The sequence below is a fragment of the Lissotriton vulgaris genome, chromosome 5 (assembly GCF_964263255.1).
Source record: "Lissotriton vulgaris chromosome 5, aLisVul1.2, whole genome shotgun sequence".
NCBI classification, from domain to species: Eukaryota; Metazoa; Chordata; class Amphibia; order Caudata; family Salamandridae; genus Lissotriton; species Lissotriton vulgaris.
This window is the reverse complement of record NC_141693.1, coordinates 604,984,596-605,128,774: the sequence shown is the minus strand read 5'-3', so window position 1 is coordinate 605,128,774 and position 144,179 is coordinate 604,984,596.

Genomic DNA, 144,179 nt, shown 5'->3' with positions numbered 1-144,179 from the left:
AGAGAGAGAGAGAGAGAGAGAGAGAGAGAGAGAGAGAGAGAGAGAGAAGAGAGAGAGTTTTCATTTGATGTTCATATTGAGATCAGGTACAGAAGAGCCAGCTCTTAACTAGTGTTTTGAAAAAGGTGGTTCAAAATTCTGTATGAATATATATTTATAATCAAGGTCTTCAGCTGAAACACCCCATCTCTGTTTTAATTAGTAAACCATCCCCCAGGGCGATTTTGACCCTGGGGACCCATCCCCCGGGGCAAGGCATAATTAAAAAAGGAGAAGGGGGCTACATGGCCCCCCTTCAGACCCCCGTTAATGGCCCTGGGACCCTATCTCCTCGGGCTGGCTCCTGCTATGTCCCAGAGTGCCCCAAGGAAACCTGTGTTTGAGCTCGCATGGCGAGAGCAATTTCAAAGCTATTCCTGTTATGTATTCTATGTACATTTGTGCCTATCTTTATAGACCCAACACTGTACTATATGTATGTTTATTTTCCTTCAGTGTATGATTGACTTCGCCATAGTCTTTCTTTTCCCATATGTGTTCTACTATGCATGATCAGTTTCCATGGCCTTGTAGTTGTTTGAACACCGATCACCGCACACTAACTGCCCAGCTCTCCTACATATGATGAACTACATTTCTCATCATACTGTGGGCGTTGTGTGCATTCTTTGTTGCAGTGGCACACTCACTGCAGTACTTTTGTCATCCTTGCCATAAATGATAACCCCTTTTTGCCGCTGTCATATCCCTTACTCCTTGACCGCACTGCAGAGTCTTATTTGATGCATATTTACAGACACTGCAAGGAGCAACACATGTCCCGCTGGACCGGCCTACATTCCATCACCTGCTTTCTTTAATATGCTGCATTACATGTTCACATATCGACTTTCCATCACTGAATATCCTATATATGCCGCACTACATTTCCCACAAACCTGCAGGCGCCAGTGAGTTCCTTATTTTATTGACATACTCCCCACAGAATACTTTGTCCTATTCTGCCCCACATGAGGTTAAGTCTCAACATCACTATCGTAGCATCTGTCTCACAGCGCAGCTTGACTCATTTACTTGTGATCTTGCTCTCTCACGCTGATTTGTCACTCAACACTTCCTAACCCATTATGCAACTGGGCAGTCTGTGTGTATTGCAATTATTGTATGTCATTTACCTTTGAACTGCCTTTACAGTGCCGGCATTTTCAATATTGTACTTAAGCTGTGGTGGTATGGGGAGTCTTTAATTTATAACTATCCCTTAATTTCTGTTATTATTTGGTGGCACGAGTCAGGTATTGACATTTATTCCATTTGTCCTATAGTGTGTGACTATATCATTGTTAGCTTTTTGCATTTCATTTGAGTTGTTAACGTATGTGCCAATATGGCATATGCCTGCAGCACTTGAAAATTACTTTCACCTTGGTTTTTGTCTGTTGTTAACGTCAATCATATTTGTAAGTGATTTTGTCAGTTCCTTAAGTTAATGTGATCAAGGCTACGACCGAAACGTGTTGGTGAAGACATATGTGTTTGAAATAAATTGCATTTAAAATTCAAGAGTGTTTGAGATATCCTTGGCATGGAGGTTGTATGCTATGATATTTGTGTAAATAGAGCCTGATTTGGACCACCACACATTGCAGCCCCTGAGCCCCTGAGCTCCGGTGTTTGGTAACACTGACTGTAAATATACGTAGTTCTAATTAGGACCAAGGTTTCCATAGGAAAAGCGTTTTTTGTTTTGCCAATAACTTTGACGCCACTTGACGAATTTACACAAAAGTTTCACAACACATCTCTTTTTCACTTCAACTGCTGTGTTGGAAGCTCTGGGGTGATCCGCCAGGCGGGTTCAGAAAAAAAGGGGGGCCCCAAAATGTGTTTTCCTCATGTTAAGTCTATGGGGCTTTTTCATTTTTGAACACGACTACAGCCCAAACTGCTGAACGGAATGACACCAAAATTGGCAGAAAGCAAGATGTTGGTCCAGAAAGCGTCCTTTTTGTTTTTTGGTGTAATTCATTCAGCAGTTTTTCAGATATCTATCTTTAAAAAATGTGTATATCTGGGGACATGAGTCCTTGCAGCGGACTTGCAAATCCTACTAAAATTTGATTGGCTGTCAACACTTCAACCAGGTAGTGTTACCAGCCATCTTGGGACTCGGCTTAAAGCTGAGTCCCAAGAAAAATGGGACAGGGTAGGAATATCATGACCCCCCCGATATGGTGAGGGTATCCCTGAGGGACCTTATGGGGGTAAAAAGCTTTTTTTGTTTTCATTTTGATGTGGACTGGTGGGTGGATCCATGAATCTGCGGCAAAATGTATACAAAAGCAAGCACAGGCCCCAGTGCTTCCCTTGGAATAACTCCCAGGACTTATCAAAGCCCCGGGGACTGCCACCTCCCAGGGGCAGTAACATTGATATATGCAGGGAAGCCTTGCAGCTTCCCCACTGTCCCAGAACTGCCACCTCCATGAGGCACATATGTAATGTGAAAATAATGCAGGGGAGGCCCTTTGGTCTCCCTTGCAACCCCAGGGACCACCACCTCCCTTGGGCAGTAACTTAATTATATATGGGTGAGCCTTGCGGCTCCCCATGCAGCCCCAAGGACCACCACCTCCCCGGGGCACAAAAACAATCATGAAGGGGGTCTGCTGTGTACTCCCGGGGACCACCACCTCCCTGGAGCTTACTCAAGAAAGGAGGGCTGTATTGGTGCCTGAGTTTGAGTATGGCTGTGTTTGTGAGTGAATGGATGTGTCTGTGGTAAGTGGGTGAGTAAATGCATATGCGAAAGGCAGTATAGGTGAGTTTTGGAGTATATGAGTGACAATGTGTGAGTGAGTGAGTGAGTGAGTGATTGTAAGAGCGGTTGTGTGGGTGAGTGTGTCCTTGTGTGAGTGACTGTACATGTAAGTTGATGTACTGGGTAAGGCTATGGACAACCCCCGAGTTGTGTAGCTATAAAAATGGATTAATAGAAATAACCCAGATTGACGAGTATAAGAAAATTGCATGGCTAAAACACATCAAACTTTGGTGCACCAGGTTAGGGCTGTCCCATTTTTGGAATGAACCCCATAATATGACTTCTGTGTGTAAAAAGATTTTAAAAAATACCTATTGGTCCTATGTTAAGGAAGAGCCATCTCACTGTCCATCTATTGGTTCATTGTCTCAGAAATTTCTGTCTATAAAAGTCACTGCTGCATTCGAAACGTTTATGGATGAGATAAACCCACCTCTAGCAAAAGCTTTATATTTGCAATATAGATACGGGGTATTACAGACCAACGCCCACACATGCAAATGGAGAGATAGCAATGAGGATGGTATTTGTACCCTTTGCCCATCAAAGGCTAAGGAGGATGATGTCCATCTATTGTTTTTCTGCTCTGCTTATGTACTACCTAGAAGGCGCTGGATAAAACCTCTGTGCAAAAATTTGGGCGTCGGGACGCTTTAAGAAGCTGAGTGTATTATAAGGTCAAATACCTCACAATTGGTGGTTTTTTGTATAAGCAGATTTTTATTCAATGTGTTTCTTATCAGAAAACGCCTTGGTTATAAACTTTAATGTAATAATGAAATCTGTAGTTTCTCCCACAATGTTAAACAATGTAGAATGCACTGAGTTCAATTTTGTACAAATCTTGTGGTTTTAAAGTTTTTAAATCTATGTTTTTAGTCTGGCTTTTATAATGTAATAACCTTTTTATGGTTTTTAATTGAATTTTAAGAATAGGCATAACTAACTACATAGAATTAACTGTTACTCTGCCCCAGTACATATCAACGGTAATGTGTTACCCGATAAATTGTCTTAAATTCTACTTTTCCTTTTTCAATTAGCCTATGCTTGTTCATATTTTATTTTTGTGTACTTCCTGCTTTTATGGCTACCAGCCGAAATAAAGTTGAACTGAACTGAACTGAACTGAACTGAGTGACTGTACATGTAAGTGAGTTTGTGTTAGTATCAGTATGAATAAGTGAGTGGGTGTGTGTATAACTTTATAGGTGAGTAAGTGACTGTGTGATTGACTCTATGGGTGAGTGAGTAGTGGTGTGAGTAGCTCTATGAGTGATTGACAGTGTGTGAGTGGCTAAATGGTTGTATGAGTGGATATATCATTGGCTGTATTAGTGAGTGAGTTGGTGTATGAGTGGCTGTATGGGTGACTGAGTGGATGTGTGTGTAGACCTATGTATCGGTGAGTGGGTGTATAAGTACTGGTATGGGTGTGTCAATGGTTTTGAGAATATGGTTTTGAAGGTGGAGTGGGTATGTGAAAGATTATAGTAGGGTGTGAGTGGGTGCATTAGAGGTTCGATGATGATGTCAACATTGATGTCACCGATTATGTCATTTGAGATGTCATTAGTGATGTCTCTGACCATGTCACGAGTGATGTATATGTGGGGTCAAAAGGAGTGCATTGCATGGGGCGTGAGGTATAGTTAGCTCAGCTAACTATAACTGCTGAATTTCTCAGTTTTTGTGCGAGTGAAACCTGAGTTTAACTATAACTTCTCTGTAACCTTTGGATTTTTCAGTGAAATTCTTTTTAAGTTAATTTCCTAGCTATACATATATATTACATTTATTGTTTTCATGTGTTATTCATATTGTGATCATGAAGGGAAGAGCCAGCTCTCGACTAGTGTTCTGAAACTGAGATGTTCTCAATGAATCTTACTTTTTGGAACTTATTTTTGGTGGTAAAGAATTCCATAACTCATGGAACTATGAAGGATGTTTCACACTTTTTTTTGTATGCTGGTATTTTGAGTCTGGGTGCTAGTCTAGAGCATAGGTTCTTTTGATAGATGTATTTTGTGATTTTTCTTCTGGATGATGAGTGGTCCTTTGCCAAGTATTGCCGTGTGGATGATGCAAAGCAGCTTGTAAGCAGCTTGAAGGAGCATTTTATGGTAAATGGTAGACACTGGAGAGCTTTGAAGGCAGGGGAGCTATGAGCTTGTGTTTTTACATGTAGGTGAATTCTGGCAGCAGACCTCAATATTCTCAGTTATTTGCTCCTGGTTGATACAGGTGAGCCATGATATAATAAACTAGTTTTGATAGGACAAGAGAGAATGTTGATTAGACCTTGTGGGGAAATCTTAGGTGCTGGGAACATACATCACAGTATGTTCATGGTAGGAAAACTTGACCTGGATAGCTTATCCACTTGGGCATTCATGGCAACATGATAATTCCAAGGTTTATTACCTCTTTGGATATTATTGGTGGTGGTCCTGGATTGTCAGGCAAGGGACAGAGAGGGTCAAATGTTTTCCAGTCTCCACAGGTGAGTATTTTAGTTTTTAGGAGTGCAATTTGAGATGCTTCATTGTCATCTACAGATCAAGGGCCCAGAGGCAACTGAGGATTTAGGAGTTTGAACATGAAGCTTTCCAATTGAAGAAGTATTTGAGTGGCGTCTGGTAAGTTATGGCAAAAATATTGTTCATTTCTGGTAAGGATTGCGTGTAGCTATTGAAAAGGAGGGCCGAGATGATAAAGGCTTGAGGGTTTCCTGCTCTTATGCTGTTAGTTTCAATGAGAAAGAAGGAGTATGGGTCACATTTGTTCTATTGTGTCAGTAATATGAGATCCAATGAGCGCAGAACCATCCATGCTGGCTTCCTTGAGTCTTAAGAGTTGAGTGCCATGTTGGTCAATGTGACAGGCAGCTGAACGGCCCAAGAAAGAAATTCATTCTCGTCTACCATGCTCTTATTATCATTCGGGCTTATTCAGTCACTTTTCCTGTATGGAATCTTGTTTAGAAGTTGAAAAGTAGGTCGTTTCTTTCACTGAATCATGACATCTTGTCAAAGGGTGCTATTTCTATACATGTGCCAGGGAATGGCCTGTTTGCTATATGTCTGTAATTGTTGGGATCTTGGGGATCCAGATTTGTTTTCTTTAATAAAGGGCAAATGTTTGCCTATTTTATCCCTGGAAAAAGACCTATTGTCGCTGAGTTATTGATAAGTCTTCTGAGTTGGATGGCCACTGAAGTTGTTAGCAGAACCTGTTTGAAGATCTGTGGGGACAGGTGTCAGTGGGGCAACTGGATAGCCTGTTAGCTTTGAAAAGATCCTGAAATTCAGTTGGTAACAGTTCTTTGAAAGAATGGAAAGGCTGTGTTATCCTACCCTGGAGGGTTTTGTTGGAAATAGGTTAGTTGATTTTTTGCCTGCCATCTGGGCGATCTTCAAGGGTACAAAATGATTGTATCCACGTTTTGGTATACAACGAGACAGAACAATAACACAGAAAACGTTTTTATTATATAATTAATGCTGAGTTATTTTCAGAAACGAAATTTTGGCCAATCATCAATATTTTTCTAGATAATGATTTACAGTTATGACAATAATCTGGTATACAGCAACAGGGAGTGAGGTTAGGTTGTTTAATCGCAGGAATAATTCATATGAAGACTGGAGACATCCAGCCTCTTCATTGTTGGAGATTTAGGGCCTTATTTATTGCATGGCTGATGGAGGACTTCTGTTGAAAAAAGTATGGCTCAAATCACCCTATTTAGATTGTATATGACCTTTGTGCACTCCAGGGATGATGGGAATCCGCAATTTTGTGGCAGATGAATCTGTCCACAAAACTCTAAATAGGACCCTCAAGTCTTTGAGGTAAATTCACAGAACGCCCATCACAAGTACATTTCTGAATCCATTGGTGATTGTGAACTGTTCAATAGATATTGAAAGGATTTGTCTATACATTATATTTATCCTAATTCTAGACATTATGTGAGTCAAGCTGTTGGGTCGGGTGTGGGGAACATTTTAATGTGAACCCTGAGGTCTGTCACATGCAATAAAGGAGAGATGTTAGGAGACATAGAAGGGGTGTAAGCAAAAGTGACTAGTAAGTTTGGAGATTGGAGCGCTTTAAATGCGTGTCTGTTGTCTCCTTTGCACTCTTTGGAACAGCCCATCAATCTTTCTAGCTATAGCTGTGGAAGCACACTTGTTTCAGAATTGCTGAATAGAGGAATAGTGTATGGTGAGTGGTTTTTAACAGTGGCATAGCATGGATGCTAGGGTCCCAGTACAATCAAGGAAAATGGACTCTTACCTGCTACTTGGGTAGTAAAAAAATATAGGGGCATATTATCAAGGACAGGCAATACATTATCGCCGCTTTTATCGGCAGGAAACTGCAGATAAAGCGGCGATAATGGCCTTGATAATATGCTCTATGAATTCCAATCGAAGCCCATGTTAGATGTGTTCACATTTAACATGGGCTTCGATTGGAATTAATGGAGCTTATTATCAAGGCCATTATCGCCGCTTTATCGGCAGTTTCCTGCCGATAAAAGCGGCGATAATGTATAGCCTGTCCTTGATAATATGCCCCATAGTTATTATCAGGGTTCTGTGGGCGTGGTGCAACTACACCTGCTGCACCATTGATAGCTGTGCCCCTGTGCTCTCCCCATTGGCACACCTTCCTACTTTTACTCTCTACAGTAAAGCACCCTTACAACATGCTGCAGTCACTCATTCCTTCACTAACTCAATTGTTCAGAAATACATTTCAACATGCTTTGAAATGCTCCATTACTCCCTCCTTCAGGCACCTTTTTCCATACTTTCCCCTCTTACTCCCTAGAGCAGTGCTGATCATGGAATATTACAGTGAAATGGAAAGGGGATAGCACCCTGCATGTCTCTACATATTTTGCATGCTCAACCAGCAGAGTGCAATCCCTCAATTGGCCAAGGGCATGGAGTCAAGGACTAGACACGATAACATCCCTGGGGAAGATTGTGCACTCTGCTAGCCTAATCCAGGCCAGGGGCAGCAGAATCTGAATTTGAGGGGGCACTCCTCCTCAGACTCTAATATTCTGGCACCATCTACCTCTTCAACTTGTGGATCAAAAGGTAAATACATGTGATCAGGGACGTTTCAAGGCATGGGCAAAGAGGGCTCTGGCCACCGGCGGCCGGCACAGGTAAGCACAGTGAGGTGGGGCAGGGCGGGGTGGGAGTTGGGGGAAGTCGACAGATGGTGGAATAGGTATGATTAAATAAATAATACGTATTCTGTTGTCTTTTGGATTCCTTCCCTGCCGCACCCCGCTACACCTTGCTTACCTGTACCGGCCACTGCTGGCTCTAGCCCAGGGCCCCAGCCTTTCAGGGGGTCTCCTGATAAAGCAGGTTCTGTTCTGCAGGGTCTTGCTTTCATGACTTTGTATACCTCTTCAACAGATCTTTTAATGTTTCCCTTTCATTTAATTTTTTTGTGGGTGATGTGTGAAAGTTATTCCTGACATTTGCAGACTGATTCTCAAAGGTAAAGTGAGACGAAAGTCTAACACTATGACTTTTGGTATTCACAAAGGGCATTTACTACTCATAAAGGCCTTTTGTGAATACTGAAAGTAGTAAAGTTAGACTTTCGGTATTCACAAAAGGCTTTTACGAGTAGTAAATGCCCTTTGTGAATACTGAAAGTCATAAAGTTAGATTTTCTTCTCACTTTACCTTCGTGAATAGGGCTTGTTGTGTTTATGTTTCATGAAACATCCATAACCCCTTTGCCTCAGCGCGAATTCCGCTGCGGCATGGGGGGAGGGGCTGAGCGCGGCACTCCGTTACTAATGACGGCACCACGCCGTCATGAGTCATGGGTGGCGTGTGCTCATGACGGCTTGGAGCCGTCATGACCCCGCCCACTCACTAATTCGCCTGCACAGGCGGGAAATTAGTGCCGCGTGGGCTGAGCAGCAGTTGCATGACGGCTCCACGCCGTCATGAGCACATGCCGCCCGTGGCTCATGACGGCGTGGATCCGTCTTGAGCAAGCATGATGTTAATAAAGTTTCTATTCGATCAAAACAGGCCACCATGCATGAGAAATGGGAGCGTGATACAGAGATTATTTGCAGCAATAGTAGTGAGGTGCTGTTGTGTTACAATATTAAAAATACACGTCACTATTCCTTAATTTTAGATGTAACAGCTTTAGAATTTGGAGTGTGAGCCTGAGCACTGTCAGTGACCTCGAGAAAGAGGGCAAGAAAGAACTGAAATGGGATCATAACTTCAAAGCTATTCCAAACAGGTGCCTCCAAAATCCTTAAGATGACCCTGATTTGAATGATAATTAATTGTCAAGCTAGGTACTTGAGAGGTGTTGTACCTTTGTGCACTGTACTTGGGTGTAGGACTTTGTAGAGGTCCATAATCCATTCCAGAGGTATAGTCTGCATTTGAATGCTAGAGCTGTTATGTTGTATTTCTCAGGGAGGCTGGCAGTGGAGCCTGGGCACCCTAGGGATACAGCATGTTCTTGTCAGTAAGGATATTTGTGAATTAACCTGTGCTAGTTTTGGGTGTGAATACCAGTGTTTTTATTGTGAGATTTAATTAGAAAGCTGAAACAATCAGGCTTCATTAGGTAAACTGGTTTCTGAGAGGAATGCCAAGCTTATGCTTGTAGCTGGCTCCTGCAGCAAAGCTTCCCTCACTGAAATGAGAGCAAAGTATGTGTGACTAAAATAGCAATACAGTTAAGGCAAAAAGGAGCATAAATGGGAAAAAATGCTAAATAAATTAATATTTAATAAATAAAATGTCACAAAAGTTAAGAGAATCTGATGTTGGCTTCAAATATAGCAAAAAAAAAATTAATGCTGGATGGAAAAAAATGTTTGGGGAAGAATAAGACAAAAACTGTCAAGGGACGTGTTGGATCTTACTCTAAAACTTCTACTATGGCCCTAATTATGAGTTAGGGGTAGCAGTGCAGAGGATCCTGGTGGTCAACATTGCTGTTTCTGACCAGTATCAACACTTATGTTTAATCCTTCTATTAGTTAAACGCCTAGGTGTGAGGAATAACTGTGTGGACATGGAACGACTGTGTGCTATTCCACCAGGCATTCCTTTTTCTGAGGAGTTTAACGCATACATTTTCCCCCTGCTCTTCAGAGAAAAAAGTAGACGTAGAGCAGCGGACGAGGCTTGGCTGCTGAAAGCAGCCAAAGCTCCATGTGATTTTAACAGCTGGAGTTACCGGTCAGTAAAATCAGGTCTGGTGTTCCTACAACTCGAAAACTGGGTGCAAGAACCCTTGGCCAGTCAATATGAGGCTGGCCAGAATTCTATACAGGAATTCCCCTCCATCTGACTCGTAATCAGGACTTGTGTTTCAGTAATGCATTCGGTGGAGTCACTGAGTGAAAGCAATGCCTCCCAAAAACTGTTCTGCTCATACTCACTTATAGCAGTAAATATTATTTTTAGACAGTTGGTGAGAAATTGTCCAACTATCTCTTAGACACTAGTTCTAACTTTCCATTTCTCAGGATCTCCTAACAACATCACTCACACAACTATTCTAACATATCCAGTTACAAGTGGTTCTTGCTTTTCGTCTGCAGCGTTTCCAGCTCCCTAAGTCAGCATGGACTTCAATTCCCCTCCACAGAGGTGAAGTTTCACAGAGGTAGGCTAAAGAAATGTAAGGGAGGGAGGGAGGAGGGTGAGGCAGGAGGATGGAGAAGCAGGAAGAGCTACGAGGTGGGAGGTTTTGTAGTCTGCGAGTCTGTAGCTTAGAATGGCTTGTTGTTGGTGATTTGAAGCTGTACACTCACAGCTCTAACAAGGTTACATTTATATCAAGAAGCAGACTGAGCAGAGGTTGCTGTAGAGAGAGAGGAACCAGTTCTGGACTGCTTGCAGCAAATGTGTGTTACAAGACCATCTCTCTTGCATGGGACGCAACAGGAGGCAAAATGTGTGCTGCTCTGCTGCACGCGGTGAAATACCAGCAGCTACACTGACAAGTACCCGGAACCTGTGGCACAGATGGACGAATACAAGTAGCTCCGCTGCACTTATGACAAAATAACCTCAAACTGTGCTACATAGAGAAATGCATAGAAGCTATGTTAGGCATACAAACATATTCAAGCCCTGCTGCACATAACAAACAAATAACCAGATGATCTCGTAAATGTGGCTCCTTTGCACACAAGGATAAATTCGCACAAGCTTTGCCACATGAATGGGTAAATATCTGCGGCTCCACTACGTACAAATAAAAGCAAGCTCGAATGCACCTATGGACAAATAACCACAAGCTATACTACATACATCAAAACTGCAGCTCAAACAGACAAATACATGCATCTCATCTACACCTACGGACAAGCTTAACATACCGTCGATACCTGCAAGGTATGCTGTGCACAAATATAATTAAAGGTCAAACACATGCACTCGCAAGGTCCACGAGCTGGAACAAAGAATGGTGAGAGTAAAAACAGGAGCGCTCGTGAAAAGGTCTCTTAAATAAATAAAAAAGAATGCCTTAAAATGGCCGCTGTGAATGTTTAGCAGTAGTTGGTCACTTCTCTCGGAGAGGGCAAACCCTGGAAGGGGCATGGCGTATGCATGCCATAGACAAATGGGGAGAAGGAATAATGGAGCGACGATGGAGCAAGCAAATGGGAAGCCTTTGGACAGGCTGAAGCCCACAAAGTAGATACAGCATGTCTCTTCAAAACAGCGCATGGGCTGTCTACAGCTGAGATCTAAAAATAGGGGTTCTGCATTCACACTTAAAAAACACAAGGCTCTGTACTATGTTGCACAACAATTTGCTTCTAAGAATGATATCATTTTTAACCACTTGTATGATTGTCACTAGAGGGCGCGAGAGAGCTGAGCAAGCCGTTCCTGTTCCTGTTCCTGCGTAGTGCTGTGCGAGGTTTCGCTTGTGCCACTTGTGCCGCTTGTGGGCAGCTGTTCTGAGGAGCCCTTCTGAGCCGTTGGTAAGGAGCTGTGAGCGGGAAGGCAAGAAGGCGAGAAGGCGAGCGAGCGGGCGGGCAGTGTGAGCGCTGTGACAGCGCTGTGAAAACAACGCCGCCGCCGCTGCCACCGTCACCGCCATTAAGAAGGAGGAGCAGTTTTGCGGGGGAGCCGTGAGCGGACGAGCGAGCGAGCGAGGGGGTGGTGGGGCGGTGTGAGCACTGTGCGAGCGCTGCGATAACAACACTGCCACCACCACCGCCTCTGTTGCCACAACCACTGGAAAGGAGGGGGAGAGCCCTCCAAGCACCTGGGCCGGGCAAGGTCAGGATAGCATCAGGATAGCGTCGGATAGCATCTCCACTTTTATACAGCTCAGACGCAGCACCTAAGAGCTCACTAGCTGACATCGCAATCGCCATTAAGGAGGAGGAGAGCCCCCTTAAGCACCAGAGCTTGTGCTGAGAACACGACGTGCGACGCATGTGAGGATCCGAGTGCAGGGACTAGCTTGTGGGGAGTTGCGAGCGGGCATGCAGGCGGTGTGAGCGCTGTGAGAGCGCTGTGATAACACCACCGCCGCCGTCGCCATCACCGCTGACAAGGAGGGGGAGAGCCCCCACTCCCTTCAAACAATTGGGCAGGTCGGGATTGCGATGGCTACATTCAACACTCAACACCCGCAGACGCGGTCAGAAGCCAGCGGGCAGCTCCCCAGAGCTCACGAGCTGTGAGTACCATTTTTTCCCATATACTTCTTTTTTGCGGTCGCAACCAAACGCTTTTTTTATAGCACCTAAAGTCAGCAAGTCCGCCACCTGGGCGGCCGGAGGCACACATAAATTAAGAGTTTCCAAATCAATTAGTCAAATAAATAAAAATAAAAAAAACAAATCCCAGAATGAGGTCCGGCACAAAACGGCAAATCACTCTCAGCAAAAAGCAAAAAAAAAACAACCCGAAATCAATCCCCAAAGAGCCCTCAACTTCTTTATCAGACAGCGAGTCCGAGGGAATAAGGGAGAGGCAAGGCACGGGAAAGTTGGTGGCAATACCTGAGAACCCCGGTTCAGCAAAGCGTAAACAAGGGCAACAAAAAATGAACACATTTTTTTTCTAAAAGACCCGGTCTCGGCGATTTTTGCCGCAACAGTAGAGTCGCAAAATCTCCCGAGCCCAATACTTCCAGATACAATCAAAACGTCATTTGCACCAAGGATTTCAATCAAGAAAACAAAGCAAATTGATCGATGATTACAGGAGAGTACTGTAAACCTACAAGGCAATTCTGGTCATACAGTGAAAACCAACACTACGAAAAAACAGACAGAAACAGTGCAGGCCCAAGTACACAATACATTTAGTCCCTCCGAGAAAATGGAGCCCAGAAAAGAAGTGGACAGCAAATCTGCAACTCACTCAAGCACTCAAGAAACAAAGGACACGAATAATCCAGCAACTTATCTGTCGTCAACACATGGTCTAGACTCGCTTGAAAATCTCTTTGCTAACTCAAGTTTACAAAATACAAGCCATAAAGAGAACACTAAGAGCAATAAACCAGCAGAAGGGGTGGACTTAGGAGGTTCATTAAGCCAGAAACTTGAAGGGGAGGCAGAAACTGAAGAGCCCCCTTCAATCACAAACACCCCAATGCGGTTTATAACATCTAAGAAAAAAACAAAAAGAGCACTAGACTTTGGGCAATCCACAACCGAACCTCCTTCCACAAAGGGGTGCACCCACGAGCTAAAGGCTCCAACACCGCGAAACTCAAAGGATCACGAAAGCAGCCAAAGAATTTTGATTGACAACACCAGTAGTGTCAGTAACGAGGCAATAAAGCAAGTCCAGTCGGACCCCATTCTAATTTCATCGACAAGCAGGATTGAACAGTCCTGCGCAATCTTAGAAAACGGAGCCGGTCCTCAACACAACACAAATTGGGGGAAGTCCCTAATTAGTACACTGGACCAAGCAATAAAGGCACTAAACTTCCAATTGGACAAAATGGAAGTACAAATAGACCTAATAAACATCATCGCTGAGCACATTTCTAACTTGAGCTTTAAAGTTGACACAATACTAACCTTACTACCCAAGAAGGAACACGAGGTTAAAAACACAAATATAAATACAGACCATACAAATTCAGGAAACAGATCCCAAACCAAAACTTATGCAAAATTCAGTCGCTGCAACTGTGGCAGTATAATTGAAAAAACTCGCCAACCTTCCAGAGATTCTAAATGACATCCTGGGTGTAGTGAAATCCACCGTTGAGCAAGCCGTTCCTGTTCCTGTTCCTGCGTAGTGCTGTGCGAGGTGCCGCTTGTGCCACTTGTGCCGCTTGTGAGCAGCTGTTCTGAGGAGCCCTTCCGAGCCGTTGGTAAGGAGCTGTGAGCGGGAAGGCAAGAAGGCGAGAAGGCGAGCGAGCGGGCGGGCAGTGTGAGCGCTGTGACAGCGCTGTGAAAACAACGCCGCCGCCGCTGCCACCGTCACTGCCATTAAGAAGGAGGAGCAGTTTTGCGGGGGAGCCGTGAGCAGACGAGCGAGGGGGTGGTGGGGCGGTGTGAGCGCTGTGCGAGCGCTGCGATAACAACACTGCCACCACTGCTGCCTCTGTTGCCACAACCACCGGCAAGGAGGGGGAGAGCCCTCCAAGCACCTGGGCCGGGCAGGGTCAGGATAGCGTCAGGATAGCGTCGGATAGCATCTCCACCTTTATACAGCTCAGACGCAGCACCTAAGAGCTCACTAGCTGACACCGCAATCGCCATTAAGGAGGAGGAGAGCCCCCTTAAGCACCAGAGCTTGTGCTGAGAACACGACGTGCGACGCATGTGAGGATCCGAGTGCAGGGACTAGCTTGTGGGGAGTCGCGAGCGGGCATGCGGGCGGTGTGAGCGCTGTGAAAGCACTGTGATAACACCACCGCCGCCGTCGCTATCACCGCTGACAAGGAGGGGGAGAGCCCCCAATCCCTTCAAACAATTGGGCAGGTCGGGATTGCGACAGCTACATTCAACACTCAACACCCGCAGACGCGGTCAGAAGCCAGCGGGCAGCTCCCCAGAGCTCACGAGCTGTGAGTACCATTTTTTCCCATATACTTCTTTTTTGCGGTCGCAACCAAATGCTTTTTTTATAGCACCTAAAGTCAGCAAGTCCGCCACCTGGGCGGCCGGAGGCACACATAAATTAAGAGTTTCCAAATCAATTAGTCAAATAAATAAAAATAAAAAAAACAAATCCCAGAATGAGATCCGGCACAAAACAGCAAATCACTCTCAGCAAAAAGCAAAAAAAAAACAACCCGAAATCAACCCCCAAAGAGCCCTCAACTTCTTTATCAGACGGCGAGTCCGAGGGAATAAGGGAGAGGCAAGGCACGGGAAAGTTGGTGGCAATACCTGAGAACCCCGGTTCAGCGAAGCGTAAACAAGGGCTACAAAAAATGAACACATTTTTTTTATCTAAAAGACCCGGTCTCGGCGATTTTTGCCGCAACAGTAAAGTCGCAAAATCTCCTGAGCCCAATACTTCCAGATACAATCAAAACGTCACTTGCACCAAGGATTTCAATCAAGGAAACAAAGCAAATTGATCGATGTTTACAGGAGAGTACTGTAAACCTACAAGGCAATTCTGGTCATACAGTGAAAACCAACACTACGAATAAACAGACAGAAACAGTGCAGGCCCAAGTACACAATACATTTAGTCCCTCCGAGAAAATGGAGCCCAGAAAAGAAGTGGACAGCAAATCTGCAACTCACTCAAGCACTCAAGAAACAAAGGACACGAATAATCCAGCAACTTATCTGTCGTCAACACATGGTCTAGACTCGCTTGAAAATCTCTTTGCTAACTCAAGTTTAGAAAATACAAGCCATAAAGAGAACACTAAGAGCAATAAACCAGCAGAAGGGGTGGACTTAGGAGGTTCATTAAGCCAGAAACTTGAAGGGGAGGCAGAAACTGAAGAGCCCCCTACAATCACAAACACCCCAATGCAGTTTATAACATCTAAGAAAAAAACAAAAAGAGCACTAGTCTTTGGGCAATCCACAACCGAACCTCCTTCCACAAAGGGGTGCACCCACGAGCTAAAGGCTCCAACACCGCGAAACTCAAAGGATCACGACAGCAGCCAAAGAATTTTGATTGACGACACCAGTAGTGTCAGTAACGAGGCAATAAAGCAAGTCCAGTCGGACCCCATTCTAATTTCATCGACAAGCAGGATTGAACAGTCCTGCGCAATCTTAGAAAACGGAGCCGGTCCTCAACACAACACAAATTGGGGGAAGTCCCTAATTAGTACACTGGACCAAGCAATAAAGGCACTAAACTTCCAATTGGACAAAATGGAATTACAAATAGACCTAATAAACATCATCGCTGAGCACATTTCTAACTTGAGCTTTAAAGTTGACACAATACTAACCTTACTACCCAAGAAGGAACACGAGGTTAAAAACACAAATATAAATACAGACCATACAAATTCAGGAAACAGATCCCAAACCAAAACTTATGCAAAATTCAGTCGCTGCAACTGTGGCAGTATAATTGAAAAACTGTCCACCCTTCCAGAGATTCTAATTGAAATCCTGGGTGTAGTGAAATCCACCGGTGAACAAAAGAAAAACCGGGAGCATATGGAAGCCAACCAGAACAAAGAAATTCCAAACGCCCAATCCGGAACCAAACTCCAGGACCGACCCCCTAAACGGGCAGAGAAGAAAACAACTAAAGTCAAGACGCAGGGGTGTTGGAAAGCCAAGAAGAACAAAACTACGAAGGCTCGCCTACCCTTCCGACTGAGCAACAGGACAAACTAACAAAATGTCAACAAAAAAGAGCTAGGAAGGCATGGCCCAAACAAAATAAGAAACTCATCGGTGCCCCAGAACACATTTTTCCAATTTTTACAAAGAAAGTAAGCCAAGGTCACGATACAAACAAGGACAGGCTTAAAACTCCAGACAGTAGTCAGGACCAACAATACCTGGAAAGGGTAAGCTTTTCTTTTGAGAACTCTGTAAAGGTGGAATCAATACAAAAACTAGAAGTAAAAACCCTTAACGGGCCAATAGGACTCAAACAATCAACTGAAGGCACAATTAATCCTAGACGTAATATAAAGGAAACTCCACGAACAAGAGTTTATGTGGACAACGGCCCAAACGACAGCGACAAAGTCATGGATATCTATATAGAGCTGGCAGCACACGGCCCAATTTGTCCTCATCGCAAAGAAAAGAAGTAGAGGAAACACGCAAACCCAACAAAAAGTACCAGAGCAAAAATTTAGGTACGGACGTGAGGGAACAAAAAACCTCTCAACGCGAATACGATCAGAGAGCTTTAAACATTACGACTAACACAACAGGTAGGAGCGTTATAACAAAGAGACACCTCCCCGAACTTGAGCACTCGGTTCAACAGACAGAAATTAGATTCATGAAGCAAACGGAAATCAGTAGGGAGATACCATCAGCCCATGAAAAAGAAATCAATTCTATAACAGGGCCTTCAAGAACAAAAAACAATGCAATAACACAGGTGGACAACCTAACACTAACATCAGACGAAGTTGAACCAGTCGTTACTTTTATTCCAGAATTTGAAACAAAAGGAAGGCATGATATCCTCAATAGAGGAAACATCTTAAAACTGCTTAAGGAAATTCCGGACCTCAAAGGAATAGTTTCCCAAGACATGGAAGCAGTAGAGTTCCAGCAAAATAGAGCAAGGCCAAGAATAGAAAATTCAGTTATTACTTGGAAATCAAAAGAGCTCGCAGCACAAATCTACGCACACAAAGAAACATTCGAGAATTGGGGAATTATAATACTACAACATAAGCAACTGAAATACCCTCACCCTCTCCACAATAGCCCAGATTACCATAAGGACAAGGAGTCCCAAAGGCCCAAAATAAAATCATGCTTACACACAGCCCGAGCAACACCTCCAGAGAAAGGAATAGAAACCAAAACCATCTTAAAAAATCAGACAATCACATACCGGCTCCACTGCAGTAATCAAGACTGGTCATGGATCCCGACAGTACTTAGCGAAAAGGGTTCCTAGAACTGATAAAACAACTACAACCAGAAAACGACCAATCCACAGGCAGAAGGAAAAACCAACTGTGGACTTAATCAACTTATGCTCTTGGAACGTGCACGGTTTTAGCTCCATAGAGCAGGATCACGAAACACAATTTTTTTTGACGATCTGGATATAATACTCTTACAAGAGACCTGGAACCTGACTCAACTAGGATTGACAGGCTTCACGGACCATCACATACTCGCAGAAAAGCACGCAAAATATGGTCATCCCCGGGGTGGTCTAACAATCCTTGTTTCTCAGAAATACAACTGGAACCAGGAAATACTGGACGTTGGACTAAACTGGGTTCAAGCAATAAAAATCACAATACAGCCCCTGCACCAATTGCTACTTTTAAACATTTACATACACCCAGACCGCAAAGCAAAAAAGGAAAAATTGGAAACACTTTTAAATCTGATAAAAACCTTACAAAAAAACAATAAACAATGCTCCATGATAATTTTAGGAGACTTGAATTTTAATTTACTTAGCACCAATAGGGGCGGAACTAACAGAGAAAAAAGGGCTGCATTCGGGTCCACTCTAATGGAACGGGGCAAGATAACTACAATGGGCCTAACAATACTAAACAGTAAAAAAAAGAAGGCCTGTCTCAGCCGTGCCCTACCTATGTGAGCGGCAATGTCAAATCGACTCTAGATTTCACACTAGTAACAACGACCCTGATAAATTAAATCGTGGAATATTTAATAGTTCAGCGCTTGGAAAGCGATCATTACCCACAGATCCTCAGGTTGGATATCGCTGCACCGAGAGCAGAGAGAATGAGTTCATTAACAGAAAAATTTAACCTGCGAAAAATAAAATGGAGGGGCGGAGAAACACAAAAAATCATGACCACGGCTACCAACTTTATGTTAAAACTTGGGAGCCTTGATAACGGAGACCCTATAAACAACTGGGAAAACTTGTTGGAGGAAATAAAGGAAAACCATTCAGCTCAGCCGAGAGCAATCAGAGATCCAATAGGAAAACCAGCGCCCTGGTTCAACGCGGAACTAAAACAAGAAAAACGAAAATTAGCCAGGGCTCAACGATCGGCTGCAAAGGTTCAATGTACAAATACTGCAGAGCTCAGAAACATGAGAACGGCATACCGGAAAAAACTATGGGTAGCAAAAGCCCAACACAAAGAACGGGTATGGACAAATCTACTGATTTCCAGCAAAAGAGCATCTTCTAGAGAGTTCTGGGTAATCATTAACGAACTAAATTTGGGTCAGACATTGCAACAGGATCCTGGGATCAGCAACATGGAATGGGAGACACACGTGAAGAACCTTTACTTAACAAAGGATCCCCAAAGTATTGAAAAAAACAACAAGGGAGACCAACGGAGATCAAAGCCGACAGATTAAAATTGCACGACAGTGTTACCCCAGAACCAAACCCCAAATTTGAAGAACTATCGATCACACGGGCCCAAATAAAAAGGCTAATCCAAAAATTTAAATCAGAAGGGGCTCCGGGGCCCAACTGCATTCCAACTGCAGTCTATAAATCAAACACAGACTCCTGGGCCGATCTATTATCTACACTGTTCAATCAAATCCTAAAAAAAGGAACTCTTCCGGAAACATGGAGAGGAAACATCATCCACCCAATCCACAAGAAAGGGGACCGGAAAGAGCCAGGAAATTATCGATTAATTTCCTAATGGACGTTGAAGCGAAGCTGTACGCCTCGTGCCTGTTGAAAGAGCTGCAGGACTAGGAAACCTCAACAAAAATAATCCCCAGGTTTCAAATCGGTTTCAGACTGGGGATGGGGACTACTACTAACCTGGTCACCCTGGGCCTGCTAACTGATAACGCCAAAAAAAGAAAACATCAACTATATGTTTGTTTCGTCGACATAAAATCAGCCTTCGAGCATGTAAGCAGGCCAAGGCTCTGGAGCAAATTAAGAAAGTGGGGGATGCTGGATTACTTAAAAAACGCAATCACCAGCCTATACAGTGAAACATGTGCGAAGGTCAAACAAGGGAATGGCAGCATCCTTACTCACAAAATTGAGACACAGGACGGTTTAAAACAAGGTTGCGTCCTTGCCCCCAGTCTTTTTAACTTATATCTTGCCGACATTGGACGGAAATTAGATGCAACTGAAAGTCACGCACCGAAACTTGGTAATGTTCCCGTGCCCATAATGCAGTACGCTGACGACATAGTTTTACTAAGCAAAACACCAGTCGGACTGCAACGCTTAGTAAACATGTTAGCTTCATATTTAGCAGAGGAAAACCTGGAGTTGAACAAAAACAAAACCAAAGTGCTCCGAATCTCGGAGTGGAAGAAATTAAAATATAGATGGTCAATCAACAACTCTCTTCTTGAAGAGCAGGACTCGTACAAATATTTGGGGATGACCATTGAGCGGGGCAATACAAAAAAAGGCACATACAGGTACTAAGAGGGAAGGCGCAATAATTAATATATGCATATAGGCAATTGCAAAAGACAGTGGTTATGGCCGCACAAATCATTCCAACCTTGTCTTATGGACTAATCGGATGGCTCGGATGCGAATCAACGATCCTAAACAACCTACAAAACAAAATATATAAAGTGGTGTTTGGGTTGCCACACGCAGCATCGCCAGCCCAAGTTCGATTAGAATTTGGCTTACAAAACCAAGATATTAGGTCGAAGTCCACATTTGTAAAATTCTGCCATAAGATCCGAACCGCACCTAGAGAGTCACTGGACAATCTATGCTGGGAGGAAATAAACTTTTTGGTAGGCAGGCCCAATACCAATCAATGGGGCAAATTTCTTAACCAGAGTTTGACAACATTGGGCCTCCACAAAGCGTGGAAAAAAAACATCGGCCACAAGCAGTTCTGCAAAATAGCAAATGGTTTTGCAAAAAGGAGTTCCTTGCTCAAAGACAAACGAACTCTAATTAAACAGAGACATGCCTGGACAGTAGTTAATTCTTACACCACCCAAAAACCGCAAGTTTTCCTAGCCCTACACTACTGCCAACACCTAAAAAAAACGCTGATAGCGTATCGTCTGGGCACGCATTATTCAAAAGATCTAATGCCTTCTTGGAAACAACAACCAGAAAGTGCTAACTGCAGACTATGCGGATATAAGAACGAAACAGTGTCACACATATTATGTGTATGCCCTGCGCTGCAGGTCTTAAGAAGAAGATACCTTCGGGCAATTTTCAACACATTGAAAATCCGCACCTGCAGGCAGGCGGTGATACGGTGGCTAAGTGGCGTTTCACCTACCCTTTCATGTCAGGGAATCAAATTTATGGCGAAGGCAACAAAGCAGTTACAAGAAAAGGACCAGACATAAGGAATTTTCCCGCCCCGAACAAAAAAAGGTACAGGGATAGAATCCAAATGACAAAAGTGACACAGACGGATTTAGGACGCTTTTTACCAAGAAATATGACCACTGAGAGAACATTTTTTGAAACATAATAATCCTATTCCATTTCAATTTTTACTTGCCTTTTATATTTGTTGTTGCACTGCTTTTATTGCTTCTAAATATTGTAATGATTTTAATTAATCACACAATAAAATGATGATGATGAGATGTTGAGATATCATTTTTAAATCCAAACGTGAAAAATATATCTTTCAATCTTTGATCCCTCAAATTGAACTTTGATCAGCTGCATAAATCCTTTGTGCACTTTTGCAGCTGACTTTTAACAAAACAGTTTTCACTTTTAAGGAAGAATACTTGTAACTAGTGTCAAAATAACAGTCCTCCACTGGGCCAGAGGACTAAATGCATGATGTACATGGGACAAAATGAGGGCAACTCGGCAAAATAATGGGAATATTTTATTGGCGATCAGCGAGAGGCAGCTGGTTGAGGTCTGAGTGCAGAGTGTAAACGGGGAAGAAGTGCTAATCTTTTTTTTTTTGTTAACAATCCCCCCAATCCGTTATTCCCCTTGTCTATCATTTGGCAAATTTCTGCCTCAACCACAGCTCAGCCCTGAAGTGTCTTCCCCTCACCAGCCACTTTATATGCACATTTTTATGCTTTTGTAGTGACCATGTTTATCAGGCCTTAACGGAACGTCTGTTTTTATTGTATTGTATATACTGTGTTTTTTATCAACTCTTGGAATCTTGTTTAGGCACCTGTGAAGCGCTTTGATACCTCCGAGTCTAGCCAGCGCTATATAAAACCTGTCAAATAAAATAGATAAAATACCCTCTAACAGGCCACCTTGACATTTAACCCTTTGAAAAGTCCAAGTTCCATCACCAGAGCCAGACATGCAACAACAGGCCGTGATTCCGTTCACAGGTACCCTGCCCCCCTGCCATATCTATGACCTACTCTCCCCACTCATAAATTCATGGATCAGTTATATGCTAGTTGGGTGATCTTATTTTCAGGGATTTCGATTTCTCTGCTAGATGTCTGAGTGCTTTGGGCAGACTCTTCCATTCGGAATTCTCTTCCCTTATTCCTTCTGCCTTCACCCCAAATTCTTCCCCCTTTCCAGTACTTTTAGATGGCCTCAGGGCATTAATGCTTAATGAGAGGTAACATCACCTAACACTTAAACACCTTCACAATACGGAATAACGGGAAACAGACTTAACCACGCACGCTGAGCTACGCAGAGCTGAACCACGCAGGCGGAAGCACGCACGTCTAAACCACGAATATGCCTAAACTACGCATATTCGTGGTTAAGGCATATGCGCGGTCTGGTTGCTGCTGCTGCCGGTTGGAAGAGCAGGAACCAGGAAGAGCAAGGATCAGGACTGGGAGGAGAGGAGAGGTAAGACGGGTTTTGAGGGTGTGTGTGTGTGTGGGGGGGGGGGGGGTGGTAGTTTGTAGAGGTTGTGGGGTCGTTTTCAGGGCTGGGAGTGGGTCAGGGTAGTTTTCTGGGCTGGGGGGGGTGGAAGTTTTAGGGCTCGGGGCAGGGACAGGAAAGGGGCACTTTTCAGGTGGAGGGGTCAGTTGGGAGTTTTAGGGCTCAGGGGACGGAGGTGGGGTAGATTATTTTGGTTGAGGGTAGTTTTTGGGGGGTGAGGGTCATGGTAGTTTTCAGGGCTGGGATCGGGAGTTTTAGGGCTCTGGGCAGGGGACACAAAAGGACAGTTTTAAGGCTGAGGGGACAGTTGGGCTGGGGCGGGGTAGGTGGGTTATGTTTCCGGGGGTGGAGGCTTGTTTTAGGGCTCATGGAGGGGGCTGGTGTCGGAGTAGTTTTAAGGGGGCTGAGTTGTAGGGCTCAGGGTAGAGGACAGGATAGGGCCAGATTGTATGTCAAGGGGGCAGTTTGGCTGGAGTAGGCGGGAAGTAGGGATTTTAAGTTTAGGGTGTCTTTAGGGTTTAGGGCAGAGGGGCAGGAGTGTGATCTTTACCACACATGCCCATTTACCAAACATGTCTTTACCATGAAATTGTGTGGAAAAGGCACTTGTGGGAAAGGCAAGCGTGGTAAAGATGGGGTTGGGGTTTAGACGGCGTGGTTATGGCATGCTTGTTAAGGTATGTGTTTTTCCATCACACAGCCCGAGTAACATTTACAACCTGCAATGTATACATTGTAGCTTTTCAACATCAATATTTTTCAAAGATATTGAACGCTTCCCATATTTATAAACTTGAGAGAAGCCTCACCCTTTCTCACACTTCGAAATTAAATCTAAACACCTTCATTTTCATTTGGGATGAAATCACCACATTACCTTGGACTCCTCTCACTTTTCGACAGCAATGTTCTTGTGCTCAGTCACTTGGCAATGTACTGAAAGAGCGGATGGAACTGTTCAATTTACTTTCAAACTGGGGAAGAATTGAGCTCCGGACTTGCCATGTTCTAGAGTCGGGATGGCTTTCCAAAGCCCTAAAAGCAACCAACTGCAGTCACGTCTACCTTGTGCCACTCTGCAGACAGAAACAAACTATGTGAAACTTTAAAAGACATTTTCAATTAATGTTCTGATGACTTGCTCCATAGAGTTCAATTTTAACGGATTTGCAAACACTCCAGGGCCTGTCCTGATGCAGTCGTTCTGCATTGCACCATCATTCCTGTAGTTGTGACGGCTTAAACGGAAAAAGTAAAGTAGTTCATAGAAATGCATTTCTTATTGCCTTCAACCGTATCTTCTAAGGAAATGATTTCATCTTTTTGTATATCTGGTAAATAAAGGCATTTCAGAACAAGGATTACGGATTGTTCACTTGCTTTAGATACTTACACATTAGCATATTTATTTGTGATGAATTATGCAATTTAATAAAAATTAACCTTCGTGTGCATGTATAACTTGGGAACATATACACCTTTTACCCCAATTGAAGATCTGTTGTACCCATTAAGCCATGGCTTCACCCCAATGAAAGATCTGTTGTATCCATTGAAGCCATGGCTTCACCCCAATCGAAGATCTGTTGTACCCATTGGAGCCATGGCTTCACCCCAATCGAAGATCATGGCTTCACCCCAATCGAAGCCGTTGTACCCATTGAAGCCATGGCTTCACCCCAATCGAAGATCATGGCTTCACCCCAATCGAAGATCTGTTGTACTCATTGAAGCCATGGCTTCACCCCAATCGAAGATCATGGCTTCACCCCAATCGAAGATCCGTTGTACCCATTGAAGCCATGGCTTCACCCCAATCGAAGATCTGTTATATCCATTGAAGCCATGGCTTCACCCGAATCGAAGATCTGTTGTACCCATTGAAGCCATGGCTTCACCCGAATCGAAGATCTGTTGTATCCATTGAAGCCATGGCTTCACCCCAATCGAAGATCCGTTGTACCCATTGGAGCCATGGCTTCACCCCAATCGAAGATCATGGCTTCACCCCAATCGAAGATCCGTTGTACCCATTGGAGCCATGGCTTCACCCCAATCAAAGATCATGGCTTCACCCCAATCAAAGATCATGGTTTCACCCCAATCGAAGATCCGTTGTACCCATTGAAGCCATGGCTTCACCCCAATCGAAGATCATGGCTTCAACCCAATCGAATATCCGTTGTACCCATTGAAGCCATGGCTTCACCCCAATCGAAGATCATGGCTTCAACCCAATCAAAGATCCCTTGTACCCATTTAAGCCATGGCTTCACAATGTCCTTCCTGCTCAAAGGTGGGCCGCAGAGCTGAACTACGGCACTAGTAGGAACCTTTGACACAGTTGGCCACTCTATTCTGATTGCTATGTTGATAGACAGAGGGAAAATTGGAAAGCCTTGGGATACTTTATGTCTTTTCTCCACTATCGATGTTACAAAGTGCTGTACCTTAATTTTGCGCCAAAATATTTAAAGTCAACTGTGGTGCCCGACATGATTCAGTATTGTCAGTCCTGTTATTTTAACTGTACATTCTATAACTTTCTACACTGCTAAAAGGTTTTGGGATAAGGTGTCACAATTAGATGACCCAGTTGATCCTGAAGGTAAATCCTGAAGAACTGTAGTGACTTAGGGATTTATTTACAAACCCATTGCACCGCCGGTGCGTAATTTTTATTTATGTACCAGCAGAGCGATGGGATTCCCCATATTTATATTTACAAGGCCATGTAAAGTCACCCTGCATGACTTTTCATGACCTTGTAAATATGTTTACCTTTTACGTGTAACTCTGTGTAAAAGTGGCATTCCTTGGGTGTTGCTGTGGGTGTTCTATGCAACATCCATGGAACTTGACTCATTCTCAGATTTACAACATTTTAAAAACCTGAGAATGCGTGAGAATCCTACGTCTCCCCAGGGGGAGGCATAATGAAGTGTAACGTGGAGAAATACTTTTATTTCTTCTCGTTTTTCCTCTTTCTAAGTGTGCTGCATTCTGCAGCGCACATAGAAAGAAGAAAACATCATCAATGATTGTTTTTGTGCAGGAAGGTGTCCCTTCCTGCACAAAAACAATCATCCCTACAGAGCAGGCACTCTTTTAAAATGGCGCTAGGGTGTCTGCACTGGTGAACGGCTGCTGTTTGTGCGACAGTGCATGGGAGAAGGACAGGAGTGTGCCATATCTGTAGAAAGGCTCATTCCTGCCCTTTTATTTTGACACACAGCTCTGCAGTAGAAAGGCTTACTACGCTACCCGGCATCCAAATATTGTAAATTAGGCCCTTCGTTTTGAGGCAGTGGACAACTGAGTTGGCAATAAGTCAGGACGCCACTGCACAAGCACCAACATTGTTGTGGTAGGTGCTGCGACAGTGCACTGTGACAAACACTTGTTGCCACAGGTACTATCAAGTAGCGTAGAATCAGTCTCTTTTATGAAAAATCTAGGTGTTTAGATTGATCAAGATTCGAAGGTCGTGTGAGGCCAGATTTTTCCACTTGAAGACCTTATGCACATTTTTCAATTTCTTACTGTTCATCATTGGTTACAGGTGGATTTGGCATTGGTTCTGCCTGGATTATTTTATTCCAAAAGTGTTTTCTGGGACATCCCCAGTAGATTCTAATAAGGCTTCAAAAAGTACAGCACACAGCACCCAACTCTTTGATGAACCTAAAAAAGGCAAAAAAAACAATTGATGTATAGAATGCAGAACAATGTCATACATTCACCCCAGTACAGAGATCTGGGCCTAAATCCATCGTTTTTTTGCTCACCATGCCTTTCTAGTTTGGACCCACCATATGCAAATCAGTCTTGGCCCTGTGCCCCATGGGAACAGTCCAGCCCGAACTGCAAGGCCAGTCCTCCCTGGACTGGATGTACGATGTTTCAACGTGTACTTTTACAACGCGTGCCGTTACTACGCAACTTTTACAACGTAAGTCGTTACAACGACTTGCGTTGAGGGGTGCTGGATAGCAAATATTTTAATTTTCTATTCCAACTCCAGTCCCTGTGGATAGTAGGGAAGGAGTTGGACAGTAAATTAAACTATTTACTATCCTGGAGCGCCCCCAGCGCAAGTCGTTGTAACGACTTGCGTTGTAAAAGTTGCGTGGTAACAGTACCGCATTGTAAAACCTTCGTTGTAAAGGTTGTTCCCCCTGGACTGGAAACAAGCATCCTAGGACCGGTTTAGGGCTTTCAGCCCTCTTCATTCAGGATAGCTTGACTCCAGTGGAATGGAGAGCACAGGACCCACGCCTGGGCATATACGTCCCACTCGGGGTGACAATTGCAAAAACCACAGTTGATGGACAGAAGGCAGAACAATGTCATACATTGACCCCAGTGCAGAGATCTGGGCCTAAATCCATCGTTTTATTTTGTTGGTCTTTTTTTGGTTTTTTTGCACCTAAAAAAGGGATATGGAGTGTATCAATGCTTGCTTACTGTTTAGACACAGATGATAACATGTATAGTATTTTGGTGTATGGCTGAACGTCAAGCCTTCTAGCTGTACTGCCCTAGGCCAAAAGAAAAGGGCCATGCAGCGCTGTATCTACAAGATTGGCAGATTCCTGTCCTTTCTGACAGCACTATTGCACAAAATGCAGCCGAGCACCAACGCAGGCACCCTTGCACCATGGTGAAAGGGTGTCTGTGTTGCTTTCATGATTGTTTTTGTGCAGGAAGGGACACCTTCCCACACAAAAAAACCAATAAAAGGACGTGTTTCCTTGTTCTATGTGTGCTGCAGAATGCAGCACATATGTAAAGAGGAAAAAAGTATCCTGATTACGTCTGCATTGGGAAGGCGTTAATATTGGCGCTGCCCCATATTTATGCTATGTTGTAAATCTTGGGCAAGGTCAAAAACCATTGATGTTTGCAAAGGAACACCCATGGAATGACCCTTCTTCCCAGAGTAAGGCATTACCTTACTCCATATTTACAAGACCATGAAAAGCCATGCAGGGTGGCTTTGCGTGGCCTTGTAAGTATGGGCCAGCACACCGCGCCTCCGAAGTGTCACAAAAGTGAAGCTCCGGTGGCGTAAAAGTGCTGCAGGGGCATTGTACTATGCCTCATCTTATCTTCACGTCTCTGTTCCTTATACATTACGCCCTCTACAGGAGGTTCTGAGTTTAATTTCAGAAAACTGTGGTTGTTCAAGGCCCATAAGAGAGCTGAGACAAGGTACTTTAGCAGTAGTATTCCGTTAGCACCATAACTTCTGTTTACTAAAGAGCGAAGAGAGTGCATTGATATTCTCCATTATTTGTGCTGGTTGTGTGCACCAGGCTGATATCAGGGCAATTAGAATTATGAGATACTAGTGTTGCCGCATTTTCCACATAATTATGGATTTGCTGCACTTTCCATATTTTCTCCCTAATTTGCATTAGAATAATCTAATAATGCGACCTCACTGGTTGTTGCACAAAGGAAGGCCTTTGGTCACACAGAGGCAAATCACCTTTTCAGTATCTGATTGCTGAATTTAGGTGTTAAACTGAAATTAGTGAGGCAAAATCTGTTTCCATAGTGTGCTAATGTGTAACAATCACAAATAGGGAAGTAATACTGCTCCAAAAAATGTGCAGCATCAGGCTGCCTAATTTTCCTTTTTTGCCGCATAATTTAGTCAACCCTGTCACATAATTTGATCCTTTATTGCCTCTTGATTCAGGTCATCCTAGCCATTACTGACAAATCCACTGACTCCGTCAGGAGGATTTTGTTCCTTCTCCTATGTTTTAGATAATTGTATAAGGGACCATCAGTAGGCCATCCCATACATGAAAAACGGCACACTGCTTAAAATACTACTTCTTTCATACTCTGTTATAGGACAATAAACTGAAATCAATTTATTACTGCCTGCTCCCCGCAACCAGTAACCATGCTTCTGCTCTTTTTAGGTCGAAGCCTACCAGACTTGCTGTCTGGTTTGCTGAAGACATCTTGAGGATATTCAGAAAGTTTCCCTGGGAATGCCTTCTGCCCATAGCTTACCATTGGCTTTGCGGTTTGTAACTCACATTTCCTTGCTTTACATTTATTGGCTCTATTTGTTTTAGGCTGTCCAGCTTGAGTTTGTCCCTTCCCTCGCCCAAATCTTGTTTAGATCTCACTTTCTGAAAACAGGCCGTTAAATCTTGTTTTTATCTTGTCACATTTGCTGTGCATTTAAACACAAAGGTCAAATATCAGGCTCCTTCTTCTGAGGGAGCTTGGTTTTTCCTTTCCTTTCTGTGTCTTCAAAGTGAGAGAGTTTATAGCAAAGCAAGAGGAATGAAGATTACTCTCTATGGAGCTCTCAAGTGTACCTCCTGAGCTCCAGTGTACTAGGCTGTAACATAACCCTTAAACTCTTCCATGCTCGTGACGGAACCGTTCTGTCACGAGCCACGGGTGGGCTGTGCTGGTGACGGAACGGTTCCGTCACGGCCCTGCCGCCGCGCCTGCGTGGCGCGAATTCTGCGCCTGCGCTAACGTTCTAAAGAACGGGCGGGGCCGTGACGGAACCGTTTCGTCACCAGCACAGCTCACCCGCGAGCCGTGACGGAGCGGTTCAGTCACTAGTATGAAGCTGCCGCGTGGGTGCCCCACCCCCTTAGCGCTGCGGCGGAATAGCCGCCGCAGCGAAGGGATTAAAACAGGCCTGAAGGGAGGAGGCAGATGCACTTTCTATGGCAATAAATATTCATGTGGAGTTCTTTTATCAAAGCAATGTTGGCTTTTGCTTAATGTGACCCCCAAGTGAATGACTAATGATCTTTTAGTTTACAGTCAGCGAGTCCAAGTACCAACCCCTTTTTATTAAAAACAAGCATTGGCAAACCACTCCACTTAATGCCTCTCTACTCTAGTCTGCATCACTCTACGCAACTGCACTTTACATCACTACTGTATGCTACTGAACTCTACCCTGTACCATGCCACTCTATCCTGAACCACTCTAAGCTACTTCACTCTAGTCTGAAACAATCTACTCTATACCACTGCAATCTATGCCAATGCACTTTGTGCCACACTACTCCATCTGCGCCACTATTTGCCAGTGCACTCTACACTGCACCACTCTACTCTGCACCTCTTTGCTACTGCCATCTACGCTACTCTACTCTAAACCACTGCACTCTATGCCAATGCATTCAGCGCCACTTTACTCAAAACCAATGCACTTTAAGCCACTGCATGCTTTGCCACTCTATTCTACTCTGCGCCACTCTTCTCTGCACCCCTCCACTATGCACCACTCTACTCTATGCCAGTGCACTCTATTCTGCTCCATTCTACTCTGCACCATTCTACTGGATGCCACTCTACTCCACGTCATTGCGCTCTAGGCTACTCTAAACCGCAAGACTGTGCTCTCACCCATTGAACTTAGCGCCACTCCACTATGCACCACTGCACTCTATGCCACTGCACACTACGTCTCAGTAAGCTACAGAACTCTACACTATTGCACTCTATGCCACTCTATTCTACTCTTCAGCACTCTACTCTATGCCCCAGGACTCTACATGGCACCACTCAATTCTTCACAACTATACTGCACTCTAAGCTACTACAATCTGCATCGCTCTGCAATGCTCAATCTATTCTGCACACTGCACTTCACACCACTGCACTCTACTCTGCACCACTGCACTCTACTCCACTCTACACCTTTGCACTCTACCCTACACCCTTCCACTCTGCCCTGAACCACTCCACTCTACAGCACTTCAATCTACTCTGAAGCAATCTACTATACACCATTGCCCTCTATGCCACTGCACTCTACTCTGCACCACTCTACACCACTGCACGCTATACCACTCTACTCTGCAATACTGCACTCTCGGCCACTGATCTCAATGCCACTTTGCTCTGTAACACTGCACTCTATTCCACTGCACACTACGATACTGCACACCATCACACTCTATGTCACTCCGCTCTATGCCATTCTGTTCAACTCTGTACCACTGTGCTCTGCGCTACTCTACTCGTTGCCACTGCACTATATAACACTCTACTCTGCAAGACTGCACTCTCTTTCACTGAACTCAATACCAACCTACTCTGCACCACTGCACTCTACACAATTGAGCTCTATGTCACAGCAAACACCACTCTATTTTACTCTGCATCACTGTACTCTATGCCTCTACTCTCTGCACCACTCTACTTTGCACCATTCCACTCTATGCCACAGCACTCTACTCTGCGCTACTCAACTCTACTGCACTCTACACCACTATGCTCTGCTTAATTATACACTACACCACTGCACTCTGTACCACTCTACTCTACCCCTTTGCACTCTAACCTGCACCACTCCACTCTACACTGACCCATTCTACTCTACACCACTTCACTCTACTCTGAAACTATGTGCTCTATGCCATTGCACTCTATGCTATTGAACTCTACTCTGCACCACTCTACTCCTTGCCACTATACTCTTTGTCACTGCACACTATGTCAATGCCCTCTACACCACTTTACTAAGAACTGATACACTCTATGCCACTGCACTCTATGTCAATCTATCCTGCACCACTGTACTTTACGCCACTTCACTCTAGACCCCTTACAACACATCACTCTACGATACTGCACTCTATGACACTCTACTCCATTAAACTCTACTTGAGTCTACTCCACTGTACTCCAATCTACAACACACTACTCCACTCTACAGCACTACTCCACTCTAGGCAACTCCCTTTATGCCACCATGCCACTTTACCCACTCTATACTGTGGCACACTACTCCACTCCCCTCTATGCCACTCCACTCCACTATATGCCACCCTACTCTACTCTATGCCACTCAACTCTACAATACTTGACTTCACGCTATGCCATCCTACTCCACTACACTATTCCACTCTAGCCCCAAAGTCTACTCTGCCTGACACCACTTTACTCCACTCTCTGCGATACCCTGTAAACCACTTCACTTTGTTCTGCACCTCTCCACAACACTATATGCCACTCTGCAACACTCTACTCCACTCTGACACTCTATGCAACTCAACTGTACTCCCCTCTACACCCTTCCACTCTATAACACTCTACTCCCTTCATGACACCCCATGCCACTCCACTTCACTCTACTCCAAGCCACTCAACTCTACACCACTTTACGCCACTCCACGCCACTCCACAACATTCCACTCCACTCCACTTTATGACACTCCATGCCTCTCTCCTTTATCCTACTAACTTTTAGCCATACTGTACAACAACTACGCTGGTGTGCAAGATGGCCAAAACATACTGGGAAAGCCAATAGCTCTTGCATAGGTGAGAACTATTGGCTTTACCAATGCTTCTTTTGTTCAATCCTCTCCTCAGCGGTTTGTAAACATATTTTCCCTTTTCCTTTGGTCCTTGATTACAGGAGGCGCATCATTCTGGGGTGATTCTAATATGTGTGTTACTCTATGCTCCAAACTGAAAATGTAGGAGATGCTATTAAATCTATTTATCAAATTTAACACATGAAAAGTATCATGGTAATCTTTACTTGAAATTGTGGGAACTGTTAACAGTCACTGCAAAGGTGTTTAATTGAATTTGCTTCACAACAAATTGATGCATGTCCTCACATTGCAGTCTTTCTCCTGCTCTAGGGCTTCCTGTCTGATTATCTGCTAAAAAATGCATCTTTCTTTCTCTTCTTTGCGTAGTTTTATATAACGCGAACGTCTGACTGCTTTTTATTTATTATTTATTTATTTACGGGTTTATACCGCGCTAGGATCACCTCCCGAAGGAGTATCTCCGCGCCTTGAAAACCTTTACAGCTTGTGGCAGTAGGTACACAGATATCACTAGTTGGAGAATAGGAAGGTTTTTAACTGTTTTCTGAACGGGAGATAGTCCTGGCAGAGTCTCAAAGAGAGAGGGAGGCTGTTCCACAACCTTGGTCCGGCTATGGATAGCGCCCTTCCACCTTGCCTGGTCTTTCTAGCTCTTGGGACCTGTACACATATCAAATATAATTTTACGAAACTCTAAACTATCTGAGTATCTTATTTGTCTCTTTTTTCCATTGATTGCTCCTAAACAATACAAAACTGTAGAGTCTCGATTTAGAGATTGAGACGATCATGGATGATAACATGAAGAAATAAAAAAGATTTAGGCCTAGATGTAGGTAATTTTATTTTACCACTTCTTAAATACCGAATTTTACCGATTCGGTATTTAAGAAGTGGTAAAACAGAGGGGGGGATGTAGGTATTACAGAATTGGTAAATACCGAATTGTTGAGATTCGGTATTTACCGATTCTGTAAATACCGATTCGGTAATGCCCATTGATTCCTATGGGCATTGAAGCCCATAGGAATCAATAGGCATTACCGAATCGGTATTTACCAATTCGGTAAATACCGATTCCAGCAAGGGTGCAGGTGGTGTCACTTTGACACCCTCTAGCACCCCAAATACAGGCATGTGTGCCATGTGGCACACAGACATGCCCTAAGGGCATGTCTGTCTGTTACATGGCTTGATCGTAGATATTCTATAAGCAAATGAGTAAATGAACCAGTTTAAAATTACAAACAAATTGGAATGATGGTCCGGGACCTACTCTTATTGCACTTTTGTATATTATGAATGTTTGCTAATTGTAACAAATGTTTAATCATGTTTATGTTTGTATGTATTATACTGTGTGTTGGCTTTATGACAAAGTGTCGAATAAAAGCTTTTACAACAACATGGCATAGGTGTGCATGCACACATGTGCATGCACACCTGGATTCGGTATTTTACCTCCCAATTGGATTGGGTGGTAAAATACCGAATCTGAAAGGCCTTTGGGACTCAAAAGAGTCCCACCTACATCTAGAAGTTACCGAATCGGTAAAAATACCGATTCGGTATTTTACCGAATCGGTAAATTTACCGATTCGGTAAATTTACAGATTCAGTAAAATTGGCCCTTACATCCCAAAAACCCATTTACCGGTCGGTAACAGCCGAAATCGGCCGTTATCGGCCGGTAAATGGCCACCTACATCTGGCCCTATATTTCCCAATGGGGTGGCTTCTGTGGAAAAGGTGTAAATGAGGTAAAGCAATATAAGCTTTACTCCCGCCTCTCTCTCTTACTATTTCTTTCTCTGTCTCTCTCTCACATACACACACACACACGCACAGTCTCACATTCATGCACACATACGCACACACATCATACATTACTTATATGCAAAGGACAGATAGAGCATGCAATTACAGTGGAAGGTTCTGACAGCCGGCAACATAATAGGCACAATCAGAGGTGGCTTGTAACTCATGTACTGAAGCCTTACACTATTTACTCCCCTTGCAATCCCTGGCACAACTGCCTTATATCTCTTTGAAAAAAAAAGTAAATGACAAGAAAAGAAAAGAAAAAAATATAAATCATTTTTAATTTTACTAGTTTAGCAATGTTCAATCAATCAATTAGGCTTTCTTGAAATTCTCTCAGATTTTCTGAGCAACAGTTCATAATTTTGATTATCCAATTGCATATTCTCTTGAACATTTTTTGCTTTAGGTTTTTTGAAAAAGGTTTTTATTTCTTGTCATTATCCTGTTGTTATCGTTTGCTGTCAGTACTGTTCCTTGAACTTTTGTTACTTTCCTAAGTGGAGGATAAAATCTACTTTGCGAATTCCTTATTTGCTGTTGTCTTACTAGTAACTAATCATCTATTTCATACTCTTGATCTTGAATACTTCTTCTACAATCTGCATAGTATTTTATTTTCTTTTTCTCTTCTTTAACTCTGTGTACTATTTCATCATGATCCTTTGGTGGAATTGCTGGTAGATGTGGTAAAGGAGTTTGCCTAGCTTGACCAAGCATTAATTCTGAAGCCCATTTTCCAGTTAATCTATGAAGAGTATTTCCATAATCTCTTAATATTTGGCACAGTGCTTGATTTATTCATATTTGCAAACATTGTGCCCTCTGCACAGCCTTTTTAATAGTGGCCATTAACCTCTCCTCTCCAACATTCCATTCTCTCGAGGCCACATTAGAGTTACTCTTCTGTGTACTATTCCTAAATAGCTCATACATTTCTGAAATTAATGTACACTAAAAGGTGGCCCATTATCTGTTTTCAACATATTTGGCATTCCCCAAATATAAAATATTTCCTAAAGAACAGGAAGCACAACTGATGTAGATTTTGAAACCCAATTTTACAATAGGGAGCAGGGAATATTAATCTATTATTGTAGTAGATAATGTCATGTGTCCAATGGTCCATAAAACTCCGCTGCCACATTGAACCATACAGCATTCGGCAACTCAGACATATGTACTTCTCCCATTACTCTTCTTATATAGTACATTGACACAAATGACAAGTCTGGACCACTTCTTCTACTTGACTGTCTAATCTGGAAAACCACATTTTTTCTCTTAAAAAGTTTTTCGTAGTAAAGATACCTCTGCGACTTTCTTGTGCCAAATCAATTACATACCTTTGTAGACTTAAAGGAATAATTAATGTATTACCTCTTAAAACTATTCCAGATATAGGCACAGATAGATCAGATTGTATATTCTTAAATGCCAAAATATAATGTTTCCTTAGGTTTGATCGGAATCGAGTTGCACTGTTCATTAATCACCAATAATTTTCAAGTATAACCCCTTCACTGCTGGGGTAATTCCCCCGCTGTGCTGGGGGGGAGGGGGGCGCGTACAGCACACGCAATGTCATGACGAGCTGAGCTCGTCATGAGCTACAGTGCTCCTGTTCTCATGCCGAGCTCAGCTCGTCACAGGTGCATTGGCTCCCGTGGAACGCTCAGCACAGCAGGGGAATTCTCCCCGCACCTGAGCGTTCCACGGCCCATGACGAGCTGAGCTCGTCATGAGCACCGGAGCACCATGCCATGAGCATGGAAAAGGATAATTTTCTTCACTTCTTCGATTGTTTCATCATTTTGTGACACTTCAATTACGTCTTTCTCCACAATAAGTCCTGGCACTGCTGACCTGATTATACAATATGTATATTCCTCTGTCTCAAACTGTTGGTTTATTTCAGTTTTGAATGGGTGCCTGGACAAATAATCCACTGGATTATACTCTTTTCATGGTTCATGAATGATTTTAAAGTTGTAATCCATGAATCTCATTCCCCACCTCTCAATTTTCAGGGACAGTCTTGTTTTTGGATTTCTAAATATGTAAGTAAGCTCTTGTTGATCTGATATGATCACAAATGGCAGTCGATATATGAAGTCATAGTAGTGTTTGACGGCTCAGAGACATGAGAAACGTTCTATTTCTGGCTGAGAATATCTTTGTTCCACATCAGATACACTTTTGCTGGCATGAGAAACTACATCACTAGGAGTTTCTCTACCAGGCTTAAGATGTACCAGTATTGCACCCAGTCCTACATGACTGGCATCTAGTACCAATTATGTACATAATTCTGGTACTTCAAATTAGATGCAATTGATATCTCTTGTTTTATTTCTTTAAAAGGATGCTCACATTCATCATTCCAACAAAACATTCACCTTCTCTTTGTTAGTTTCTGAGTGGAATATTTATGGTTGCAAAGTTTTTAATATAACTAACCATTCCCAAGAATGTGTGTAACTCTGATACATCTTTAGGGTTGAGTATTTTATTCAACAACACTAGTTTGACTGGGTCTGGCCTCATTCCTTTATGAGAAAATATCAGGGGCGGCTCCTCGGCTAAGGCGGAGGAGCATTGCCCCACTACTTTAAGGCAGTGCAAATGAAAAATAAAATGATAATAACTAAAAGTTATTATCATTTTATTTTTATTATTGCAGTTGCACTGCAGCCAGCCAGGTTGATGGGGTAGGGCTGGCCTCCCCTGGCGTTGAGACCGGAGGAGGAGTGGTAGCAGCATCTGAAGTGCACAGGATGGTTTGGCCGGCCGTCTCGGGCAGCCAAACCCTCAAACGCAATGTGCATGTTCTACACAGGCTGTATTATACAGCCTGGGTGGAGAACATGCACAGCCTCCAAGCCCCTGTCTAAGTGCCGAAATACAGCAGCAGCAGCGTTTTGATTGGTCAGGGGATTCTGGGAGGCTGTGTTCTTCCTGGTTCCTGCTTGAAGGAAAGAGAGTGGCTGGCAACAGCGGCCCCAAGTAAGTATTTTTTTTTCTTTTCTAACCTCCCACCACCTTACCACCTCCCCTGCACCATTCCCTGCCACCTGCCACTGGAAAATAGGTGCCCAAAAAAAGTTTGCTCAGATGAATTTATGTCACACTTTTTTTAAATTAAGCATCTATCCTGTCTTTCGAAGTTGTTGACATACCCCATCCCCGTTCATTTTGTTCAGGTGTTTTTCCAGAGAGTAAGATATCATCACTGCAATTCATAGTACTTTTCACTGGTCTTATTATGTTCTTTATTGCTTTCTGGAAGATCCCAGCAGTTGAACATATTCCAAAATGTAATCTTTTATACCTACATAATCCAAGGTGTATGGAGAATGCTGTAATATATCTTGAATGGTCATCAATTTTCAACTGATGATAACCTTTACATCAATCCAACTTTGAGAAAATAGTAACACCACTGATATTACCAATCATGTCATATAAATGTGGGCCAGGATAGCTTTCTTGCTCAATTGCTGTATTAGGAACTCTCATATCAACACAAATTCTGATATCTTCAGTATCTTTCTTTAGACTCACTACAATGGGTGATACCTATGGTGTTGGGCCTGTGAATGGTTCAAATGCATCCTATTGAAGTAAGGATTATACCTGTTTCTCCACTTTTGCTTGCAAGTGTATCAGTACTCGTCTCTGTTTTTGGGCCATTGGCTTCACCACTTCATTTATATGCAGCATAATTATTCTATCTTTTAATTTGCCTTACCCTTTGAATAATTCTGGATATTTTCTCAACACAGGATGATCCTTCATAATATTACAGGTCATTGCTAACAAACCCATGGCTTGAGCAGTGACATTACTTAATAAACATGGTCCAGGAACGTCACCCTTTTAAAACATGTATTTCTTCCTTACTAATTGTATCTCCTTATTGTAATGTTTCTTCAAACTTCCCTAAACAAGAAACAGGATATTTAGCGCCATAATAAAAGAAGCTGACATTTGACGGACATAAAGAGGGCTTTTCCTTCATTTTCTTGTATTCTTTGACACACATTGTATTGCATTTTGCTCCACTTTCAAGCACAAATGGAAATTTCTATAGGACAACCATTAAAAATATAGACTTTTTTTTACTTTATATTTTCCCTTCTTATCATATTAACTTGTTTGACCTCATCTTCCTCACACATCGTATAGCGCCTTCAGATTGTTCACTCTTCCTCAGAACCATCTTCAACCCCTTCTATTTGTCTGACATACTTAGTGTTTTCTATCTTCTTCTTAGTATCTCATATACTCAGTTTTTTCCAATTTTCCTTTTTATTCCATGGACTTTTTTCTTTCTTCAACCTTCATACGCTTGCAAAGTAATTTGGCTTTCCATATTCTTTACATTGTTGTTCGGGCGCTGGGCACGTTCTTTGATGCAGAAATGTTAATCCACACCTGTAACATGGTCTCCTTAGTTAGTTTTGTAGTTCCGTTTTTTCTACACTGCTACTCTGTTTAGACATTCCCCTAACTTGTTCTATAGTTTTCATTCTACCTTCTTTCATCTTTGTAGCATCTTTCTGTACTTGCGTTTATGTTCAAGTCATGCATAGAATTTCATTCAAATCATATCTTTTTTTAGAAGCTGTTATCTGAACTTCACAGAATTACATCCTTGTATTATTCTCAATCTTATCCCGTCTTCATTGTTAAATTTCTCAAATTCACAGAACGTTAATCATTTTCTTAATCGTGTTACATATACATCCATTGTTTAATTTTCCCTTTGGAAGTATAGATTAAAATTATACCTTTCAAAATCGAGATTTCTTTGAAGGTCAAATTTTTCATTTAAGCATTTAATAAGCCCTCTGTACGTATGTAGCTCTTGTTCTGGAAATGTAATTATCAAATCTTCTACATCATCTCCCACAGTTTGAGCAATTAGTCTTTTGCCTGTTCATCAGAGTATTTTTTACATGTTGCTTTTAAGAAATATTCATACCTTCTTCTCCATTTTACCCGTCTTTACGCAATATTTTGTTGATCTGATATATCAAATGGTAGTGGTCTACAAAATATTATACTTGAGACATTTCCTATATTGTCTTCCTCATTATATTTTTGTAGCCATATTTATTGTTACTTCTCTACTTATCTCCTCATTCGCCATTACTTCTCACTTTTTGTCTTGATATTATTACGATTTGTGACTGAACTTGGCCTTTTTGAAGCTTTATACATAAAAATATATTTTTGCTTAACTTAAAAATGGTTGCCTAGAATTTTCCACGAAGATGTCCCAAAATATGCTTGGTCTCAAAATGGTCACCAAGGTTTGACTGAGATCTTACGTTATTCTAGCCTTCTTTTATTTTAGGTATTGTTCCTGTTATTTCATGTATTTTCTGTGGCTGCTGCTCCAGAAAGTCCTTTACTTTGTGCCACAATGGAAAGCAGCCTCTAGCTGGCTCTTAGTCAACCACAACAAACTGCTCCCACCACTCTGCGTCAGTACCTGACCTCAAAATGGCATTCGGAATGTCTGCATTTAGCAACACGCATGCGCCCACTTAGCAACTGTCTTTTTTGCTATTCCCACTCACCTCTTGACTGCATCCACTGATCCCGCCTACTGCATCAACTGCACAACTTGTGGTTAACTTTTACATTGAATGCAACCCAGTAAAGCAGCTCCTTTAAAACCTCATTACATGAGTGCTGGCAGTGAGTGATGGCTGGTTCACTGTATGCTGCATGCATGGGGCTTTCCACTCGTCACCATAGCCTGTAACATAATAGGCACAACCAGAGGTGGCTTGTAACTCATTCATTGGAGCCTTAAACTAATCATGAATGCTCCTTGCAATCCCTGGCATAACTGCCTTATATCTTTTTAAAAAGCATTTCCCTTCCACATTAGAACCAACTGGTATCGTAACATAGGCCCCTGCAGCCCATGCAGTATGGGGCCCCCTGAGCTCCATGGGCCCCCATAGCACAGTACCCTGTTCTGAGAGCTCCTGACTGAGTCTAGAGAAGGGGTCCCTTCATCTAGTTTGCTGGAGGACCCCTTCAAGTTTTGTTACACTAGTGCAAATATTCCACATGACCTTACAGTGCCACAGAATCACATTACTACAGTTCTCTTGCTCCCCTCCTTAGGCTCTGACTAAAACTGTGGAGATAACCCCATAGGTTGTATCATGTCCTAAATACGTTTTCCATAAATATCGTCCCATTGGGAGTAGGTTTTTAATTATTAACTTGATGGTGGTACTTTTGTAAACTACATAACGTTCCAAAACTTGTGTGAACAACAGTTAGTTTAATGATCAGAATTGAAGAATTTTATGGTAGACATGTACAGCCAAACATTTGAAGCAGGTCAGCTTGTCGAAAGTTGCAGGAAAAGCGCATACAGGAAAACTTCAATACATGTGGAATCTGCTGCAGTAAACACCAATTGTCCATGTAACTCCCCATTTTGTAGTGTATTTTGTAAAGCGCACAGCTGCCCCAACGGGGCGTCCCGGCGCTGTATAACGCTGTGGAACCCTTCCTGGCTTTCCCTGTGAGAGGCCCCTCCTGGGCACCCCCAAGGTGAAGCCAGACATCCCAGTGTTGTAGGGGCCGTTGTGGAGATTAAGCAAGCTATTGCCCAGAGTTGCAGCGTGGGACCCATGATTAGAGTAGGCGCTGAGGCGAGAATTATCGAGTCCGCGGACATTGAGCCCAAGACCCTGCTGCGACGGGACTTGAACCCTGGTCCCGGGCCTGATCTCTGCTTCAGAGTCTGCCGCTCTAACCAGTGAGCCACACTTCTTCACTTTCTAAGTGAAAACTCAGAATATGAGGTATTTGCAACACCACATAATGACCTGAGGCTTTGCTTGGACTACTTACCAGTAATCTCAACGGTGGTTACTCGGTCACTAATAGGAGAAGTGCCCTCAGATTGTTATAGGACAGTCTTTTCTGGTGAATTACAATTGCCCTTTACCCTGAACAGGTGGGAAGGAGCTGTGGTGCCTAGAAGGGGGTACTGCCATGTACTCTGGTTACTATCAGTCATAGAAAACTCCTTTGGTTAGCCCCCACTCATGTGCACTTATCTTTCTCCTGAGGGAACAATAGCACAGTTCCCATTCCTTGTCCTGATAGTGAAGTTTGTGAAATCCTTTAAAAGGCACTGACTCTGTGTGCCGCAGTCAATGACGTTTCTTTCTCATCTTTATGACCAATTTGCAAGCGCTCCTCCAGCAGATCATCTCTATGTCTGGATCTGGGCAGTTCTGCATTTTTGTGAAATCAGTACAGACTGGTCGAGCCCTGTACATTGTGACAATATGAGCATGAATACAGGGGGGAGGGGTCCTCATCTCAGGAGAATAAAAACAAGAGTACTAAGGCAAGGAAGGCCACCCCACTTAACTACCTGGTAATGTCTAGTGATGACTTCTCACAGGACACAATGGGCCTCTAAAGAGAAGAAGAAACTTCTAGCTTCAAAAGAACCCTCTTTCCCCTTTCATTAATTCAGCAACAGTCAACTGTCTGATCTGCCGAAAGAGATCCCTGGAATTTACCCATGTTATGTTCCCTTTTTAGGTCGAGCCTAGAGCAGCAGATGCACTGCTTGCTCAGCTCGACTTTTAGTAAGGGGGTTTTCAAAGTGCTACCTTTGCCGGCCACCAGCTTTCTGTTACGAGCACAAGTGCCCGCAACGTGCACAGGTACCATCTGGCTTTCACCAGTGCATGAATCCCCTCCCCTACCCCCTCCCACTCCCTCCTCGTTAGCTTCAGCGAGCGCTTGTTCTCCTTTGATCCCTATCTTTCCCTTTCTCAGACTCACCCTCTCCTTGCCTTTTACAACTGCAGCCGCACCACTGTGCCCACCCCCACTCCACCCTCCCACTCCTTCCTCCCACTCCCTACTCGTCAGCTTCAGTGCGCGCTTGTTTCTTGTAGGCAACGTGAACCTGCAGAAAATTACCCTCAGCCGCCACTGATTGCAAGTGTGAAAACAGCACACACAGATCGGCGCAATAACGTTCCTTATTTTCCTCTGAGAAACTAATTACAAATATAATAAGTACTGGGGTTTATCTGCCCTCTCCCTCACGCCGATCTCTGCACAGGAAATTGAGACAGCGTTCCGGTCTTTCCTTTTGCAGGTCTCCACTGCCACTTGATGCCACTCAGGGTTAAAAGTTTGGAATAGAGACAAAAGAGACATCAAGTTGTGGCACATTGTTTCAGATTTCTATTATTTAGTATACTCTTTCAAGATTATTCCTCCTCCTACTCACTCCTCGCCAGCTCCAGCGCATGCTTGTTTCTAGTAGGCACTGCGAACCTGCAGAAAATTACCCTCAGCCGCCACTGATTTCAAGTGTGAAAACAGCAGGCACAGATCGGCGTGATAACGTTCCCTATTTTCGTCTGAGAAACTAATTACAAATATAATAAGTACTGGGGTTTATCTGACCCTCCCTCGCGCCGATCTCCACCCAGGAAATTAAGGCGGTGTTCCGGTCTTTCCTTTTGCAGGTCTCCTCTGCCGCTTGATGCCACTCAGGGTTAAAAGTTTAGAATGGAGACAAAAGAGACATCACGTTGTGGCACATTGTTGCAAATATCTGTGATTTAGTATATTTTTTCAAGATTATTGACATGGGTTTGATTAGAAGAAGGCACTAGAAATATGTTGTTCGTAAGTGGAATGTGACAACAAGCATAGGTGACTTAAAACCGCCGTAGGCATGGCCACAACTCTGTACTTACCGCTGAGCATGCGTTCCTATCATCTCACATACGGCCGGAACAACCCCCGAGGCCCTCCCTCAACAGATACGACCCACATTGGTGGCATGTGGCTAGAGGTGTCTCACCCTGGAATGTGATTTAATTTTGCCTTCACCATGTCGCGTATTTGTTCGTTCCCTTTCATAGCTCAGCGCGATTCCCGAACTCTAAAATTGGACTCTTATGATTCTGCTTCTTGCCTTGAGTCTCATGGTAGCCTTGCAATATTATGCATTACGGTACACTGTTGTATTCTTTACCCGTGTTACATTACAAAGTCAAAAATAATAGAAGACATGTTTTATGATAATTGTTTATTAATAGGGTTGTTCAATGGTACATAATGTCTTCTTAGGTGTACATAAAGTAACAAAGATGCTAATGATACTTTTTTATTATAGCTTTTCAACATGCTGCAATGCAGCAACAATTCTCTACAACATAGCTTAAAAACATTGGCAAAGCCAATAGCTCTAGCTAAACACTTATAAAGTCCCGAAGGCGAGACCTATTGGCTATGCCAATGCTTGTTAATTCAGTGTCTCAAAGATCATGTAAAAAATTCTGCACACAATGTTACACGGCCACAACAATAAATATGCACATTTAAAGCTGCCATGCCTTCGCCAGTAAAATATATGTGCTTATTCATTGTGAAGTAGCTGTCCCCAGGGTGCAGAAATGAACAATGTAATCTCTTAAGTATACTTCATCGATGCATGCTTATTCTGCTGATTATCCGTGAAAATATGATATGTATTCATAGTACAGAAGGAGGATTAATGCATTGCTTGTGTGCTGGGAAATGAGAAACAAGAGGGTCACTGCAATACAGGTGAATCACCCAATTAAGACAGCAGCCAAACAGCTAGAAAATAAGCTATTTTAAAATGAGGAAAGGAAAGGGGTGCCACCCTTGGAGAAAATGCCTGCTTCAAATAATCATATTTTATAATCAGGCGCGGGGGCCATGGATTACTGTCTGCGAGTTCTTTTTATGGAAATCGGTGAATCATAATAGGACTAAACAGGGCACATATCCACATTTCTTCGATATGAAAACTGAGATATTGAGGCCCTTATTACTAGTTGCCTATTGCAGTATCCCTGGAGTTGATACCGCCTAGGGAAACTAAGATAAGTCAGGTGTTTTCAGACCCAAAATCACTGGGGCTGGAAACATCAGGCCTGGTTTTAGCAGTTGTAGGCCTTCCCTGGTAAAACCACTGGTGGAGAGTGGTAGAGCCACAGCCTCCCCCTTCCGGCACCACAAGGAGATCATGCAATGGCACTGTCGGAATAGGAAAGAAAATCTGCCCAGTCATCAAAATAAGAGTGGCCAAGTCAACAAATCATATAGCTAAAAAGTAGCCCACAGTTGCAAATGTTTGCAGTTTTGAAGGAGTAAAGACACACTGTGCCAGTTGTGCTAGAACAATTTTCAGAGTGGGGTTCTGCCATTAATGTTAAATCACTGTAGCTAAATGAATTGTCGAAAATCCAAGCATCACATAAACAAAAAGTGTAGCAAATGAGCCACGCCCATTCAGCAGGAAAATAGAAAGTGTGTGATATGTGCATTTTGGAGCACTGGTGTGGTACACATTTACAACACATTTACTGCTGAAATGGACACTAAATTGGATACGATATGCAGTTTTAATGAGGAAATAATAAGGCTCACAAACGATAATGGGTGGAAATCGGGTTTCATTGAACATTTATCATTTGTGCATCCCAAACTAAAGTATCTTGATTTGGTTTGATTTTATTAAAATCTTTGTTTTCATCACTACTTAATTACAAAAAGTGTTTATCTTGTGCTTTCCTGAATGCTGATATATTTTGAAATATGTCCATAGTTAATTTCAGTTATAAAGATTTTGTTGTGTGTTAGAGAACAAATTACATCCCAAAGCCTCTCCTTTCATAATCCCTGTACACCAGCAAGATTGTCACCTAGATCTCTTCTACTAAATTCTCCCACTTTGCAGGAAATGAAAAGTAAACAGCATTTTTTTGTGAAAAGAATAAGCAGCTATTTGTCAGAAGACATAGCCTGGCATCAGATTTTTTTCTTTGAACGCTCAGCAAACGTGTCATGATAAATATACAATGTATAGGCATCTTTACTAGTCTCTCACCTTCTGAACTTCAGCCTGGTTATTATGGGCAGCTGCAGCACCCCTGCAACCTTACTGTCAGTGCCTATGCACTGTCTAGGTGTTTTGCAAGGTATGTGAGACTGCATGCATTTGTGATTACTGCAGGGGGCGGAGCTTGCCACGGCCGATCGCGTACGCGTGATCAAGACGCTCTGCTCTAACACCCTAAATATTCTTCATATGTCCTACTAGTGAGGGCTTCAGCGGGTCTCGGAGGTTGCCACATGAGACCGGAGACCTCCGCGGCCGGGATCCAGAGGAACGGAGCTGCTGCGAGCCGCGGCGTCCCACGCGACGAGTGAGAGAGAGCTGGGGTCCTAGGCCGCTCGTCCCCGTCCTCAGGTTACCGCAGCGGCCACTGTGCGTGAGAGGACGTGCGGCCGGCCGTGACGACTTCGGACCAGTGGGGGACTGAGAGCCGCTAAAGACGTGGAAGACGCCGCGGCCCCCCCTGCAGTGTGGCGGGAAGCTACAACTCGTCCTGCACGACAGCTGAACTACTGGCAGAGCCCCCAGCCGACCCATCCTGAGAACATTACTCTGGGGCCCCGGAGTCCGACTTTTCGGAGCCCCCTGCAGCAACCATTTGCACAGAGAGACAAGCCTGTAGTGGGCCTGTAGAGCCCCTGCATACAATTCCAAGCATGAGGAGAGAGGCGCTGAGTTTCCCCGGGGCCCGAATACTAGAGGCGACTTGGGACGCCCCCCTCCCGGTGTGGCCACTACGAGGACGCTGTGGTGAGGACTTCAGGAGGTGTAAGCTCAGGATCGGTGAGTGAGGCCTACCTTCACGATAGGTAGTGGAGAACTCGGTCGCTGATCGAGTGGTGTGACGGAGTTGGGGACTAAAAGAGCAGTGACTGCAGAGTGTGTTACCCAGTAAGAGAGATTGCCCTGTACCCTACCCTCGGGAGCCAGTGCTGGCGTGTAGGTCCCGGAATTGTGACGTATTTGTGCTGGAAGAACGAATAGCATAATCTCATAGCAATAAACCATCAGGACACAGCGAAAGTACGGGGAGGAAACCACCCGGAGACCTGGTAGCAGAATGGGCAAAGGAGACAAGACCCAAACCAAGTTGCCGTTCGAGCAGCGTCGCGCCAGAGCCTCGGAGGCGCAAACAATGGAATCGGACCCACAGTCAAGAGGGGCTGAAGGTTCGTTCTGCGCAGACATAAAAACTATGCTGGTCTCGATGGAAAAGGGCCTCCAAGAGAGCATAGCGTTGTTATGTTCCAAAATAGATGCCCTCTCTTACCGCATGGACCGCATGACCGAGAGGGTAGACAAGCACGCAGAGAGAATAGACATGGCGGAGAGGAGCATAACTGAGATCGAAGAGGCGCAAACGGAACAAGACAAATTTCAAAAGAAATATGACAAAATACTACAAGTCATACAAGACAAATCGGAGGACTTGGAAGCCCGCTCTCGAAGATCGAACTTACGAATCACGGGAGTGCCGGAGACCACACAAACAGGTAAAATGGAGCTCTTCGTCGAGAATCTGCTTACAACGCTGCTGAGAGCGGAGGTGTTCTCGCCGATGTTCATAGTGGAAAGAGCACACCGCACGCTGGGCCCGCGACCGAAGCCAGGGGCACCCCCGAGGCTAATCATAGCCAAACTACTAAATTACAGAGATAGAGACACGGCCTTCCGGACAGCTAGAGAGAAAAGGACTTTGCTCTATGAGGGTTCCGATATTTCACTGTACCCGGAATTCACAGCGAAGATGCAGGAAGAACGCAGACACTTTGCCCCATACAAGAGACAACTTCGTGATCTAGGCTTGGACTACGCAATGCTTTACCCAATGAAATTAAGAATTAATCGACAAGGCCACTCTCACATTTTCACGGACCCTAAAGACCTACACAAGGCTTTGAAAGTCTGGACAAAGGAATGCAAGGGCAGCCCTAGGAGTCAGAATGGCGAGGAGGACACGGGCGGACGGATGGATAAACAGGACTAGAAAGACTGCGCCGAACGGGGAATTGGCTACTTTTGGGACACCTGGCTGCTGGCGGTGTGATTGGCTGCAACCTGGAGACCTGGCACAGCCACATGGTCCACTCCGACACTTGGATGTTTCCTGCCTGCACCTCTGAGAGTAGACCTAAGGAATCCTGAATCTTCGAGATATGGGTGAGACTGTTTTGATTAGCATAACCCCGCTGGCCTTAGAGACTGCACGTCTAGTCGGTCATGGTGTGTGTGCGGGCGCCTAGGGCGTCTCTGGACTTAATTCAAACTTGATACCCTTTGGTTGGGGGGAGCGCATGTCTGTGCGCATGACATGGCGACCCATCTGGGGCCTAATGGCTCTCACTAGCCCCACCTCTTATGGGTGTTAGAGAAAGGGGTGGCACCTGTATAGTCACAGCCGGTAGTAACAGCCGTCCCATCTGGCAACCTTGGCCCCCGAGCTGTGTGCACTGTTGATCCCACTCCGGGATTGTTTGAGAGTAATTGGGTAGAATCGGGAGGGGGACGTTAACATGCTGGGTCAAGTTGGGGTTGGTCTGCTGTGGGAGGGGGAGGGTGGGGTTATGGGGAACTATTTAACATAGACATTTCATTTTGCAGAAGTTAGTACTGTTATGTTGGGGAAATTGCACGATCTGACTTTGCACAATATAACCATGCTCTACACAGTTACCCATATGCGCGCTAGCTATTCACCACCACGGCGTAATGGCTGATACCAGCATAGGAGTTACACCAATTCCTGCACCCAAACTGACTGTTCTTACCTGGAACGTCCGCGGCCTTAACGACCACCGCAAAGTTAGAAAGGTTGTTAGCTATCTGCAACACCAGCACGTCGACGTAGCTTTGCTGCAGGAGACACATCTCCCGACACACAATCACATGCTTCGTTGCCGAGGGTTAGAGGGCAATGTCTCAGTGGCGGGATTCACTACTAGCGCCAGAGGGGTCTTGACGTGGGTTAACCCAAAATCCAAACTACAGATCCAAACACTGGAAGCGGATCCGGATGGGAGATTTGTTATATCCAGATGCTTCAGCCCAGCCACAGACATTATAGTAGTCAATACATATGGCCCTAACTTTGACTCACCAGACTTCTACAGATCTCTCAAGGTCAAGATCAGAAAATTGGACCGTGGGAACCTGCTGTTATGGGGGGGGGGCGATTTCTATCTCACTATTGACCCTGCCTTAGACAGATCCTCTGGCCCTCCCTGCCGACCTGCGGCTGCTACCCTAGAGCCCTGCCTCGATCTGGGAGATGTATGGCGCTCCAGGAATCCGCAGCAGGGAGGATACACGCACTTCTCAGCATTTTACAATATCCATACTAGGATAGATTACCTACTGGCTTCCTCCTCCCTCCTTAACCGAGTAGGGGATTGCAGGGTTTTGCCTAGAACTCTGTCTGATCACTCACCGGTCCTCATGGACATTCGCGTACCGGGCAAACACATACCTACCACCATTTCCCTGGAGGTTCCCTCCAAACTCATTGCTAGATCCAGAGTTTAAGGGAGAACTAGCCGAGGCCATAGACTTGTTCTTTGAAAAGAACATAGGCTCAGTCGAGAGCTTCCAGGTAGTGTGGGAAGCCTTTAAGGTTTATATTCGAGGAGTTGCAATGTCAAAGCACTCGGACATTCTTAAAGCAATTAGAAAGAGACTGACAGACCTAGAGGGGAAGCTAGAAGAACTGGACCGCCTGTTATATCACTGGCTGTCTTCCTTGACATGGAGCAAGCCTTTGACTCAGTGGAATGGCCCTACATGCGTAGGGTACTGCAGCGTTTGGGTCTGGGACAGCTTTTTCTGCAGATGCTGGGGGCACTGTATCATGGGCCGAAAGCGAGGCTCCGCATAGGGGACTTGGTTACGGACCCATTCCCCATTAGCAGAGGCACTAGGCAGGGATGCCCCCTCTCGCCCCTCCTATATGCCTTGGTGGATGAACCGCTAGCCTGCGCGTTGCGGGAATATCACGGAAACAAAGGTATAGGCTTTCCAGACTACAGGATAATAGTTTCAATGTATGCTGATGATACCTTGCTATACATCCGCGACCCAGACACCAACTTATCGTCAGTGCTTAGGGAAGTGGTGCGATTAGGGGCGCTCTCAGGTCTTCGGGTAAACTGGACCAAGTCGCTTGCCTTCCCGCTCACGCCGTACACGCAACAAACACAAATGGAGTATCCCCTCCATTAGACTACAGATACGATTCGATATTTAGGGATACAGCTGCACACAGATTCGGAAATTCTCTTTAGGGCCAACTATGGCACTGTGGTGAGTAGACTGGAGGATGACGTGGCACGGTGGAGTAAACTTCCACTATCCCTAATGGGACGTATATCCTTAATAAAAATGGTGGTCCTCCCGAGATTCTTGTTCCTGTTCCTTACCTTGCCAATAGTCCTCCCCAAATCATTTTTTGCACAACTACAACAACAGATAACAAAGCTAGCTTGGGCGGGTGGTCAGCCACGCGTCAAATGGACAACACTTATTATACCTTATGCGATGGGCGGGCTGGGAGCTCCGGACATGGAAGCATACTACAGAGCAGCACAGGCGTCACATTTGCACACATGGATACACAGAGATAGAAACATACCTCATGTGCGCATGGAGACCATTTTCGCACAACCAGATAAACTCCCCCACACTGTTTTCAGAGCTATTGATCGCAGAACAGGCATACTTGACTCCCTAACAGCCACGAATCACGCATGGCACAGCCTCTTACGAATGCAGGGAGGGGTACTTCTATACTCGCCGATTATGCCAGTTGACTGGGCTAGGTGGCTCCCGCCGCTCACGGAGAAGGGAGTTATTGCAGCTCTGCACACCCTGAACATACACACGGCAGGAGACTTGTTTGCAGAAGGAGTAGTTAAGACATGGGAGCAGGTCTTGGGTTCCAGCGCACCGCCTCCGCTACTAACGCTCTTTCAGTTCCACAGGGTGCGCAGCGCTCTGGGTGACTTATTGGGTGGGGACATGGCGGAACCCCCAGAGGTCCCTGAGCTTACGCATGTGCTCAAAACCACAACACCCAAAGGGCTGCTGTCTAGCCTATACAAACTCATACAAACTCCTACCCGGTACCCCTATACCAAAGCGCGGCTGACATGGCAGATTGATCTGGGACTAGCATTAGATGACGACATATGGCGCTACTGCTGCACAGTCACTAAGAAGGTCTCCCTAAATGGCAGACACAGATTAATTCACTTCAAGCTCTTAAATAGAGTTTACTACACCCCTGCGCGTCTTTTCAAATATGGCCTGCGGGAATCGGCAAGCTGTGAAGGGTGTGGTGCACCTGATTCAAATTTCCTACACATCGCTTGGCAATGTCCAGGAGTCCGGGGGTTCTGGGAAAAAATCTTTGCTGAAATAAGTGAACTAACGGGGGTTGAGATTACACCGGATCCTCTGATCGCTATATTGGGCTACACTAAAAAACTATCTAGAGCGGTCAGACGACTGGTTGATATGGGTCTTCTGATGGCCCGCAGAGTGCTACCTTGCTGCTGGATGAGAGGACCATTACCAACATTAAAGTGCTGGGAGCACGACATGCTCTACTGCTGCACTCAATCCGAAAATTATAGCGAACCGCAGCCCCCTACCAGCAGGCCCAAAAATTTCTGGAGTCTCTACCACACGTGCTTGATGAGCAAAAGGGATGATGACGCACCCGCACCGCCACAGAGAGTGGGGTGAGGTGTGGTTTAGAAGGACTGGGACATATCTAGCAGTCACTTGCATGCTATGATTGCATGTATATTACGGTGTCTCCTACCAACCATGAGACAGATAAATGAGGAGAAGTGCCGCCTGCCCCCGTAAGGGTTGGTGGCTGATTGGCTGTGTATGTTGATGGTTAATCTAAAGTTATGGTACTAAATGTATGATGATTATCAGCTATAGTCGGATGGGGGGGAGGGGGGCCTTTGTTGGGGATTGAGATTGCAAATTGATGTACTTTTACTTGAAATGCAATAAAAAATATTTAATAAAAAAAATTGTGATTACTGCAGGCAACTTTTCCAGTAATATTAGGAAAAACAACATTAAAAAGCAGTCCACCAGACCATAAAGCAGGCTCAAAAAGTGGCAAAAACAGCCTTCACACTGACCCGTCATACTAACACTCTAGCCACTGCCACAGTGCCCTGTAGGCCAGTCCAAACCTTGCAATGATCAAAGCTTCCAATAGAGAGATAACAGGTTCTCCATCCCTAGATTTCCTCTGACCCCCACCTAAAATCCCCTGGTATGTAATGCAAGAACACGTGTTGCACATTAGCATGAATCTCCGTGGAATTTGTGAGAACCTGTGCTAAAGGTCTTAGTAATTCCAGGTGGAGGACATTATTCCCCATTGCAGAGAGTTTAATTTGTGATTGTCATTACTTCACAAGCAGATTCCTGCCGATATAGCTAATAACAGCTTACTGCACTCACATCCACTGATGAAATACAGCCACCTACGTAACAGAGCACCATACACAGTGACTAGTCAGTGTCCTCATCCTGAAATATAAGACCAATTGCCTATCACTTCATAGTCAACAGGCTTAGTGAGATGAATCAATTTCAATTCATTCTTTTTTTCGCATTTCTTTTCAATGCATAAGAGTTCAGCATACGAACAAACAAATACATTCAAATACATAGCATACATTAGTTCCTTTTTTTTTTGTAACATCGTTTTTATTGCATCACCCAAATAAATGTACAGACAGTAATTTCACAGTACAATCAGAGAGCATAGCAAGAAGAAACAGTGGTGATTGTTGTCCCCCATCCTGAGTGGCACGTCCCCTTAAAGAAGACAGTTCTGCCTTTACCATTAGGACATTCCTTGCTGCATACTTCATTGTCCGACATCATTGTTGCAAGAAAAAGTGGGTTGCTTTTTGTGATTTTCGCCCCTCCCCCACCCCTAAACAAACACCCTCCCCCCCATCACCCCAACAGTTCCGAACTTCCCCCCCCCCCCCGTGGCCGCGCTGTGCAAAAATACTAGTCAGAGTAAAGTCTGGTGTGTTGAAGGAAGGTCTTATACATTCGCTAAGGTGTGTCCCCGGGTAAGTTAGCGGGGTTAGCTGCCCCTAATGCTTCCATCTCCTCATTCCCCTCGTCAGCATCATCTCGGAGCGCCTGTACCATCATTTCCCATGCAGTCGCCCTCTCCATAGCTTTCTCATCATCCGTTCTCCAAGCCACCTGGTACCTCAAGGTGCTTTCACATGCCGCCCATCGCAAACATTCACCATACCATCGCTTGTATGTGGGTCCCGCTTTCGACTTCCAATTTCTCGTGATCTCCCGCTTTGCAAGGATCAGCCCCAAATCTATAAATTTACTGGTATGTTTGGTCTTAGACGTGTGCAGAAACCAATGTAGGACCCCCACTGCCTTGGTGTATTGTATGTCCCTATCGGTTGCATTGTTCAGAGCCCTCCCAATCTCCTGCCAGTAATCCCCCAGGGCAGGGCAGTCCCACAGCATGTGACCCAAGTCCGCTCCAACTGTGTTGCATCTGGGACAGGCTGCTTGTTCCACCCCAAAGTATTGCCGTATTTTCCCCGGTGTGAGGTATGCCCGATGGATAATGTAGAAATGTATTAGCTGAAACCTGGCGTTTCTCGAACTTTTCCGTGCCCGTCGCAGCAGCTGACCCCAGGTCGCATCAGGGATCTCCATTTGGAGGTCCAACTCCCACTTGGCCTTCAAAGCTGCGAGCGGCTGCAAAGCCTCCCGCAACATTCTGGAGTATAGACAGGTGACAGCCTTAAAGGTCCCGGCTGCCATCATCGTATATTGGCACGCCAAGGAGGTCCCCGGTTCCTGCAGCCCTTCTCCCCAATGGTCCTGCATAGCGCTCGTTACCGCCGCATGCAACAAGTAGTCGCCTCGTGGGAGGTCGAACCGCTCCTGCAGTTCCTGAAACGGGAGCAGCACACCATCCTCGTACAAGTCGCCCAGCATTTGGACCCCAGCCTCTTCCAAGCCCAGTAAACGCGACCAGTCCCATCCATGAGGGAGGGCCGTTACCATCCCCAACGGGATTTCAGGAGCATACATAAGGCGGACCCCCGCTCGTTTGCGCGCCCGATTCCAGCAGAGTCGAAATGTCTGTTCCTCCACCGTCAGGTCTCTCACCAAGAGCTTCTGATGCAATGTGATGTACGCCAGCACATGCCGCGGGGTGCCCTCATCTCTAGCATGCTCCGGGCCTCTATATACCCTCGCGACCTCCTGAGTGAAAGCCTGCAACTGAGCTGCTAGATAATAACCCTCAAAATCAGGCACCGCCATGCCTCCCTCATCCTTGGGCCGCAAAAGGGTATCTAGCGCGATGCGCCGCCTCCCAGTGCCCCAGAGAAACGCTATGACCAGTGATCTCAGGCGCCGAAGCATACATTAGTTCATCTCTAAAACTGTTAAAATTGAATCCATTTAGTTGCATGGCCATAAAACATTTATAAAACCACGATCCTAAAAACATATAAAGAGCAGTTGTCAAACTCATTTATACCAAATAAATACATCCCAAATCAACTGCCAGTCAGCCTTCATTTTAATCCTTTTTCCAAATATACCATCCATGTGCAAAAACTTTGTCTTCCTTGGGGCCGTCCTCACTAGTCTAAATACGCGCATCTCAGCCTCAATGCAGCCCAAAGGAAATATGTCATTGCATAACGTACATAAAATTCTTACAGTTGTTGTAGAAACAGAAGCACTGGACGACAATGTCTAAATTGTATTTGCGCAGCAACGGGACAATAAACGTTTTTCTTTGGGAGTCACATAAAGAGCAAAAAAATATATATGCATGTTGAATTGGGTCAATCGGCCATCGCTACAGACAGGGCGATAATTCACTTAAAGACAGAGTGGTTGCAGAAAAACCTACCGTGGGACATAATTTATTCTAAATCTTATCAAAGTAAACCGATGCTGACGATTTCTTATTATAGACAGATATGATTTGCAAAGGGCATGTTATGATGGAATTCGAGAGTGCTCCTATTTATATTTTGCTCCCATTTTTCTTTCAAGTAATATGAATTAAAACTATGCCTTAAATTAATCCTACATGCTTCATCTACCACAAACAACCTTTCCATTTGTGTAATGTGAAATGAAAGCACAAAACTTTGCTAACAGGGAGTGCTATTTTTCAATTCTGTATCCTATTTTCTCCACTTTCAGGCTGGTAGTTATCTAGAAAACTGCAGCGTTAACAGACACACCTTATATATATTTATTATAGCCCAGGTTGGAGCTCTGTGTTCCAGGAAACTCCAGGGCACCCTGTTGGTTGAGTCTAGAGCATGGTAAAGACTTCTGCATTTTCAGTGTAATAATGTGACACATTTTCCTAAGTACATAGGGCCTTATTTATGAAAACTGGCCCATTGCTGTGACAAAACAGTGATGCAACAGTTTTCACTGCGCCCTCCTTGCGACTCGATGGAAGCGTCGTATTTGATGTATGGGGCTCCAAGTCGCATGGAAAGACAGATACTTCAGGAATCCTGACGTATCTGTTGACACAAATGTCACGCATTGCTGGAGTTGTGTTGCAAGCATGGTGCAACTCCAGCAATGCATGGGGGAGGCCTAACCTTAATGCACTGCATCACCCTTATGCCTGCCATTAGGCAGGCGTAAGGATTTGATGCAATGGTATCCTACAATTGGTGCACTGAATCTTATAGATTTCATTGCAACACTTCTACAAGGCTTTTAGCGGGTAATGTCCACCCTACATACATTATACCTGACATAGTTATACTGTGGCACAAGCTTCAAAAGTTGACGCATCAGCATAAATGTGTCACTTAGTAAATATGGTGCAATGTAGTGCACCATGCATTACAAAAAGTTATGCAACGGCAGCGTAAAAGTGTTTGAAGGCCTCATAAATAAGGCCCTTAACTTGTAAAAGAATGAGTGCAGGTGCCCAAAGCTCTTCTTAGGAGTGTGCAGTTGGTGCAATTAGCTGTCAGTGTGCCCAATGCAAAGCTGCGTAGTCTTAAATCCCTTTGATGGCAGAGTAATTTTCTAATACTTTGGGGCCCTGGGCAAGAGAGGGTACCTGGCCAGAATAGGTTTGCATTTCAATGCCCATTTTCTGCTAATTCAAGCCCCATGATGGCAAACAATATTGACCACAATAAAGGTTGAGATGGAGAAATAGATGTGAGATAGCGCAAAAGATCACTTTTCCCGGGGCCCTGGGCAATTGTCCACTTTTTCCATGCCTTAAAAAAATGTCAGCTTCATGCCTTTAATCCAGTACCAGGCGCTCCCTATCCCTTTATCTCACTCTTGCTGGTTCCTGCTTTCTCCCATTGCACCAGTTTTTCCTTCTTTCTCTTCCTCTGTCTTTCCGCTTTCTGTGTTTTTCTCTCTTGCACTCTGTAAATGTCTGCTGCTGAACAATAAGGGCTGGGTCAAAAAATAAGAGTCGGTGACCAACACCGGCAATCACCATCTCAAATTAAGCCAGTGACAGACTGTGCAGGTAAGCACGGTGGGACGGGAGGGGGAAAGTTGACAGACAATGGAATAGGAAAAATTAATAAAGCCTATTCCGCATCTGTCGAAACCCTATGCCCACCCCACCGCGCTTACCTGCATGGAACGGTGCTGAATTAAACACTGATTATCCTGTTTGCAGAATTTTCATATGTGATTCGTCTGCACCAGGCTGATATATTACCTTTTAGCTGTGTGCAGTGTTAAATTTCCATCTTTGCTGTATTCTCACATGTGGAATTACCATTTTTGAAACATTTTGCTGTGTGCCAGGCCTACATGTAGTAGGGGTGTGTGATAAATTGATTTTTTTGTGCAAAATATTTATAACTTGCCAAACATATATGCATTATGAGAAATATTTTATCTAGCATCGCTAGTAAAAATGCCACAAGATGTCGGCAAAGACTTTTTTTGTGTTCTAAACATTATTTACATTTTCAAAATAACAAGGACAATTCATAAAAGTTTACTAAAAAGGTACGCAACACAAGAAAGAGTAAAAAACAACCCACTCAATTATTTACATTCCTGTAAAAAAGTGAAATGGTCATATAGCAAAAACAGTAGATAAATACCTTACAATAAGGCAACAGAAAGGAGCTTTTTCCTGTAGAGGGGCAATCGAAGATAATAATGAAAATGCTTACAAATAGAATCAATAAACTTTACATGTACAACACAAGATAATCATCAGCTGATGTCCAAAACAATTGAAAAGAGGAGTTATTTTGACAAAGACCAGCAAAAGATAAATGATGTCCCTGTCTAGTAAAAGTAATCCATAAATACGAAGTTGCCAATTACGAAACGGCCTGTAAAGGCTCTGACGTGCGACTGCCACTTTATGTTGGAGGCGGTCGAAAAGGAAAGCTTCTGGTCATTCAGGCTGGCTTCCGACGGGCTTGGAGAGCCTGTCCGCCAGTCAGAAGTTGGCAAGTAATCTCAAGGGCGGGTCTTTCCACCCTTGAGATTACGATCACGGTTTTCGACAAGGTTTCCATGCCGGTCTGTCCGACATGGAAACCATGTCAGAAAGAGTGTTTAGGGACCAGTAGGGCCCTCTTTGGTGCATGGCCTCCGGTTGAAGGCGAGGGGGCACCTATGGTACCCCCCTGTTGATCCGTGCACCATATGGCAGGCACCTTGGGCTGCCTGCCACAGGGTGCAGGGATAAACCACACCTCCCATTTCACTATAGGAGCAAGCATTACGGCCGGTTTATGGCCATAATGCATGCTTCCATAGTGAAATATTGAAATGCGACGGAAGTGTTCGTTGCATCCTAATGGGGTGGTCGGGACCGCTGACTGGGTGTCAGTCGGTTCCATGATCGAGTCGGTGTTGGGCGGAAGTGATTCCACCCGACATCTTAATAAGGCCTCAAATGTGAATTGATATTGAAGATGCATTTTTTCAATGTGATGTTGTTGATTGGATAGCTGAGGAGAACAGGCTGTTAAAAAGCGTGTTCTGAATGTCAGAGAATTTGGTAATTTGGAAGGTAAAGCCATGGATATACAGATAAACATTTGATAACAGAGAAATGTGAAGTATTTTTGTAATAATATTCCAAACATCTCCCCAGGAATTAGAAAGAATTGTGCAATCAAATAAAACAAGCTTTAAAGAACCATCAATCATTTTGCAATGTTAATATAGCAGAGAATGTAAACGTTTGGCTTTAAATAATTTACTAGGGGTCCATAAACAGTTAAACAAGATAAAAGTATTTGTTTGATATAAGGAAACAGGAATCCATGCAGAAATGTTTATTAACTATATTTTTGCCAAATATTTTTCTACAGAGAAAGTTCTTGACACTTTCCATATTCCACAAATTACTAATAAACATATAGGGAAATTCTCTTCTACTTAGAATCCCAGGGGGCTCCGAGTCCCGCCCTGAAAAAAGTCCAGCAGACCATAAAATCCCTGTTGACCTGCTTTTCTTGTTTTATTGTCCCTAACAGATCCAAGAATAAAGGGAAACCAGGATCTGTTTGAGGATTTTTAATCTTTATCCCCCTGGCCAAAGACATCTCAGTAAGTGCTCCCTGAAAGATGGTCGAGGCCACACTGACTTCTAGGCATCAGGGTGTCCCTTTGATAAAGCATGACACTACTAGGGTGTGTGAGGAAATCTAAAACAAAAGGGTGTGCCTCCATTCCCACTCTATATTGGTGTTCTACTAGCAGCTTCATATAGGTGTTCCACCTTTTAGTAGTTCAGGTTTTGTCCTGGGTTACTTGACCACTTATTAGCGGTTAGGCAATTAGGGGGAATACTTATTTGTGAGTTGGTGTTATGACAAGGGAGGGTGCACTCCCCTCTAGATTTCCTCTTGGCCCCTAAATACAAGCAGTGAATTCCCCCGCTTTGTTTGTGTTTGATATTTTTAATAAAAACCTCTCTGCTGAAGACGGATAATAATCCAGAAACACGTGTCCAGAGATGGCCAGCACTAAACTGCACCCACCTGGTGAAACACTCGAGACTTTCCAAGTGTACTCGCTTGTCGATCTGAACTGCATCTACCATGATGCCCAGGGGCGACTCTGCTGGGAGGTGAGCAGTGTGCTCCCACACCCTCCTTCTACTTAATAAAAACCTGTTTGAGCTATATGATTTGTGGATGACATAACTATGGACAGTCTTGTGGCAAGGGTTTTTTGTAAACATGTTACAATATTGGTTAAATAAAGAGGTCTGGCAATACTTTGAAACTTTAGTGTGATCATTATCTGGTGTGGGTAGTACAAGGATCAATGCTTCAAAAAAGATTCTGAAATCATACCTGTATTCTAAAGATAGTAAATAACTGAAATAAATAAAGAGTGAGGTGATACGAAAATTTACTGTAAAATTCCTCAGGAATCCTATCCAGTCCTGGAGAATTTCAAGGCTTCAATTAATTAATAGTTGTCATAATTTCTTCACTTTATACAGGCACATCTGATTTAGATCTATCCAACTGGAAGATTGTGGTTGATTACATGTTTTGAAAAAGGAGTCTAAAATTTAGTTATCAATGAAATCAGGTTGTTGTGTAACAATGAATCAAATTTCAGAAATTCACTATCAATATCTGTAGTGCAGAATGCAAGCTTCCCCTACATCCCATTAATAGCTTGAATTAAATATTTGTTCTTTTTAATACATAAATAATTCACAAACAATTTCCCAGATTTATTGGCATTAAAATAAAATCTAGTTTTTTTATTTGAAACCTGCACCTTAATCTCATACTTAGTAAAGAATTAAATTTGTAACAAAGCTTCTGCAAATTAAGTTAAAAAAAGTTATTAGATAATATGAATAGCCTTTCAAATTTAGCAATTTGTGTTTCCAATTCGGATATTCTTGTATAAAATGATTTTTTTCATGTGCCTTCCTGCAAACTGTTATAACTATAATGCATGATTTAAAGGTACCCCAAAGTAGAACAGGTGATGTTGCACCATCAATATTAGGACACAAATAGTCTTCAGTATCAGACAACATTTTAGTTTTATTAAAGTCATAGAATGAACTAAATCCCTTGAACATAATAAATAATCAGTTTGTGAGTATGAATTATGGGTATTTGGAAAAAATCAAAATATTGAGTGGAAATGGTAAACACCAAATAGCAACAAGATTTGCATTTTGAAACAATCTTTAAGTGAATGAAAAGGCTTAGGAGGTCTAAATTTAGTGGATGATAATCTCTCAAGAAGAGGGTCATGTATTAAATTTAATTCACCACTTACAAAGGTGGGAACATCACCAAGGTAACAATTTTGCAAGTAATACTATTCCAAAAAGTCAGATCGTCATCTGTCGGGCAAAAGATAGTAATCAAATGTAACATGGTGGTGGAAATCTTTACTTTAACAAGTAGAAGTCTACCATTTGTATCAGGATATTTATCTATAATTAGAGTTTTTTAGAAAATAATATTGCTATTGCATTTATCTTATTCATTGCTGGAGAACAAAGAATGTGGTCAACCCATTTTTGTGCATATCAGATAAAAATTTGTCATCAACATTCGTTTCTTGGATGAAGCAAATGTCTGTCTTATGCATAGACAAATAATCTAATATTTTCATATGTTTAGCTGGGTGCCTTAAACCTTTTTACTTATAACCAAAAGAAGACGGCCAGGAGCTTTTGCTGTCTGATGTGTAAGAAGTGTTGGCACCTTACAGGTTTGTTAGTAAAACCCTCACACACCAACCTGGTTGGTGTCATGCTTCATCATCAGGTCCCAGCCAGGTAGCCGAATGCTAACTGGCTGTGCTGCAACACCTGGTTACCGTGGAGCTGGTTTTTGAGATGATGTGATGTGTGATTAAGTGAGTGTGATTAATATTACAATTAAAATACCTCCAAAATGCTTCCTTGGTACTTTATTCGTGGAGCACTGGGGTGTAGGAAGGTGGACACCTGACTATGGTTACCCCAGATTTTTTGCCTTGTGTTTAGCTGGTTTTCGACTTAGTTGGCCTGGTTCCCTGCTAATCAGGGCCCCAGGCTATCTGCTCTCTCCCTAAAATGGACTCCATGCACCCTCTGTGCATAACCAAATTGGTACTGGACACCTTGTCAGCCCCTATACAGTGCACTATAGGTTCCAAGGGCATAGGTGCATTCAAGGCCTACCAGGGGCTGCAGCATAGCTTTTTCCAAGTAAGATCGTCGGGGGTACTCGGGGGTCCTTTACCTCTAAGACCCAATATAGAAATAACGTAATACCATTGTTATTTGCATAATGCTCAATTAGGTCGCTCACAGCAATTTACTTACTTCAATTTACTTCTCTTTGGTTTGGTCATCTCCCGTTTATTTTAACAGAAAGCGAACACACGAGGCCATATATGCACCCATATATAACTCACAAACCCAGGACAAGATCAGAAACTCTGTAACTGGATAAACATAACTACCAATGTTTAAGTATTCCAATTGTGCATGTTAGACCACACCTCAAGTTAATTACTTTCCTAACACATGCTACTATATTGGTGACGGGTTAAACTATTGACCCAGCTCAAATATAGTGTTCATTACTAACAACACAAATACACTTAGTCATAAGTTAAATACACATGGCTCGAAATGTGATCACAAACACGTAAAAGATTCAAGCTTTATGTTGTATTGTGTCCATGTGCATGAAGTCTCTGAATGAGTGTCACGACTTTCTGACTAAAGTGACAAGTACTTAGCACCGGTTATTACCACCAGTACATGTCGATATCCACGTTCCGATTGTGAGTGAACACTGGATATCACTTAGCCATTACTGGTGATAAATGACACATGAATAACGTTGCCTGATAACTTGCCTACCCAAAAGGCCCCCGAACTGAAAATGGTTTATTGATATTTTCCTTTACAGGCAATCTACATTTTTGAGTTGACTCTAAACTTGGATAGTCCTTGATGCATAACAAGCACCCCTTAGCGAGGGTGTAAAATATGCAACACACGTGGTAAATTTTCACCACTCACTTTTTCACTTATACGCACGGTTTTGGAGAGGTCCTGAAGAAAGCCCACCCTATTTTTTCTCCGGGCGGAAACATGTCGACCAACTGATAATAAACACAGATACACATAGTGTCTGGAATATATTATCCACTCTCTAAATATTAATTTTTAACCTTACCCCAGTGCTCCACGAATAAAGTACCAATGAAGCATTTTGGAGGTATTTTTAATTGCAATATTAATCTCACTCACTTAATCACACTCCACTGTAACCAGGTGTCGCAGCACAGTCAGGTAGCATTCGGCTACCTGGCTGGGACCCGATGATGAAGCATGACACCAACCAGGTTGGTGTGTGAGGGTTTTACTAACAAACCTGTAAGGTGCCGACACTTCTTACACGTCAGACAGCAAAAGCTCCTGGCCGTCTTCTTTTGGTTATAAGTATATATACCAGGGACACGGACGGCCATCCAAAAGTCCTTACTCTCTACCTTTGGTTTCAAATGCCTTAAACCTTTAACATTAATAGAGACAATTTGAATCCTTTTAGAGTTATCCATACCTCCAAAAATTAAGTGGGAAATTGAAAATATTCATACGCAATAGAGCAGCATAGTGTAGATACATCTAAGATTGTAAAGTAGCTCAGAAAATGAGACCATAGAGGGAACACTAAAGAGACAAAAGACCACTTAAAAGAGGAAAAAAAAACCATTAATATTAATTGCAAATCAAACACACACATACACAACAGTAGCCAGATAAGATAAAGCCTGTAACTAATTTACCCCATTCAAAAAGGGCTAGTGTATGAATTAAATAGGTCTATTTGTTACAGTGGGTTGAAGTGTCCTGTGTGTACATGAAGAGAGGACACTCATGATCCAAAAAAAGCTTGAAGTTTTTCAGGAAGGTGAAATTACTTGAAGATGTTATGTTTCCATATACCCATGGTCAAAGGATCAAACATACCCTATCTTGAAGCTGGAACTTCTCAATCTTGGACATAGAGCAGTAAACTCTTTAAGTATGGACATCGTTTCCTTAGCAAAATCTTGATGAATACCTATTTGAAAGCCATTGACCTATAGAAAGGGATTTTCTCTTCCTTCCTTTCTTATCAATACTAAGAGGCCAATTACGATCTCGTCAATAAAGCATTCCAACCGCTTCGGTTCCGGAATGCTTTCCGAATGAATGAGATCGGGGGAGTCTGAACTAGCAATTTTGATGCCTCCGGATACAATTAATTCGTACTCCCATTGACTTGAATGGGAGCCTGTGTTCGGAACGAGAACACAGGCTTCCATTGACAAAAGGAGATGTTGGGGAAAACCTTGCACCCTGTGGTGGGCACCCATTGTCCAAACCACACTGTACATGCATGGGTAGGAGGGACCTCTGGGTACCCCCCACATGCCTGATTCGGAGGGCCCCGGATGAAGGGGGGCCTACTACGTGCCCCCAAAGTCAGATTACAACAGCCGATTCCTTTTAGAACAACAGATTTGGGAAGGCTGTCCGAATCTAGCATCCTAATCGCTCGACTGGAAACGCACTCCATAGACTGCTACTATTTGGCTCCGAACGACTCTGTTACTCCCAATGCCTGTCGGAACTGAGTTGGACGGTTCAAACGGTTCCCTGCCATCATAATATTTTGTTGGGAAACGTGTCTGAGTCAGTTCGAAAGGCGTGTTCTAAATAGGATTCGGGTGAATCAAATGCTGTTCTGAGCCTTTCCGGATGACATTGTATCGGCCCCTATGTAATGATGATGTAGCACCTTAAATATTACTTGTCTTGTTTTGGTTTGACTAGGTTTACATTGACATGGTATGCGGTGTAGTTTACCAATCTCACATTTCTCCATAAAATTTAGATTTTTAAAAGGTTAGGAAGTAAGTTCTTCAGATAATGCCTACAAATATTGCTCTCTATAACTTCAGGTAAATTAAGAATTCTCAAGTTGTATTGTATGTTTCGAATTTCTAGTTCTATCAAAGCTTACTTATAGGAAAAAAGTTTGGTGTAGTAGGAATTAATTAGTCTATCTGAGTTTTATTGTCTTTAATTTAATTTCATTATCGTAAACTTTCATTGATAGACCAGCCATGTCTTTACAAATATTTTTTATCTCTGGAACAGTATTATAAGTGTTAGATCTGGCAGCTTGTAATTCCTCAAGAATTGTACCAAGTAACGGGTTAGAGCCGTTGAGTAATTTAGACTGAATAGCTAGTGAAGAAACTGCTTGCTTTCTCATATGCGTGTGTAAAGAGGACATTTTGCCTTCCATAATAATCACAATTGAGAAGGAAAATATTAAGGTGTAAACTAAGCGAAGTAAAATTGATCCAATATATTAAACCAAAAGAGTTCCATAGGTGCAGTAGCTCAAACCAACAGGAGGAGTGTCTGAGACCAAAGCTGGGCACCTTCCTGCAAAAACTCCGCCTCTTCTGACAGAAATGCTGGGTGCAGAAGCACAGAGGGAGCTTTGGATCAGTCACTAAACTTCTATCTTCATCTCGGCTGTAAAGTGTCAGGGGGGCAGGTCACAATGAATAGCACTAGGGTCTATGACGAAGGAATATAACCTTAAGTAAGGTAAATTAGCCCAAAAATTGGCTTAAAGACTTGTTGGAAAGGACGGGCTCAGTGAATACTAGCAGGAGGCAGTCATCTTGAATTTTTGAGGACCTCATATTTCGTTCAAGGTGAACATTTCTATCTGACATTTTCTACTCATAACAGCTTCCTGCAACAAAACTTACATGAAATGTTGCATCATCTGAAAGGGTGAACATTGCTTTTAAGTAATTCAGGAACAAGATTACAGCAGTGCAACAAACATTTTGCATAGACCTAAATTGCATACTAATGCGAAAAAAACACATTGATAATAAGCTGATGTATAGAATTCCCATGTTTTTAGTATATCAATGTATGGCATTCCTAAATTTTCAGTATTCTGAAGTGTGGCGCTTCACATTATTTCCCGGTGTGCAGTATTCTGATGTCTGACATTCCCACGTTTGCAACACAATGATTTGTGGTATTTCTCGGTTTTCTATTTCTTATGTATATCATTCTTGCATTTGCAGAACGCTGATGTGCGAGTTTTCTAGGATTGCTGCATGCTGGAGATTTTCGAGGCTTCAGTGAATTAATAGCTGTCATAATTTGGGGGAATCGGTATGTGTGGCCATGCACATAATCAGTATTCTGATGTGTGGCTTTGCCATATTATTCCCAGGTGTCTGGGAACATTCCTAAATGTGCAGCTCCCTCAATTTACAGTAGGGTGATGTGTGATTTTTCTAGGATTGCTGCATGCTGATGTCTGGCTGTTCCACATTTGTGAGATTGTTATGTGTGGCTTGGTTTTCTGATGTGTAGTATCCCCACATTATTCCTAAGTGGCTAGGCTAGGAGCATTCCTACATTTTCAGTGCACTACTATGTAGTGCTCCACGTTTGAGGTACTCTCACAAGTGGCATTCCCACCTCACTCCCAAGTGTGTAGTATGCTGATATGTGGCATTCTCATATTTGCAAGATGATGATGCGTGACATTACCGCATGTTCAATTGTTTAATGTTTGGCATTCCCCTGTTTGCACAAAGCTAATTTGTGCCATTTCTATATTTGCAGTGTGCTGCTGAGAAGTTTTTCCAGGATTACAATGTGATGATGTAGTGAAGTAGTGTGGCTCACTGGTTAGAGGCGGCAGACCCGAGAGCAGAGGACGGCCCGGGACCAGGGTTCGATTCCCGGCGCGGCAGGTTTCTGGACCAGGGTCAGCGGACTCGATAATTCTCTCGCCTCGGTGCCCACTCTGATCAGCGTTCACACTCGGCAACTCTGGGCATTAGCTTGTCTCATCTTCACTAACGGCCCCACCAGACCGCTGGGGATGCCTGGTCTCACCCTGGAGATACCCATTAAGGGACCATCTCTCAGGGAAGCCAGGAAGGGTTTCGCAGCGGTCGAAGCGCCTTGGGACCCTACGGGTAAGTAGTGCGCTATATAAATGCCTATACAATTACATGATGAGCACATTGTCAGTATACATTATGCACTGCTAGGGCAGAATGTGCAGCATATAGGTGCAAATGGATAATAACAACAATTCCCTTATTGCAGCATTTCAACATTTGCAAAATGTGGTTGCTCAACATGCCCCTCCTTTGTAGCATGCTTAAGTGCAACATTCCCAAGTTTTGAATATTTTTATGTGTGGCACTCCATTGGTTACAAAATAAACTGATGATTTGTCGTGCTAATTGGCAAGCATATTCTGGTGTACAAGCCTGGAAGTGCCTTGAAATATTTTGCTTTAATCTTTTAATATTTAATTAGATTCACCGGGAGAGGCACAGAGGCAAATATAATGCCTAAGTTGGCAGCACTGCCAAACATGTCGATATCTCGCTGTTCCCTTTGAAGGCAAGACCAGGTGGTGAAAGATTTCAATTTTAATACAGTTCAATTGCACATACACATTGCGACAGCTGAATAATAAAATCACAGTTTCTAATTCTAATGCCACCATAATAATGTCAATAGGGCAAATCCTATTAATTCTAATTTATTCAAAAAAATTCAAAAAAGAACACAAAATAGATTTATACAATGCCACGTGTACCCTGGGAAATTGCAAGCAAGCATTCCAAGTGTTCTGTCAGTAAGCAAGAACTGCTCATAACAATGGGCTTTTCTTAGCAGTAATGGAAACGATGACCTGGTACATTCCTTACATGATAAACAAGTGAACTTTTTTGTGACATTGAATTGTGTTAGTCTTCACAATAAAACGAATCTTACTACCCTCGATTCTGGCGTGCATGTATGTAGATCATTACATTATAGCAATTGCATTAGATTGTATTATAATTACATTAATATAGTTCTTCCTGCTGCAAAGAAGCATTTTCGGAGGAGAGCTAGTGCCCTATGCCATACATTATCAGATTGTGTGTAATAAAACATTGCAACAATTGCAAATATTTTGTTTCAAGAGGTCGTAGGGAAAATCGATACTTTCAAGACAATTTTGTGAAACATTAGCCACTAAAATGATCAGCAGTCGATATAATTTGCTTAAGGCTGTTATTTGCTCCTCAACAACACGGTGTGATGAAAAGTGACGAAAGAGGGGTGGTCATGCAAAAGAGAAGACGTGCCAAGACTCTTCTCTACTCAGCTTCTTGAAGTTCTACCTTCTGTATTTGCAAAGACCCAGAACATGTCTTTGCAAAGTAGTTGACGTTGATGAAACCTACCTAGTCTTTGGATGTTTGCAGCAGCCTTTGTCCTATTGTCCATGAGCCACCCTTACTCTAGGAGTTGTGGTGCAGTGTGCTAGATGGCGCCCAGACCTGTGTCTCAGACACTCATGTCTATCTCTTTAAGTCCATAACAATCTATCAGATGGCCCGAAATGTAGTGCAAAGTGTCTCTGTGGCAGCATGCCATGGGTGATGGTGCAGAGGAGAGCAGAGAGCAGAACAGTAAAGCCATCAAATGGTTCAGATCCCTTCCAGCTCAGAAAGTGGTACCTGCTGATCTGTATTGGTTGTTTACCACTGTTGAAGAGTGTTCTTCTATTGTGCCCAAAGTCACTCTTAGGTACCTGACCTTACATCCACAGGGGTTCACTTATGTACCATGTGCTGGTAAATCAAGTGAGGTCTTGTCTTCTATTTGCTTTCGCAGTCTATCGGGGGAGACAGACAGAAAGACCTACAGTTAAGAGAGTAAAATGCTGCTTTAGTAGGACTGTACACAAGCTAGAATTTCAAACAATACAATTATCAAATAACCCAGGCTAATTTATATATTATCTTTGAGCTAACCCCAACCACCCTTAAAACCTCCACGTTATTTGTCAAACCTTTGAATAATCACCACAGACACCAATCCATGGTGCAACCTCTTTTGGCCACAAGAGCTTGGCACTATCCCCAAACCAGCCCAAGTGGTAAAGAGTCTCCGCATAAAAATTGATGCTAAGCTCTCCATGGCTCACCAGGTATCTTCCATAGTGGGAACATGTGAGGGCCTGTTAAGATAGCTGCAACGACTCGCTCCCTCCTTTTTTTTACGGCACTCGGAATGGTAGTGTCAGCAATGATCGTGTCACGCCTGGACTATGGTAACTCCCTGTACATTGGCCTCCCGAAGAAGCTGTTAACGAAACTCCAGGTAGTAATGAATGATGCTGCCAGATTGATTTTCAGACTCCCAAGGCGGGCGCACGCTACCCCCCTTCTGCAGCAGTTAAATTGGCTCCCAGTTAGGCAAAGAACCATGTTCAAAGGGCTATGCATAGTCAATAAAGCAATCCACGGCTAGGCTCCAGCCTACATCAGGGACCGACTGGTAAGTTATGCGCCAGGATGGTCCCTCTGCTCCTCAGATGCTGGCCTGCTGGCTTGCCCCCGTTTTATTATTTTATCTAAAGGCGGCAGAGCTTGCTCCACAATGATCCCCAACTCTGGAACAAGCTACCTGCTACCCCCGTAAAGAACCTTTCATCCTACCATTCAGGAGGAAACTAAAAACACTCCTCTTTGTTGAAACCTGGGCAACTACCTAAGCCAAATTTTTCATGGCACTCCCCTGTAGATGTTCCCAGATTGGGCTCTCTTTTGCAGCGTTTACAGATCTGTCGGCAATAATGCGCTCTAGAAATCCCAATTAACAATAACAATTAACAATAACGCAACAGTATCATCTATGCCAATCATACCTCCATACCACCTCCCATTCCAAGCACACCCAACTTTTGCATTCAATGCACAATTGTCTTTCTTCCAACACCTTTCTTTCAGGGGCCCTTGTCTTAATGTCACTGCCTGCATTTCCCCAAGACCCACCAGCAGTAAACATCTGCATGGCAATGCCCGAGCCATTGCAGACTAGTATATCACCTCTTTTTTTCTACCAGCCAGGAAAAGCCTAGGCAGGTGCTTTTCTTACTCCTCCAGAATACTTTTAGGGGCTGCAACAGTCATCACTGCAGATCACCCTCTAATAATTCAACACTACAACTTAACTGCCAAAGTCCTTGGTCAAAGTCTCTAACAACATATGGGGGCCGATTCCGATTCGGGAAAAAAAGTGTTCGTCTGAATCATATCCGGAGCCCTCTCCATACGAATCGTACACGTCCGTCCGAATCGCGAAGTACGATTCGTATGGACAGTTTCCGTCCGAATTGTTGCAACCCATACAAATTGCACCGGAGAATCCGTACGACTCTTACCCTCACAATGGACTGTACGATTCGTACATATGCTGTACGACCCGACGAGTACGATCTGGACCGTGGAATGGAGACGCGATTCGTACAGTGCACGTCAGGTAAGTGTGATTCGTATGGAGGGTCACACATTTACATACACACTGTACGGTGCGTACACCCCATGATCTCAGGGGTACGGTGCGTATCCCTGCGATCATGGGGTGTACGCACCGTACCCCATGATCACAGGGTGTACGCAACGTACACCCTGCGATCATGGGGTACGGTGCGTACACCCCATGATCAAAGGGGTACGCACCGTACCCCTGCAATCATGGGGTGTATGCACCGTACCTGGGGGGGTCCGTTCCGTACCTGTTTTGAGGCGTACTCTGCTTTTCCGACAGGTTTCAGCTCCGGTAGGAAAAGAGTCATACGGAGGGTCGGCGGGGCGAATCGTACTTGCTGGTGTCGGGAAAACCTGCTTCGAACCGTACGAACGTCGCTTGCAGCGTGTTCCGGCGGCGATTCATACAGGAATTTGAGTCGTACGGTTCCTGGTACGATTCGTACGGGGAGCTGCATTGGGTGAGAATTGTACTACGTCGTACGTACGGGGACGTTGCAGGGTACGATTTGTACGGGAAAAAGACTCCGTACGGCTATTCCGAGTGCTTTTTCCTGAATCAGAATCGACCCCATGGTGTTCATCATCTAAGACCAAAAATTGCACACCATTAGGTCTGAACAAATAAAAATCTTCCTGTACAATGTTCGGATGCTGGATCATACCCACACCTTGCAATGTACAAAAATGTCACAGTTCATAGATGACTTTCAGTCTTACCTTATCAATAGCACTATGCCTCACCACAGATTCATTTGAACCAAAATAGTCAACAACAAACATGTCCCTGATTACAAATGGCAGATCCACACCAAATCATATTTCATTGCCTACAACAAAGCTAATCCAGAAACCAGAACCAATTCATTCTCACCCTACTGCATTAAAAGCAGGTCTGGAAATGCTCTGCATAATGTCAATTAAGATAAGCTGTCCCATCGCATCGCACTTTATCAGCCCAAATTCAACTGCAAAACAATACATTCTCAAATCCAAGGATTTCCCAAATAGACATCTTTCTACTTGATTAGGCACTCATCAGACAACAACAGAACTACATACAAAAGAAAGAATTCAAGAAATGCCATGTTTCACCTTTCTTACGCCATCTCTGCGGCTACCATTTACAACTCCATTTACCTTCTCAAAAGTGACCAAAGCTATCCGCATGTGCTGCATCTGAGACTATGTAAACTTGCCAAAGCAGCTCATCCTCTGAAGATCTAAAACCACGCCTCTTAATCATCTTGTGAAACACAACCAAACTTTCAAGTCAGTTCTCACTGAAGCAGCAATTCTCACTCTGTAATGTGGCGCTTTTGCACCAGTCACTGAGAAACCAATCATCTGCAAAAGGCCCTCCAAATTTAGATGACCCAGTAGCCACTGAACCTTCCATAATTCCACCTTTTTCACAACCACTGCCTTCTCCAACGTCCTACTCAATTTCTGGTCTGTGTTGCACTGGCTGATCAGGCAGTCTAGCACTGCGGCACTGCCAGATGGGTCAGCTTGAAACGACTAGTGTGTGGGCCTTCGTTTTGGTCCTGTGGGCCATGATGGAAGCAAAAAAATGCCTACACTCTGGCCCTTTGAGGCTGGCTCATCTGCAGAACTAGAGTGTCAGCCTGACTGATAGGCCAGTCCAAAAACACAAAATGCACACAATCTGAAGGGGGGAGAGGATAATTCCCAACTCCAGCCTTCCCATACAATCACTGAAATACACACAAAGGAGTAGGGAAAGAAAAAAATATATATATATTGTGAGCGATAGCGATATTGTGCACTGTATCTTTAAACCGTTTGTATCCAACATTTTGGCACAACCACGTGACTCACGTTTTGGTAGGTGTGACCCAAAAGGGCGGGTCAGCACTGCAATTATAAAAGAAGTTTCCGGTTTTAAAATGTGGTGTGTGAACAAGACTACGTTTGTAGTCGAAACGTTGCATTTTGGAAGGCACTTGGAATAATAAATAACATCTTGCCTGGATTACGTGGGGTCTGTTTCTTCTTTCGCCGCTGCCTGTGGAGGTTTGAAGATTGTGCTCATATATATATTCACTGAAAAAACCATAGGTTTTACACACGTTATAGTTAGGAAATAGCATTTGAAAAACCTATGAAATTCACTGAAAAAACCATAGGTTTGACAACAGTTATAGTTAGCTGGAAATTTTACTGACATAAAACCAATGAAATTCCACGTTATAGTTAGTTGGACTCACTATAACTTGCGCGTGTAATGCACTGCTGATGACATTACATATTACATCACTCATGACATGGTCAGTGACATCACTCATGACATCAGTGATGACACCATCCAGTGAATATGTGCCTTTCTGAAAAATAAATATGTTTTATATATGTATATGTAAAGGTCGATGGAAGAATAAATGTTTAAATAAGTGTGTAAATGGATGTTTTTAAAAAAAAAAAATGATTGGTTAACTGGCTTATTAAGTGTATCTTAGTGAATACATATATTAACGTGTAATGTTTAAATATTTAAATATATGTATCAGTGTTTCACTTTGTGTATAAATGGCTGCATGGGTTGATGAGTACCTACATGTGTGTGTATATGGGTTATTAGATGTTTTTTTAGTATCAGTATGAGTGTCTCTATGGTTTGGTGGGGGTGTTACTTATCATATAGATCCATCAATGACTGACTCACTGTTTCTATATTTTTTGAAGACAGCATATGTACAGGACTGTATGGGTGGATGAGTGTGTATATGTGTGTGTTAGTGAGTGAATGCCTGCCTCACTAGTGTCTTTATTAGTAACAAGATATGTTTTAATTTAGTATATGTGAGTATTGATATATATAAGTCAGTATATGTGAGACTAAGAGATAGAAAGAGTTCCTGTTTAAATAAGTATGTGTTTCTATAAGTGATTGTTTAAGAGAGTAAGTATGTATAAGTTTCCTTAGAAGTAACGTGGTAGTGTGTGTATAGTTGTATATGCAAATGAATGGATGTTCAATAGTTTATTTGCATGTGTGAGTATGTGTGTGAGTAACTTTTGGATGACTGTCGGTGTGTAACAGGATGTATAGGTGTATCACTACATATGATGAGTGAGTATATGTATGAGTGACTATATAGAACTGTTGGTGAATGAGAGAATGTGTATATAAATGGTGGAATTACTGAATTGGTTGTTGTAACTGGTATGGGTACCTCCATTTTTTTGAAAATGTTAATTTCTATTTTCCAATATGTGTTTTAAGGGTTACATTACACTTAAAGGAGGTCTGTCATCAGTGATGTCATGAGTGATGTCACTGACCATGTCATGAGTGATGTAATATGTAATGTCATCAGCAGTGCATTACACGCGCAAGTTATAGTGAGTCCAACTAACTATAACGTGGAATTTCATTGGTTTTATGTCAGTAAAATTTCCAGCTAACTATAACTGTTGTCAAACCTATGGTTTTTTCAGTGAATTTCATAGGTTTTTCAAATGCTATTTCCTAACTATAACGTGTGTAAAACCTATGGTTTTTTCAGTGAATTTCATAGGTTTTTTGAATGCTAGTTCCTAAGTATGAAATCACGTTCGTAACTAGATAGTGTCACCGCCTACACGTCCTAAGAAGCGCATGTAAAGCCATGTGATTTGAAAACAACACTTGCAATTGGTTCTTAGTAGTTTCTGTTCTGGAATTTACACGAAGCACTCCACCCACTTTCCTCACAATCTTTTCTACTCTCAAGAGACAACAACGTCGAGCACCTTCCGGAAAACTTTGCTGAAATGGCTGCCCTTCCGCATTCATCTTCCGAATCTGAAGGAAATGAGCGACCACCGTTAAGAAGAAAAAAGGAATCTTTCATTTGGCAATTTTTTACTTATCCTGAAGATCAAAAGAAAGTGAATGCGCCAAAAGTAACCTGCACGATATGCAATTCGGAGCTCTCAAGGGGAAATCCAGATAAAAAATATTCCTTTTCTATACACACCATGCAGCGGCATGATGAAAAAGCATCGACAAGAGCCCTGGCCACGCTATTACCATCAGAGGTGGCCAGCACATCTTCTGGTGGACGACCTGTATCTCCATCGAGTGCTGAGATGGACTTGAGACCATATCTTGCGAAGGTGCATATGAAATGCAACGAGTGTAGAAAAATTCTTTTGTATGGAGAGCAGAGCCTCGTTCTTATTAAACTGAAAATTGAAAGACACAAATGCCCCAAGAAAAGATAAATTTCTTCACTTCATTTTCATAGTATTACATACTGAAAAATGATGTAGCAACTTAAAAAAATCGAAAACATCATAACACTTGTTTCCAAAAAAAAAAAAAAAAAAAGTTCTTTTCAGAACTAACTCTTTCAACCAAAACGTGCTCCAAGAGCATATTATGAGATGGTGTTTCGCCGCTTTATTTTAGTGCGAGACCAGGTGCGCGCACCCTCCCATCGCGTACAGGACCTGAGACTCGCATGTGAAGTCATGTGACTTCAAAACAACACTTCCAATTGGTTTTTGGTAGTTTCTATTCTGGAATTTACACGCAGCACTCCACCCACTTCCATCACTTTCTTTTCTACTCTCAAGAGAGAACAACGTCGAACATCTTCCTGAAGACTTCGCTGCAATGGCTACCGTTCCGCATTCATCTTCCGAATCTGAAGGAAATGAGCGACCACCTTTGACAAGAAAAACGGAGGCCACGCTATTACCATCAGAAGTAATCAGCACATCTTCCGGTGGACGACCTGTACCTCCATTGAGTGCTGAAATGGACTTGAAACCATATCTGGCGAACGTGCACATGAAATGCACGAACTGTGGAAAACTTCTTGTATACGGAGAGCAAAGCTTTATTCTAATTAAACACAAAATTGAGAGTCATAAATGCTCCAAGAAAAGTTAAATTTCTTCACTTTATTTGGATAGTATGACATACTGAAAAATGTCGTAGCAACTTTAAGAAATCAAAAGCATCATAACACTTGTTTCCAAAAAAAAAAAAGTTCTTTTCAGAACTAACTCTTTCTACCAAAACGTGCTCCAATAGCATATTATGAGATGTTTTTTCGCCGCTTTCATTTAGTGCGCGTCCGGGTGCGCGCACCCACCTATCGCGTACAGACGTCAAGACACGCATGTGCAGTCAAGTGACTTTAAAACAACACTTCCAATTGGTTCTTACTAGTTTCTATTCTGCAATTTACATGGAACACTCCACCCACTTCCCTGGAAAACCAGTTTATCGAAAAACTTTTAAAGCCTCCTCTTATGAAATATTCGACATCGTTCACATAGCAGAGTAGTAAATAGCACTATATACACTCCGTCCCTTAATTATAAGAGACTTATTTCCTAAGTCTCTGATCTCCAACTGTGCAACGTGGCTCCCCTGTGTCGTAATGAGGTCCATAGACAAAAACTACAGGGCCAGCATTATACACTTGCACAGAACCACAAAACCACAAGAGCCACCATGTTAATATATATCCTTAATATAATAAACCTCTGAGAATAAATACGTATTTCCGTGGCACCCCATAACAGAAATTTGGCGTCCTCTGACTCTGCTCCATTACCAAACACCCTAACCCCCCGCCCCCCTCACTCTTCACTAAACTCCGCACTCCACCCCACCCGGACCCCCTATTACAAACCCCCAACCTACCCTCCCTGCCCAAGCCCACCATGAACCTCAAACCGTCCCTGGAAAACTTATAAGACACAGGATTACTAAAACTCAAAGAGTAGGCAACAGGCAGATAATCTAAATAGTACATAAAGGCACATATTTTTTCCATAATACTATTGAAAAGCATGTTCTATTTTTTATAAATCTATCATGCATCTGACCCTCTAGAACCGCTTTCAAAACGTGAACTATAAACCTCTACATTTCATTTTCAAACCATACACTTTCAATTACATTATTTTTTTTTTTACAATTCATGTAATGTTACACACCTTTTCTAAAATACACCAGTCCCTGTTATTTATAAGGATTTATTTTCAGTCTTCATCAGTGACACTTTCTTAACATATAATGAAAATCACTGTAACTTTTTAAACGACAATGCTAACGCGGTAAAAATAACCCTCCATTTGCTTTCCTTTAAGAATGCAGACTATCTACCCCACGCATGCGTTTCTTGATATTTGCATTTGGCAGCGAATACCGACCTTGAATCGGAAGACATGAACAAGAGCTCCATTGTCACATTTAAAACTTAACGTAGCATCTGCTCACACATATATCTTTCACTTAGCTAACATTCACAGAAAACAGCATTGATGTAAAAAAAAAGTGACCTTCAAGAAAAGCTACTTTTTTGATAACTACTAAGCAATATTTAAGTGACTAGACTCCTAGAAAATTTATCAAGTCATTCTGCTCCTCTCCACTGCATAGCCGGCGACCTAATTCTGTGGAGTTGCTATACAACCGGCAGTGCTGCGCCGTTTCCTTTACCATCTTGGGAAATTCAAAATGGATGTCCCTCCTGCCTTCGCAAACGAGCCGGACCACTTAGAACTATTTTGACAGAGAATACTTCTGTACTACGGCACCTTAGCACTCTCAACTTTGAATACTTCATATCGATTATCATTTCGATATTCGTATTTCACCTGTGTGCAGCCTGTATTTCATTGCCTGAGCTGTGATTTCACGTGGGCCCTGGATTTATGTCTCTGCAATTTGGTACATCCTGAATCGAATTACAATCACCTCATGAATCCGTTACTTGATCATGAACAGCTTTGTTACAACAGAGGGTTTATGGCCTTTGCAGCGATACAAGGAGTTCTGGGTCATTGGAATATATTCGCAGCGGCGCAAGATTTCCTAACAGAGAGCTACATCGAAAACCCACCGAGCTGCCCAATGATGGTAAAAGACGCTCCAATAATGACAGATCATGAATGCTCCTTTGATCTTCTCAATTGGATGGCTGACATGTTTTCAGATGATAACAGTGATTTCCTGTTAGAAGCACTTGCCGCCTACTTTGCCTACACAATGGACGGTTAACTCTTTCCTAACAGAGAACTACATCGAAAACCCACGGAGCTGCCCTGTGATAATAAAAGAGGCTCCGATTTTAACAGATCATGAGTACTGCTTTACTCTTTTCCATTGGATAGCTGACATACTTTCAAATGATAAAAGTGATTTCCTGTTACAAGCAGAAGCTACCTATTTTGCCTAAACAATGCTTCAATAACTCTTATACAAACCATTGACGTCCTCATTTCCTTTTGCTTCCCTATATTCTTCACGTTCTTTTCCATATTTTCTTTTGAAGAACAGACCTATTGGCTTTACTAACAGTGGACATTATGATTTCGTGTTGTTTAAATTTTGATCTTTTATGTGGACTACATTTGTTTCTTCAGCTACTCGATTTTCAACTTTATTTTTTTACAGTCTAATCTCAACAATTCTATTGCATATCTTATGTAAGGTTACTTCAAACGTACTCGATGCAAAACTCGCTAATATATGCTACATGTACCCTAATTAATGTGTACATTTTAAACGAGTTTTTTATAACTGTAAACGCCATTTCGCATCTCAACTGCTTATTTCCATGTATTCCATGTACTACTGACAATACCAATTACTGTGTTTTTTGCAATTTCTGTACTCATATTACATAATGATTTGCCTTTAAAACAGTACATTTCTAAATAAACATTTCAAATATTCATGGTTTCTCTTTTAATCCATAATGTCAACTGAAATGATTTCATATTGAAAAACTATTCATGGGTTCCACATAACCTTAACTGTAGACACTGAGGACCTTATTTATGAAGACCTTGCGCCGCCGGTGCGTCATTTTTTAAAATGAGAAAAAGTGACGCACCGGTGGCGCAAGGCCTTCATAAATAAAGTCCTGAATGTTTTCTTTTCTCGACCTCACTTACTGATACTAGAACCTGCAAGCCAATTACGGCCCGTGAACTCTTTCTTAGTAGGTCGCGCACCGTACAGACAGTTATACCACTGTTAAAAAATTTTTTTTACTGTTACCAAGCACCGCCACAGTTCCGCTTCACTCAGACTTAATCACTGCTCCCACGCTTCTACAGGCCAGATGCTATGTCGTATTTCTCTCCTTATCACCCTTTCCTCTCCACAATAACAAACAGTTCTCCGCCTGCCACCACAGAACAGAGTACAGATGCAGAGGCACCAAAGAGTGAACCCATCACCAGCTGCCATCTCCGGCTGTTTCCATGGTTACACCTCATTCTGCACCTTGCTGAAGGCACAGGTCAAAAGTTCATGTCTCAACGTTCTACAACAAACTAAGAAGACTATTTTCCCTCCAGAAATACCTGCCAATCCACAGCTCTGTTACATGTCTTGTTTTTTCACACCCAATAGTACTTTTCGTTTAACATAAACATTAACATGCAACGTACTGTTCAATCTCCACTTATTACAATCAACCAATCATTTTTATTTTTTTAACCACACCCAGCCTCTTCCTTTTTCTTTATTTAGAATTTCAACTTCTAACTACCATTCCACTTCCAGAACCGATCGGAGGACGACTACAAATCCCTTGAAAATGAAGGTCTGGCTAATAGGACACAGTTATATTCACTGGAGTGAAAAATATGCAGTAAGCAGACGAATTTGCAACCTCGGCTTACCAAATGTACGCATAACATGGATTGCCAAAAGAGGATTGAAATGTCACCAATTGATTCCATTGGTGAAAACTTTTATGCATCTCCCAGAACCAGACCTTATAATTGTGCACTGTGGTGGGACGATCTAGGCACAATCACTGGGGTAGGTCTGGAAATGCTTCTAAAAGACACCTTTCGACAATTGATGACACTTTTTCCTCGATCTGCCTTGGTATATTCCAATATATGCCAAAGACAGAAATGGAATTGGTCCAATCAACATTGTGCACAATTTGAGAAAGCAAGGAGACATGTAAATAAATCTGTTTCTGCTTTCCTCAGAGATTATAGCATGGGTTCTATTTACCACAACAACTTGCGATACCACATGCAAGACGTCTATAGGAGAGACGGTGTTCATTTCACGAATGAGGGAAACAGAATCTTCCTCTGCAACATCAGGCTCTGCATCGGTACTTACTTATAAATGCAGAAAACACTCAATTAACACAAGGGCTCTTTTCAGAGCCACCTTATATCTAACCACTCAAACTTCTGATTTATCTCCATTTTCACACTCTTGTAAATAGGTGTGCGCGACCGGGTGCTCGCACCCCGTATTTTTTTTCGGGAAAAAATTATATCTTTTTGCGTTTAACGCCCTTACTGCACACCCCGAGAAAAGCTAAGTGTTGGACAGGCCACGTGAAGGGCCGCTCCCCCTCTGCCCGACCAGGCCCGAGCCCGGTCCCTCAAGTGTCACACACCACCACTTCACGTTTTCCGTCCCCTCCGGGACCCTTGCCTCTGAACATATCGACCTCGTGGGCCCGATCCACTACTGGCCCGCGCGCCCAGCCTGGGCGCCATCTTGGACCCTCCGCCACGAGGCCGCGTGGCCCCCGATCAACCCCAACCCTGGGCCTGGCCAGGCCTCAGACATCCCGGCACCACCATCCACCCAGGAGGTGAGCGGACTACTTGGCAGGTCAATGGGAGAAAGAGGTGTCGATGGCTCTCCCCCGCCAGGTGCCGCTCGCCCACAACCTCCCCGGGCGCTGGCTCCACCCCCCTGCTGGGTGTCTGGACCCCTTCATCCCGGACCCCCCAACCTCCAAGTGCGAGGGTCCGGACATCAAAGGGCACCAGCCCTATAACTGGGGCAGCTCCAGAGCAGGAGGGCAGTTGTATCCTGGAGTCGAGAGACGCAGTGAAGAACTCATCCTTGACGGACTACTGGCGCTGCCGTAGCCCTGCCTTGCGAACCATCGTCCTGCCTGCTGGTGCTGCCGCAACCTTTGTAACCTTCATCGTCGTCGGGACCTGCTGGCGTGGCCGCGGACCGTTTGTAACCACCATCTTCATCGGGACCCGCTGGCTCCGCCGCGGACCGTCGCTTCCTTCATCCATCTCGGGACCTGCTGGCTCCGCCGCGGCCCGATCATCTAGAACGCCGAGCTCGAGGATTGAGAGCTATTTTCATCTATTGGTAACAAGACTGTCCCGCTACCCTTTCCCCAATCCAGAGACCAGAATCGAGGGGACCCCTGAGTCCAGACCTCCTTGTATCATTTTACCGTACCTAAAGAATTGCTGATAAAGTATCGTTGAACCTTATCCTGGTGTGGTGTCCGTCTGTGGGGGGGGAAGTTACTTGTCTGTACGATCGCTGGAGACGGCTCTCCCCGGAGACCTCTCCCCTTATCCTCGGCCGACCCTCCCGGTCCGTCTAACATTGGTGGCCAGCGGCGCGATCCGAATCACCGCATAATCGTACAGAGAGTAGCTCACCCCACGACGAAATCACGATGACAACCAAAGAAAGCGGATCCACCGAGAAATTTCAGATGGAGAAATTGGACGAGTACAGCCATCGTGAACTAAAACAATTCTGCATCGAACTAGGTATCGCTACCACCGGTCTAAGTACCAAAGACGATTTCAAGCATGCCCTAGAGTCCTGGGCAGAAACCGGGGCCGTTGGAACCACCGACCAAAACATCGCGGCAGTAGAAAAAAACACCACGACCCCCGAGGAGCGAAGAACGGGTCTCTCGCAAGACGAGATCCAGGAACGAGAAAGAACACGACTACATGAACTAGAAATGGCCCGGCTCAAAATGGATGTTGAACTTAAATTGGCCGAACAAAAACTAAGCTTAGAGCACCTGCGTCTCCGAGAAGAAAGAGAGGAAAAACAGAGACAAAGGGAGCTCGAGGAAAAGAGGCTGGCGTATGAACACGAGCGCAAACTAGCTGAGATAGACTTACGCAAGCAGAACAAAGAATTAGGGGTGCCCGAGCAACCCCGCGACCCAGGGGCAACAGAGAAAAAGGTACACATCCCCAAGGATGTCGTTCGAGAATACTTCCGAGAGGACGACATCCAGCAATGGTTCAAGGCCTACGAAATCGCTATGACCGCCCACCGGATCGATCGAAGCGACTGGGGAGCCGGTCTATGGGGGAGATTCCTCAATGAGGGCTGCGATGCCCTGCTACAGCTCCCGGACCATCAGATGACCTCCTATGACCACATGAAAGCTGCCCTCCTCACCCGCTATGGGCTCACACCCGAGATGTACCGTCAGAGGTTCCGAGACTGCACCCGCATCCCGGGTACAACTTGGGTGGACTACGTGAACTATTTTAGCCGAGCCTTCGAGGGCTGGATCAAAGGAAGCAATGTCACAACTTACGAACAACTCTTCAATCTCATGGTGTGGGAGCATCTATCAAACAATTGCTTCATTGAGCTCTGGCAGCACCTCCTCGACAGCAAATTGACTGATCCACGGCAGCTCGCAGCCGAGGCTGACCGGTGGGAAATCACCAGAGTGGGCCGAAATGGACCCTATGAACAGAACCGGAACAACAACAGTCAGCACCGTCCCCGAGGAGGAGGAGGGGGCCAAGGGCGAGGAAGAGACAACGCTCCGGTCGCCCCCGCTACCAGCACCACCCCCCCGGCCAACCGGGGCAGCACCCCGGCGCGACCGGGATACAGAGCCAATGTCACGTGTCACCGATGCCAACGAGTCGGCCACTATGCAAACGACCCAAATTGCCCACAGTACCAGAGCCCAAGACCCCGCCAAGTGGCCGCTGCTGCCCTAGGGGAAGAACAGATCTCCGAGGAGCAGGAAGAATATGAACAAGAGCATCAAGAATGGGAGCCAGCCGCCATGACTTTAGCATGCTTAGGGGGGAAAGACATGGTCCCGCGGGTCCCCCTACCCGCTAACACCCGGAAGTACAGCCTCCTGATGGCCACAGACAATGGAGCCGAAGAAGACTCCGAACCCCTCCCTGACCTCCTACGGACTCGGGAGAAAGATGGCTCCGTGGATGGGGTCCGACTCTCGGAGGCCCTCACCCTGGAACAACGCCAAGAATGTCGAGACCTTCTGTTGCAGTTCGCCGGCCTGTTTTCCCTCACCCCAGGTGTCACTTCCTGGTGTGTGCACGACGTGGACACGGGGGACAGCCCCCCTATCCGCCACCGGGCCTACCGCGTACCAGATCGGGTACGGGCCTGCATCCAGGAAGAAGTAGCCAAAATGCTCACACTCGGGGTCATTGAGCCCTCAGACAGCCCCTGGGCCAGCCCAGTAGTACTGGTCCCCAAAGCAGCCACCCCCGGCACCACACCGGAACTCCGGTTCTGCGTCGACTACCGGGGCTTGAATGCGGTCACCAGAACGGACGCACACCCCATCCCCCGCGCCGACGAGCTAATTGACCGCATGGGAGCTGCCCGCTACCTCAGTATTTTCGACCTGACGGCGGGCTACTGGCAGATCGGCCTCACACCCCGGGCCCAAGAGCGATCTGCATTTTCCACTCCTGATGGCCATTATCATTTCAAGGTCATGCCCTTCGGCATGAAGAATGCCCCAGCAACATTTCAGCGGCTCGTCAACCAGGTCTTGGCCGGGTTCGAAGGATTCAGCGCCGCCTACCTAGACGACATCGCTGTGTACAGCCACCATTGGTCCGACCACCTCCACCACCTCCGAGCGGTGCTACAGGCCCTTCAGCAAGCTGGCCTCACGATCAAGGCCAGCAAATGCCAAATTGGTCAGGGGTCCGTAACCTACCTCGGACACCAGGTGGGAAGCGGCCTGGTGGCCCCTCTGCAGCTCAAGATTGCCGCCATCCAGTCCTGGCAGCCCCCCATCACCCAGACCGAGGTACGCGCCTTCCTGGGACTCACGGGCTATTACAGACGGTTCGTGAAAGACTATGGTACCATAGTGGGGCCCCTCACAGAACTCACGTCCAAAAATCAACCCAAGACGGTCAACTGGACCCCAGATTGTCAAACAGCCTTCGAACAACTGAAGGCCGCCATGTGCTCCGCCCCTGTGCTCCAGGCCCCCGACTACGGCCGGGAATTCGTCGTCCAGACGGATGCCTCCGATCACGGCATTGGGGCGGTCCTGTCTCAATTGAACAACGAAGGCCTTGATCAGCCAGTGGCCTTCATCAGCAGGCGACTCCTACCTCGAGAACAACGCTGGAGCACCATCGAGAGGGAGGCCTTCGCCGTGGTATGGGCCCTCAAAAAGCTCCGGCCCTACCTCTTTGGCACACACTTCCGGGTGCAGACCGACCATCGACCCCTGCAGTGGCTGATGCAGATGCGGGGGGAGAACCCAAAACTACTACGTTGGTCCATCTCCCTACAAGGGATGGACTTCACTGTTGAACACCGGCCTGGGCCAGATCACGCCAACGCAGATGGCCTGTCCCGGTTTTTCCGCCTCGACGAGGAGAGTCCCCAAGAGGATGGGTGACTCTCCCCGCCTTCAGCTGGGGGGGACGCATGTTGGACAGGCCACGTGAAGGGCCGCTCCCCCTCTGCCCGACCAGGCCCGAGCCCGGTCCCTCAAGTGTCACACACCACCACTTCACGTTTTCCGTCCCCTCCGGGACCCTTGCCTCTGAACATATCGACCTCGTGGGCCCGATCCACTACTGGCCCGCGCGCCCAGCCTGGGCGCCATCTTGGACCCTCCGCCACGAGGCCGCGTGGCCCCCGATCAACCCCAACCCTGGGCCTGGCCAGGCCTCAGACATCCCGGCACCACCATCCACCCAGGAGGTGAGCGGACTACTTGGCAGGTCAATGGGAGAAAGAGGTGTCGATGGCTCTCCCCCGCCAGGTGCCGCTCGCCCACAACCTCCCCCGGCGCTGGCTCCACCCCCCTGCTGGGTGTCTGGACCCCTTCATCCCGGACCCCCCAACCTCCAAGTGCGAGGGTCCGGACATCAAAGGGCACCAGCCCTATAACTGGGGCAGCTCCAGAGCAGGAGGGCAGTTGTATCCTGGAGTCGAGAGACGCAGTGAAGAACTCATCCTTGACGGACTACTGGCGCTGCCGTAGCCCTGCCTTGCGAACCATCGTCCTGCCTGCTGGCGCTGCCGCAACCTTTGTAACCTTCATCGTCGTCGGGACCTGCTGGCGTGGCCGCGGACCGTTTGTAACCACCATCTTCATCGGGACCCGCTGGCTCCGCCGCGGACCGTCGCTTCCTTCATCCATCTCGGGACCTGCTGGCTCCGCCGCGGCCCGATCATCTAGAACGCCGAGCTCGAGGATTGAGAGCTATTTTCATCTATTGGTAACAAGACTGTCCCGCTACCCTTTCCCCAATCCAGAGACCAGAATCGAGGGGACCCCTGAGTCCAGACCTCCTTGTATCATTTTACCGTACCTAAAGAATTGCTGATAAAGTATCGTTGAACCTTATCCTGGTGTGGTGTCCGTCTGTGGGGGGGGAAGTTACTTGTCTGTACGATCGCTGGAGACGGCTCTCCCCGGAGACCTCTCCCCTTATCCTCGGCCGACCCTCCCGGTCCGTCTAACACTAAGCAGCAAAACAATCTCTACCTTCTCCCCTTTCCATGTTTCAACGCTTCGAAATGAACAATATATTTACTCGCAGTGACAAAATGGTGGACAAAACTTCCTGATTTCCTTCGAATCGAATGTTAACAGACGTCACGCAGCAAAAAAAATTCCGCTCACGCGCAGCCGCTCGAGTGCGCGCACGCGTGCGCGCCTATAGATATATAATTGACTTTAACTTTAATTTTCTCAACAACTACTGAACGGATTTACACCATTCCGAAAAAAGCGTAATCTGCAAACCGGACTCTACAGTTTTGCCAAATTTCTTATAAATCCATTCAGCCGTTCGACCTGTAGCCGAGTCTAAAGGTCCTATGGAAAATAACATGTAGAAAACACGTTTTGGGACCCCCCTTATATCTCAGCCCCCACTTGACCAATCCCCCCCAAACCTTCAGGGAAGGAGCGCAGCGCACCGAGCCATCTTCTATGAGAAATTCGCTAAGATTCTTCAACCAGGGCCAAAGGTATTCCAAATAGAATGTTGAGGATTTCCTATGGAAAACAATCCTAACTATAACTACCTACAGGCGACCGCCAGTAGGTAATATATATATATATATATATACAATGTGTATACAATCTATATAAAAAGAGATAGAGGCACATGCTCCCTGTGAAAAAACTGCCCTCACTCACAAAATTGTAACATGCTTCATCATAGGGCGTGCTACAAACAAACCCGAGCAGACCAACGCCTGGGGTAAAGCAAAAGGGAGGGAAGACAATGCAAACAATGACATTTCTTGGGAACACCAAAGAAAATGTGCAACTAGTGAGAGTTAAAACTAGCTCGGATTTGTACCCACTCTAAATTTTATTCCGGGGCCGGGGATGGAAGTGAATGGAGAAAGTTAAGATTCCTTCACCCCACCTTACTGACAAGGTTTCAACATGTTACTGCCGTTAAAGGTGTGCCCATAAAAAAGGTCACTTCGGCATTTATCAGGACCCTTCAGGCCCAAAAAGGAAGGTGCCCTCTGATCCTACCTCCGGTATCTCTGGAATATGCTCCTAGTCATGCAGATATACCTTGATCAACAAACAATTCGAGCCCAAGTTTCATATAATAAGTCTCTGGAAATAGCAAGGTATTGGGGGTGACCCCTTGTAGTCAAACTTACGCCAAGGTGAGTGCACCACTCTGATAGTTTTTAAATCCTCACCATGAAGGGAGAGGCCTTGAATCGAAGAGCGTGCTGCTCCCTATCAGTATATAAATCTCATTAATGACACTTCTCAGAAAGGTTTTTATTTAGGTCACACCCTCGGTGTCAAACAGGGTGTGCCAACTATTAATTGGAGAAAGACCTCTTTCAGGACAAGAACCCTCACTCACCCAAAGGTGACATGTTTCGTCATTGGGTTCCCTCCTCATAACGAGGCCGCAAGGTTATTGGTGTGGGCTACAACTCTCCAGAACTGAAGAGAAGCTGAGGTGTTTTTAAGAGAGCACATGTGACGTAGTGGGTGTTGAGGGGCAGAGTGCATGCAGGGTGGCTTGTGAAATAAAACTGTCTATAGATTGACCTTTATTCCGTTCTCTTCTGGGACAGGTTTAAAAGAAGAGAGGACTAGGGGTTATTAGCAAATATAACCCTACCGTAGGTCAACATGTTTCTGCCCTTAGTGACCCCACCAGGGGTTTAGGGGATTTTTTCAGGACCAAATAAATAGTCACTCTGCATAAAAAGAAACAAAATGCGAAATTAAGTATATACTGGTCACCAAAATTCAGCAGCCTGTCAGATATTGCGATGGCCCGTATTTGTTGTGGGTTCACCTTCTATCTATTTACTGGAGAGAAGAGCCCACTCTCCAGCCATATAGGTGACACCACTTGTTGCTCGGCTGAGGGTGAAAAAACAAAAAGAAAGGTGGAGCGAAAGAAAGAAAGGCACCACTTATCACAATTGTGTACCTCTATTCATTCCACACTGATATGGGCACACAGAGGGGTGATCTAAGAGCAACAAATGTTAGATATAAAGGGCAGGCAAAGCAGTCTTATATTTAATTGGGACAGGAACTGAGTAGATAGGTTTAGATGTGTTGTAGAGGTATCAACATTTTTAAAAGTGATACATGGACAGCTTCATCATTATGTCAAATTGATGGCAATTAACCATGTCAACAACTAAGTAAAGGGTGACCAGGCAGCTGGCTCCCATGTCTCTGTGAATCAAATATCAGAGATAAAAGAAATAAACAGAATTGGGTAGGCTTGTGGAGCAGGGCATCAAAAAGGGGGCTCTAAGAAAAACAGTGTGTTAATCTGGTACCACGAGCCTCCCAGGATATGCCGTTACCAACTAATATGTTGGGCCAGACTTGTTATGAAGGGTCAGAGTATTAGCAAACCCGACTCGTGCATGCTGAAAGGTCGGGTAAACCATAAGGCTTCCGGGCTTACCTCTATTTAGTCTGTGCAAGGAGATAGGATGTTCTGGTGAGAGTACTGAGATTCTCCCAGGACTGGATGTATAAAGGAAAGGTGGAGTCACTCCGGTCAGATTGTCTGGTGCGCATTGACTCATGGGCAATGTAGTCTCATGGTCCGAGGGCTATATGAATACAGCCCGCGTACGTGCAAAGATTAAGAAACAGATGATATATCTATTGACGGTAGTCATGAAAGTATGACAACTTTTTAAGCAGAGTGCTCTCATTGGGAAAAAGGAGAGGGGGGTTGTTATGGTTAGATAGTTCACTCCTAGCACAACTACGGAGCATAAAAATGCACTCAGATACAAGGGTAAGGAAGTCCTTTGGTCTGAGGACTATGTAAATGACGGCTGGTAAAGAGCCCATAGTCGTGCAATGTATGGAAGCAACAAATCCAGTGTCTTGGACAATGCGAAGAAAAATCTCTCAAAAAAAGCGGCAGATAGTCAAGGAATATCATTAGAACACATTGGTGTCTCTGGTCAATCGGAGGAGCGGCCTGGACCAGCAGTCCCTGGTTAACCACCTCGATGCGGCGCACATTTCTCCAATGTGCTGGTGAATTCTACATGTGCACAAATCGGATGGCCCCCAGCCATCGAACGCACATGCATGGAAGAGGTTAAGGAAGTGTAGGGTACACGGAAGGCCATGCTCAAGAAGTGTCACTCTCAAAATGTAGTCTGCCTGGTGAGGTCATCGCACAGAAAGGTGTATTCATCTGCCATGGTGGGGCATGTTCATGTCAATAGAGGGTATGGGTGTCAAGTATGTCTCTACTGTTCCAAAGTAGTCCAGCGGATCTCATCGTTCAACCGCTATTTGTCACAACGGAGCCCAAAAATCCATTGTTGCTCCCTGTGGAACAGGATCGATTCGTGGGTGCCCATCGTCACAAGGTAGTTAGGTTTATCAATGACTACCCATTTGATATAATTTTCTGTGTGGCCTGTATCTAAGTAGTGTCATGTCAGTTTAGTTAGCTTTTTACATCTGATTGAGCTGCGATGTTCAACTATCCATAGTCTAATGTTGTGGGTGGTCATCCCCAGGGAGGACTGGCTACTGGGCATTTCGGTGTGCTGACAAGCTCGGGGCTGATTTCACTGTGGTGGGGATGATTTAATTGCCCCCAGCTTGGCAGCACACTAAAATGCCCAGTAGCCAGTATGGCCCTGGTACCCCACATAGGCTAAGTAGCAGGGACACCAGTTATAAGACCCCTTCTGTGTTGCAATTGGTAAGGGTCTGGAACACCCATGGGGTCCAGAGACCTTGATCTATCTGGATAGTAGGATTGGTGTAGGGGCAGACTGAGTAGGACCCACAAGGATAGTGGCCTTTGGCAGGTGAGAGGGACCACAGAGTATTCTGGTGTGTTTTACAAGAGGTTGAGGGGACTTTTGGTCTAGTGTGTACTAACATATCTCCAATGTTCCTGCTACGCTTAAGATCAAAAAGTGGTTTCGGTAAATGGTTGTCCCCCGTATTAAGGATAGGCCAATTTTTGTTTATTGATCTTTTGGTTAAATGACTAAGAATACGGACACAGACCAGTTTGTCCATAGGGCATTTTGGATGCATCTTCAAAAGAGCTTCTCTGTTGTTTGCTTGCATGTATCTTGAATTACGTAATCTATATGCAGTTTCTACTCAACCTAAGGAACTGACCCACCTGGCAAGTTGTTCCAGAGGGTACGAGTATGAAAACTAGTGTAACAGAGCAGCGAGTTGGGTGCCATGGGTTTCTGGTACAATTCTAAGCAAATCCCAACATCCTCAGGGTACATTCGAAGGTCAAGAAAAGGGAGTGTTGTCTTGCTGACTTCGCAAGTGAATCTCAGATGGGGGTTCCTGGTGTAGAGACAGACGGAAAAGATCTTGAGAGATCTTCAGTTCCTTCCCAAACCACCAGTATGCCGTCTATATATCTTCTCCATATTTTGAGACTGGTGGAATGTGGGTTATCAGTTGAGTCGATGTGTTTAGGGTCTCCAACAAGTGGCTCGTGAGCTACTGTATAACTCCAGTTATCTCGCAGTAGCTCACCTGTCTGCAGCCCAACTTATTAAATTAGAAAGCTTTTGCTTGGTTCAATTTTTATACATAGAAAAAAATAAAAATTATACAACACTAATAATATTAGTAGCTCTCAAAGCGTTTCACTGAACATAAGTAGCTCTCAGTACAGAAAAGGTTTCAAACCTGTCCATATATAGGTTCTCCATGCTGAGAGTAAAGGTACTGCCCATCGAAGTACCAGTGATTTGTCAGGACAGATGTTCTTTAAATGGAAAAAGTTATTTTTCATAGCAATAGAAGACAGGCCAGTCCAACACTGGCCTTAGCCTGCAGCAGTCTTGCTTTTATGGACACCAGGTCCAACTCAATGCCTACAAAGGTTAGAACTGTGATAGGATCTTCCATCATTTCAGGAGTCAGAGGTACTCACAACTACTCACAACTGCAGTATCCGAAAGTGCACCAAGGGTTTCACACAGTTCCCCTTTTTTCCAACACCCACAAAAAAGGAGTCATCCAAATAGTGTGTGACAAATTTGTAACCAGAACTTACCTCACATGTATTCATCGTTTTGAACAGCCTACATGACATTTCACAGCATACAGATTGCACATTGTCAACAACCATTAAAGTGAATACCCAACAATCAAAAATCAACTGGATGCACAGACAGTAAACTGAAAGCTGACTTAATGTTGCACAAGTAAATGCTGTACGGAGAGGCAACACAAGTAGAATATTAATATTGAACAATTACAATTTAACAGAATGAGAACAGGGGTCTTCGATGTCTCTGTTGCTTCTTTTTATTTTCAAAGTGTTGAGATTTAAAACTCATGCAGCCAATGCGTTTCACCCTGAATAGGGCTTCATCAGGGCAGTTTTATTCTGCAATGATCAAATATAAGAACATCAGCTTCTGAGCAATGGTATAGCTCGCTCTATTTATAGGCACACAATATGTCCAGTAAATTGAAGAAATGGAAGCAGAAACAACCATGCACATCCAAGTAGAGTTTCACTCTGATAAGTGAAACAATGGTCGTATTTGCCGAGATCACGCTGTCATGAATCAAAAGACGCCAACCGAGGTACTCGCGGCTGGTCTCATATCGCTGCACGTGGGATTATGGAGTTGGCCAGGTTAATGCTTCGGAGTAAAACTCCACTGCAGTGTCAGATGTCTGTGTGTCTCTTTGTGACCAACCTAGTATACTTTGTGTGCAGAAAACCTGCGTCACACATGTTTTGACAAGTGCGCTACATGATTTTGTCCTTGCTTACTAAAAGACTGTGAGTCTCTGTGAGTATACCCAACATAGGACTGCTTTCTAGCATTCATTATTACTGTTCCTATGACATGGCCATGACGCTACTAGTGGTCCCTCAGCACTCTCTCATAGAAGATAATAGATGTAGAAACTTAACGTAAAAATAATTTGAAATAGTAAAAAAATTAAAAAGTTAATAATTTAACAATGTATAGAAATTAGTTATTCTTTATTTAGAAAATATTTAATACGCTATTTTAAATAAAAAAATCATAAATATGTACACTTTTAAATATGTATTTTAAAGATTAATTTATACTTATTTATATTTTTACCTACTTTAAATAGTTTAATGTAATATTAGTTCCTATGGGATTTTATTACAAGTCCCTAGGCCCATTATTTGCAATGGGAAGGTGATGCAGAACCAGTGGTTAGCCATGTGTAGTGCTGGACATACTGTAGTGTAGTTCCTAGTTTCCCACTAGGCCCTGCGCATTGGAATAACATAAACAGTAGTATCGACGTGGAACTGCGGATATTCCAGGCCTCCACTGACTATGCTAAACTTAATTGGGTTGTGTTACCAACTAGCTCAGAGGTCACTGGAAACTTTCTTCTCTGCATAGGAAGTGATCAGCTTCCTTGGCACAGACAAGAAGGGATTCAGTTTTCCAACAACCGTGCAACGGATGTACGTTGTTACAACGCATGCTTTTACCACGCATGCTGTAACAACGCAAGTTTTAAAACGAATTCCATTACAACGCATTACAATGGGGGGTGCTGGATAGTGAATATTTTAATTTACTATTCCAACACCAGTCCCCGTGGACACTAGGGAAGGTGTTGGATAGTAAATTAAAACTATTCCCTATCCTAGAGCGCCCCCCAGTGTAATGCGTTGTAATGGTTTTCGTTTTAAAGTCTGCGTTGTAATAGCACTGCGTGCTAAAAGTTGCGTTATAAAGGTTGTTCCCCCCGTGCAACATGACAACTTTGCTCCTCAGATCAAGAGTCGATCTCTAGGGTCGTGTGAAACAATAGACATAGATTTCACTCAGTCAGTCTAGTGCAGTTTACTTTCACGAGATGTAGAGAATAGAGAGACGGGCGTGTATCAATAAAGGTTAACATTTATTGAACAGTCTTTCTTCTCGTACAAGAGAAATGTATTGCCACAATTGCAATAATTGTTATTATAAAAAGTACGTACAGTAAGATAAGAATAGCGAAATAGAACTGTAAAAGCATTGATATGGTTTCTTAGCCATACAATGGTTTAAAAGTAATAAAACATATATACAGTCATATATACATTAGGCTAACATACTCAACTGGTGCTTCTAACTAAGCCTACCCCAGTGTGCCTGACCTAAGCCTAACACGTGAGAAGGGGAGTAAGTAAGTAGCTTAAGTTAAGTTGGTTTTGCCAAGGTTTGTTTCAAGAATTCTCGTCTAAGGGTTTAGTCAACACCATACCTCTGAATAGAATGATGGAGGATTGGTATCTCCTTCAGGGGTCTCTCTCGATATCCCAGTCACCTGCGAGGGTAAACCGGAATCGCCGGGACTGGATTTCTCTGCACGAGAAAGGCAGCGGCTTCTCTCAGCGCATCGAGGAAGGAGGGGTGACAGCGTCCGCGGGCAGCTGGGCTGGATGTCTTCGCAGAGGACGGCTGCACGGCTCCTCAAGCGTACTGCACCATAGGTCGCGCTTTAGCGGCGATAATGGTAATCAGCAGCTTCACCACCACAGGATAGCAGGCTGCAGCGACAGAGTGCTAGATTTACCAACACAGGGTCATGCAGGCAGCTGGCATCAGCAACAGGCAACGAACTCGCAGCTCGTATTTCTCTCATTGCTTAAGGCAACGTTGGTAATATTTATACCTGACAGGTGCCGGGTTTGACGCAAGTTTGCTGGACATAAGACGTCAATTAAAGATGTCACTAGGAAGTGACAGTTATCAGTTGCTCATTAGAGTTCCATTACTAATCAAAACATAGCAAGCGGGGATTTCCAGGTTTGCTAAGTTTTTATCTTGTTGAAGAACTCGGAGTGTTATCTAGGAATATCAGATAGTGACTGCTGCTCTGTCATTGCACTAATTGGTCGCAAAGGAAGTAGCAGAGAGTCATGCTGGAATGTGGCTCTGTTCGTGTGAGGCCAGAGATGACTTTACAGAAAATCGCACTTGAACGGTTATGCCAATATAGGGAATAAATGGATTTATAGCCGAATAGGGGCATAAGGTCACAGTATCGATCAGGAACCTAGATAAGCACATAACACCCACTCCACGTATTCATGTCCATCAAAATTACTAAAACTAAGCAATTAGATGCATGTGTAACATTGTGTAACATAGCCCACCCCAAAATACATAAATGCATTCAAAATAGGCGTACTTGAAATACATGGAATTTAGGTACTGTACGTTTTTTTTAAAGCATAGCAATCATTCAAAAAGTATTGCATATGAAATCAATGAACGATTCTGCATAAAGAATTACACATGAAGTATCTCTGACAGAAGAAAGGCGAGATAAATCATCACATAAAAATGCATTGTAATAACATGTGTGCTAGAGGCTGGTGTTTTGTTGTTATGTCTCTAGATGTGCTTAGAAATGGAAGTAGAAGTGTGAAGCTTCTGTTCTCTAAGAATAGTTTTTACGTTAAGCAAAGAATTGTTCGTGCCAAAAGAGAGGGTCAATATTTTAAAAAAATTGTCCAATTCAAAAAGTTATTGCTTCAACGGGGAAAAATAGATTTCCAAAGCTCATGGCAGTTCTTGTTGATTAAAACTGAAGGCCGAATTCAGAGTTCATGGGAACGCTGTGTGTCGGAAAGCTTTTCAAAAGTTATTGTTTCTCTATGGGTGAGAACATCGTATCAGACAGGCTCGCAAAGAATTGGTCTACAAAATCAGGTGATAGTTCAACCAAATTAGATAGCGCTGTAACTTGGCAGGTGTGAGAATGATTGCTGTCATCGAAGGCAGGACCAGCAATGCTCACAGAACGTTGTACCTGGGTGATGTTGCTTTTGTCACTCGCTCCACTGTTACCACTTGGATGTAGTACAGGAGTCTCCACGAATGCCGTCATCAGGATTGGTAGCCGCTGGGGACAACACAATGCGTGAGCCGTTATTGGACTTAGCAAAGTATCGACGTCCATTGGTACTGCTGATGGAAGTGAAAGACAGATGTCCAACACGCATTCCTCGCCGCAAAGCATACACCGTAGCACAGGTAAAATGCAATTTTGCCATATCGGTCTGAATGAAAGGAACCAGGTCATGTTTAGATCTCTCAGCCTGGCCAATCCGAGGACGTTAGTTATCCTGTCCCTGTAGCGCATTGCTAGGATTGTCTCTTCCATTCCCATGGGAGCTATGTCTGAGCCGAGGCTTGCCATAACGTAGCAGGATGGTCAAAAATAGAATCCCTGCGATGAGTCCCAAAAATAGTGGAATACCACCAAAAATGGAGTGCACAAAATTAGGAAAGATTCCCAAAATTGCCTGGAAGGGTGTTAGCAGTCCCGTAAAGACTGTCTTAAATATGCCTGGGATGCTTGTTGCACTAGACATGTTAAGGAGTTGGCTGAACATTTCTACGAAATGCACGGGGCAATTTGTTGATAAAAGGTCATGAACTTCAGTAGCCGTCCTTGCGACTAGAAGATCATACGTCTCTTTAGATGACGTTATAGGCACTGTTGTCTGTAAAAGTACAGATTTCATTTTGCTTAAAGTATCAATTCGTATAGAATAGAGATTCAGACGAGGCCAGAGGGGAGTCACTATGTCTGGAGGCCCGCTCGGGAACAATGCTTGCATACAACATTTGACCATGGATGTTACTTGTACTAGATAACTTGTCCCTGGCGCGAGGCCACAGCACCTGTGATCCGTTCTTAGAATGTAACTCCCGTTTGCGAGTTGCATAAAGAAGGGCTCTATCTGAGTTGCAGGTGTGACTAGCTGGTGGCATGAAAGGTTGTTTGAATTTCCATCACATGCTCCGTGTAAATTAATACCCTGACACAAAAGTATACCGCTTAGTGAATGTTTACAGTTCTCACCACTAAGAAATACATTTTTGTCGCTGTCACTATAGCAAGAATGAGTGTATGGTAATTGCCATATAGATTTTACATATCCTTTACCCAATTGTTCATATTGGCCAGCAGGTATGTACTCAAGGCACTTTTTAAATCGGAAAGTTGTTATCGGAATTGTTATAATTCCGTGTATTATCCATTCAATGACAGGACTCTCTGATATTGTCAATGGTAATCTCTCGAGTCTTTCGATGCTCAGGATTGTATAGTCTGCTCCTTTCTGTGCCAAACTGATCTGTTTATCAGTAAGGTTAAAACTGGAAAATAATGACGTTGTGTTGATTAAACGCCAAGGCACATAGCCTGAACGAAGATTTTGCAGCGTCCAGCCTAGTTCTATAATAGAGCGTAATTGAGACTGGCCATGTTGTAACATTAGCAAATCTCTGTCTATCACATCAAAGGCAGAGGATACAATATTGTCCAACGAATATATTCTGGAAGACAGAGTCGTTAACCCATTGTCTACCACAGAAAGTGATTTCTCCAAATTAATACGATCAATTTCTCGTATTTTTTCAGCAGTTTCAATTTGCTTTACTTTCCAAGCCTCGTTGTAAGCAGCATAGATGCTGGTCGCTATGAAACGCTTTTGACACTGTTTGCGTGGTCCAAGAATGAAATCGCGCAAATCAGCACCATCTTTTAATAAAGACAAGTGTTGCTTAATTTCAGCCAGTGTGGATGTAGCTAGCCATTCTAGGCAGAGTTTCCCTACACTGTATGTGGTTATAATCCCTGGATGTTGTCTCTGGGAATATCTAGAGTCTAATCTGGTCATTTTTAACCCCTGTGTTTTATTCAGGAACCTATCTTGACAGCTATTTGTGTCTGTAGGCCAGATTAACCATTTTTTCCAATCAGGATGTGTTCTGTTGAAATGTAAAATGTGTGACACGTCTAACTCATTATCTGCAGTTGCATTCTCAGCTATTGGCTTTGGTATAGACGGTGTTTTAAGGTCTTTGTTCTTAGCTAGGCCAAGACAAGATGTTTGGTGTACAGTGTCATTTAAAAATAACATTTGTTCTGGTATCATGCAGGTTCTAAATAGTGCTTCAATGCCTTGCACCTGCCAATCTTTTGTACCCCAAATTGTTTTCGTTTCAATATTATTTTTCCAATAATCAAAACCAAATGTCATCATTTTGTCATAAAATGCTTCTGAATATATCAATTTAGAATGTGTCAGCATTGTTTTCATTCCTGTTTTATCTAACAGTTTATAATAAAACGTTTCTGCATCACTTGTGTTAAACCCTGAGAAGTATTTGAATTTCTCAAAGAATGCTTTAGAACTGCTTTTAGGTGGTGTAGAACAATGTTCCCATTGATTATACAGAAAAACATTTCTAGGCTGTGCAGATTTATGCAAGTAATGATCACCATAGTGTGTGTAACAGAATAACTGCTCATAACTAGATGAACCTTGTAAATAATCATGATCTGTGAATCTAGCTGACATTACTAAATCAGACATCATGTCATTAATACTGTTAAAGTCCCAATCATCAGAGAATGTACTTGGTGTCACAAAGTCACTTAAGGAAACCTTCAGTTGATGAGGATACTTCAGGATTTCGACCGGACCATAGATCTCATAGTCTGTTTTCTCCCATACTACCCCACCAGGTATTGGAATTGCTGTGCCATTTACTGTTGACAGTTCTCTTTTCTTCACGTGGGATGATCTGTGTGGTTTCAGGACTAGGTTGATGTTCTGACTTGCTGTGTCCATTCAATTGTAATGAACTTTCCTAAAATTAAAACTAAAATTAGGCATAGTAGGAGTATGAATACCCCTGAGATAATCCAATGCTCAATCAACGGTGAATCCAGATATAATTCTTTGATTTGTTGAAGGAGTCCTGTTGTATTTTCTTTAGAATACTTTTTTGTTTCTGGCATCACTTCGGGGTCGTTTAGATCTTCAGAGAAGTTGTCGAAGTTGATGAAATAACCAGAGGCAGTTCTGTCAATTGATGGGATTGTTCTTTCAATCTGTCTCTCGGTAGCACTTTCTGATGCCACATCATTGTAGACTGGTGTTGTTTCTTGACGAACTGTTTCAATCTGTGTTTCAAGAGGCACGAGTTCCATGGCATTATTGCATAGTCCTTCATTGTGCACTGCAGGCTGATCGAATGTGATGAGTCTTTCAGTTTGAACCTCTTGGATTGTTGCAAGTTTGGGTATTCTGTTGTTTCTTGGGAGTCCACTGGGCCTACTGTTGATTATAGGCCACATGCTTGTGGTTTTACCAGATCGATGGACACGACTCTGTTCTCCTTTTTACCAGCAAGGGGCGGTAGCACAACTGATCTTGTTCCGGTGACTGCCAAGACAGGTACTGCTTTTCTGTAAGAAGGCCCAAATTCCTTCTTAACCGCGATCTTTTCTCTGACTAGATCCCCAATCTTTGGAATCCAGACAGGCCTTGCTGGGGCTGTTGCGGGTGGTGCCTCGTCAGTGGTACTTGGCTGTTGCTTTAACTTTATGTTGCTTAATGATTTTCTTGTTTCATTCAGTTCCTGTAAAACAGCCAAACGATCTTTTACATCAAAGTGCTTTGTTTCTTCTTGTACCACTGACATCTGACTATCGAGGTCCTGAACGTTCATTCTAATTCCGAACAATAGTTCGTATGGGCTGAAACCTTTTAGAGAATTTCTTGGCATGTTATTAAGACTAGTCTGGACACTTATTAAATGTTTGACCCACCCAGCGCCTGAACCTAATACCTTCGCTGTTATAGATTGCTTTATGTCCCGGTTTTTTCTTTCTATCACACTATTCCCTTCCGGGGTATGACTGACAAGAATACCACAACCCAATTCCCATGCTATCCATGGCCTCCTTATAGGCTCGAGAGCTGAAAGCAGGACCCTGGTCAGAATGGAACGTGGTAATTGCGTATGTGCCGATAAAGACTCGCAAATCTTTTATAACCGTTCTAGCGTCAGCCGAGCGCTGGAGGACTCATTTTTAAAGTGCTTTTCATCTTAACTAATTAATAGGACGCAGGTTGGGGTGCAGGCAGCGTTACGCTCTTTCTGACTGGTAGCCGGTAGCAAGGTTCGCTACTGCGATCCCTATTGCAGTTTTCACAGTTGTTTGCATATATTTGGTGTTCTACACTCATTCCCGGCCACCAGAATACTGATTGCAATTCAGTCAGTGATTCCTTGATCTCTCTGTGTCTAGGACCCAAACCCATATGTGCGTCTGCTATTAAAAATATTCTCCTGTTCATGTTTGGAATTACTCTATCCCCCACTCCAGGGATTCGAGCAAAAGGAACGGAGTTTGCATCGATTATGTATGCATAATTGAGTGGATAGTTTACGGGTAGTGCTGCACAGTCGCCTTTTATGGTCGTTTTTACTGCCAGCATAGTTTCCCCGTCTATGTATTTATCTGTACGCTTTTTTGTGGCTACGGAAGCCGGTTTAGTTGCTTCCGCTTTGGCTGTATTAGCCAATGAATTCCCTGCAACGTGAACGCCATCACGTTGAAGACTCTGTGCGTGAATCACGTGAGTCTTTTGTAGTTCTTTGTGTAAAAGAGCTACCTCGTTCCAGAGCTTTTTATGCTTTATTGTGGCACCTGTGTCATCTTTGTAGTCGTTTTCGATCCAACTCTGCAGTTTGTTATTGTAAGAATTGACGCAAAAGTGAGAATCGCACACTATAAGTGTGGGGAATTCGCGTTCTGCATTTTCGAGCGCCATCTTTAAACATCTGATTTCAGTTCTTTGAACCGAACAGTACTTCACTGATTCAGTTTTTGTTATTTTTGGTTTGATTTTACCGCACAGCCAACGACATTTAATGATCGCACAGGCTGCATCGTAGGATTTTCTCTCTACGTTAAAATGCTGTACAAAGCTATCTGTATAGATTATACAGGCGTATAGTGGAAGAGGCAGAATTTCGATTGGCAGAGGATATTCTTCTTCATATTCTAAGTCATTCAGTTCTTCGTATTGCGGGGCGAAATAGTATTTCACATCTTCCGCTCCTAGAGAATCTATACACTGTATCCATTTCGGATCCAGTGACACTGTAGGCAGATTTACTGGGCTGAATAGCGCTTCGAAGGCGGATTCCGCTGTAAGGATATTAATCCGTTTGCCGTGTGCTAGTTCTCGTTCATTTGCTAATGCGATTTGCACTGCGTTCACAGTTCTTTCTGTGTGACTGAATGTTTTTTCTGCTTGCGTGTACAAGTGAGATTTAATTGAAATGGGTACCTTTTCTCCCTCATTAGAGGTTAGGTACGTGAATCCGCATCTTCCTGGGATGATTCGGATTACAAGATCGATCGTGTTGTCACGTGTATCTAATTTTGTTTTTGCTAACATGTCTGTTTGCAGTGATCTCAAAATTTCTGTGTGTTTTTGAGTCCAATTGATTTGTTTTAAATCAGGTTTAATTAGTTCGTAGAGAGGTTTAACCCTCTCTGCGTAATTTAGTATGTAAGTTCTTCCCAAATTCAGAAAACCTAGTATTGATTGTAAATTCTTCAGTGTTTTTGGAGCTTGGAGTACAGCGCACTTCTCTAAGAAGTTGTCCGCTAGGCTTTTTCCTTCACTTGATAATTCGTACCCTAAAAATAGTACTGTCAGATGGGCAATTCGGGACTTTTTAAAGTTGAATTTGTAACCCTCTGCTGCGAACCCAAGTATAATGGTGTTCACTCTTTTCAAGTGAGTATCCAAGTCGTCATCTGTGAGATAAATATCATCCACGTAAGATAATGCTTCATCATCATAGATTTGTAGTAACTCTGTTACCCTAGCTGAGAATAGTCCTGGGCTGTTCTTGAACCCCTGTGGGAGTCGACAGAATTTTTTCTGTGACCCAAATGCGGAGAAAGCGGTCAAGTATCTGCTTTCTGGTGCAATGTTTTGACAAAAGAAACCATTGGAAATGTCTAATGTCGTTTTGTATTTTTTCCTAACTATGTTATTCATTAGGGCTGCACTATGCGAGTTTTGTACTGCAAAAGTTTTGCAACATGTATTAAGATGTCTGTAGTCCAAAACTAGACGATATGAATTGTCTGGCTTGGAGACAGGAAACAAAGGATTGTTCATTTGAGAGGTGCAAGTTTCAATCACCCCCTGGTACTCAAGTTGATCTAAGATCTCCCTGACCTGTTTTTTAGCTTCTTGCTTTATGGGATACTGCCGTTGGGCAGTTGGTTCACTTTTTAGTTGGATTTTGTGAGAAGGAGACTCCTCATCCCATCCTACATGATTTTTATACAATGCTGGTGCCTGGGCTACTGCCCATTTCCGTGCATATGTATATTTTTTATGAATCGGAATGTGATTCGAGAAGGCAGGCATAATTACTTCTTCGCCACGAGGGCACTCCCTGACAAACTCTGGGGGCCAATCTTTTTCAGCTAACAGAATATCATAGCCTTTTGAGAGCTTATCCCAAAATAGACCCTTAATTTTCCTAGTCTTATCACCCTCCATACGCAATGTTATTTCGTATATTTTATGGGGCTCGCTAAGTCTGGTGTCGGCAGTTTCAACCTGAATGTATTCATTCGTGTCCACTGTCTCCAGATGACTCATCAAGTTCTTGCGCGCTATACTTATTTCTGCTGCACTGTCCAACATTGTCAATGCCCACTCCCCGTTTTTCAACTGTGTCCTCAGTATTCTCGGCATGGTTGATTACTCTAATACTGGCTACCTTCTTTTTAGGAAATTGAGATTTTTTATTTTGAGCAGGTTCCTTGTCTTTGGACTTGGTGTGCTCTCCTGGGTCTGACCGTCCTCTTCTTTCCGAATTCTGTGGAAAAGATCGAGAGGGACGTGTATCAATACTTTGATATCTATCAGGTTTTTTTATATTATCCCTATTTCTAAGGTTATATCTTTTCTCAGAGGGCTCCCGTTGGGGAGACTGGCGTTCTCGAGTCGGAGTTCTTTCCCTCCGTCGAGGAGACCTTCCTCTGGACTGGAAAACTTTTTCCTTGGGAGTGGATTGTTTATTTCCATCCCAGCTCTTTTTAGGAGTATTTAAATTATTTTTAATAAATAATTTTTCTGGATTTTCGAGCAGTTGGGGCTTAACTGGTTTTCCACCCAAGCTGTCTCTACCTAATTCTTCATAGCATTTTTCTATGATTTTTGCTAGCTCAACAGGATCTTTTATATCTGTTTCCTTCAACTTCTGGCGAATCGCCACAGATGCTGCTTCTCCCTTTACGTTGGCTAATAATATAGCCGTGACCTGCTTGAAATCTTTCAGTAATTTCATACCCAGATTTAAAGCTGGCTCTGGACCGAATTCATTTTGAATCTGTTTTAGCACTTCTGGTATTACCGCCATAGACGGAACACCGTGTGTTTTTGTGTAAATGGAAGCAAAGACTGCACCCCAAGTGTCGCAGTCCTCTATGTGTGGTGCGATTCCCATAGGAAGGCAGATGGTCAAGATTCTGTGTTTCTCAATAGGGGTAGTATCAGGAAATACTGCCTCTATTTGAGTGATTTTCTGGGCTAACCAGAAAGGAATTTTTTCCCGTTTTACGGGTGTTTTACCAAGACATGACTGTATGTTCTGTGGTGTAATTTTATTTGTGTTCCCCTGATGAGGGGTTAGCTGTGGTGTATTAACAGCTGGCTGGATTGTAGCAATCCGCATTACATATTGGACTAATTGCCTATGTATTTTTATTAATGTGTTTAGCTGTGCTAACAGCTCTTCTCTTGACATTCTTGCAATGTCAGGATGTGGTGTGTAGCTGGCTAGAACCGGCCACGTGGCTCCTGGTCTACCTAGTGGACCGAGCCTGGTTATGTGATTATTGTGTTTTAGGGCGCCATTAAACCAGAGCAGGTGCTCTTGAAATTTAAGTGGGATTTCAATCTCCTCGAAAGGTTCGTACTCTCCCGGAGGTTCCTCTATTTTGTAATAGTGAAACTCTTGTGTTGCAGCGTTTGCCGCTGGAAAGTTTATCCATGAATAGAATACCTCTGTCTGCCGGTACTCGTGAGCCTCTATCACGAAAATTACTGTACCACCTTGAGGTGTCAGTCCGTGTTCTATAAGTTTTTAAAGTTATAGATTTTCTTAACTGGACCGGGATGATAATAGCATCCGGGTCTGCTTGTTCGGGACCTTGCTGAGTCGCATCTACTGCGGCCCCAGAGGTTCCGTTTTCTACTGACATTTCAAAAAATGCAGGTTTGCAGAGTAGGTCTCCAAGGAGACAAAGATTAGATGCACAATATTTTGGAACACTGTATCCTTCAACGTTGAATAAACCGGAGCTTTACATAGGAATCTCTTCCTACTAAGGTCGGGCGGATTTTAACCTTTCACCCACTCCAGACGTCTATTGGAGTTTTTACGGGAGAAAGGGGTGTGAAATATGCACGACTGAGTTACTCTACAAGTCTTGCGTTAGTTTATCGCCTTACCAAAACGTTGGGCGCCATGTAGTGTAGTTCCTAGTTTCCCACTAGGCCCTGCGCATTGGAATAACATAAACAGTAGTATCGACGTGGAACTGCGGATATTCCAGGCCTCCACTGACTATGCTAAACTTAATTGGGTTGTGTTACCAACTAGCTCAGAGGTCACTGGAAACTTTCTTCTCTGCATAGGAAGTGATCAGCTTCCTTGGCACAGACAAGAAGGGATTCAGTTTTCCAACAACCGTGCAACATGACAACTTTGCTCCTCAGATCAAGAGTCGATCTCTAGGGTCGTGTGAAACAATAGACATAGATTTCACTCAGTCAGTCTAGTGCAGTTTACTTTCACGAGATGTAGAGAATAGAGAGACGGGCGTGTATCAATAAAGGTTAACATTTATTGAACAGTCTTTCTTCTCGTACAAGAGAAATGTATTGCCACAATTGCAATAATTGTTATTATAAAAAGTACGTACAGTAAGATAAGAATAGCGAAATAGAACTGTAAAAGCATTGATATGGTTTCTTAGCCATACAATGGTTTAAAAGTAATAAAACATATATACAGTCATATATACATTAGGCTAACATACTCAACTGGTGCTTCTAACTAAGCCTACCCCAGTGTGCCTGACCTAAGCCTAACACGTGAGAAGGGGAGTAAGTAAGTAGCTTAAGTTAAGTTGGTTTTGCCAAGGTTTGTTTCAAGAATTCTCGTCTAAGGGTTTAGTCAACACCATACCTCTGAATAGAATGATGGAGGATTGGTATCTCCTTCAGGGGTCTCTCTCGATATCCCAGTCACCTGCGAGGGTAAACCGGAAGCGCCGGGACTGGATTTCTCTGCATGAGAAAGGCAGCGGCTTCTCTCAGCGCGTCGAGGAAGGAGGGGTGACAGCGTCCGCGGGCAGCTGGGCTGGATGTCTTCGCAGAGGACGGCTGCACGGCTCCTCAAGCGTACTGCACCATAGGTCGCGCTTTAGCGGCGATAATGGTAATCAGCAGCTTCACCACCACAGGATAGCAGGCTGCAGCGACAGAGTGCTAGATTTACCAACACAGGGTCATGCAGGCAGCTGGCATCAGCAACAGGCAACGAACTCGCAGCTCGTATTTCTCTCATTGCTTAAGGCAACGTTGGTAATATTTATACCTGACAGGTGCCGGGTTTGACGCAAGTTTGCTGGACATAAGACGTCAATTAAAGATGTCACTAGGAAGTGACAGTTATCAGTTGCTCATTAGAGTTCCATTACTAATCAAAACATAGCAAGCGGGGATTTCCAGGTTTGCTAAGTTTTTATCTTGTTGAAGAACTCGGAGTGTTATCTAGGAATATCAGATAGTGACTGCTGCTCTGTCATTGCACTAATTGGTCGCAAAGGAAGTAGCAGAGAGTCATGCTGGAATGTGGCTCTGTTCGTGTGAGGCCAGAGATGACTTTACAGAAAATCGCACTTGAACGGTTATGCCAATATAGGGAATAAATGGATTTATAGCCGAATAGGGGCATAAGGTCACAGTATCGATCAGGAACCTAGATAAGCACATAACACCCACTCCACGTATTCATGTCCATCAAAATTACTAAAACTAAGCAATTAGATGCATGTGTAACATTGTGTAACATAGCCCACCCCAAAATACATAAATGCATTCAAAATAGGCGTACTTGAAATACATGGAATTTAGGTACTGTACGTTTTTTTTAAAGCATAGCAATCATTCAAAAAGTATTGCATATGAAATCAATGAACGATTCTGCATAAAGAATTACACATGAAGTATCTCTGACAGAAGAAAGGCGAGATAAATCATCACATAAAAATGCATTGTAATAACATGTGTGCTAGAGGCTGGTGTTTTGTTGTTATGTCTCTAGATGTGCTTAGAAATGGAAGTAGAAGTGTGAAGCTTCTGTTCTCTAAGAATAGTTTTTACGTTAAGCAAAGAATTGTTCGTGCCAAAAGAGAGGGTCAATATTTTAAAAAAATTGTCCAATTCAAAAAGTTATTGCTTCAACGGGGAAAAATAGATTTCCAAAGCTCATGGCAGTTCTTGTTGATTAAAACTGAAGGCCGAATTCAGAGTTCATGGGAACGCTGTGTGTCGGAAAGCTTTTCAAAAGTTATTGTTTCTCTATGGGTGAGAACATCGTATCAGACAGGCTCGCAAAGAATTGGTCTACAAAATCAGGTGATAGTTCAACCAAATTAGATAGCGCTGTAACTTGGCAGGTGTGAGAATGATTGCTGTCATCGAAGGCAGGACCAGCAATGCTCACAGAACGTTGTACCTGGGTGATGTTGCTTTTGTCACTCGCTCCACTGTTACCACTTGGATGTAGTACAGGAGTCTCCACGAAGACGTCATCAGGATTGGTAGCCGCTGGGGACAACACAATGCGTGAGCCGTTATTGGACTTAGCAAAGTATCGACGTCCATTGGTACTGCTGATGGAAGTGAAAGACAGATGTCCAACACGCATTCCTCGCCGCAAAGCATACACCGTAGCACAGGTAAAATGCAATTTTGCCATATCGGTCTGAATGAAAGGAACCAGGTCATGTTTAGATCTCTCAGCCTGGCCAATCCGAGGACGTTAGTTATCCTGTCCCTGTAGCGCATTGCTAGGATTGTCTCTTCCATTCCCATGGGAGCTATGTCTGAGCCGAGGCTTGCCATAACGTAGCAGGATGGTCAAAAATAGAATCCCTGCGATGAGTCCCAAAAATAGTGGAATACCACCAAAAATGGAGTGCACAAAATTAGGAAAGATTCCCAAAATTGCCTGGAAGGGTGTTAGCAGTCCCGTAAAGACTGTCTTAAATATGCCTGGGATGCTTGTTGCACTAGACATGTTAAGGAGTTGGCTGAACATTTCTACGAAATGCACGGGGCAATTTGTTGATAAAAGGTCATGAACTTCAGTAGCCGTCCTTGCGACTAGAAGATCATACGTCTCTTTAGATGACGTTATAGGCACTGTTGTCTGTAAAAGTACAGATTTCATTTTGCTTAAAGTATCAATTCGTATAGAATAGAGATTCAGACGAGGCCAGAGGGGAGTCACTATGTCTGGAGGCCCGCTCGGGAACAATGCTTGCATACAACATTTGACCATGGATGTTACTTGTACTAGATAACTTGTCCCTGGCGCGAGGCCACAGCACCTGTGATCCGTTCTTAGAATGTAACTCCCGTTTGCGAGTTGCATAAAGAAGGGCTCTATCTGAGTTGCAGGTGTGACTAGCTGGTGGCATGAAAGGTTGTTTGAATTTCCATCACATGCTCCGTGTAAATTAATACCCTGACACAAAAGTATACCGCTTAGTGAATGTTTACAGTTCTCACCACTAAGAAATACATTTTTGTCGCTGTCACTATAGCAAGAATGAGTGTATGGTAATTGCCATATAGATTTTACATATCCTTTACCCAATTGTTCATATTGGCCAGCAGGTATGTACTCAAGGCACTTTTTAAATCGGAAAGTTGTTATCGGAATTGTTATAATTCCGTGTATTATCCATTCAATGACAGGACTCTCTGATATTGTCAATGGTAATCTCTCGAGTCTTTCGATGCTCAGGATTGTATAGTCTGCTCCTTTCTGTGCCAAACTGATCTGTTTATCAGTAAGGTTAAAACTGGAAAATAATGACGTTGTGTTGATTAAACGCCAAGGCACATAGCCTGAACGAAGATTTTGCAGCGTCCAGCCTAGTTCTATAATAGAGCGTAATTGAGACTGGCCATGTTGTAACATTAGCAAATCTCTGTCTATCACATCAAAGGCAGAGGATACAATATTGTCCAACGAATATATTCTGGAAGACAGAGTCGTTAACCCATTGTCTACCACAGAAAGTGATTTCTCCAAATTAATACGATCAATTTCTCGTATTTTTTCAGCAGTTTCAATTTGCTTTACTTTCCAAGCCTCGTTGTAAGCAGCATAGATGCTGGTCGCTATGAAACGCTTTTGACACTGTTTGCGTGGTCCAAGAATGAAATCGCGCAAATCAGCACCATCTTTTAATAAAGACAAGTGTTGCTTAATTTCAGCCAGTGTGGATGTAGCTAGCCATTCTAGGCAGAGTTTCCCTACACTGTATGTGGTTATAATCCCTGGATGTTGTCTCTGGGAATATCTAGAGTCTAATCTGGTCATTTTTAACCCCTGTGTTTTATTCAGGAACCTATCTTGACAGCTATTTGTGTCTGTAGGCCAGATTAACCATTTTTTCCAATCAGGATGTGTTCTGTTGAAATGTAAAATGCGTGACACGTCTAACTCATTATCTGCAGTTGCATTCTCAGCTATTGGCTTTGGTATAGACGGTGTTTTAAGGTCTTTGTTCTTAGCTAGGCCAAGACAAGATGTTTGGTGTACAGTGTCATTTAAAAATAACATTTGTTCTGGTATCATGCAGGTTCTAAATAGTGCTTCAATGCCTTGCACCTGCCAATCTTTTGTACCCCAAATTGTTTTCGTTTCAATATTATTTTTCCAATAATCAAAACCAAATGTCATCATTTTGTCATAAAATGCTTCTGAATATATCAATTTAGAATGTGTCAGCATTGTTTTCATTCCTGTTTTATCTAACAGTTTATAATAAAACGTGTCTGCATCACTTGTGTTAAACCCTGAGAAGTATTTGAATTTCTCAAAGAATGCTTTAGAACTGCTTTTAGGTGGTGTAGAACAATGTTCCCATTGATTATACAGAAAAACATTTCTAGGCTGTGCAGATTTATGCAAGTAATGATCACCATAGTGTGTGTAACAGAATAACTGCTCATAACTAGATGAACCTTGTAAATAATCATGATCTGTGAATCTAGCTGACATTACTAAATCAGACATCATGTCATTAATACTGTTAAAGTCCCAATCATCAGAGAATGTACTTGGTGTCACAAAGTCACTTAAGGAAACCTTCAGTTGATGAGGATACTTCAGGATTTCGACCGGACCATAGATCTCATAGTCTGTTTTCTCCCATACTACCCCACCAGGTATTGGAATTGCTGTGCCATTTACTGTTGACAGTTCTCTTTTCTTCACGTGGGATGATCTGTGTGGTTTCAGGACTAGGTTGATGTTCTGACTTGCTGTGTCCATTCAATTGTAATGAACTTTCCTAAAATTAAAACTAAAATTAGGCATAGTAGGAGTATGAATACCCCTGAGATAATCCAATGCTCAATCAACGGTGAATCCAGATATAATTCTTTGATTTGTTGAAGGAGTCCTGTTGTATTTTCTTTAGAATACTTTTTTGTTTCTGGCATCACTTCGGGGTCGTTTAGATCTTCAGAGAAGTTGTCGAAGTTGATGAAATAACCAGAGGCAGTTCTGTCAATTGATGGGATTGTTCTTTCAATCTGTCTCTCGGTAGCACTTTCTGATGCCACATCATTGTAGACTGGTGTTGTTTCTTGACGAACTGTTTCAATCTGTGTTTCAAGAGGCACGAGTTCCATGGCATTATTGCATAGTCCTTCATTGTGCACTGCAGGCTGATCGAATGTGATGAGTCTTTCAGTTTGAACCTCTTGGATTGTTGCAAGTTTGGGTATTCTGTTGTTTCTTGGGAGTCCACTGGGCCTACTGTTGATTATAGGCCACATGCTTGTGGTTTTACCAGATCGATGGACACGACTCTGTTCTCCTTTTTACCAGCAAGGGGCGGTAGCACAACTGATCTTGTTCCGGTGACTGCCAAGACAGGTACTGCTTTTCTGTAAGAAGGCCCAAATTCCTTCTTAACCGCGATCTTTTCTCTGACTAGATCCCCAATCTTTGGAATCCAGACAGGCCTTGCTGGGGCTGTTGCGGGTGGTGCCTCGTCAGTGGTACTTGGCTGTTGCTTTAACTTTATGTTGCTTAATGATTTTCTTGTTTCATTCAGTTCCTGTAAAACAGCCAAACGATCTTTTACATCAAAGTGCTTTGTTTCTTCTTGTACCACTGACATCTGACTATCGAGGTCCTGAACGTTCATTCTAATTCCGAACAATAGTTCGTATGGGCTGAAACCTTTTAGAGAATTTCTTGGCATGTTATTAAGACTAGTCTGGACACTTATTAAATGTTTGACCCACCCAGCGCCTGAACCTAATACCTTCGCTGTTATAGATTGCTTTATGTCCCGGTTTTTTCTTTCTATCACACTATTCCCTTCCGGGGTATGACTGACAAGAATACCACAACCCAATTCCCATGCTATCCATGGCCTCCTTATAGGCTCGAGAGCTGAAAGCAGGACCCTGGTCAGAATGGAACGTGGTAATTGCGTATGTGCCGATAAAGACTCGCAAATCTTTTATAACCGTTCTAGCGTCAGCCGAGCGCTGGAGGACTCATTTTTAAAGTGCTTTTCATCTTAACTAATTAATAGGACGCAGGTTGGGGTGCAGGCAGCGTTACGCTCTTTCTGACTGGTAGCCGGTAGCAAGGTTCGCTACTGCGATCCCTATTGCAGTTTTCACAGTTGTTTGCATATATTTGGTGTTCTACACTCATTCCCGGCCACCAGAATACTGATTGCAATTCAGTCAGTGATTCCTTGATCTCTCTGTGTCTAGGACCCAAACCCATATGTGCGTCTGCTATTAAAAATATTCTCCTGTTCATGTTTGGAATTACTCTATCCCCCACTCCAGGGATTCGAGCAAAAGGAACGGAGTTTGCATCGATTATGTATGCATAATTGAGTGGATAGTTTACGGGTAGTGCTGCACAGTCGCCTTTTATGGTCGTTTTTACTGCCAGCATAGTTTCCCCGTCTATGTATTTATCTGTACGCTTTTTTGTGGCTACGGAAGCCGGTTTAGTTGCTTCCGCTTTGGCTGTATTAGCCAATGAATTCCCTGCAACGTGAACGCCATCACGTTGAAGACTCTGTGCGTGAATCACGTGAGTCTTTTGTAGTTCTTTGTGTAAAAGAGCTACCTCGTTCCAGAGCTTTTTATGCTTTATTGTGGCACCTGTGTCATCTTTGTAGTCGTTTTCGATCCAACTCTGCAGTTTGTTATTGTAAGAATTGACGCAAAAGTGAGAATCGCACACTATAAGTGTGGGGAATTCGCGTTCTGCATTTTCGAGCGCCATCTTTAAACATCTGATTTCAGTTCTTTGAACCGAACAGTACTTCACTGATTCAGTTTTTGTTATTTTTGGTTTGATTTTACCGCACAGCCAACGACATTTAATGATCGCACAGGCTGCATCGTAGGATTTTCTCTCTACGTTAAAATGCTGTACAAAGCTATCTGTATAGATTATACAGGCGTATAGTGGAAGAGGCAGAATTTCGATTGGCAGAGGATATTCTTCTTCATATTCTAAGTCATTCAGTTCTTCGTATTGCGGGGCGAAATAGTATTTCACATCTTCCGCTCCTAGAGAATCTATACACTGTATCCATTTCGGATCCAGTGACACTGTAGGCAGATTTACTGGGCTGAATAGCGCTTCGAAGGCGGATTCCGCTGTAAGGATATTAATCCGTTTGCCGTGTGCTAGTTCTCGTTCATTTGCTAATGCGATTTGCACTGCGTTCACAGTTCTTTCTGTGTGACTGAATGTTTTTTCTGCTTGCGTGTACAAGTGAGATTTAATTGAAATGGGTACCTTTTCTCCCTCATTAGAGGTTAGGTACGTGAATCCGCATCTTCCTGGGATGATTCGGATTACAAGATCGATCGTGTTGTCACGTGTATCTAATTTTGTTTTTGCTAACATGTCTGTTTGCAGTGATCTCAAAATTTCTGTGTGTTTTTGAGTCCAATTGATTTGTTTTAAATCAGGTTTAATTAGTTCGTAGAGAGGTTTAACCCTCTCTGCGTAATTTAGTATGTAAGTTCTTCCCAAATTCAGAAAACCTAGTATTGATTGTAAATTCTTCAGTGTTTTTGGAGCTTGGAGTACAGCGCACTTCTCTAAGAAGTTGTCCGCTAGGCTTTTTCCTTCACTTGATAATTCGTACCCTAAAAATAGTACTGTCAGATGGGCAATTCGGGACTTTTTAAAGTTGAATTTGTAACCCTCTGCTGCGAACCCAAGTATAATGGTGTTCACTCTTTTCAAGTGAGTATCCAAGTCGTCATCTGTGAGATAAATATCATCCACGTAAGATAATGCTTCATCATCATAGATTTGTAGTAACTCTGTTACCCTAGCTGAGAATAGTCCTGGGCTGTTCTTGAACCCCTGTGGGAGTCGACAGAATTTTTTCTGTGACCCAAATGCGGAGAAAGCGGTCAAGTATCTGCTTTCTGGTGCAATGTTTTGACAAAAGAAACCATTGGAAATGTCTAATGTCGTTTTGTATTTTTTCCTAACTATGTTATTCATTAGGGCTGCACTATGCGAGTTTTGTACTGCAAAAGTTTTGCAACATGTATTAAGATGTCTGTAGTCCAAAACTAGACGATATGAATTGTCTGGCTTGGAGACAGGAAACAAAGGATTGTTCATTTGAGAGGTGCAAGTTTCAATCACCCCCTGGTACTCAAGTTGATCTAAGATCTCCCTGACCTGTTTTTTAGCTTCTTGCTTTATGGGATACTGCCGTTGGGCAGTTGGTTCACTTTTTAGTTGGATTTTGTGAGAAGGAGACTCCTCATCCCATCCTACATGATTTTTATACAATGCTGGTGCCTGGGCTACTGCCCATTTCCGTGCATATGTATATTTTTTATGAATCGGAATGTGATTCGAGAAGGCAGGCATAATTACTTCTTCGCCACGAGGGCACTCCCTGACAAACTCTGGGGGCCAATCTTTTTCAGCTAACAGAATATCATAGCCTTTTGAGAGCTTATCCCAAAATAGACCCTTAATTTTCCTAGTCTTATCACCCTCCATACGCAATGTTATTTCGTATATTTTATGGGGCTCGCTAAGTCTGGTGTCGGCAGTTTCAACCTGAATGTATTCATTCGTGTCCACTGTCTCCAGATGACTCATCAAGTTCTTGCGCGCTATACTTATTTCTGCTGCACTGTCCAACATTGTCAATGCCCACTCCCCGTTTTTCAACTGTGTCCTCAGTATTCTCGGCATGGTTGATTACTCTAATACTGGCTACCTTCTTTTTAGGAAATTGAGATTTTTTATTTTGAGCAGGTTCCTTGTCTTTGGACTTGGTGTGCTCTCCTGGGTCTGACCGTCCTCTTCTTTCCGAATTCTGTGGAAAAGATCGAGAGGGACGTGTATCAATACTTTGATATCTATCAGGTTTTTTTATATTATCCCTATTTCTAAGGTTATATCTTTTCTCAGAGGGCTCCCGTTGGGGAGACTGGCGTTCTCGAGTCGGAGTTCTTTCCCTCCGTCGAGGAGACCTTCCTCTGGACTGGAAAACTTTTTCCTTGGGAGTGGATTGTTTATTTCCATCCCAGCTCTTTTTAGGAGTATTTAAATTATTTTTAATAAATAATTTTTCTGGATTTTCGAGCAGTTGGGGCTTAACTGGTTTTCCACCCAAGCTGTCTCTACCTAATTCTTCATAGCATTTTTCTATGATTTTTGCTAGCTCAACAGGATCTTTTATATCTGTTTCCTTCAACTTCTGGCGAATCGCCACAGATGCTGCTTCTCCCTTTACGTTGGCTAATAATATAGCCGTGACCTGCTTGAAATCTTTCAGTAATTTCATACCCAGATTTAAAGCTGGCTCTGGACCGAATTCATTTTGAATCTGTTTTAGCACTTCTGGTATTACCGCCATAGACGGAACACCGTGTGTTTTTGTGTAAATGGAAGCAAAGACTGCACCCCAAGTGTCGCAGTCCTCTATGTGTGGTGCGATTCCCATAGGAAGGCAGATGGTCAAGATTCTGTGTTTCTCAATAGGGGTAGTATCAGGAAATACTGCCTCTATTTGAGTGATTTTCTGGGCTAACCAGAAAGGAATTTTTTCCCGTTTTACGGGTGTTTTACCAAGACATGACTGTATGTTCTGTGGTGTAATTTTATTTGTGTTCCCCTGATGAGGGGTTAGCTGTGGTGTATTAACAGCTGGCTGGATTGTAGCAATCCGCATTACATATTGGACTAATTGCCTATGTATTTTTATTAATGTGTTTAGCTGTGCTAACAGCTCTTCTCTTGACATTCTTGCAATGTCAGGATGTGGTGTGTAGCTGGCTAGAACCGGCCACGTGGCTCCTGGTCTACCTAGTGGACCGAGCCTGGTTATGTGATTATTGTGTTTTAGGGCGCCATTAAACCAGAGCAGGTGCTCTTGAAATTTACGTGGGAAGGTTCGTACTCTCCCGGAGGTTCCTCTATTTTGTAATAGTGAAACTCTTGTGTTGCAGCGTTTGCCGCTGGAAAGTTTATCCATGAATAGAATACCTCTGTCTGCCGGTACTCGTGAGCCTCTATCACGAAAATTACTGTACCACCTTGAGGTGTCAGTCCGTGTTCTATAAGTTTTTAAAGTTATAGATTTTCTTAACTGGACCGGGATGATAATAGCATCCGGGTCTGCTTGTTCGGGACCTTGCTGAGTCGCATCTACTGCGGCCCCAGAGGTTCCGTTTTCTACTGACATTTCAAAAAATGCAGGTTTGCAGAGTAGGTCTCCAAGGAGACAAAGATTAGATGCACAATATTTTGGAACACTGTATCCTTCAACGTTGAATAAACCGGAGCTTTACATAGGAATCTCTTCCTACTAAGGTCGGGCGGATTTTAACCTTTCACCCACTCCAGACGTCTATTGGAGTTTTTACGGGAGAAAGGGGTGTGAAATATGCACGACTGAGTTACTCTACAAGTCTTGCGTTAGTTTATCGCCTTACCAAAACGTTGGGCGCCATGTAGTGTAGTTCCTAGTTTCCCACTAGGCCCTGCGCATTGGAATAACATAAACAGTAGTATCGACGTGGAACTGCGGATATTCCAGGCCTCCACTGACTATGCTAAACTTAATTGGGTTGTGTTACCAACTAGCTCAGAGGTCACTGGAAACTTTCTTCTCTGCATAGGAAGTGATCAGCTTCCTTGGCACAGACAAGAAGGGATTCAGTTTTCCAACAACCGTGCAACATGACAACTTTGCTCCTCAGATCAAGAGTCGATCTCTAGGGTCGTGTGAAACAATAGACATAGATTTCACTCAGTCAGTCTAGTGCAATTTACTTTCACGAGATGTAGAGAATAGAGAGACGGGCGTGTATCAATAAAGGTTAACATTTATTGAACAGTCTTTCTTCTCGTACAAGAGAAATGTATTGCCACAATTGCAATAATTGTTATTATAAAAAGTACGTACAGTAAGATAAGAATAGCGAAATAGAACTGTAAAAGCATTGATATGGTTTCTTAGCCATACAATGGTTTAAAAGTAATAAAACATATATACAGTCATATATACATTAGGCTAACATACTCAACTGGTGCTTCTAACTAAGCCTACCCCAGTGTGCCTGACCTAAGCCTAACACGTGAGAAGGGGAGTAAGTAAGTAGCTTAAGTTAAGTTGGTTTTGCCAAGGTTTGTTTCAAGAATTCTCGTCTAAGGGTTTAGTCAACACCATACCTCTGAATAGAATGATGGAGGATTGGTATCTCCTTCAGGGGTCTCTCTCGATATCCCAGTCACCTGCGAGGGTAAACCGGAAGCGCCGGGACTGGATTTCTCTGCACGAGAAAGGCAGCGGCTTCTCTCAGCGCGTCGAGGAAGGAGGGGTGACAGCGTCCGCGGGCAGCTGGGCTGGATGTCTTCGCAGAGGACGGCTGCACGGCTCCTCAAGCGTACTGCACCATAGGTCGCGCTTTAGCGGCGATAATGGTAATCAGCAGCTTCACCACCACAGGATAGCAGGCTGCAGCGACAGAGTGCTAGATTTACCAACACAGGGTCATGCAGGCAGCTGGCATCAGCAACAGGCAACGAACTCGCAGCTCGTATTTCTCTCATTGCTTAAGGCAACGTTGGTAATATTTATAACTGACAGGTGCCGGGTTTGACGCAAGTTTGCTGGACATAAGACGTCAATTAAAGATGTCACTAGGAAGTGACAGTTATCAGTTGCTCATTAGAGTTCCATTACTAATCAAAACATAGCAAGCGGGGATTTCCAGGTTTGCTAAGTTTTTATCTTGTTGAAGAACTCGGAGTGTTATCTAGGAATATCAGATAGTGACTGCTGCTCTGTCATTGCACTAATTGGTCGCAAAGGAAGTAGCAGAGAGTCATGCTGGAATGTGGCTCTGTTCGTGTGAGGCCAGAGATGACTTTACAGAAAATCGCACTTGAACGGTTATGCCAATATAGGGAATAAATGGATTTATAGCCGAATAGGGGCATAAGGTCACAGTATCGATCAGGAACCTAGATAAGCACATAACAATACTACAAAGTTTAAGTTACCACTGAAAAGTAATAAACTTACTCAAATTTGTAAACGTATTCAAAAGTGTAAGTTACTCTTGCGAATTAGGCCCTCAGTACTTAAATTGTTAAAACAGTTACAATTCTCATTTTTTTTCTTGAGCGACTGAACACAGTGAGGCAGGTCATACCTTTCTCCCTCTCACTAAATTGTCCCAGCAGCAGCTGTAACACTATTACAGCTGAAATCACCTACCACCTCAGGTGCGTCCCATCTGTTGGCTCTACAATCACCTTAGTTGGGGGCAGCATTCACGCCACCCAGGAGTGTGAGCAAAATACTTTCTTTTAATTTCTATTGTTTGTGGAAATGAAAGTAAGGCTTCCTACAAGCAAAATATTTGGGGATAAATGTACTGGCTTCTGTTTGCATGATTTTAATTGAAATAAAAAAGCACTGTTCTACTGCTGCTATAAAATTGAGGCTGGGACGGTGACTGAGACTGGAACAGTAGGGAAAAAGGCAAATGTTCTTAATCCAATTACAAAGGTCCCAGTTGTGCCCACTGGCTAACTCCGGAACCAATGAAGTAAAGGGGTTGTATGTTTTCCCTGAGGTTGTAGTGTGCTTCACAGCGTTTAGTGACAGACAGTCACTGCTGCTGTCTGCCTTCCTCCCTGTCTATCCTCTTCCACTCTCTCCTCCTAGAGTCTCTCTGTAGAAAATATAGCTATGTCTTGGTTTGAATTGGCATCCACTGAATGCCCAATGGACCTGGAACACGCCAGTTGCAGTAGATGAGCCTGTGGCACAAGAGAAGCAATAAGTGAACAGTGACTGTGGCCCAGGACAAAGTGCCACAGGTTTTACAAAGAGCAGGGCCACCTACTCATCCTCCCATTCTGTATCACAATTGTCATGGAAAGGTGGCAGAGCGGAAGGAAATGAACTGCTATGATTTGTTTTCGTCCAAAGTTGAGGGCCATCGTTCAGTTTCAGATGGCAGTTTGTTGGAGGCAATCTGAAATTGTAAAAAAGCCGCCTCCTAATGATTATCCAGTGTTCGTTTTTTACTTGATAAAGCTCTGCATACTGGGGTAGAGGCAGGACCACTGGAATTAAGCGATCCCTTGCCACATAATTCCAGTGGACCTGGGAATGGGAGGGACGGCACAGAGACTAAAACTTTGGCTGCCATGGGGAGTTACGAAAAGTATCCAACAACTGAGGACACTTCCTCCTACTTCTGCACCCTTAAAAAAGGTTCAGATCAGAGCCAAAAATCAGCATCCCTGTATGCTGCCTGTAGGAAGTTCTGTGATATTATAAGCACCCAAAAGAGACACCTAAGACACTGCCCATATAGATCCAAGGTTACAATGACAAACAGGGCTTACAAAATGCCTGCAGATATGTGCATCTCTATGACCACCATCCACCTTTATTTCCTTGAGCAAGAATGATGAAAATCACAAGGGCCATGTTGTCTCTGCAACCATCATGGACCTGTTGTTATCTAGGTGGCACTGATATACTCCATGAAAGTCAAAGCCTAAATAGGAGGTACTTGGCAATTTCATGAGCTTGTGTAAGTACCTGCTTCCTGGATTTCCAATGACATTGCCAGCGCTTTTCATAAGCATTGTTGGGGTGCCCATAAGTCATGAAGACCTTGGAGAACTGGTCTAACACTGGTATGTAATGTTGATGGATAAATGATTTAGATCCTAGAAACACTTTACATCAAACAATAAGCCAACATCACAGACTTCTATTTGCTTTGTAAAAGATGGCAGAAAACCAGCTCTTTCAGCAAGCTGAGTGAGAAGCTACATCCACAGAGGAGCTAAGAGGAACATATAAAGTGAAGATGCAGATTAAGTATACTGATAATAGGACACAAGGTTAATAAATGAACTTATGAGATGGCAACTGGCCCACCCACAAGGCAATGCAAAGTGTGATGTGTGAGCATAAACCCATCAGAAACAGACCATTTGAATGTAACTCTAAGCTTGGCTTTCCTTCATGCACTGTTTTCCCTGTTTCCACATCCCAAATCTTGCTTTTAGCCCTATGCCATCAAATAATTCAGCACTAGCACTTAGAAGGCTTACATAAGAAACCCAGCTGCAGAAGGTTTGGAAGGAGAGAAGGTTTTAGCAACAAACTCAGGTCCTGATTTAGAATTTGGTGGGCAGGACACCCCATCTCAAACATGACAGCTATCCCATACACCCTATTACAAGTGCATTATATCCTGTGGCAGCTTGAACAACCCAGAATGGAACAGCAGAGGCCATGAACAGTAAGCAGAAACACAAAGTGGAGGCCCAGAAGACAATGTCTCAGAATAAAAATAAATTGTGTTTTCGATGTGGATTCTCATTTCCACACAAAGGTAAATGTTCCGACATTTGACAGATCTGGAAAGGTAGTGGGAGAGAAAACCATTTCATAACGACCTGCAAAAGAGAAACTTAGTGCATCACAACAATACGAGAAATGGGTGCCAGAAAGTTCCAGAAGCATTCTAACCAGGTCCACAATGCCAAACAGCAACATCAATTGAGGCAAGTAGACACTAAATTAATTCGATCATCATCAAAGTCGTTGTCCAAAAGTTCTTCAGCGCCATCGTCGAGCGACAGTGAAGAGGATGGGTGTGCAATCACAATGTCGACCACAGAAAAACATACACATGCAGGATTGGCTGTTTGCAAAGAAGAACCTAAGTCAAAAAGAAAAAGCCACAGGAAGCAACCCAACTCATTTTGCTGATGCCTCAAGAGTACGCTAAAGGTAAATGGCTAACTACAGCTTTTATTATAGACAGTGATGCATCAATAGATTTCATGCCAGCAGAAAAATGTAACAAACTGTCTTCGATATCACGTCTAACGCCATCAAAAACAAAGGTCTACAAATGGCCAGCTTCTATGCCCTTGCAAAGTTTAGGGTCATTTGTAGTGATTATGAGGTGCAAAAAAACAACAGTACAAGCACAAATTCATGTTCTCCAAGGTACTTTGTCCACTGCATGTCTACTCAGTTTCAGCACTGCTACTGACATGGGAGTGATATCCAACCTCAATGCACATTCTGAAATAGTAACTCAGTTCTTTCCGTTATTTCATGGACTAGGGAAACTCAAAACAATGAAGGTGCAACTTCACATTAATGAGGACATCAGTCCTGTTGCTCAGCGACACAGTCGGATTGCTTTTCATTTACAGGAGGCCATTGAGAAAGAACTGGAAGCATTATTAAAGCAGAACATCATGAACATGCACTTCTGGTTCGACGCCATGGCTTTCGCCCATAGTGGTAGTACCAAAAAAGGGCAGTGGAAGTGCAGTGCTCATTTGTCTTGATTTGTGCCAGGCCAAAAAGGTAATTGAGAGAGAAATACATTCTGGTCCACACATGGAGGAAATGATTGCACAGCTGAATGGCGCCAAAGGCTTTTCTCGTCTTGATTTGAACAAGGGATACCATCAACTCAAACTGGAAGAGAACTGTAGGTACATTACTACTTTTTGAACTCATGTTGATTTGTTCAGATACAAAAGACTCAGTTTTGATGTGTCATCAGCTGCAGAAGTCTTTCAGGATGTCATTCGCCGAATAATACAACCTCTCACACATCCTTTTAACTACAGTGATGATATATTAGTGTTTCGGACCACACAAAAGGAACATGACAAAGCTCTTATACAAATATGGTGTTTGCTTACCGATGCAGGTCTCACATTAAATGCAGAAAAGTGTGAGTTTCACAAAACCAAACTCAAATTCTTTTGGCATAATTTCTCTGAAGGTGTATGAATCCTGACCCTGAAAATGTAAAAACATTATCATCCACCTGTCCCCCACAAGATCTAACTATGCTGTGATCCTTTTTAGACATGGGCAGCTATTGCTTCAGATACATTTGTTGTTTTGCCTCAGTGAGTGCCCCATTACGGGAGATTACAAAGAAGAATGTCCCTTTCAATGGTCCTCAGAATGTGATTGAAGATTCAAGAAAATAAAACATGTAATTTAAAATGCAACTTGTAGGAAAGCAAGATCTGCTTCTTATGGTTAACCCCACCTTTTGCTAAATGTGATACTGTTTTTGACTAGTCTGACTGGGATCCTGCTAATCAGGACCCCAGTCTGTCTGCTTTCTCGCTAAACTGTTATGTTTTGAATGTTGGTACACTCCAGATTGGAAACTTGGGTACTTTTGTCAGTCCCTAGTATTTGGTACCTATGTACCCAGGGTACAGGTACCCTAGAGGCCTACCCTGGGCTGAAGCATGTATTATGCCACCCATGATAGGCCATACAAAATGGAACTACAGGCCTGCCATTGTAGCCTGCGTAAGTTGGTGCATGCACCACTAACTTAAGATATAAGTTTAATATATCTAAGTGTCACTGCACTTAAAAACCTATGAGTCACCCCTATAGCAGGCCTTAACATTCCTGAAGGCAGGGTGCTTGGTTCTTCGTGAGAGGGTGCCACTGCATGAGCAGGATACCCCTGCAGCCTACAGAGTGCATTCTCCTGTGTTGTCAGTGAGTCAGCCATTTACGACATATAGTGTCGCATTATGTAACCTTGTGATGACCAGCTCTAAAATGGCTGAAACTAACCCTATTGTGTTTGGTGTCAAACATTGTGGAATCAAACCCCCACACCAGCAAATAGTGTAGGAGGTATGATTCCACCCCTCAGAAGCGAGATTCCTTGGGTCCCTGGTGTTCCCGGTACCAGCCTTCCAGTCTCGGGCAGCACAAAATGGGTGCTGCTGACCAGAGACACATTTCTGCACTCCTGCTGCTGAGCCAAGCAAGGCGTCCTGTTACAGGGAGGTGTGACCACCTCCCAGACAGGATTTAGAATATTAGGGCTGGGTGGGTGCGCTTGCCAGTGAGCGAAAGTCTGCATGAAGGGCACCTTTGGTGTCCCTGTGCATAGTCCAGTTCTAACCAATCCAGGGAGCCGTTGGCACCTGCTCCGGAGTGAAACAGGACATGGATATAACCTCCCCACTGTCCAGACCCTCTCCTGGAAGAATCCCATGATTCGGTCCAACCCTCTCCCGTGGTACAAAAGGGGTTACCTGGCTGTAGGACCCTGGATTCAACTTGGACAAGATTCTGAACCAGAAACCACTGAACGTCTACTGTCTGGACTCTGGATTTCGCTGCACTTCATTTGGGCCTGACTTCATCTCCTTCTCAGTCTGAAGTTTTGTCTGTGCCCATGCACCATTCTGGCTCTGCGAAGGAGTCACTCCCCTGCATCCTCACATGCGACATCACGACTGACCAGTCTGCTGCTCCTGAGCTCCTACAGACTCTAGAAACACAGGAGGTGGGTTTCTACATCCCTTGAGGTCCGAGCTGCCCTCTTACCAAGTCTGAGGACAGAATCCCTGGTGGGGGCTGCAAGACCCGTACCTCTGCGCACTGCGTTCATTTTCAAATGCATATGCTTATTGGCATTTTCCGAGCAAGTGCATAGGCTCCGAGTAGCCCCAACCTCTGGCACCATTTCCTACCAAGAACTCCAACCACCTTGCACTGAGTGCTCGGTGGGCTGCTGTTTGGTGAGATTGCTTGAGGTCCTCTTGCGACTCCTGTGCCTCCGGCCTGTGAGTCCCCTCGAGGGTCAACTTTGCTTTTCTTAGACTCCCCTGGTTGCTCCAGACCTGCCCTGACTCCCCTGGTTTGGTGAGTCCCCTGGACCTTGCTCGTCCAAACCGTAACCTTCCTTGACCTTCTGCATAGTTGCTGTTTCCAAGGCTGAGGAGTTGGTCTCCAGCCGGACACCAACTCCTCAGCACTCAACATCCTTTGTAGGACAGAACGTATCCGGCTCCTGGTTATCCTCAACATCTCCTGGTCACCGTGGCTGCAGAGTCAAGAACCCTTTCAATGTGTCTGAAGTACCCAACATCAGTGGGCATTTGTCTAACGAGCCCCTGGTCACTGCTGAGTGACCCAGACTCTGTCCCCTCTGCTTTCAGGTACTCTTTGACAAGAATCTACCTTTGGATTCCAACTGACACTTTTCTTCCTTCCAGCTGCTGCTCTTCTTCAAAGTCCTCCATTGGGTACAACTGCTGGGTACAACTGCGGTTTCCAACACCACTTCAGACCTATGCACCTGGCTTTCCTGGGATAGGTATCTCTGGTACTACAGTATCCGCCTATGGGGTGGCTCTCCAACCTCCTAACTTCCACAGTGTTTCTTCAAAGTCTACTGGGAAGTGTCCTTAAACTCTAAAACTTCAACCGCGACTTCCCCATAGAATTGTACGGAGCACGCGATCGTGTTCCCACACTGTACCCGTCCTCCGTGGCGTCCCTACTTGGGTGGTTCCTTTGGGTCCCAGCGATTTTATGTCCTCTAGACACTGTTTTGACTTGAGTTGTTGTTCTAATACCACTAGTTTAGTATATGGTTTGGTCTCCCCCTGGAGCCCACGGTGTATTAGTGCTATATACTATTGTTTCTGTGCTACAGTATTGTGTGCTTTGTGATATCTCTGTGTAGGAGATACATCGTCGATTTAGAGAGTGTTATATTAATTAAATACATATTTTTATAACTACTGTGCGGTTTTCCTTTCATTTAACCAATACTATAAGGTTGCATTCCGGTAAAACAAGCTGCTTAACATTCCTTCAAGACTAAGCCTAAAGGCTGTTGTCCACAGCTACCACTTGGATTGCTTTCTAAGGTTATCTTTGACCTCCTAAATCACCATAAGGGTTGTTGGACTTTAATTAGTGAAAAGCATATACCAGGCCAACTTCTCACACAACTGAAATGGCATACTTAGATCTAAAGTTAGATGCTAATATTGTTGTAGACACAAGCCCGGTGAGATTAGGCGCAATCCTTGCTCAACACAATGAATGTCTAAATGCTTAGAAACATAGTGACCTAAGTCAGTTGAGGTCTGTCTCAGACTGAACATGCCTATTCTCAGCCAGATTAAGAGAGCCTGGCTGTAGTGTGGGCTTATGGACATATTCATGTGTTGTGTGTAGAAGCATTTATCACTGACCACCAGGCTTAAAAGAGGATGCTTACAAGTGGAGGTAAGTTAAAGATTTAATGTAGAGCAAGCATGTGGCACCCTGACATCACCAGTCTCTCTTCCAAATGCCATTCTCTGCTGCCTTCCATCACCACAGTCCAGAACATGTGGCATCAGGCAACCTAGATTTCACATCTTCCATTCCATTCTTAATCATAACAATAATAGACTTAATAACTAAACAACAAAATAAAATATGAAAGGGCTGCAGCATGTATTATGCCACCCCTGAGAGACCCTTAAAACTGACACCACAGGTCTGCTACTGCAGCCTGTGTAATGTGGTGCATGCACCCCTAACTTAGATATAGGATACCTATATCTATTCAAATTCACTATACATATAAACTTACCAGTTACCCCTATGGCAGGCCTTATCAATCATTAAGGCAGGGTGCTGGATTTTGTGTGAGAGGGTGCCCCTGCATGAGCAGGGCCCCTCAGCAGCCTTCGGAATGTATTCTCCAGGGTTATCTGTGATGCAGCCAAACCATATATACTTAAGTGCATTATAACCTCACGATAAATGCTAACTTTAAAACGGCTGCTTAGAAACATGTTGCGTTTGGTGTCAAACACCTTGGAATCATACCTCCACACCAGTAACTGGCGTGGAGGTATGATTCCTCCCTTTTAGAACCACTAATGTGGGGCACCGGGCTACCCAGTACCAGCTATCTCGACCTGGGCAGTACAAAATGGATGCTGCCAGTCACAGACAGCTGAGCTCGAGCAGGGGAAGGCTTTGCAATAGGTTTTCTGTCACAGGGAGGTGTGACCACCTCCCAGACTGGCTTTAGTGTATTAGGGCTGGGTGGGTGCACTACCAGAGTGCCTGAAGGTCTGCACTGGGGGCACATTTGGTGTCCCTGTGCATAGTCCAGCTCAAACCGGTTGCAGGAGCCATTTGCTCCTGCTCTGGCGTGAAACTGGACAAAGGACTTTAGATTTTACGTGGACTAAACTCTGCAAGCAGAAACCAAGTTCTTTGACGGTCTACACTTTGCTGGATGACAGAAGAATCTCCCTTGGAGTAAAGGAGCTACTCCCCAGCTGAAGCAGGCACCTTGACGCATCTGACCAGTTTCCATCTCCGGCCCTCCTGAGGACTCTGAAGATTTCTGCATCACAGGAGGTGGGTTCTCGAGCATCCCTGAGATAGATTAGATCTGACCTCTCAGCAATTTTGAGACCAGTATCGCTCGTGGGGACCGTGAAACGCGAACCCCTGTGCACTGTGTACTTTTGCAGCAGCATATGCTTTTTGGCAATCCCTGAAGCTGTGCTTTAGGCTAAGTGTGGTCCTGACCCGGAGCAGTATTTCCACCAAAGATTTTCGGCCTCCATTCCACGAGTGCTCCTGTACATTGTGATTCAGCTCGAGGTCCCTTCGCGATCCCAGGTCCATTGGCCTGTAGGACCTTGTGAAGGCAACTTTGATTTCTATTGGGCTTTCCAGACACGCCCTGACTCCCCATAGCTCCGAGAGTCTCCAGGACCTTACTGGTCCTCATTGTAACCCATTTGCTCTGCCCGCATGGGTTGCATTTGGCAAGGCTTGTTGGTGTTCACTCCAGACACTGACCCCTCAGCACTCGACATCCTTCATGAGAAAGCTCACCTCCGGACTTTGGTTGTCATCGACATCTCCTGGTCCCCGTGGCTGCAGAGTCAAGTATCCAATCTTCTTACCTGAAGAACCCAACATCTGTGGGCATTTGTCTACTGAGCCCATGGTCACCCTGAAGTGGCCCAGACCTTTTCCCCTTTGCTTTCAGGTTCTTCTCACCTCGGATCCAGGCTTGGATTTCACTGTACACTTTTCATCTTCCCGGCATCAGAGCTTCTTTGAGTCACGCCATTGAAAGCAACAAAGGTTTCTGACACCACTTCACCCCTATGCACCCAGCTCCTCTGGGATAGGTAATACAGGCACCTCAGTACTCACAATTGTGCTGGCCTTAGAACCTTCTATGTTCCAAAGGGTTTGTGTGAAGTCCTCTACAAAGTGTCCTTAAAATGTAATTTTCCGAACCGCGACTTTCCCATAGAGTTGTAAGGAACTCGCGTCTGTGTTCACACACTGCACCCGTCCTCCGGGGGTCTCCTGTATTACTACTTTGGGTGGAACCTTCAAGTCCCAGCAATTCTATGTGTTCTAGGCACTGTGTCTAGTGAGATCATTGTTGTTATACCATTTTTTTAGTATATGGTTTGGTCCCCCCTTGAGCCCGCTGTATATTGTGCTATTTACTGTCATTCTATTGATTAGGTATTGTGTGCCTTGTGCTCTAATCTCTTATAGAGGTTAGTAGAGAGTGCTTAGTAATAAATACATATATTTTATATATCTCTTGTGTGATTCTCCTTTCATTTGGTTATGCAGGAGGTTCTGATCTGGTAAAACAAGCTGCTTTACATTCATTCAAGAAGTAGCCTGAAGGCTGCTCTCCATCGCTACCACTAAGATAGCTTTCATAAAAGTTAACCCTGACCTAATCATCAATAAGGGTTGTTTGGACTGGTACATGGTGCCCACTTTAATTAGTGGTCAGCATATACCAGGCCAACGTCTCACAGCGAGAGGATATCATAGAAGACTAGTGAAGAAAGCATATAAAAGGGCTAGATTGTATGATTGAAATCCCTTTTACGCAACCAAACCCAACAGAATGAGGCAAAATTGGTCTGTCTTCATGACCAGACACTCTGTACTTAATGAAAAAGTGCAGCAAATCATACATTCCAACTGGCACATACAGAACCGTGAGGTGGACCAGACCACCTTGATCCCTAAGCCATTTTTGAACACAGATGGAACAAGAATTTGAAGGATTATTAAGATCACGCCTGCAGAAATCAGCCCCATTTGTTCAGAAAACCATTGATGGAAATACCCCAATCCAGGGCAATTACAAATGCACTCAGTGCAAGGTATGTGAGAGTGTGATAGAAACAATGACATATACCATAAATCAATACACAGTACATTTGAAATCATTTACCAACTGCAAAACTAAAAACGTTGTGAATCTACTTATCTGCTTATGTGGCATTTGATATGTGGGTGAGCCAGGATAAAATTTCACAACCCGTCTTACAAAACACAGATCTGAAATCAAAACAGGGAAGGTTAATGCCCCATTGGTAAAACATTACATTATTGTAAAGTGCCTATGCTCCTGTCCCTTTAGCCTTAATCCAGGGGTGTAACCTCACCTTATTCATCTCCTATTTAGTGTTTCAGCTAGGTCTGCTCCTTGCCTGAGGTTCCGCTTTATGAACCTTAGCATCTCCACCAGCAGCATCAGTAGGAATACACAAAAAAAATGTTATCCTGTAGTCTGACGGCACACCAGCATGTGGAGGGGTTACACACATAGGGGCAGGTTTACAAGCCCCCTGAGCCACCAGTATGTCACTTCTTGTGACATACTGGTGGCATAATTTACTGCTCCATGTTTATCAGTGCAAAAAGAACAATTGATGGACAGAATGCAGAACAATGTCATACATTCACCCCAGTACAGAGATCTGGGCCTAAATCCGACGTTTGCTTTTGCTCTCAATGCCGTTCCAGTTTGGACCCAGCCATATGCAAATCAGTCTTGCCACTGTGCCCCATGGCAACAGTCCAGCCCAAAATGCCAAGCAAGGTCATCCATAGACTGGAAACAAGCATTCTAGAACCGGTTTCGGGCTTTCAGCCCTCATCAACAAGGATAGCTTGACTCCAGTGGCATGAGAGCACGGAACCAACGTCTGGGCAAACCCGTCCCACTCGGGGTGACAAATGCAAAAAGAACAAATGATGGACAGAATGCAGAATAATGTCATACATTCACCCCAGTACAGAGATATGGGCTTAAATCCATCCTTTTTTTGGTCTCAATGCCATTTAGTTTGGACCCAGCCATATGCAAATTATCCTGTGCCCCATGAGAACAGTCTAGCTTGACTCCAGTTTGCAGGATATACCCAGACATAGGTCCCTTGCTCACTTTGCCCCTGGATTCAAGCTAGCCTGGCTGATGACGGCTGATAAGCCAGAAACCATTCACAGGATGCTTGTTTCCAGTCCAGGGAAGACATGGCTTGGCAGTTCGGGCTGGACTGTTCCCATGAGGCACAGGGTCAGACTGATTTGCATATGGCCATGTCTGGACTGGGGTGGGGGAATGAGCTTAAGAATGATGATGGATTAAACCCAGATCAGTTGACTAGGGGTGAGTGCTTGCAATGTTCAACACTCCGTCCATTATCCCCTTTGGTTTTGCTTTCTTCTCCCTAAGTTGGCAGGGTATGCCCAGACGTGCATCCCTTACTCACTTTGCCACTGGATTCAAGCTAGCCTGGCTGATGATGGCTCTTTAGCCAGAAACCAGTCCCAGGATGAATGATTCCGGTCCAGGGAAGACATGGCTTGGCAGTTCAGGCTGGACTGTTCCCATGAGGCACAGGGTCAGACCGATTTGCATATGGCCATGTCTGAACAGGGGTGGCGGAGTGAGCTAAGGAATGATGATGGATTAAACCCGGATCAAGTGACTGGGGGTGAGTGCTTGCAATGTTCAACACTCCGTCCATCATCCCCTTTGGTTTTGCTTTGTTCGCTCTAAGTTGGCATGGTATGACCAGACGTGGATCCCACGCTCACTTTGCCACTGGATTCAAGCTAGCATGGCTGATGACAGCGGATTAGCCAGAAACCTGTCCCAGGATGCTTGTTTCTGGGCCAGAGTAGACATGGCTTGGCAGTTCGGGCTGGACTGTTCCCATGAGGCACAGGGTCAAACTGATTTGCATATGGCCATGTCTGAACTGGGATGGCAGCATGAGCTGAAGAATGATGATGGATTAAACCCAGATACATTGACTGGGGGTGAGTGCTTGCAATGTTCAACACTCCGTCCATCGTCCCCTTTGGTTTTGCTTTGTTCTCCCTAAGTTGGCATCCCCTTTGGTTTTCCTTTGTTCACCCTAAGTTGGCAGGGTATGCCCAGACATGGGTCCCTTAGTCACTTTGCCACTGGATCCAAGCTAGGCTGGCTGATGACTGCTCATTAGCCAGAAACCAGTCCCAGGATGAATGCTTCCGGTCCAGGGAAGACATGGCTTGGCAGTTCGGTCTGGACTGTTCCCACGAGGTACAGGGTCAGACTGATTTGCATATGGCCATGTCTGAACTGGGGTAGCAGAGTGAGCTAAGTAATTATGATGGATTGAACCCAGATCAAATGACTGGGGGTGAGTGCTTGCAATGTTCAACACTCAGTCCATCATCCCTTTTGGTTTTGCTTTGTTCGCTCTAAGTTGGCAGGGTATGCTGAGACGTGGATCACACGCTCACTTTGCCACTGGATTCAAGCTAGCCTGGCTGATGACGGCTGATTAGCCTAAACCAGTCCCAGGATGCTTGCTTCCGGTCCAGTGAAGACATGGCTTGACAGTTCAGGCTGGACTGTTCCCACGAGGCACATGGTTAGACTGATTTGCATATGGCCATGTCTGAACTGGGGTGGTGGAGTGAGCTAAGGAATGATGATGGATTACACTCAGATCAATTGACGGGGGGGTGAGTGATTGCAATGTTCAACACTCCGTTCATCATCCCCTTTGGTTTTGCTATGTACGTTCTAAGTTGGCAGGGTCTGCCCAGTTGTGGGTCCCATGCTCACTTTGCCACTGGATTCAAGCTAGCATGGCGCATAATGGCTGATTAGCCAGAAACCGGTCCCAGGAAGCTTGTTTCCGGTCAGGATAGACATGGCTTGGCAGTTCGGGCTGGACTGTTCCCATGAGGCACATGGTCAGACTGATTTGCATATGGCCATGTCTGAACTGGGGTGCCGGAGTGAGCTAAAGAATGATGATGGATTGAACCCAGATCAGTTGACTGGGGGTGAGTGCTTGCAATGTTCAACACTCCGTCCATCATCCCCTTTGGTTTTGCTTTGTTCGGTCTAAGTTGGCAGGGTATGCCCAGACGTGGGTCCCTTGCTCACTTTGCCACTGGGTTCAAGCTAGCCTAGCTGATGACCGTTGATTAGCCAGAAATCGGTTCCAGGATGCTTTTTTAGGGACCAGGGAAGACATGGCTTAGCAGTTTGGGTTGGACAGTTCCCATGAGGCACAGGGTCACACTGATTTGCATATGGCCATGTCTAAACTGGTGTGGCGGAGTGAGCTGAAGAATGATGATGGATTAATCCCAGATCAGTTGACTGGAGGTGAGTGCTTGCAATGTTCAAATCTCTGTCCATCATCCCCTTTGGATTTCCTTTGTTCACCCTAAGTTGGCAGGGTCTGCCTAGACGTGGGTCCCTTGCTCACTTTGCCACTGGATTCAAGCTAGCCTGGCTGATGACGGCTGATTAGCCAGAAACCGGTCAAAGTTTGCTTGTTTCCTGTCCAGGGAAGGAATGGCTTGGCAGTTTGGGCTGGACTGTTCCCATGAGGCACAAGGTCAGACTGATTTGCATATGGCCATATCTGAACTGGGGTGGCGGAGTGAGCTAAAGAATGATGATTGATTGAACCCAGATCAGTTGACTGGGGGTGAGTGCTTGCAATGTTCAACACTTTATCCATCAACCCCTTTAGTTTTGCTTTGTTCACCCTAAGTTGGCAGGGTATGCCCAGACGTGGGTCCCTTCATCACTTTGCAACTGGATTCAAGGTAGCCTAGCAGATGACCGCTGATTAACCAGAAACCGGTCCCAGAATGCTTGTTTCCAATCCAGGGAAGACATGGCGTGGCAGTTTGGGATGGACTGTTCCCATGAGGCACAGGGTCAAACTGATTTGCATATGTCCATGCCTGAACTGGGGTGGCAGAGTGAGCTAAAGAATGATGATGGATTAAACCCAGATCAGTTGACTGGGGGTGAGTGCTTGCAATGTTCAACACTCCTTCCATCATCCCATTTGGTTGAGCTTTGTTCACCCTAAGTTGGCAGGGTATGCCAAACGTGGGTCCCTTACTCACTTTGCCATGGGATTCAAGCTAGCCTGGCTGATGACGGCAGATTAGCCAAAAACCAGTTCCAGGATGCTTTTTAGGGTCCAGGGAAGACATGGCTTGGCAGTTTGGGTTGGACAGTTCGAATGAGACACAGGGTCAGACTGATTTGCATATGGCCACGTCTGAACTGGGGTGGCGGAGTGAGCTAAAGAATCATGATGGATTAAACCCAGATCAGTTGACTGGAGGTGAGTGCTTGCAATATTCAACGCTCTGTCCATCATCCCCTTTGGTTTTGCTTTGTTCGCCCTAAGTTGGCAGGGTCTGCCTAGACCTGGGTCCCTTGCTCACTTTGCCACTGGATTCAAGGTAGCCTGGCTGATGACGGCTGATTAGCCAGAAACCAGTCAAAGTTTTCTTGTTTCCGGTCCAGGGAAGGCATGGTTTGGCAGTTCGGGCTGGACTGTTCCCATGAGGCACAGGGTCAGACTGATTTGCATATGTCCATGTCTGAACTGGGGTGGCGGAGTGAGCTAAATAATGATGATGGATTGAACCCAGATCAGTTGACTGGGGGTGAGTGCTTGCAATGTTCAACACTCCGTCCATCATCCACTTTGGTTTTGCTTTGTTCGCTCTAAGTTGGCAGGGTACGCCCAGACGTGGGTCCCTTGCTCACTTTGCCACTGGATTCAAGCTAGCCTGGCTGATGACAGCTGATTAGCCAGAAACCGGTTCCAGGATGCTTTTTAGGGTCCAGGGAAGACATGGCTTGGCAGTTTGGGTTGGACAGTTCCCATGAGGCACAGGGTCACACTGATTTGCATATGGCCATGTGTGAACTGGGGTGGCGGAGTGAGCTAAAGAATGATGATGGATTAAACCCACATCAGTTGACGGGAGGTGAGTGCTTGCAATGTTCAAAGCTATTTCCATCATCCCCTTTAGATTTGCTTTGTTCACCCTAAGTTGGCAGGGTCTGCCTAGACTTGGGTCCCTTGCTCACTTTGCCACTGGATTCAAGCTAGCCTGGCTGATAACGGCTGATTAGCCAGAAACCGGTCAAAGTTTGCTTGTTTCCTGTCCAGGGAAGGAATGGCTTGGCAGTTTGGGCTGGACTGTTCCCATGAGGCACAGGGTCAGACTTATTTGCATATGGCCCTGTCTGAACTGGGGTGGCGGAGTGAGCTAAAGAATGATGATAGATTGAACCCAGATCAGCTGACTGGGGGTGTGTGCTTGCAATGTTCAACACTCCGTCCATCAACCCCTTTGGTTTTGCTTTGTTCGCCCTAAGTGGGCAGGGTATGCCCAGACGTGGGTCCCTTCATCACTTTGCCACTGGATTCAAGGTAGCCTATCTGATGACCACTGATTAGCCAGAAACCAGTCCCAGAATGCTTGTTTCCATTCCAGGGAAGACATGGCGTGGCATTTCGGGTTGGACTGTTCCAATGAGACTTAGGGTCAGACTGATTTGCATATGGCCACGTCTGAACTGGGGTGGCGGAGTGAGCTAAAGAATGATGATGGATTAAACCCAGATCATTTGACTGGAGGTGAGTGCTTGCAATATTCAACGCTCTGTCCATCATCCCCTTTGGTTTTGCTTTGTTCGCCCTAAGTTGGCAGGGTCTGCCTAGACCTTGGTCTCTTGCTCACTTTGCCACTGGATTCAAGGTAGCCTGGCTGACGACGGCTGATTAGCCAGAAACCGGTGAAAGTTTGCTTGTTTCCGGTCCAGGGAAGGCATAGCTTGGCAGTTCGGGCTGGACTGTTCCGTTGAGGCACAGGGTCAGACTGATTTGCATATGTCCTTGTCTGAACTGGGGTGGCGGAGTGAGCTAAAGAATGATGATGGATTGAGCCAAGATCAGTTGACTGGGGGTGAGTGCTTGCAATGTTCAACACTCCGTCCATCATGCCCTTTGGTTTTGCTTTGTTCGCTCTAAGTTGGCAGGGTATGCCCAGATGTGGATCACACGCTCACTTTGCCACTGGATTCAAGCTAGCCTGGCTGATGACGGCTGATTAGCCTAAACCAGTCGGTCCCTTGCTCAGTTTACCACTGGATTCAAGCTAGCCTAGCTGATGACCGCTGATTAGCCAGAAACCAGTACCAGGATGCTTGTTTCCAGTCCTGGGAAGACATGGCGTGGCAGTTCGGATTGGACTGTTCCCATGAGGCACAGGGTCAAACTGATTTGCATATGTCCATGTCTGAACTGGAGTGGCGGAGTGAGCTAAAGAATGATGATGGATTAAACCTAGATCAGTTGACTGGGGGTGAGTGCTTGCAATGTTCAACACTCCTTCCATCATCCCCTGTGGTTGTGCTTTGTTCACCCAAACGTGGGTTCCTTGCTCACTTTGCCACTGGATTCAAGCTAGCCTGGCTGATGATGACAGCTGATTAGCCAGAAACCGGTCCCAGGATGCTTTTTTAGGGTCCAGGGAAGACATGGCTTGGCAGTTTGGAGTTTGAATTTTGCGCTGCCCACGCTGTCCCTGGAACAGAGAGACAGTTTGGAGGCGTATTTGACCAGGGAAGAGGTGGGAGAGGCTCTTAACTCCCTCCAATCGGGGAACAGCCATGACAACGCGGGGATTACCCCGCAATGCCATTACAACGCAGGGATTACAACAAAAGTCCTTACAACGACTTTCGCTGGAGGGCGCTTTTGGATAGGGAATAGTTTAATTTTCTATCAAACACCTTCCCTACTGTCAACGTGGGCTGGAGTTGGAATAGAAAATTAAACTATTCCACTATCCAGCGCCCCCAGCGAAAGCCGTTGTAACGGCTTTCGTTGTAAATCCCACGTTGTAATGGCATGCAGGGTAAAAAGCCTGCGTTGTAATGCCATACAACCCTCCAATCCAGGAAAGCACAAGGACCAAATGGGCTGCCAATAGAAATATTTAAGCAACAGGTGAACGTCTTCACGGGCCCTCTCCTACAGATGTTCCTGGAAGCACAGCAAGCGGGGAAACTGCCGCCGGACCAGTGGGAGGCCATGATAGTAGTGATCCACAAAGAGGGCAAGCCAGCAGATCAATGTTCCTCTTACCGGCACTCTCGCTCATTAACGACGAACCGAAAGTCTTGGCCAAGATCCTAGCAAATAGGCTGCTCTCGGTTTTGACGGGTCTCGTGCACGTTGACCAATCGGGATTCATGCCGCGTAGAAGTACCCGACATAACCTGTGTCGCCTATATGGCGTGCTATATATGACGGAGGGAGTGGGAGACACTCAGACTCCATTGATGGCGTTGGACGCCTCAATGGCGTTCAACAGTATTGAAAGGACATACCTGTTTATGGTTCTCCAGTGTCTCGGGATCGGACCGACCTTCTGTGGTTGGGTACGCCTCTTATACGAGCAGATATTAGTGCTAGTGAGAGTTAATGGGACGTGTCCAGGGCCTTCTCTCGCTGAAGGGGCACGAGGCAGGGATGCCCCCTGTCTCCTCTTCTGTTTGCATTAGCCCTGGAACCACTGGCTCACTGGATCAGGAGGGACAGATTGTTTTGGGGTCCAGCGCTGAACGACGAATGGGAAGAGAGTAAATCCCTATACGCAGATGACATCATGTTATATGTGGCAAGACCGAAACACTCGATGGCACAAGCCTTACACCTCTTAGAACTGTTCGGTAGTTACTCGGGATACAGAATCAATTGGGTGAAGTCAAAGGGCTTCCTGCTCTCGGGTTCTCCCCGTTGATGACGTCCAGGTGCCCTGCATCATTGGCGGTGGAGGGGTTCAAGTATCTGGGTGTATACTTCACCAGGAGTAGTGCGGAGTTCCACCTCAGGAATCTGGAGCCCCAACTGCTGTGCCTGACGGTCGACGTGGGTCATTGGCGGACGTGCCGCTCTACCTCATGGGGCAAGCCGCAATGTTCAAAATCCTGACCTTGCTCAGCTCTTTTATATCCTTCAAAACGCGCCGTACCCGATCCCTACAGGGGTCTTTAAACGAATATCTCAGGCACAGCGCACCGTGCTGTGGGAGGGTGGCAACCCTAGAATTGCACTGGGTAAACTGACGAGTGGGGTGTACAACGGGGGGGGGGCTGGCCCTCCCGGATGTGCAACTATATTACTGGGCCTCCTAGCTGCAGGTGGTCAACGATTGGGTATATGCGGACAAGTCAGAACCGGCTTACAGGGTGGACCACCTTTTAATGCCGGATGGTATCTGCGAGACGCTACAGCATGCCTGTAGGCTTGGACGGACTGGCCCCCAAATACGGGAGTGGTGGTTTGTGTTGGAGGGAGGCGAACAGGTTCCTGGGGAGGACGGTTTCCCTGACAGGCAGTACTCCTCTATGGCTAGGTGGGCAATTGGCGCACGTGGCCAGATTGGATGGGTTTCAAGTCTTGAAACTCATAGGCATAGAATACTTCGGGGACGTATGGAAAGGGGAAGCCCCCCGCACGTTTGATTACCAGAAAAAAGAGTATGACCTACAGTACCCAAAATCTCTATCAATACCTGTGCCTTACGCACGCTTTAAGATCTCAGATCCGGAGTGGCACATCTATTCCGGAATATTACCCCATGGAGGATAGGCTACACCTTGATCCCATCGCTGAGAAACCCACTTCCACTATCTATCGCAAGCTTATCAACAACATGCCAGACCCATTGGTGTCGTTGTGGGAGAAGTGGGCCTGCGATATTGGTTTACTCAAGGATGATGACTGGCAGGATGCCCTGCAAAGCCCACGAGAACTCGCAATCCGGGTCCAGTTCCGGCTGGTGCAGCTAAAAATTCTACATTGTGTATACTACCCTCGCACTCACTTGTATACTTGGGGTAGGTGTCAGTCGACCCTCTGTATGCGAGGATGTCGGGAGGATGGGTCCTTCTATCATATATTGTGGGAGTGCCCGGAGATTGTGCCCTTCTTGACCAAAGTCACAGACACAATGGTGGTGGTGGTGGGCTCGCCGGTCCTCCGGGAGCCCAGGTGGCTACTTTTAATGATTAAGGGGGCTACTGACAGGTCCAGGCATAATGAAATATGGTTGGCGCTGGTGGCCGGGGTCGCGAATTAAAACATTCCCAGTGCCTGGGGGGGCGCAGGCTCCTCCGCAATGGGATCAGTGGTTGCGTGTCCTAGATTGGTGTCAGAGAGGGGAGGAGACCATTTACAAGAGCAGAGGTTGCACTAAGAAATGGAAAAAGATCTGGAGGCCTTGGCAGAAGTACAGGGAAGGGGGAGGTGGATCGTTTCAGGGGTCCCCAACTGAATGTTCTGTTTGAGCATTATGCTAGCCTTGTGCTAAACTGTGAAGTGTCTGAGTATCACATGCTATTTGAACAATGTTCTGTAATGTCTGGTAATATGAGCAATGTTAATAAAAAGATGTATAAAAAAACATTTAGGACAGCAGTACAGTCAGTTAGAGCATTGCTATGGGAGATGCACCTTTCATAAACATCGGCCTCAATTACGAATGTTTCCTTCCTATCCCAAAGCGGTGGGTGCTGGGGTCCAGAATTTTCTTATGAGCCCTCCGCCGGTTCTGCAGAATCAAAGGTTGCAGAATACCAAGGCAGCATACTCTTGACTCCACCTAATGCCCCTTTCTTCCTCAATCCAGCATTTCCTGCCTCTAAATCTCATTCTTGCGGATTCTTTTTCATCTCTGCCAACTTCTATTCAGCCTTTCTCTCTCCTGCTCTGGATGTCTGATGATGAAAAATAAGTCCTGGTCCGACAAAAAATGAGTGTTTGTGCCCACCACCTACAAGACACTGCCATAAATTAAACATTGATAGAGTCTACAGTATCCCTAAGGCGCTTGAACAGGAGAACCCTGATACTCTCACAACTGGAATCTTATTACAAGCATCACTCTCATGTAAGTTAAAGCTGCTCAAGGCTAGCTCACTTAATGTTCACTGACAATATGGTTCCGGGCAGCTGTAATAGAAGTCCCAGCTTCATCTGAGCACTCACCAGTTTCCATCTCTGTAGTTAATGTCATTGCTAATTGGTACTGGGAAATATGATCTTGTGCCAGTGTCTAGGCCTCTTTGGAAATCTGTTTATCTTTGTAAATCACTCTCTGTCACTTCAAGCGGTCAAAAGCAAAATCCAACAATGTCACGTTGAAAACAACATGTAGGTTATGTCTCTGACTACAGTCCAGCAGGCAGCTAAAGTTGCTTTAAGAGGCTAATTTATAGCTGTAGCATCGCACACAGGAAAACAAAGGAAACAGGCCTTGGCAAAGTCAAGAAGTCTGGCTTTAATGTGCCAAAAACGTGAAAAGAGCCATTTACAAATGCTTTTGACATGTGTTGTATGCACAGATGCTGTTTATTACATTAAAGATAGCCCGTTGGCTCTTCCAATGTTGAGAAAATAATGGGGGTTCCTTTTGCACTGTTGGTATAAGTTTGTTAGCCAAGGAAGCGTGAGAGAAATCCAATAAGGAGTAAGTAAGGACATGAATGGTGGTGCGGAGTTAGGGGCATATTAGCAAGAAATAGCGATATTTATCGCTAAATACGCTTAGCACATTTTTTTTATCGCTGCCTATCGCTGGATATGTTAGCGGAGAAAACATGCTATTAGCAACGTTTTTCTCCATTGTGCTAAAATATCCAGCGATAGTGGCAAAATGCGTGAATATCGCTGGAAATCCAGCGATATTCACGCATTAATGCCAATGGGGGCTTAACCTGAAAATCCACCTCCCATTGGATAAACAGGTAAGTGATGTTTTAGCAGGCGTTAGATTATAGCGATAATCGCGCTTAGCGTGATTTTTTTTATCGCTATGCCATGCCTTGCTAATAGGCAATAGCTGTGTTAGCGACTGCTTTCAGTCGCTAACAGTTTGGGTACGCCCACTTTGCATTTCATTAGCGATAAATAACGCTGACATGCAAAGCGGGCCCCAAACCGGTCGCTATCGCCTAAAACCTGTCGCTAACTGCTGTTAGCGACAGCTTGCTAATAGGGCAATAAAAATATCACCGCTTTAGCAGCAAAAAGTGGCGCTAATAGGGCGATATGGCCCTTGCTAATATTCCCCTTAGTCCGTCGTACCTAAGAGAGCAAAACAGAGAGTAAGGGCTGTGTTGTTCTGCACAGATCCCCTGGAAGGGATGCATGGGTTCATGGAGCACTAGTACTGATTGGCGATAATGTTTCTAAAATTTATTTTTTCTTCTTTCATAGCATACTAACTGACTGGCCATTGCTTACTGCTGGCAACTAAAGTTTAAACTTTCCTTCCCTCAGATGGAGACACGCCGGGTGCTGGTCCATCCTCGGTCAAGGCACCAGTGAAAAAGCATAAGAAGCTTGGCGAAGTGCAGGTGAACCAAAGGAGCATCAATGGGGAACAGGAGCAATGCCACAACACCAGCAAGGACCATCCACTGTGGGGAGGTGTCGCTTAGTTAGCTAAATCGTGCGGTCTCCACAGAAAGCAGTGAGCCAGACCCAGCAACTGTACAGGTCAGGCAACTCCTAAAGTGCTGAGGCTTCTCCCATCACCAAAATGACACCCCCTACCCTCTCTGTCACAACAATTAGCCCTTTTTTGTTATTTGAGTGCAGTTCGCTCTTCATTAAGCCTTAATAACTATTTCCACAAAATTTATCCTGGACAACTTTATGTCCTTTTTTCCACTTGTAGGGAAATCTAAAGGTATTCAGGGTTTGTGGATTTACAAGGAGGGAAGCAAGAAAATAACCAAAACTTAAACAAAAATATTGTTTTATTTAAAAAAGAAAATGGGGAGAAACAGTGTGCAAAAAAATGTTTGGGTTTTGTACAAATGGCATCAATAAAAAAATTGCTGGGCTAAGATTGCCCTCAACCCAGTTTTCAGGAACTGGTATATCTATGAAGAAAATAATTTTTCACCGCAATGTTTGCAATTTTTTTAAGTGGGAGCTCAATAATTCTTATTTTGGGGGATTTTACCTACATGCAGTTTTTTTAGAGGGGGAAGGCTAAGTGTAAGTGGTGTGCGACCCATAGGTGAACTAAGAAAGTTGTACACATCTCAAAAGTAGACAACATTCTGAATTTGGCAGAGGGTCATTAGTGTAAATTGCTCAAACTTAACTCAAAGAAACTAAATACAAATTAAAGTAGTTAAAAATAGAAATTGGTGACATCGTTTCCACATATAATTTTTTGCCCCTATGGACATTCTATTTTTATTTTTTATTTTATTTTAATGAGTTTTATATAGCGCTGAATTGACCCGTAAGTATCAGAGCACTATACATTAGGTTACACCAAAGCGAGTTGCAAGTTACGAGTTTAAATAAATTACATAATGATTACATATAGAAACTCCAAGAGTACAGTCATGGAACAGTAACGTAAAAGACCATTACATGGAAATTAACAGGGGAGGTCGGAAAATCAAAAAGGGGGTAAGAGAAGGTAGAGGGGGACAAAAGTAGTGTAATGAGAGAGGGTGCGGGATACGAGGGGATTGAGAAAAGGCAAATCATAAAGAGTGAGAAACTTATGAGTATCATCAAGTGGAAAGAAGGGTAAAGGACGGAGGTTCGACAAGATGGCGGGTCTGGGATCGGAGAAATCGGCGGAGAACAGCAACCAAATGGCGGGCAGGGCAAAAGATAAAAAGTCATAAAGTCCATGAAAGGGACCAAGGGAGCGTGAATGAAAGTGAAAAAAAGAGGTCAAGGTGGGGTACGTAGTTCCAAAGACAAAGGCGGGGAGGAAGGGAGAGGAGGCGTGTAGACTGGGGGCCACTGGGGCAACGTTATAGACAATCAGCCAGTCGTGGCTCCCGCACCCCCATAACTGGGAAAAGTTCTCTCGGGTCTCCGGAGTCGGTGGCGAGGCGGAGCATATCCAGGTAGATAGCCAGCATTAAGAGGCAGCGAGGCGGCAGTGAGAGCTACAAAAGTAATGTACTGTAACATCTGTCAGACTCTTCTGGTTGCAGATATATATGGTGTTTGTTGGTTGTCCAAAAACACCCAATACTAAGAGCCATCAACCAAGCGGCACCTTATGATGATTTTTCATTTTGTACCAATCATGTCTCATTTCATAAGCTAAAATCTAATAAATCAAAAATGGGTATAGTTCAAGCGGGCCCGAGATTCTGAGTTTAAGAATAGTGGTTATTCGTACAGCTCTAAATTTTGGGTTACATATGATATCATGTGATTGGGAGGGTATTTTGCAAAATATGTTCATTCTTGCATACTGGCCTACACTTGGAAGCAAAAAATGAAGAGAAGTTCAATAGATAATACCTAATGTTTCACTATTCTGTATTCTCACAAGCTCTCAATAAAAAAGGTAACCAGGGGGGCGTGGCCAAGATGGCGACGGAGTAAGACGTGCCTGCGAGCTCCTCCGGCACCCCAAGCCCTTCATCGCTTTGTGTAGCTGTACTGGGGCGATCCTTGCTCCGGAATCAACTTTCTTGGGATTACTGAGGTGCCCTGAATGCTTTTGAGCCTTTTCCCGATGAGCTACGACCAAGAACGGCGGACTTAGCCGGGGTGTCGTGGCGGTGACGCACATGCGCTGGTGCGGCCTACATTGCATCGCCTGGGGTGCATCGGCTTGTAGCCCGGGGAAACCTGGGTCGCAGCGAGTTGCGGTGAGGACTATCGCACTGCAGGACCCCCCGATTGGGGCCATTACGAAATTAATCTGCACCCCTGTGGTTCATCTTGGCTAACGTCGCCTGGACGGAGGTGGAGAGGAGGTGCCGTCCTGTCTGGCGGCTGCTTGACAGCGCAGAGGAACAAGAGGAGAGGAGGTGCTGATCCGTCCCTACCCCTTATAGCCCGGGTGCGACCCAGCGGACATTGAGTGTGCACGGCGATTGCTATCTTCTGAGTGCCCCGGCCTCCCAGTGACGGCGGAGCGTAGATCTCGGGGGGTGCGAGGGAGCGCGGCCTGATATCCCGGGACGCTCCTAGTGATCACGGAGTGCGCAGGGGCTAGCCGAGGCTCCTCATCATGACGACGAGAAACCGCATGAACAGGACTGGGAAGGACGGCCCTGGGAAGGGTCCGTCCGGATCACCCCCCGGCTCCAGCAAGCCCCCTGCAAAGGACGACGGGGATGGCCCAGTCACGAAGGCCTTCCCGATTGAACTTTTTGCGTCCATCAAGGACAACATCACGGAGCTGAAGTCACAGCTGGCCTCCGACCTGCGCGAGGTCCGCCGAGATGTGGATGGCATCGGAGAACGGGTGGCGACCCTGGAGGGGCACGATCTAGGCCTCACTGGTGACGTCCACCAGTTACAGCAGGACATGCTCAGGCTTCAAGAGCAAAATTTAGACCTTCAGACCCACTGCGAAGATTTGGAACATTCGGATTCGAGCTGTACCCTGGGAAGGCGAAGGTGAAAACTTGCGGGAATATGTGGAGGCCCTGTTCCTGCAGGTTCTGGCAGAGGCGGACCTCTCGGAGATTCGCATGGACAGAGTGCATCGAGTTGGGCTGCCACGTGGCGCGCGTTCGCCACCGCCGGACATTTTAGTCTGTGTCCACGACTTTCAGTTAAAAGAGAGGATCCTACGAAAAGCCAGGGATACCATCAACCTACAATTTCTGGGACACAGCCCTAGCTCTCTCAAGACTTGGCGGCCTCCACTTTGCAGAAGCGGCGGGACTTTCGCCCGGTCACGGCTTTCCTGCGGGAACACGGGGTGTCCTACTCCTGGGGCCACCCCTTTCGGCTCATCTTTAGGTGGCAGAACAGGCTGGTGCAAGTGAGATCTCTGGCGGCTGCCAGGGAACTTCTGGGCATGGAGGAGGAGGCCGCGTCGGCTGGCGCCAGCGCCTCCCCAAGAAGACGACACCGTTCCCGCTCCCCGGCTTGCCAGAGAGTGGGCCGGCATGGTATGGCGGAGGGCCCGACTCCCTCGGTGAGCCAAAGTGAGAGGGGAGAGGTTCTGGCTTTGGTGGCCTTGGTGACTGATTCGGGCCGGATGGACAGCTCTTCGGCAGCCTAGGCTCCCCAAACAGCGGCCCGTGGGACCGGGGGGGCTCTACCACCTCAGGTACATTGAGGGACTGTGCTCCATTGGAGGGTTACCCAGACCCTGAACTCGAGGGGGGCCTTATGGTCATGTCCAGCTTTATTTGTTCTCTTTCTGGTTCTGGAACTGTTTTCTCTGTATGTTGTTTTGGGGCTCCTTTGGACTGGGAGAGGGTTGCTTTGGAACGGGCTCAGTGGTGGTAGCAGTGGACCTGGTATGATTGCGGGTGTGGTCGGTTTGTTTATGGCACTACGGTGGGCACTATATGGAGCGGGGTGGGGGAGGGTAATGTCTAAATGATGCCTGTTACAATAGGTTCATGGAATGTTAAAGGCCTTAATTCCCCTCAAAAGCGTCAGAAGGTGTGGAAATACATTATAGATCATCATCTGGATGTGGTGGGACTGCAGGAAACTCATTTGGCCTGTAGGGATGAAACCAGGCTTAGGAATAGGCAATACCCACTGATCTATAAATCCTCTGCCACTACTAAGCACCGGGGGGTGGCACTCCTGTTCCGCTCTACACTTCAATTTCTTCAACCCATGGGGGTGCGAAGCGACAAGGAGGGTAGATGGCTGATGGTGAAGGGGGTGCTCCTTGGCAAGCTCTGCACGTGGGTGGTTCTCTATGCGCCGAACACGGGCCAAAATGGGTTACTTGAGGCTTTCATGAGGGAGGTGGTGGATTTTGGGGAGGGTGCATTGATAGTAATGGGGGATTTCAATTTGGTTTGGGACAAAGGCCTTGATTGCTCGCACCAACAGAGGACAGAGGCAGGCCTCTTCTCCCCTGAGTTGCGTGATGCTATAGACAGTCTGGGTCTCATTGATAGCTGGCGCGCCCTCCACCCCCACACTAGGGACTACACGTTCTTCTCCCATGTTCACCACACGTATTTGCGTCTCGATCACATCTTTCTGAATCAGTCGTTACAGGGGGACTTTCGGGAAAGTAGGATATTTCCGCTCTCTGTATCAGATCACAGTCTTTTGGCAGTATGCCTGACTTGGGCCCCGGGGACGTCCCCCCACCGCAAATAGTATTTCCCTATCTCCCTTACATGTGATCAGGAGTCGTGCAAGAAACTCAGGGCGGACATTGGTGAATTCTTCGAGTTTAACAAAGAAGGGGACACCTCGGTTTTCACCCAATGGGACGCCTTTAAAGTGACGACGCGGGGCACGTGCATCGCGTTGAACTCCGCCCTGAACAAACTTAGGCGCGAGGAAAGGGAGGCGTTGGAGGCGGAGCTGGCGACACTTGAAACTGCGCACAAGCAGAATCCTTCTCGAAGGACGCTCCGTCCACTTGCAGCAGCGCGGGGTAAACTCAGGGCCCACTATAATAATCGGGCGGAATATACCCTCCTGCACTTACGGCGTCTTTCTTACGCACAAGGCAACAAAGTGGGGAAACATCTGGCTCGACAGCTTCGCGATAAGCGTGAGAGGGAATATGTGGGTGGCATCAGGGCGCCCTCGGGCGCCTTGGAGCATAAAGATGCGGCCAAGGCGGAGCTCTTCGGCAAATTCTATGCCGCTCTGTACTCGGCGGATAACCTGGAGCCAAAAGATCAGCGGGCATACCTGGGGGCTCATCCACTCCTGCAGGTTTCCAAGGAATGGAACGACCTCCTGGAAGCCCCCTTTACTAGGGAGGAGGTGTTGACCGCAATCAAGTCCCTTAAACCGCTTAAGGCGCCTGGCCCAGACGGCTTTACGGCACCCTTCTATCAGACCTTTGCTTCTGAACTGGGGGACTTTCTGGTGAAACTTTTTAATGGCATGAGGGAGGCGGGCCAGACTACGGGCACTATGGCAGAAGCGATGATTTCGATTATCCCCAAAGTCGGGAAGGACCCCTCGAAGTGTGAGTCATACCGGCCCATAGCTCTACTGAATGTAGATGCTAAATTATACTCCTCTATCTTGGCTGCACGGCTCCAGGACCTTATGCCTGCTCTTATCCACCCTGACCAATCGGGATTCATAAAAGGTTGCCAGACCCACGACAACACCAGAAGGCTGATTCATCTGATCGAGAAGGCTAATCGCTTTAAGATCCCGACGGTCCTGGTGGGCCTTGACGCTGAAAAGGCGTTCGATCGGGTGGACTGGAACTTTCTCTTTGGTACGCTGGAGGCCTTTGGTTTTTCCCCCAAATTCATAGATATGCTCCGGGCCAACTACCACAGTCCTCGATCGAGGGTTATGGTCAACGGCCATGTTTTCACCCTTCTTTGCACACTCCCGGGGTACGCGGCAGGGCTGTCCCCTATCTCCACTACTCTTTCCGCTCAGCATTGAACCACTGGCCCTTAGGGTGCGGAAGGACCCGGACATAGTTGGTCTCCCCTTTTCGGGAGAGCAACATAAAATTTCCCTTTTTGCTGATGACGTTCTGTTGTCACTAGCGGACCCGGGAAGCTCCCTTCCACGGGTGCAGGAGGTACTCTCACAGTTTAAAGCAGTGGCGGGCTTTCGGGTCAACCCCGGCAAGTCATACATCCTTAATCTCACGCTCTGCTGAGGTGGATCGCATCTGGCCGCTCACGCCCCTGTCGTGGGCCAGCTCCTCTATACAGTACCTTGGGGTCCGGCTGACCTCATCTGTTACCACCTTGTATGTGGCCAACTTCCCACCTCTGCTGGCCCAGATACAGACCGAGCTTAATCGGTGGAAACCCATGTTCATTTCTTGGCTGGGCCGCGTCCATGCTGTCAAAATGACGTTGCTCCCCAAGCTCCTGTACCTGTTTCAAGCACTCCTGATTGCTTTGGAGGGGGGTTTTTTCAGGCGTGTTAAGACCATGATCCTACACTATATTTGACAAGGGGGCCGCGCTAGACTTTCCTTTCTCACACTGCGACGGCCTTTGAAGAAGGGTGGGGTCGGCCTCCCAGATATGCACCTCTATTATAAGGCGGCGCAACTCCGAGTGCTGGTCGAGTGGATCCAGATGGAATGGGAGAAGCACTGGTTGCATATGGACAGGAGTGTGGCCGGGAGATCGATATGGGACCTGGTCTGGAAGGCGAAGGGGGATCGCCCTCGTAACGCCTATATTAGCACCCCTACGAGTACCACCCTGAGGGTCTGGGACTCGGTTTCTGGCGATGAGAGGTGCACCTCCTTCCCGTCCCCCTTCACCCCTATCCATTTTAACCCGGCCTTTCCACCGGCTCTGGTGGAGGGCCCTTTTGACGGCTGGAGAACGGGGGGTTGCTACGCACTCACACACTTGTTTCATGGTTATGAGCCGCTCACCTTCCATAATTGCATGCGTGACTATGCGGTGTTACCGTCCGAGCGTTACCGGCACGCCCAAATGCTACACTGGGCATTATCACCGGAGGTGCGAGATGCAGCGACAAGGCCTCCCACAGACTTCAAATCCTTTATCACCCGCGCAACGTCCATGAGGGGGGTGATCTCATTCCTCTATGGCCTTCTACTTACCACGGCTATCTTGCCTCGCCCTAGATACATGAGTTTATGGGAAAAGCACCTGGGTCGAGATATCTCTGACGAGGAGTGGACTCACCTCTGGCGTGACTTACACAGGTTTAACCATTCCATTGTCCTCAGGGAGGCCCATATGAAAACAATGCTGGACTGGTATCTTTACCCAGCCCGGTTGAAGAAGATTTTTCCCTCTGCGTCGGATAGATGTTGGCGAGGATGTGGTCTCTTGGGGGATTTTCGCCATATTTGATGGGACTGCCCTATCATTCGCCCCTACTGGGAGGAGATACTGTCCCAGATCAAGGAAGTGCTGGGCTACCCGATTCCTGACTCGATAGGCTTCGTTCTCTTGGGTCTCCGTGATCCGCTCCTGGAGCATCAGACTAGAGCGGATAAACAAATCCTTTGGCTCTGCATGGGTGCGGCCACGTTGACCTTGGCTACGGCTTGGAAAAAGAAGGAGGCCCCTGCACTTTCCCTCTGGTATGCTAGGTTGTGGAAGCTGCTGAGTATGGAGCGTATGGCGGATGTTTTCAGAGGGGATTTCAAAAACTTCATCTTTAGGTGGGGCCCACTAGTCAGCTTCCTTTCTCGAGGCTTACCGTGGCGGTTTGCCCGCCCACTTTACGTGCACTCCATTTGTTTAAAGTGTGAGAGAATGTTTGGATGTGTACCTGTTACTAGACTGCCACCACTGGGGGGAGGGGGGTTGGAGGGTTGAAGGAGTTTGGGGGGAGGGAGCTTTGTTTTGTCTATCTCTAGGGGGGTGGGTCTTTTTGTTTTACCTCGCCGCATTGTCCTTCCTATGACCGAGAAACGAGGAGACGCAAATTAAACTGGTCGAATGAGCCCCTGGCCTGGATGGCTTTTGACTGATGCCACTGTGAACCAAAGCCTTTCTAAGGACTTCCCGTCGGGGACAGCGTTGTTGGCTGGTGAACTTTGAGAATCATCCTGGCTAGGGTGGCGGCGTTGTACAATCTTCAGCAATATTACCGCTCCTCGGCCGAGCAGAGTGAGCTCCTGCGAGGGCTCTTGTCGCACTTATTGTGTTTCTATCTTTCTCTTACTTCTTTACCTCTTCCTTCTTGTACTTTCAATAAAAATATCTTTAACAAAAAAAAAGGTAACCAATGTGTGTTGCTGAGCCCTTCATCTGCAACAGGAAAAGTCCATATCATGCAACTTGGAGACATAAAGATTTCTCCTTGGAATTTCAATCTATCCATGAATGTGGGTGTCTGTGATATTTGGGCCTGGGGCAGACGGCACCCTGGGAAACATATCAACCCCAGATATTTCTTAAAATAAGGCACTGAGGGGGGACCATGGTGGTACAACTTATATAGATTCCACTACTTTTTCCTACCCAGAAACATCAAGCTTTGGCAAAACCCTGATTTCCCCACAGTTCTGAGAGGGAACAAACTGACAAAAGCCCTACCATCTAGCCTACTCACACAACGGTACTCTACGTGTGACGGTGGGCCTATTACTTGCAACAGGAAAGGCCCCAAAATTCAACAAGGAAACAAAGTTTTTTCCATGGAATTTGAGTCTTTTCGGAAGTGGGTAACTTTGGTATTTGGGCCAAGGGTCGGGTAGCACCTAGAGAAACCTACTAACCACAGAAATTTCTGAAACATAGGCAACAGGAAACTCCAGTAAGGGGTCATCTGCATGGATCCCACTGCCTTTTCTTACCCAGAATACTCTTGAAATTTCAAAAAAATGTCAAACTTACATACAATCCTCTTCTATCTGTGAGGGAAAGTTCAGAAATCATCAAAAGTCTACCACCCAATGTTCCCACACTTATCCCAATTAAAACGGTACCTCACTTGTGTGGATGGTTATACCATGCATCAAAGGAGAGGTCCCAGAATGTAATAAGAAAAATCACAATTTTGTCTTTAAATTTAAATCCTTTGATTTTGTGGGTAGCAGCAGTATTTGGGCTCATAATCTGTTAGCTGACAAGGAAACCTATTGCTCCCAAACATTTCTGAAAACTACACACCTGGAGGAGTCCAGGATGGTATGACTTGTGTGGAATTAACCACCTTTCCTTACACAAAATGTGGGTTTTCTGTAAATTCTGTGAATTCTCAGATTAAGCAGAGATTGACAAAGGTCCCACCGCCCAGCATTCCTTTACTTCTCCCAATGATAATGGTACCCCAAATGTGTGGGTGGGCATAACATCACTGACGGGAAACAGTAAAAACTTGCAAAATTAATGTTGTGCCCATGTGGTCTTCAAATTGTTACAATTTTGATCAATTCCTATGACATTCACTAGGTCATTACACAGATGAGGGGGGTAGTGTTTTAACTGGGAGAACTGTCAGAATGTTGGTGGGTAAGAATTTGGACATTGGTTGGAAGTACCCAAGCTTTCTGTCTTGGAGACATATGAAAAATATTTTTGGACTCATACTTTTATGTTTGCATGATATTGTGGATAAGAAGATGTGCTGGAATACACACAGGTCACACTGCCCTAAACTCACATGTGTCTTTAGATTTCAGTAAAGTCCAGGATTGGTAGGGTTCCACAGGTTCAGTCTGAACTTCAGACGAAACGCTTCAGCCATCCACTATAGAAACACAGAGGAAATTGGGTGTTCTAGGCATAAGTTTCTGCAGGATATTCTTGGTAGAAAGACATGTGGAACCAACACAAGCCACACCACCTTGGATTCCCCTGGGCCTCTAGGCTTCCAAAATGCTAAGGATAGGGTTATCTGGGTGCTAGCAGACATAGAGGCAGAATTCTGCAGACATTCCTAATGGTAAAGGAGAGTTAAGTGAGATTCCTTTGGGCATAGGGTTGACCTAGAAGCAGGTTACAAAGAGGTAACCTTCCTCTGCTTCCACTGAGAGCAGAAATACTGTCTGGTGCCCAATGGTACTGTCTGATATGAAGATGTCACACCACCTCAACCCATTCCTTTTCTCACTGTTTTCCACAGTAGTCCTGTGGAGTTGTATCTCCACTGGGAGGATACAATGTGGCATTTCCCCACTATCTGCCGGTTCCAAGGTAGG